Below are 144,179 nucleotides of genomic sequence, written 5' to 3' on the forward strand. Positions count from 1 at the left end.
GTGTATTAAGAAAGGAGATGGTTATGTGTAGTGGCAGAATAAGGTACTGTAGTTTTTTTTTTATATTTGTTTTCTTTTTTTTTCCTATATCTCCCTTCTCTTTACTCCTTTCCTTTATTCCTGTAGATAGGTGGTATTATTTCTAACTGATAAATGATGTAAAAATGGTTAGTTGATCAGATTTAAACAATGTGCATATAATAATAAAAGAACATAAAAAGTTATTTTTTTTATGTGTAATTTAAGGCATTTTTTCTTATTTCTTCTCCTTTTGCTGTGCTCCCTTCATGCTTTTTTTTTTTCTCTTTTTTTTATTTTAACCCCTTGGTTCCTCTCTTATTCACATATGGTTATTACAAATGAAAGTGCCATTATAGTTTTATTTTGAACTGCATTGGTTTTCAATATTAATATGTTAGTAGGTAAGTTGTAGGGGAAGAACAAAGCAGATTAAAGTAGTTAGATCATTTTATTCAGTAGATACAGGATGTTGGGAAATGTTAAATAACTGTCTGCTTTCTATGTCAACTAATATTTAATACTGTATAGAACAACAAATTAGAATGTTATTTGCTATTGCTGAATGTAAAGCTGAAGTGAATTGAAGTACATTAGAATCTCAGGGTACAATTAGTTTATTTGTATATCCATAAATATGTACAGAGCTGTAGTTACCTATAAGTAGTGTTTAGTAGGGAATGTCAGAATTAGGCTTTGTAGACGTAGAAGTAGTTGTTGTAGGTTTTTTGCATGGGGTTTCATTGTTAAATAATAGAATTAGTAGATTAGTTACTCAGATGGTTTCCAGTAATGTAAAAAACCTATGTTCATCCTGGTCCAGAGGAATAGTGGGTAGGCACTGGGTAGGAATAGGATGGCAGTTTTTCTTCCATACAATTGATGATATGCCAACTTATGTTATTCTAAGGTTGCTCAAAGAGATTAGATATAGAGTTATATTTCTAATGAACATTAAATGTGGATAATAGAATCTTGGAATGTCAAAGGACTCCAGAACATGAAAAAAAGAAAGCTGTTTTTTCATTTGTTTCTCAAATCATCAGCATGTTGTATTTTATTACAAGAAACGCATATGACTAATGATCAGTGGGAGTCAGTGAAGGATAAGAAATGGGTTAGGAAGATTGTGACGGTGGAAGGAACAACAAATAGTGCAGGGTGGCAATTTTAGTTAAGAATCACTTTCAGGGAGATATTAGGGATGTGAAAATGGATCAGGAGGGTAGATGGTGTTTGGTCCTTCTCACATCCAAATGTTATGATAAACCTATAGTACTAATATGTGTATATGCCCCTAATGTTAATCAGCATCATTTCATAGCTTCAATCTATTCCATTTTACAGTCATACAATAATTGCTATATAGTGTTGGAAGGTGACTGGAACTCTTATCAAGATCCTAAATTAGACAAGTTGGGTACTTCTTCAGCGTTCAATAAACAGGCAATGGTAGCATTGAAAGAATTGAAAATGTATTTCAAACTCTATGACCCTTTTAAACACATACACTCACAAGGGAAAGCAGAGAATTTTACTTATTATTCAACCTGCCATAAAATGTGGTCGAGAATTGACTTTTTCTTAATTTCAGAGGTGTTGATCTCAGCTGACCCTAGTGTTTCTAATCAAGGCAGACAACTCTCAGACCATTCAAAGATAACTTTAACCTTAAACAGTAGTAATATGGATACTAAGAGGCTTGAGGGTATAATTGGTCCTTGAACCCATATTTACTAACCAAGGAAGATATATTAATGGAAGTCAAGGAGATACTTAAACAGTCATTAAATAATATTTCCCAAAATAGACACCCAATAGATATAGAATGGGCTACAACTAAAACGCAGCTAAGAGGACTATTTATACAAAAAGCTACATATTATAAAAAAATTACAAAAGAAGACTCAATTGGATTTAGAAACTAAAATTCAATTACTGGACCAAGATTTGATGAGGAACTATAATGAATAGACAGAAACTGAGCTATTAAGATGTCAAAAAGAACTGTTTTTACTTCATAATAGAAATTTGTCACTTTATGAACAAAGAAATTTAGTTAAATATGCAAATCATATTCAAACCCCCTCGAAAGCATTAGCTCGTATTATTAACCAGATGAAATCAACACAATTAATTACTGAAATACACTATAACAATACTACATATACTGACAAGGCGGATATCATGAAGACCTTTGAAAAAATTTTTAATCAGATTTATGGGGAGAAGCAGACACTCTTGCCAGATAAAGACAGAAAAGACTTTTTACAGAGACTCACTTTCCCTAATATTGACAAGGAATTTCATAGAGATTTAATCAAACCGATTACAGTTGAGGAGGTGTCCGAAACAATCAAGAAACTGAAGCCCCACAAAGCCCCAGGCCCAGATGGTTTGACCTCGGAATTCTACAAATCGTTTAGTGAGATTTTAAGCAGTGTATTGTCACAGACTTTTAATTATATCACTCTAAATAGAATTAATGATCCTCATTTTAATGCCTCAAGGACAGTTCTGATATTAAAAGAGAAAGGTGATTCCAAAAATCCTGATAATTACAGGCCTATATCACTTTTGAATATGGACATGAAAATCATGACATCCATTCTGGCGAGTAGGCTGAAAAAGGTAATAAACCCAATAATATCAGAGGAACAGGCGGGGTTTATGGATCGGAGGCAGACCACGGATAATACCTTAATGCTCCATACCTTAATCTCTTATGCGAAATATAAAAACCTGAATTTGTATGCCCTAATTATTGATGCTCAGAAAGCATTTGATAGGGTTAATTTGGATTATTTATTTGATACATTACCTTATTTTAATATACCGCAGGAGTTTATCTCAATGTCAAGGATACTATATAGAAATGCATACACAAATTTATTTATAAATCACGAATGCTCGAATAGGATAAAAATCATAAATGGTACCCGACAAGGCTGCCCATTATCTCCCATCTTATTTAATCTTTACTTGGAGCCTTTATTTTTACACCTTAAGCAAAATGTTTTTTATAATTCTCCTGTACTGTATGGAATAAAGGTTAGGATGGCTGCCTATGCAGATGATTTAAACATATATTGTACCACACCTGTTTCCGATACTGAAAAAATATTAGCTGCAATAGAAATCTTTGAGAGAATTTCCAATTACAAGCTAAATTTTAAAAAATCTAAAATATTCCCATTAAAGACACCCACACCTTTTTCAATGCTACCATTAATAGGACAAGTATTGACAGAAGAAAAGATAAAATATCTGGGAATTGTCTTCTCAACTGAAAATAGAGATTTTTTTATTAACAATGTAAAGTCAACTACAGATCAAATAACATTGGATCTTGAAAGATGGAGTAGATTGAAGTTACCGATGATGGCAAGAGCAGCTATCATAAGAATGAATGTTCTTCCTAGAATGTTATATATTTTTAGAGCTGCACAACTCAGAATTACCAAAACATTCTTCAAACAGCTTCATATAAGATTGGGAAGATTTCTTTGGGAACCTAGGAAGATGAGAATTTCATATGAAAAATTGATGGCTCCAAAAATTAAGGGGGGCTGGAATTACCGGATTTCGAAATGTACTATTTAGTGATTCAGGCCAATAGGATTTTAAAGACGTCTTACTTCAATAGTGATAATAGAAAATGGACACCCAAATGGGTGCTCTTAACGTACAAGCATATAAATGAAGTGGGAGTCAATGCTAAAGCATTACCCTTTTTAAATAATTGGACAATGAGTAAATATAAGCTAATGGAGCACATAAAAAGTTATGTAATGGCAATTCAAACTCTTTTCGCTTCCTTAAATTTACTAAAATATATGATGGTTTTCCAACCGTTTCATAGGAACCCAAATTTAACAATTGGTGGTCAATTGATTGATCTAAAGGAATTCCCTTTAATCATGGAGTTAACTGTACTCGATTTATATCCTTTTCTAGGAGTACCAGTACAGGATATTTTAAAAGAAATAGAACTCCCTATTTCATATTTAATTATAGTAAGACAGCTAAAAGACTTGGTTATAAACTATTTTAACAACTTTGAAATGAAAGGGGAAGATTTAATAATTTCTCATAATCTATGCGAAGCGCTGTTGCAGGATAGAAAATATATAACCGCAGCATATAAATTGATAAAAGAGAGGAAGTATAATAATTATATTCTTTTATCGAGTTACTGGAGAGAGAAATTGATATTCCCAGACGACAATAAGATATTGGAGGCATTTAAATTAACATTAAAGTCCGTATCCCTTCAGAAATTAGTATTTACGCAGCTGATGATATTTAACAATGCATACTATACTCGTCTCACTTTGCACAAATTTGATGCGAAGAATTCACCCATATGCCCACATTGCTTTGATCAGACAGCAGATTTGCTTCACATGTTCTGGAGTTGTAAGTGCATTTATAAATTGTGGAATTCATTAAAATTGCAGTTACAAAATGGGTTACCAAAATTCAACACTCTCTTGGGAGTTTATGATTCTTCATATTCCCCGGAGAATCTAAATAAATCAAAAACGATTGTAATTATGAATATTTGCCTATTAATGAAATTATATATAGCCACAAATTGTTTGAACCCAGCCCAGACATCGTGGGAAAATTTCAGATTGTTGGCAATAAAACACATCTTAGCGCATAAACTGTTAATTAGTGATCACAAGAAAAATATCAACAACATAAAAATCTGGGAGCAAATTTTTAATATTATTTTGGCTTAAGAGGTTACTATCCACTTTTTCTCAGGAACCAAAATATAGTCTAAATCAACCTTAGATTAGATAGAAAATGTACAGAAAGACAGATTGTTGGCTTGGATTTGTTAATGTTGTTTTTTTTTTTTTTTTTTTTTTTTTTATTGTTTTCCTTTTGATTGTTAGTGCTGTACCTTTGATCAATACATGAGGTTGATATATATGTGAAATTAACCAATGGAAGCATTTTGTATATATTGTATATAATGTGTGAATTTGTAATATGGTTGTGAAAAATAATAAAAAATGATTATTGAAAAAAAAAAACTGTAATATAAACAGAGTGTAGTAAATTATATATATTATTCTGATCTATTTACCTTGTTGATGTTTAAGTGTCCTTAACATAAGATACATTTTTCAAGTGGTTTGTTGCGTTTATTTGATGATACAAAACTGCAACATTAAGAATGTATCTTTTTAAAGTTTGCAAAGCTAGGGAGGGGCTTGCAAGTGTTTCACTACGCTGTTAACTGCTTAATTTACGTTTAGCAATCATGTGACAGGGTTGGAGGGGAATTTAAACCCCTGTTTCCTGTACAGGCTTTTTTCTGAGGAAGTCGATTTATTGAACTTAAAGAAAAGCTTTTTTATGAGCTTAATTTTACGTTACAATATATTAAACGCATTTTGGATTCATTCGACTTGTGTATGGTGTCAGTGTATTACTGGTCAGCTTGCCTGGCAGATTCCATGTGTGTGAGTTTATACAAGTCTTTCATTTTTTCTTGAGTTCGTGTTTTGACGACTGTGGGATGCCAACCAATGGCACAGATTCAGCCCCTGACAACCCCACCTGCACCTCACTAGGACCACCATCATGGTCAGAGTCTGCAAAGATACTGACATCAGATTCTGAGCAGGAGTGACCACAGCCACCATGTTCACCTGTGAGGGGAAGATAACATATGTAAATTAATACTTGCAGTATAAGGTTTGCTAGTATACATGCACACACACACACACACACACACACACACACACACACACACACACACACACACACACACACACACACACACACACACACACACACACACACACACACACTCACTCACATGCACGCACACATGAACATACACATAGACACATACAGGCGAGGTGGCAAAAAGGGATTACACAGACCTCACACTAGCCAACTGGTGACATTCAAGACACACAGCCAGACCACAATATACATACTCTGGGCAGGCCCTCAACATCATGCAGTACTGTCCTTTCCACTTAATGTTTCTACTAATATAAACCTTTGGGATACATGAGTTGTATTAGTAGGTGATGGCCCTTCACCTAGTACACACTGCACCTATGTACACATTATTGTCATTCACCTGTGAGTCTGAAGAAGTGATCAGCTGACTTAGATCTCAAAAGCGCTTAGTCTTGTTTAATAAAGTGGTGTGAAACTGCAAGTGAACCGTTTCCTACCTTGACTACTACATCTCAGTTACAACTTTTGGTTTTATAAAGAGCACTACTGTGAAGCTGCAAGTGATTTATTTCCTGACGTGGATTATTCCATTTTTATCTTCAGCTGTGGTCTAACCATTGGTCTTTTCATTTTTTTCGTTTGAGGTGTATACCAGGCGTTTATCCAGCTTTTGTTTTCTTTCACGTGTGACCGCTGTTAACATGCCAGTTTTTTGTGATATATAACATGAGACCACAGAAATCATGTCATAACATTTCCCACCTTTAATGTGACTTATAACCTGTGCAATCCAATTGAAGAACATGCACATCGGTTAGGGGTAACATATAGTAAATGAAATACGTACAATAGGCTGGTTGCAGGAGTGTGCATACCATTAAACTAATACTATGTTAAAGCACCTTTTGATTTAATTACAGCATTCATTCCTCTTGGAAAGGTGTCCATCAGCATGGCACATCTTGTCTTGGCAATATTTGCACACTCTCCCTTGCAAAAGCCCTCCAGTGCTGTCAGATTTCATGGGCATCTCTTGTGCACAGCCATTTTCAGGTCACCCCACAGATTTTGTATTGGATGTAGATGTGAGCTCTGACTGGGCCAGTCCAGAACATTGAATGTATTCTGCTGAAGCTATTTTTTTGTTGATTTGGATGTGTGTTTTAGGTCACTGTTGTGTCAAAAGGTGGAATTCCTCTCAATCTACAGCTATCTAGCAGATACCTGAAGAATTTGGCCCAAAAAGGACTGTTTTTTGGAACTGTTCATAATCCCCTCCAACTTAGCTAAAGCCGCGGTTACATCTTATGAACACCAACCCCAAATCAGGACACTGCCATCACCATGCTTCACCATGGGGATGGTGTTCTTTTGGTGATGTGTAGTGTTATTATGCCAAACAACCCTTTTGGAATTGTGGCCAAAATGTTCAACCTTGGTCTTATTAGACAATAACACATTTTCCCTCATGTTTTTGGGAGACTTGATGCATTATTTTTCAGAATTTAGTCAGGACTGGATGTTGTTTGGTGAGAGAAAATGCTTCCATCTTCCAACCCTACCCCACAGGCAAGACATATGGACACTACGGGAGATTGTTGTCACATGTAGTACACCACCAGTACTTGCCAGAGATTCCTGCAGCTCCCTTACTGTTGCTGTAGGGATCCTGGCAGCATCCCTGACCAGTTTTGGTCTTGTCTTCTCATCAAATTTAGAGGGATGTCCACTTCTTCAGAATGTCACTGTTGTCCCATAACTTCTCAACCTTTTGATGGCTGTCTTCACTGTGTTCCATGGTATATGCAATGCTGTGGAAATGTTTTTGTATCCTTCTCCAGGCGGTTACCTTTCCACAACGAGATCCCTTTGAGGCTTTGTAAGCTTTCTGTGAACCATGGTTGTCGCTGTAGCAAGCAACTGGGTAAATGTCTGAAAAAGCCTAGTAGGACAGCTGACCATTATTTGTTGTTAATCAAAGAGTCTCTATAACTGATTGCAGCTGTGTACCCAAGAAGATGTAATGCTGTAATTACATCAAAAGCTACTTCAACAAAGTATTAGCTTCAGGCTGTGCACGCTTATGCATCTAGCTTATTGTATGTGTTTTATTTTTCATACTTGTTCCCCTAACAGGTTTGTTTGTTTATCAATTAAATTGTATAGGTTATAGGTCAAATTAAAGGTGGGAAGAGTTGTGAAATGTTTTATTGTGGTCTCATTTTTGTATGTCACAAATGCCTGACATTTTAACAGGGGTGTGTACAGTTTTTATATGCAATGTATAAGACTACTTTTCAAATATGTCCCTAGTTTTGTCCCTTTGTCCCACCATTTTGTCAGTCTTTGTCCAGATTTCATGCACTGACAGGTTGTGAGGTATGCTACGGATATGTTACACCTCCTGCAAATAGCCCCTGTGATGACCACTCTGATGGAATGCAGTTAACCCCACCACCAGTGAACATGCACATTTCGCAATATGGCTAAGAGTAACAGTTGTTGCATGATAAAATGCATGACCTTAACATACCTGGGGTATTGGCGAGCCACAGCAGGACAATACTATACTCACCAGCTTCAGGCTGCTGTCCCATATCCAGACCAGAGGTACCTATGTAGTTACGGGGGAGAAGTATTGTCAGCAGACTCTCATGTGTCATTGGTACAGGATGAATGCTACTTTTCTGCACATGTACAGTACAAGCTTTGATACTACACAATTTGCTGTCCTTCACCATAGATTTGTGTGCATTACAAAACCCAACCCACAAATTCAATTTGACCTGACATATACATCTAGATACTCTACAGAAGCCATTATGACTGCTACATTATTAAATTGATGTGCACTGGGCCTTACCTGGATGCTCTTTGCCTGTTGTCTGGGTGCCATCCACCTCCACACCTTGTGCGTGTTGGCTTTGCTGGTGTAGGGTGGCTGCCCTAAGGTAGGCAAGGAGCTCCTCCATTGGTGTAAGTGGGGCCTGCATAGCAGGGCCCCCACCTGTGGTGGAACGGTCCGTGGCCATGGTAGCAGCCCTTTGCCTGGCATGGAGTATCAGGTCAGTTGCCTGATGCCTGACCTGATCGTATATACATCCATGGTGGTCTACGTCGTTTACTCTGTGGACAAGCTCATCCCACATGGTGGTCTGATCCTGCAGATTTTGTTGGCCATGGCCAAACATCACCCCATGGTGGTTGATTATCATCTTGGTGATGGCCACAGTTTCACCTGCAGTGTACGCTGGCTGCCTTGCATGCTGCATGTCACCTGGAAGACATAAACAGGGAAACACATCACAGGACCTCATATATTGGTCAATGTTATTTACATAACCTGCACATCAACATTGACTAGCACTAGCCACCACTTATGACCACATCATACTCCTGTCATCTATAAGCACAGTTTTACACCAACAGAGGAGCTCCTTGTTACCCTTGGGACAGCCACCCTATACCAGCAAAGCCAACACACAAAGGTTTTGAAATGTCTGATGAAGTGCAAAACCCACTAAATAACATATTTATATGAACTGGAGTACTGCAGTAAATGCACCTCTGAGGTGTCAGTGCCATAATGAATAAAGCACTAGTAAGCAAGTTTAAGCACCAATAAGCAGTAGTAAGCATATTTAAGCAGTAGTAAATGAGTTTAACCCTGTTTGCATAGCAGTAAGCGATGCCTACACTTGTTAAACAATTCTGAAGCTAACTCTCTGTAAGCAGATGTAACGGCAGGTTAGCAGTGCTTGCCATCACACAAACCCATACAAACACGCTTACAAACGCTCAAAAGTACCTTAATCTCTCTGTATCCAATGGCCGTTGTTATGCCCATCAACAAAATAAACAGCAATGCAGGTCTCAAACCCAGGACCCTATACAAGATAGTCACAGTAGTTAACCACCAAGCCATCACAGAAGTACAGAAGAAGGAGGTATCAGCAAACAAGTCTTCACCATAGTAAAACCAAACTGAACCTGTGAAAGGAATCAGTTTTCAGACATATGTGCCTTAACCCACTACATAACATAAATATGTGAACCAGAGTACAGCAGTAAGGCCGGAAGTCAGGTGTAATTGTAATAGTGTATTGAAGTCCCCAATAAAACACAAGGACCCCATACAGTGTACGTACATATGAATCATGGATACCAGACATACATATAAGTTGTAATGAATAATAACTCAATGTGAAAAAGGAATTATAATGCAAAGTCTAACGTAAGTAACGCTAAGTACTACACAGGCCAGCTTAGGAGGTGTAAGCAATGTGTAGGCCAGCAAGCTCAATGTGCCCAGTGTTATATGTCTTTAAATAATTCCAACCCTAGGTAAGTAGGTTTGCCCATAACTTAACCTTTTCAAAACTGGCCAATCACAGAAAAGTGAGGGAAATCGGCCCTACTTAAACCAAAGAGGTGGGAATACATCTCATAACTGGTTGTAGCTTCCCCTTGCAGGCATAATGGCAGTAAGGGGAGAAGGTGTGCGCTTCAGGGTGCAGCGCTGGTGCATCCAGGAGTCCAAGGTCATTGCAGGGCTCCTTGTCAAAGACCATGATCAGAGACTCCTGCAGGGTCAGTACAAGGGCTGCCAATATAAGGCAGAGGCCTGGAGCCATCTCGCTTGCGACCTCACCAGTGCCACTGGCATACCCCAAACTCGTGAGCAGATCAGGCATCACTATGCCAACCTAGCATATATCTGGCATGGCTATGTGGTAAATTGTTTCATATATGGTGTGCATGGTCCTGCGTTCCGGCCTTGCGGAGGCTGTTTGTTTGGGAGGGTGGCTTAATGGTTAAGGTGTTTGCCTTACAAACACAAGGTCCAGAGTTTGAGTCTCACAATGCATAATTGGCTAGGATTAAAATGGCTTGCAAGGGCAGTTAGCTTAGTGCTAATCTATGAACCTATGAAGCGGCGTAAGGGGGACCTCTTGGAGGAGTGGCTAGAGTGGCAGGGGATGTTCCAGTCATGTGTAAGAATCACCCCACTACGTGTGTAATAATTGCCAGCTCAGGTATATCATGGATAGGTATGGCTAAATATTCCTCTTATGTCCCCCCACAGCTGCAATGGAGCGGTCCGCAAACCAGGAAGCCCATGTCAGTGGCCTGGTGAGGTTGCGACATGAGATAGGTCAGTAATACTCATGCAATTACTGTCATAGGAAATAAAACTAAAAGTAGCAGTAAATTAATTGCCTGAATGAAACCTGTACAGTTAAAGGCAAGTACTGCATACACTAGAGATTATGGCAGGAAGAGTCTCATATCATTTGTATGTCAATAAAAGTGTAATAGCCTGACAATAAAGGTCTAACTGCTGAACTGTATGTGTATACTCTGGTACCATATCGTAATGTAGATTAGCAATTATGTAATAGTACTGTAGTATTAAGCACTGTTACGCACACTGTGCACCATAAATTGAATGTGTAGGAATGCCTGTATATGACAGATGTAATCCCCAGAGGCCATTTAGTAAAACTGAGAGACCCATAGACAGAAAACAGGGAAAATGCAGACAACAAAACCTGAAGAGCACATGCAACTGAGATGTGAACTGTTGTTTTTTTAGCACACACAGCCAAGGTTCGAATCCTGCCAGTGGTAGTACTCTGAATACAGAATCATACCCCACAACTGTACAGAAATGTCCAGAATGTCCAGTAAAGTGGACCATATCTGTTGCCTATCAACCTGTCCCCCTGGGAAATCAGTGGGATGATCCCAGACCTACAGGCAGCAAACAGGAAACACAACTGATTGACACACATCTGTGAGAACAAAGCTAGCACACTAGCAACTCCACAATACCTTATGAGACTAAGAAGCCAAGTATGTCCCATTTACACCCCAACTTGTCAAGCTGTGATCAGAGTATGGACAGTAACAGAGTGAGATATATGTGCATAATAGTAATGTGGAATCTGGTACTGTGTGGGAGAACATTCAGGTAGTGCTAATAAACATTTCTCCCACAGGTCTGTTAGATACCAACACTATGCCCAGAAATACAAGAAAGATACCCAGTACTGGTATTGTTTACATTGGTATTGTATGGCAGTGTGACTGATGCAGTTGCTCTGAATAATGAGGTATTACACATCACTGTCACCCACACTATCCTACATAATATAACTGTCTAGGAAATCTGTATAAGAGTGCTGTAATACAAGGTCAGAATGCAAAATCACAGGGTTTAATAAGACAGAAAGCAGATAGGAGATATACAGCAATATCTATATAGCAGACACAACTGTGATGGATGGTTTTTAAGGTGTAGCAGACACAGCCATGGTCTGAATCCTGGGAGTGGATGTAGGCTGCATACAGAATCATACCCCACAACTGTACAGATGAGGCCAGAATGTCCAGTATATGGGTCCATATCTGCTGCCTGTCCCCCTGTCCCCATGGTAAGTCTGTGGGATGATCCCAGATGTTTAGCCAGCAAACAGGGAATACAAGTGATTGTCAAACACTTATGAGAACAAACCTGTCACTGTAGCAATCCCAAAACTGTTAGGAGAGTAATATTTCAAGTATCTACACTCCCATGTTGTCAAGCTGTGACCAGATTGTGTACAGTAACAGAGTGAGATGTATGTGCATAATACTAATGTGTAATCTGAAAGTTTGTGTGGCAACAGTCAGGTAGTGCTAACAAACATTGCTCCCACATGTAAGTCAAATATGAACACTGTGCTGAGAAATACAGATCATTATAAACTGTACTGGTACTGTTTACTCTGGTATTGTAGGGAATTGTGAGTGTTGCAGTTTCTCTGAATAATAAAGTATCACTGATCACTTTCACCGACACTGTGCTATAGAATATAACTGTGTACGAAAGCATGTATATGTGTGTGTCAGGTAATTAAAGGTGGAAGAGGGCAATATTCTAGATATGTCCCAGTACACCAGCATGTGGTCAACACATGACCAGAGTCAGTGCAGAAAGAGTTGGATAGCTATGTGCACAACATCAACCCAGAATCTGGGAGTATGTGTAGAAGCAGTTAGTTAGTGTTAACAAACATTCCCTCCACAGGTATACCAGGAAAGAGGTGTATACTGCAAGTAAAACCAGATCATGTGTAGTGATGGTGACAGCCATATTACTGTCCAAACTAAGGCTATAGGGTAGTGTAGTAAGAGTTGTAAGGTACAGATAACAGCACTGACTACAAAAGTAGTGTGGATTGCAGGAATATACTAGTTGTTAATTGACATTTTCTCCCCCCCACCATATCTCCAACAATAATCAACATACCCACCCCAACTAGTATGCGATGTCACCTATGTTCTGATACTGTTCAATTGTTTGATAAATATATTAATGGTTCCCATGCATGTTCTATATTGAATTATTCCAACATTGGTGGCATGGTGCCATCAGTGTACCTGCATGATGTTCTTATTATCACTGTGGTCCCATATATGCATGAGTTCTGTTTGCTATGCAACTGTTCCGTATCTGGTGTTTGGGTTAATGTGAATATCTATGCATGCTGTTATATGTAACCCTGGAATGTGTTGACTATTACTAACCCACATATGATGATGAAATCTAAACACTGTAGCACACTTGAAAAGCAGGTCCCAGCGGACCCACCTGCCCCACTACAGCTGGCCGTGGCACCAGGCACCAGCATGTCTGGGGCCCAACCTGGGACCTCCCTGTCTGTTGGTCCTGCACTACCTTCAGGTGAAACTGCCTCAGGGGATGGGGCTTGCCAACCCAGGGAGTGGGCACAGACAGGCACCTGTCACCTGTTGCCAGGTCAGGGTTGTGGTGCATAGGGAGATCAACCAGCAGTTTAGTGATCTTCTACACCAGCTAGAGGGCTGCATTTCCACTACGGGGCTCATGGGCTTCCGGTTTCCCAACACCCCTCCCCAGGAAGGTGTTTACCCCCCACGTGTGTCATATACCGCTCCTGTATGCATCTTGTTTGTCTTGTCTGTTATCCTACCCAACCTACCTCCACAAATAAACCTACTAACCCTCTCCAACATCCCACTCTCACATGAAAAAAAAGGTAATCTGTTCCCACAAAAAAAGTTTTATCCCATACATAGCTATCCATTTCGCAGATGTGTCCACTGGACACATGTAATCCAGCCTAATTGTCATCACAACTTATTTTTGTTGTCCTCGCCCCCTCCCAGGGGTTTGAGTGTCGAAATCTACCTCCAAATTCAGTGTATATGCACAGCTGTTGCTGTAGAAGAAATAGGCAGCTATGGACCTTCCCTACACAATTCCTGCACATCCTTGGCTATTTTTCCTACTGTCTTTCCCTTTGTGCCTCTTTTTTCACCACTTTCCTATCAATCTCTTTTTCTTTTCTTTTAAAGAAATTAGAGCAGGGGTAAGTGAGAATAAACACTTATAAGCAGCAGTAAACAGGTTTAAGACTGTTTGTGCAGGGGTAAGCAAAGCCTACACAGGTTAAGCAATTTAGAAGCTGAGTATAAGAAACTGTAAGCGGAAGTTAGCAGTGCTTACCTCCACGCAAACCCACGCAAACCCACATACAACTGCTTTAAAGTGCCTTAATCACTCTGTATCCAATGGCCCGTGTTCTGCCCAGCAACAAAATAAACAGCCTCTGCAAGGCTTGGACCCAGGACCCTGCACACCATAGCTAAACTGATTTACCACTAAGCCGTGTCAGATATACATAACCCTGATGTTTTCAAAAACATATCATCCAGTCCTGTCATTCAACACTACAGAGAATGTATTCCATTTAGATGTATGTGTGTGTGTGTGTGTGTAAATATATCAATATCTAAATAGATACAACATATATATATATATGTAGATATATATATATATATATATATATATATATATATATATAAATATATACAAATATATATATAAATATATATGCAATCTATGGATATATATATATATATATATATATATATATATATATATATATATATATATATATATACATATATACACAGTAAGTTACATATATGTAAGCATATATATATATGTATATATATATATATATATATATATATATATATATGTATATATATATATATTTATATATATATTTATATATATATATATAAGCAGATATATATATATATATATATATTTATATTTATATATATTTATATATATATATATATATATATATATATATACATAGGTATATATGGACATACATCTGTAGATTACAATGCGAAAATAACTAAAGCATATATGTCCACATGATGCACCGTTAATGAGGTTGAGAGGTCCCAAACAATATACGTCTTGTACGGATAGGTATACGCCCCCACAGCCAAACACGTGCACCCTGCAATACACTACCAAGTGTTGCAGATCCATAACCAGGACCTGACACGACATGGGCACAAGATGTTAACAGTTCTACATCCCACCTGTATGATGTCAGGTTGGTATTGGTAACATATCATGCAGTACAGTCTGGCTCCCATAGGAAATGTACAGTGTGGAAGCTATCAACATCCCCAAGATACATATACACAGACACATATATGCAGATACAGATATATACACACACACACACACATATATATATCTATATATATACACACACATATATATATATATATATATATATATATATATATATATATATATATATAGATATACAAGTGACTACATATACACATGCAGAGATATGTACAGTAAGATATATATGTAGAAGTTGCACACATTATGGATCAACCACTATGCCTACAGTTAACACCTTAACAACTGGACACTGTATGAGCCACCCATACAAATGACAATCGTTGACTGCAACATATACCCACAGAGATGTCATAGGATATAACACTGCACACAGGTTTGCATAAATGGAAAACCTTCCTTTGTGTACTATTACACTTTTATATGCCATGTCATATAGCTGTTCAGACACTGACATTCATATAAACAGAGTAATGCAACTGTGACACAGTTATACTAATATGGATCTATATTAAATGAATGAAAGTTCATCTTAGGGAACGCTCACATGAATGAATATTGCAGAACTCAAAACCGCAATTGTGAGATTGCGGTACAGTGAAGATGGGAATATTTGCCCTTTCCTCATTGTAGTGCGATCTCAGAGTTGGAATATATATTTAGGGGTGTGTGGGGGGTGCAGCCCTCCACAATTGTAGTTTCAAGTACCTGGATATTTGCTCATGTGAGCATTCGCTAAGATGAACTTTTGTTCATCTAATATAGACTCTGCTAATATAATAGTCTGGAAAGTTTCACAACTGTTGCTGTCCAGGCCAAGCCCTTCAAATAGTACAATATTAACGACAGACTGGGCCACAGTATACCAAACAGTCAGCAGTAAGTAATGCAGGTGTATAGTTCAGCAGCCTCTATCTGCACTCTGTACACAATCACTAGGTGGTAAAGACTTCAGTTGACCAAATGGGATGTAACTGTTACATAACAAGGCATAACTGATGCCATCACAAGCACAGTGATAAACAGAACAGTTTGTATGGCATAAGGCAGTAAGCCTGCATTAAACCCAGTTTATGTAACTACTGTAAATATAGTTGAATTGAATGGGACTGTACATCCAGATACCTTAAGGCAGCTCACCCCTGATACCCCCATATTTTGTAACAGCCTAGGTTATTTATGGTGCATTCCCCCCTAGACTCAATAATACAGGGCCATATACCACTGTTACATACACTGGCCTCTGGAGTGCATAATGGTACACATGTATTGTGTAGGTGAAGCCCACACATATATGGCCCCAGCCCCACTGTATATGTTGGGGATACAACAGCAGTAGACTGATGGCAGGAATGGCAGCATGATATACTCACAGCCCACTACAGAACAACCCCTGACAGCATGTCATATGTGCAAAGCTTGGTGGATACGTGGATGACAGAGGCTGGAACACAGGCCCATATGTGGAAAACTGTTGCCATACACTAAGCAAGTCACTGGTGTTACAGGATAGTCTTTAACATACCCTTAGTCAGGGATTTGAGATTAGAAACATAAATGGATGTAGCCATGTACTGATAGCACTCAACACACACACTGCCAGTGAAATATCTGACACAGGACCTGTGTGGTGGACAGATAAAACATGACAGGCACACCTCTGGCCACCAAGAGGATAGGCCCAAAGTTGAGAGCTATGCAGACAGACTGCATTCCAAGGTAAACTAGTATGCACACTCAAACCCTGTAACACCAGTACTATACAAAGCACAACACAACTCTACTCACACTCTGTCTGTAGTTCTGGAACCTCCTACAAATATGTAGCTGGCCTGAGTGTGCTGCTTCTCCTGTAAAAGGTATTGCTACCTGCTGTCTGTAACACTGATGCCCACAAACAGGAAGGATGTCCATCACACAGGAAAGGTAAAGGGACCACGCCCACATGATGTAGGGATTTATAGTAGGTGGTTGCCATGACAGTGGTAATTGGAAGTACTACACAGCAAGCTGCATGCAGTTAGCAAGTGGAGGATACTGATTGGTGCATAGACCATCACCTGATCATGTGCACCACCTACTAAAGCCATGCTGCAATCTATTCAAAGCAGCTCAATCCATTTACTGAGAGAGAGAGAGAGAGAGAGAGAGAGAGAGAGAGAGAGAGAGAGAGAGAGAGAAAGATAGAGAAGAGAGAGAAAAAACTTAGAAAATAGAAAGAGCGCCAAAAACTTAAAAAAACTTAAGGCAAAAAAAAAAAAATTTTATTCCCCCGGGGTTTTTTTTAAAAAAATTTTAAATTTTTCTTTTATGGGATAGAAGGAATTTTTAAATCTGTTTTTGTAATAAAAATTTTAAAAGTGCCGCCCGTGGTGGGAACCTTTAGGCAGACTGCCCAAAAGGAACTCTTTTTTAAAAAAAAAGGGGAATTAAATTGGCCAAAATTTTCCCCTTAAGGGCCTGGGAAAAACCCCCCCAAAATACCCGTTTTGTAATTTTCATCAAAAAACCCTAAAAAAGGGTTCCTTGAAAATTTACAAAAAAAAAGGAAAAAACCCGGGCCCCCCCCAAAAACAATATGTCAAATTAGGACAAAAAAACCCAAAATTTTAAAAATTGGAATAAAATATAAAAAATAAAAACCCAAACAAAAACCAAACAAACAATAAATTAAAATTAAAAAATTTCCCTAATTAAAAAAAAACCCATTATGACAGCAATACCCAAACAACAAGAAATCTACAAAAATTAATTTTGGCAAATTTGCAAGGTCCCTTGTTTGGGGAAAATTTCCCCCCGGAAGAGCTGGGGAAAGGGAAGTTGGGAGGGACCTTTTGGGGGGTGGTGGGGTGAAAAGGCTTACAGGGGGGGGATTAACTTTTAAACACCCAGGGGTTTGGGGTTGTGTATGCCGGGCCCCCCCTTCAAATGGGGGCAAGCCCCCCCCATATAAACACAGTCCCTCCTGAACCTTTAGGCTCGGGGGAGCAGGGGCCCCTTAAGTTACTTCCTCAGCTTGGGCAATCCCAATTGGGGGACCCTAAAGGAACAAACCCCCCGACCGGGCAGGAAAATGCTGGGCCCGGGGCAAACCCTGGGTGGTTCCATGATGGTACGGCCTACATAGGACCCCGGGTTGGGGAAAATTAGGGAGGGATCACAAATTTAAGGTGGGCTCTCCAATAAACTTAAATTTTTGGCCATAGCAAGTTTGAATTCTAACAATTGGCATGAACACTGCAAATTCCCCAAAAAGAACAATTGAAAAACCCCAAAAAAAGGGGAATTAACCAAGGGCCCCCAATGGTGAATAGTCAACACCGCTGAAAGGGCCACCAACTGGTAAAAAACAAGAAAAATTTCAAACAAAATTCCACTTAAAGTGTGCCTCCTAAGGGGGACAGTTTTTAAGCTGTATTTACAAGTTAAGAACTGGGAACCTTTCTGATAGGCCCCCCCAAGTCTTTACCAAAAAGCCAGTTGCCCACCTACCCCAAAAGAGGGTATACAAGATAGCAATCCAGGTTTGGGGGCATAGAAAGGGGCCCCCAAAAACCACCCCAATAAGATGTAGACTCAAACCCCCCAAAACCCCTTTTTACCTTTTGAACCCCTTTTCTGCCTTTGGGGGTACCCCACCCCAGGGGGGGTTTCCACCCTCCCCCTGACAGTAGGACTCCCCCCCCAGGAGTATCTTTTGATGGGCCCCACACCCCGGGGAGGAGATGCTAAGGCAACACACAAGAAATTTTTGTTTTCGCTTGGTCAAACCCAAAAAAAATTTTAATTTTTAAAAAAATTATATTTGGCTGCATGTGTATAAAAAAGCCGTGGAAGGGGGTTACCAAAGTTTTAATACTGCAACCCCCCCAGAGACATTGGCCCTAATTAACCCCCCATTGGCCCTTTTGGGTACCAAAGGGGGAAAGGGGGGTTTGGGTTTATGGGATTTTTAAACATCAGAAAGGGGAGGAACCCTCAACACTAACCACCCCCCAAGCTCTTTCATTCCATTGTTCTTGAAACCTGGCTAAGGGGGGGCCATATGGGGTTTTGGGGGATGCAGAACCCAGTAAAAATCCCGCTTTCAGAATTTCCCGGGGAAAAATGGTGGAACAGGCCCCAGTGGGCATGTTTGGAACAAAAAATTTCAGGGAAACCAGGTTTATGAGGGCAAGGTTGCAGAGATAACTTGGCAAAAAAAATTACAGTACTTTCAGGGTCTAGGTGAAATTTGGGGCAGGATGGGCCTAAAGTAACAAAATTTAGCTTTCTTGACAGTAAACTGAAAGGGGGGGCACATGACACAAGGATACAGGGACCTGGAAGGTGGTTTTTCTGCAATGCACAGGACCCGGGGGTGAACCCTACCCCCACAAAATGAAGATTAAACACCCGGGGGTCAATTAACCTTCAATCATCAGAATAGGGGGCATGGGGCGATGAACTACCGGCAAATGCGGGCTGGAAGCCAAAGTCTCAAAAAAAAGGGTCTAAACTCTGTTGTGCCAATTTCCCCCTTTATGCAAATGGGCAGGACCCTAACACAACTGTAACCGTGTGAATGTCAAATTGTCCAAGGCGGACCCAAAACGTATTGGCCCTGGGGGTTTTCCAAAATAAAATTTTGAATCCATATGTTTAGGGGGGAAAATTTTTTTCAAAAACTGACATTTAAAAGGGTTGTAACCAGGGGTACTCATGGCATGCGAAAAGGGCACAGCAATAGGGGAATTCAGGGGACCAAAGGGCTACCCTTTAAAGCCTGCCCCAAACTGTATACTTTTACATGGAAAACAAACAAAAAGGGGTTCTTCCCTAGACATTTCAATGGGGAAAAGGGGTTTAATCAGTGAAATTTTTTTTTGTGTGTGTGTGTGTGTGTGTCTATGTGTCTGTGTGTGTGCGTGTGTGCGTGTGTGCATGTGTGTGTGTGTGCGCATCCTGGTGGTTAGTTAGTTTGTCTGTAGGGTCACTCCAGTGAAGTGGAGGGAGGTAGATGCATGTAGGATGCATGTGTGCATGTGTTTGTTTGTGTGGGTGGCCATGTATGCACATGTGTGATTGTTGGGTGTTCATACAGCTGTACTTCCCTGTGGGACCGTGCAATACATGGACATGGACTGCCACATTACACAACAGGAATACCTGTCATGTGTGTAATCACAGGACAGCAAATAGTATAACATGGTCTGTAGCATGGAACAGGCATCCAAAGGGAAAGTAGACACCAGATACACCCTTAATATTGCAGTCAGCAGAAAGGTCACCTACAACCCATGCATGCAGCTGTACAGATGCATTGGGGAAGTACTAGTTTACACCAGGGAGTGTATCCAAATATTACAGTTGTCACATGATAGGCTGAAGGGGCAGCATATCTGGCATGCACTGAGCATTACATACACATGACACACCAGTGCAAGATATTATGGGATACAACATAGTAGCCCACACATATAGGGGCCATGCACATAATTTCCGGACATACAGAGGGTACATACCGAATGACAGCAGTGAGGCCATGTAAAACCACTAGACACAGGTCAGACAGGTAAAGTAGCAACAGGCATTGTGTTGTGGATGCTTGTGTGGGCATTTAGAGGACTGAGGTGTTAATGAGTGGTATCAATGTGTGTATGTTAACAAGTGTGATGCAGGATAGGGTAACACATGGACATATATGTGGGACTGTCTGTAAAGCCATGGACAGGTAGGTATTACAGAGGTGTGTGTGTTTGTGTGTGTGTGTGTGTGTGTGTGTGTGTGTGTGTGTGTGTGTGTGTGTGTACTGTTAGGCAATGCTGTACAGGTTTTAAAGTGTGTTTATTGTTTTCTCCCACAGGTGGTGAGGTGGGTCAGGGTACCTCCTGCATGTAATCTGATGTCGGTGCCCATACAGACAACAAAGATGATGATAGTACTGTTGAGCCACAGATGGGGTTGTCAGGGGCCGACACTGCACCAACATTAGAAATCCCCCTTTTAGCCACCTTAACCCCACACACAGTTTCAGTGCCTACACATACCCCATCACCAGTGGCCATAGTGGAGGAATAGCTGGAGTTTGGTGGCAGTGCACAGGGAAGTGTGGTATCCGTGCCTACTGTGTCCAGTCAGAGCAGGCAGAGCTGAATGGCTGGCAGGGCACCACATAGGTGGATGTCCCAGGGTCCTTGTGGAAGGGCCACTGGACATCATGCCCCTGGCATAGGTGACACAGCTGGTATCAGCAGGTGCTTGTTTCAGGCTGTAATGACAGCGCAGCCACGTATGGAACATTACACCAGACAAGGCCTGAGTCTGCAGAGGTTTGCTCTCGTATCTGTAAGCAACAACCTCTGTGAAATGTTGGGTGCCATCCTTGCTTATACAGAGCACATGGATAGATGGCATGATAAGATGATGACTCTCATTGGCTGTGGTGTGTCCGTCCTTCAACGTGTGGTGGGGATGCAGTGATGCCCACGTAGACATGGGCAAGCAACACCAACAGCTGGTAGTCAACATGGACATGCTAGGACACCAAGGGGCTCCCACAGTGGCAGTAGCAGCCTCAGCAGTGTGGGGGTGCTGTTCACACCACACCACAGCAGGCCACATGCACATGGTCCTGGCCAGTCCCAAGAGGGACATGGTACCAGGGTATAATTGTTGTCAGCATATGAGAGTAGCACATCGAGGCCTGTACCTGGACATGCCCACAGAACCCCTGGCAGGCATAGTCCATGTGTCTGTGCCTGGAGACAGTGAACTGCACAGCCTGCCAGGTGTGGTCTGCAACTGTTCATAAACACCTGTGTAGGGCAACCACATGGCAGAAAGGTGTGCATGCATACCCACACACTAAGCCAACACACCTAGGGCAACCCCATACCTACACACACCATATCACCTCACCAAGCACTCCACAGTACACCCCTCACCCACACACATGGTGTAAAATGTATGGCCCATCCTCAGCCTCTGGTAAACCAACATCACACCCTGTGCATATGATGATACCTGTGCCCCATTCCTGTCATCCATACCATCAATACAGGGACATGATGATATGGTTCTGATGCACATGTTGACTGTACAACAGTGTACCACAGTACTGCAGTGTAACATGTTGTAGGGAGTAGAGTGTAATGCATATATGTCAGGTAGTGTAGCCATCCAGCAATGATGCCTTATAGCTGTTAGTAATACTGGTTGGTTGTGGTCTCTTTAATGTTATCCATTTGTGTTGTAGGTGTACATGTGTCAGCACTAGGATGCCCTGTGCATATGATGATACCTGTGCCACATCCCTGTCATCCATACCATCAATGCAGGGACAGGTTGATATGGTTCTGATGCACACAGTGACTGTACTACAGTGTACCACAGTACTGCAGTGTAACATGTTCTAGGGAGTATGGCAGGTAGTGTAGCCATTCAGCAATGATGCCTTATAGCTGTTAGTAACACTGGTTGGATGCAGTCTCCCTAATGTTATCCATGTGTGTTGTAGGTGCACATGTCTCAGCAGTAGGATGCCCTGTGCATATGATGATACCCTGTCAACCATACCATCAATGCAGGGACAGGCTGATATGGTTCTGATGCACATGGTGACTGTACTACAGTGTAGCTGTCCAGAAATGATGCTTTATAGCTGTTAGTAACACTGGCTGGATGTGGTCTCTATAATGTTATCCATTTGTGTTGTAGGTGTACATGTGTCAGCACGAGGATGGTATGCAGTCATATTCCACAGCGGAGTGGTGACACGATGGCTGTAAAAAATCTGGGGTACAGTTGAACACATGTCACAGGTTACTAAACCGGTTATTGCCTGTGCCACATGGATATGTATACCCTGCAACCTGATGTAGACCCATCCACATACACACACACTGTTACTTGGCAACACTGGGAGTAGACCCCTACCTAGCTATGTAGTGATACTGAAGTGTGTGGCTTACATTAAACACACCACACAGCATTTAGGGTGAGATATTTCCCAGGTTACATGTTACATGCAGAACATCCCCAGATATGTACAGTATGCTAATGGGAGATGTGATGCATATATTTAGACAATACGTAGTTTGACATATTGTCATATACACATTTACAGACACATAACAGCTAGACACACGTCCAAGACACCAGGGCCTATCGCTGCTAACTAACCTGACCATTTGTCCAATGTGTCACAGGTAGGCTGCAGACATCACATGCATAACTGGCTTGGATTGTGGTAACAATTACCTGTATGGTTGATGGTGACAGTGGTAACCATAATGTGGTACATGGGGCATATACTGGGTGTACCTTGGTTTAATGACAGTGTACACAGCATCCACATTGCCCAGTGAATATTGTACTCTATGAAACCCATGATGACACTCACCATCACACATTGGCTGCAACTGCGATACAACCCATAGTATTGCCCAACAGTGGTACTACAGGGATATGTATCTCATGCACATGCCACACGCGCATAGTAGGGTGTTGCAGTGTCATGCCTCACCTATGGGCAGCAACACTATCTGTACTACTGTGTGGCAATGGCTATTGTAATAGGAGTATGTGACCTCGGAATGCTGTCCCCTCTAGATATACGAACATGCACACCTACACACACATGCCAGAACACAATGGGTATCCCATGCCTATCACCCCATTTGTAAAACACTGTTGTGCTGGTGCTGTAAGGCTCATGTAGCCGGTATGGGGGGAGCTTAACAGGGTACATATAATGTCCCATACAGCAGCAGCCACAACTGACTATGGCAATTGGTGTTGCACTGCTTGTGAAGGACCTCATGGAATTCCCAAGTACAGGTGTGCTAACAAACAGACACTGCTATATTCAGTCATGCAGATGTACACATGTGTCAGTACAGGGGTGCATCCCTGCAGGTAGTCATAGCTGTGTACCTAGCTATTGTTCAAAGGGAGATGGGTTGTGTAGGGGTTGTGTGTACAGTGTTATCTTGCCACCTGCCAGGTGGCAGCAGGCATCTATCAAAATAAACTACTGTCATGACCCTCAGGGTGTGAATGACATGCATCAGCCAGTCTTCCAGGTGCCTCTTGCACATGGCCACTGAGATGATCAAGTTGACATGTATGCAACATGCATTACAACACATGGTTATTGTCTGTGATGGTGACTTGTATTTGAGCATGTTCAGTTGGCTGTGGTAGTGTAGTGGAGGAACCTGTGGCATGTGGTGTGTACAGAGTGACATCACCTATATGTGCCACTTCTTACACAGCTGGGCAGACATGTCAGTGTCAATCAAGCTTAGGTTGCCTGTACATATCCCAGCTAGATACCTGCCATCTGCACAGCTGTACACAGACTGACAGTCATCAGCTTGGCAAGTAGCTATGCAGTACCATGAGTGTGTTGACAGATAGATGTCTGACAAAAATATGTATGCCATAACTACATGTCAGATGCCCTCAGTAACATGTGCTGTACAGACAGTAGTCTACAGTTACATTCCACATGATGGACCATTACCCAGTCAGGGGTATATACTGTGACACAGTTCTCACACCAGTGATGCAACAGGGTGGCCTCAGAATCCAGATATGCCTGCAGGTGTGCCTGTTGTCAGCTCTACATTTAGTACTCTGCTCTTGCCTGGGTAAGCACTGTCAACAGTAGTACTGCCATGATACACTACATGCCAGTATGACAGCATGCACCCTGGGCTACTACCCCTGTATGTAACACATTCACATGGATAACAGTGCTGTACAGGCCTCATTTACATCTGTTTGCCAAACATGACACTCACACCACTTGCTACTGTAATGACAGCACATAGGCACATGTTTGTACATACCATTACATACACTTATTAAAGATGTCATTACCCTGCAATGTTATCAGACTGGTGGTGTAACCTGGTTACTTGGGCTAAGCCATGCTTAGCAAGTCTCAACATTGGTTCAATATAACAGCTTGGCTGATTTGTGCACTGGTTAGCGAAGCCTACACTGTGTAAGCGTCCGTACGTTTACCCATAGTTTAGCACTGCTTAGCTTCATGCAAACCCATGCAAACCCACTTAAAGCTGTTCAAAACTGCCTTAACCACTCTGTATCTGACAGCACTTGTTCTGCCCAGCAACAAAATGAACAGCCCTTGCAGGTCTTGAACCCAGGACCCTGTACACTACAGTCACAACACTTACCTACTACAAAAAAACAGTTGTTTAACCAATATAGCTGTTAATACACATATTGAGTAGTATTGAACAATTGCCTTTACTTCCTAAGTTGTGTAGTCATTGTTATTAATATGATTGTTGCATCACATATGTTGTTTTACCATAATGTGCACATAGCAGATACATACGGTGAGATACATCTGGGAGGGTATACACAATCGTGAGGTTTACACATGACAGGAATATTGTTATATACATATAATAGGTCTATATATGTCTACATGTACATACACATGTATACTCATACATATGTCTGTATACATACACATCTGTATAGTGCTACTTATATATGGCCATGTGTACATCCCTTTGTATGTGTGTGTATATATATATATATATATATATATATATATATATATATATATATATATATATATATATATATGTATATATACATATATGTATATATAGCTATATATGCATGCACATCCTATGTGTACAGTTATGCCTAGTTATGTTGGTATATATGTAGATATGTACAACTATAAGTGCATACATATCTATTCTAATATACCTACCACTGTCAATATATATGTAGATAGCCATACATATATTGCTTTGTATATGTATGTATCTGAGTGTTTATATGTGTGTATATATATATATATATATATATATATATATATATATATATATATATGTACATATACATATCCATCTATGTATGTTGATATGTATATGCATATATATCTATATAGATATATGGATAATTAGATATACATATATGTTCACCATATGTCCTGAACATGGAGTGCAGCCTTACTTCAGCCCCAATATTCCCAACTTCATAGTGCAAGGGGATGTCAGGTATGTATTGCAGGTATATTTGTAGACTATTGCTACTGTAATAGGTATTGTCTTCACAGACATGGAGTGTGTGGGAGGTCACATCTGCTTTTAACATGTGCACCATTGGCTACTGGCAGACATCCTAAGGACATCATAGTACAGTACCACTGCTAGCACAGTAATGCTCCTGTGGACTACAGCAGAGATATGGCCAATATATGTGGACCATCTGACACACTCTGGACAGTCCAGAGGTATACACAGACCCCTTAGTGCAAGACATGTGGACCAAGTCTGACAATGTGGATGTTAACAGCCATGTAGATGGGTATAACACGTAACTACTGGTATACATATGCCCCCATAGGTTATGCATTCACACACCTCTGTCTGTCCTGACACATAATACCTGCTGGTACAGAGGTGCCATGGCCACATATTACCCACTAGTTATTGACATACATCTGTACAGCATCTCACTGTTTTGTCTGACATACATGACTGTTAAGGTGTCCCAGAAGCAGTACATCTGGCAAGCATCTAGACATGACATCTCACTGGGTAAGTACACTATGCTTCTAGGCATGTAACAAAGCACTGTGCAGGCTACAGGCAGACTGGCTCAGCACTGGCCTACATTTCCTATTGGGGAATACATATGTTCCTGCATATATTGCAGGCTCTACAGGCATGTCACAGCACAAAATAACAGACACCTGTGTGAAAGTGCATAACCGCAACCAATGTGAACACAGACACAGCCACATACGGTAAGCTAGTGTACTATTACAGTACATGGACTATCTGTTCAACACCATCCTCATATGTGCTACTCACACACTAACCCTACATATACTGGGCAGCTACACAGTGTAGTCCAATGTTTGTCTGTGGTATGAGACATGTGTGTGCTTGGCCTTACAAACATGTAAGCCAATAGGATAACATACAGTGGAGCAGCATGTAACATCAGATAGAACAGGACCAAGAACAATGACATCTACCACAGTCTGTACACAGGCCAAGGTACATATTAACAATACACACGCTGTCAACACTCACCATAGGTACACATACCTCAGTACTGTAAACACAACCACAGAATGTCCAAGTTATGACAACAAATATAACCCCTACTATACATAACGTGTATCAGTCTGATATCTCACTAGTTTGTTAGCAGATATGATGTCAATAAATATGGTGTACAGCACATATGCATCTCTTGCTGCATGACATATGTACAAAGGTTGGCAGAGTTGTAGCTGGAGGCAGAAATAGAGGGCCATTATTGAGATGTTGCTGTGATGTCCTCATACATTCTCTGTTGTAACAGGGTTTGTTGCAACATATGTCCTATGAGGGAAATTAAGTCAGTAACTCTCACAGCTGTCGCCATCTACAGACTGCAATCCTCTCACTACCTTCTGCAGTTCACAGATAGGTGCTCTGTGGGTAACACAAGAAACAAAAGGCACCACACACTGCCCAGTCTGCAGATGGTGCTACTGATGGGGCTTTCCTCATAAACATAGCACTGACATGACAGGTATTAAAACATGTAGGACAGCCATATCCACACACACCCTGTTAAGCCAACATTACTCCAACTGCAGTATAGCAGAACTTACAGTCTGTAGTCAAGTCAGGCACACCCCCTCCTGTGTGTTGGCCTGTTTCCACAGTGTATGTTGTTAGAGGTAAATCTCCAATCCATATGTTATGCTGTTTGTCAAACAACAGATCTAGTTCCTGCTCACAGTGAATGAAAAGGACCAACACCAACATGATGTCCCTAGCTATTGGATTGTGTTTCAATGAAATTGGCTATGAGACTGTTACCACAGCTGTTCCACATGCAATCAGCTAGAGTAGGGCTGTAATTTATGCAGAGGCCATCAGCTGATCATGAGCATCCCTTGCAATACACATGCTGCAGCCTAACCAAAGCAGGTGTAGGTCTCCTCATCCACCAGAGAGGGAGTGAGAGAGGCAGACAGAGGCAAAGTAAAGTCATGGAGGGGTGGGAGAGTAAAACTTAAGCATGTCTGTGTCACACACCTACTGGCACAGGGTATCAAACCCCTGATGACTATGTAGTGCTATCACATTTGACCTGCACCTACATTCATAGCATGATACCAGCATTCCCTGGTGTTAGTGGCATCTGTCCATACCGGGCATGTTTGCAGGCATGGTATGTCCTTTGTGGGTCACATTTGATGGCACAACAGGTGTTGCAGGTGTCCAGTGCGGAACATGGGGAAGGTGCACTGTTGGCATGTACATGCCTATTGGACAGATGGACAGGGCGACATGCCCTCTGTAGCCCACTGCAATCACACCATAGTTACTATCAGTGGGCAATGCGCAGCATACTACCAACATAGCGGCTGTTGCCTAGGCAAGTGCTAACTTTTTTTGCCTGGCCTTGATGTCATATATATGGGTGTGGAGTTGCACCCCAGCCTCTTGGCTATTTCACATCTGTTATCCCTGTATGGTGGACATTGTGATTATATACTAGGGCCCCCATATAAGAAATTTGCAAAACCCACTCCACATTGAGACCAGTTGTTACATACGCATAACCACCTCCACACAGGATACAAGTTAAAAACACAGACAGACACACACACACATCTGTCATGTCTGGGATTAGTACTCCTACCTAACTAGTTTATTACACTAAAGCACTATGTAGTTATAGAAACCACCACAGAAATTACTGGTTTTCTCTTTCCCCAAAGGTGTATTTCACATTGGATGACATCAGCATGCTTGACAAAGTAGGGCATGTAAATTGTAGTGATTCTGGCTAGGCTAAAATGCATTGCTCCCTATACAGACATTGAAACACACACAAAACATCCCCAACTGACATGTGTGGGTATAGAACCCCTAACAGTTCTATACCACACTACAGCATAAAGCTGCTATAGGACACACCACAGGGATTAGTTGAGTATTCCTACCCCAAATGTGTATTTCACAATGAATGTCATCAGCAGCATTGCCAAAGTAGGGCATTTGAATTGCAGTGAGTGTGGCTAGGCTAAACTGCTTTGCTCCCTACACAGACATTGAAACACACACAAAACATCCACAACCAACATATGTGGGTACAGAACCACTAACAGAGTTCTATATCACACTACAGCACAGAGCTGTTACAGGGCACATAATGGGGATTACTGGAGTACTCATTCCACAAAGGTGTATTTCACAATGAATGACATCAGCAGGATTGCCAAAGTAGGGCATTTGAATTGTAGTGAGTGTGGCTAGGCTAAAATGCATTGCTCCCTGCACAGACATTGAAACAGACACAAAACATCCACAACCAACACGTGTGGGTATAGAACCCCTAACAGAGTTTTATATCACACTACAGCATGGAGCTGCTATAGGATGTACCACAGGGATTACTGAAGTACTTCTTCCCCAAAGGTGTATTTTACAATGAATGACATAAGCAGAATTTCCAAAGTAGGGCATTTGAATTGTAGTGAGTGTGGCTAGGCTGAAATGCATTGCTCCCTACACAGACAGAGACACACACACAGAGTTGCCATATCTGGGATTAGAACTCCTACCTAACTAGTTTATCACACTACAGCAGCACGCAGTTATAGAACACGCTACAGAGATTACGGGGCAACATCTTTCCGAAAGGTGTATTTCACAGTGCATGACATCAGCAGCCTTGGCACAGTAGGGAAATTGGATTGTAGTGAGTGAGACTAGCCTAAAAAGCATACCTCTCTACACAGACAGTAACACACCCACAGTTACCATGTCTGGGATTAGAACTCCTTCCTAACTACTTTATTACACTACAGCAGAATACAGGTATAGGAAGCGCCATGGAGATTACTGGGCTGCAGCTTTCCAAAAGGCGTATTTCACAGTGTATGACATCAGCAGCCTTGACAAAGTAGGGCATTTGATTTGTAATGAGTGTGACTAGCCCAAAAAGCATTGCTCTCTCCACAGACGGGGAGACACACACACACACACACACACACACACACACACACACACACACACACACACACACACACACACACACACACACAGTTGCCATGTCTGGGATTAGAACTCCTACCTAACTAGTTTATCACACTACAGCAGTACACAGTTATAGGAAGCACCACGGAGTTTACTGGCCTATACCTTTCACAAGAGTGTATTTCAAAGTGGATGACCTCAACAGGCTTGTCATAGTACAGCTATGGGAAGGGCAGTGTGCTTGCATAGGCCATATCTCATTCATTTAGAGGTTGACACACCACATGCAGGCACACGCAGAGTTATATTCCACAGGTACATGTATACAGCTGCTAAATGATTACTTCCTTGTACAGTCATGTTGCACAGCTAGTACTTGCACCACATAGTCAGTCATGCTGACAGATACCAGTGGCTAAGGTCAAAAGTGAGTGACATTCGAACCTCATGTGGTTGTAGCCATTTGGTTGTGTGCTGGGTGAGACAGGCCTCAAAACGGATGGCTTCTTGTGACAGTCACTCTATTCCACACATCTGTGTACATCTGCTTTTGGCTTGTTATAGTGTGTTAACCTCGGATATATGTCTGTATTCCAATTCAGTGTGTGAGCAAAGCACGAGTGTTGCATACTGAGGAGTGTCTGCACTAACATCTGCAAATGCCAGATATGTCTGGTCCACTGTTGTTTGCAGACATGGCCTTCATTTGTTTAAGTGTGTGATTATGCCCAGTATGACCTTTTGGTATGTTGTTGGCTGAGATTGCCTTCATTTCTCTAAGTGTGTGAGCATGTCCAGTATGCCCGTCTGCATTGAATGTGTGGATAAATTCCAGGTAGTTTGTACTGCAGTGCAGACATTTGTGTTGTATACCAACAGGTCGCATACTGTTTCTGCAGGGTATCCATCAATCATTTGGCAATATGTGGAAACTGTGCAGGGGATAATGTGCAATGTAGGTGATTGTGTCTGTGCTGCTTCTGCTGCATGGTACTGCTGTTAGCAGTGATATTCAGACATGTGTACTGTTATACACAGTGATGTTTTCTGAACTTATGTACTGTCAGGTGGACATTCTTGCTCACAGTGATGACTTGTGGGACAAGGGTGACTGCAGCTGTGTCTGGTATTGTTGGCAAACACCTATGTTTTCATGGTAAGTTATGCCAATCTGGAGGGGGAGCTGCAGACACTTGGTGCTGGGTTTGTGTATCCTGTTCAGCACCTTAGTTCAGTGCTGGCAGAGGATCCCGTACTTGTCCGTCCATCAACATGGCGGTATGGCTTTATCCTGCTGTGGCAATGCCTCAAAGCTGTACAGATTTGCACGTTAGCCAGAGGCAGGAATCATGACTCAGAACATTTACTCTATTGTATTGTGCGGGCAGGTATGTAGCCACCCATTTCTGTGATTGCAGCCAGGGATAGTGTGCACACAGCTTGGTGTCAGACCCTGAACATTCCATGCTGCCCATGCTCCCACATCCCACTCTGTTATTCTAACCTCTTCCATACATTATGCATACATTCTGTGATACTTTCCATAAGGGTATCTCCACATCACAGGTATTTGATAGTGTTGGTCCACAGTTCATGCTCTGGGACTTGGTGGACATGTGACTGTGGTTTGTCCACATGGCCTTGCATATGGCTTAAATGGGGTGTGTTATGTTGTTATTTGGGTGTGCATGACATAACATGCCTTGGCAGTATGTGTGAGACATGAGCCTTTGGCAGATGCCTGTGGGGCATTAGGTGTTGATGCAACCAGATGTTGCAGGCCATTGCATTCTGTCAGTCTTACAGTCCCAGACCACCATACAGTATATTCCCCTTGGGTGACAGGGTAGATGTGATAGTTGTTCATGCCAATACCTTCTATCAGTCTTGATCAGGTGGTGTGGATGCTGGCAGGGTGCTACCTACAGCTAGGGGCACACCTGCATGAGATACATTTACTGCATGCTGCAGTCTTCTGCTATTGAAATATACAGGTGGGGTCATACTGTACCCATTCCCTACAGCAGGGATATTGCCAGAGAGGTGCCTGTGGGTGGTGTTTGTGTGGCTGGGTGCATGTGTGCTACGGACACTACTTGCTTCTGACACACAGACATGAATGGGGCATTACAGTTATGCTGGCATGTGCAGGTACATCAGCTGATTCCCAATACATCAGTCCTAGCTCTTTTTTGATCTGCAGGTGTTCAGGCAGACATCACCAGTATCCCCTACTACAGGTCTTGTTACTGTGATGCATACCTATATGTACATATCCAAGAGTGTCACCATTTCACAGTGACACAATATATACTGTATGTCTGGGGTACTTTCCCCCTGTGCCCTGCTTGTATATCTAGCCCAACAGCCATGCCATGTCAGTCTTTCAGATGGTGACACATACTACCACCATACATTTACAATGGCTTACTGCTTGCATGTGTTATACTGGTGGGGATTGTCTTTGGCACTGCAGTCATGAGGGCTTGCCCCTGTTATCAACAGTAGTGAGCAATGGCCACCAGGTCTTACCTCAACATACATACATACTGACCATTCTCAGACATTATGTAACACACACCATCCTAACACACTCAGACATGCATATTGTGCAAATGCTACAACCTATCCTGCTACCTTGGCCATCTCTGGCCATCTGTTCTCCACTTGTGTTATACCTACTCATACAAGTTACTACATGTCTACACAGGACTGGGGGGCAGACCTGATTGTCACTACATTTCTACACTGGATTGGGTGAAGGAGCAGACTTGTGTTTCCACATGTCTACATAGGCATGGGGGGGCACACCTGACTGTTACTACATTTCTACATAGGATTGTAGGGGGACACACCTGACTGTTTGTAAATTTCTACACAGGATTGAGGGGGCACACCTGACTGTTACTAAATTTCTACACAGAATTGGGGGGGGGGCACACCTGACTGTTTTACATGTCTACATGGGAGTGGGGGGCACATCTGACTGTTACTACATTAATACACAGGATTTGGGGGACACACCTGACTGTTTCTACATGTCTACATGGGAGTGGGGGGCACACCTGACTGTTACTACATTTCTACAGAGGATTGGAGGCACATCTGGCTGTTACTATATTTCTACACAGGATTGGGAGGGCCCACCTGACAGTTTCTACATGTCTACATGGGAGTGGGGGGCACACCTGACTGTTACTACATTTCTACACAGGATTGGGGGGACACACCTGACTGTTATTACATTTCAACACAGAATTGGGGGCACACCTGGCTGTTTCTACATTTCTACACAGGATTGGGGCACACCTTACTGTTTCTATATATCTACATAGGATGGGGGGCACACGTGGCACATGCACACATCTGCTATGACTGTAGTGGTATGTCAGGTACTCCATTTTATTCTGTATTCTAACCTATCATAATGACTAGAGGCATATCAGTGTACTACAGGTCTTAGCTTTGCTTGCCCTACATATTAGTGTCTGACTTCCTACCCTTCAGAACTAACATCCCACTGCCTGACCTTATGTATTCTGTCTGTGTAGGCCTGGGGGGAGGTTACCCATAGGCATCATTCAGAGGCCATAGCACAGGCTCGGTTGTGTTTTGTCTACACCTGTCCTGCTGGCTTAGACTTTTGTTGGGTATGTGAACCTCCCTGACTGGCATGTATGAGTCATATGGACACACATGTCACCCATCACATTCCCTGCAGTGGGTTTTGTCACCCTGTGTAGTACTGGCTACTATGGTGACTCCAGTATGTGTTACAGATGTCATGGTGGCATTATGGACGTCTACTATCTGCTGAAATAACATTCAACCACCCAATTCCCTTGCATGCTCACGTCCATACCACAGATACAGGTAACGACACAATCTACTCCATTTGGCAATTGGTAGGTTGATTGACTTACCTTGTGGGTGTGCCAGGATTGAGGATGGTGCTGGAGGGCTGCCTATGTTAGATTCACATAGTACACTCCCTATACATGATTGAGTACCAGTAGTGTCATGTTTTGAAGCCATTTTACTGTATGTGCGAGTCAGAGAGAGGTGTAATTCCCTGGGTTCCTACTGTGTCAGTGTATGTGCTATGTATTGTCTCTTTGCCACAGCCTCGGCATACTGGGCATGCCTCCATCTTCAGAAAACACCCCATTGAAGGCGAACAGCTGAGGTACCAGGACGGATTGAATAAAGATGGATTAAAGCCACTTCTGTGTCTTCCTTTGAATTTTCTGGGGTTTAATGTTTCTGACATGCCTCCATCTGCCTGCTGAGGCAGGATCAGGTTGTTCCTCCTCCGAGTCACTCTGTGCCTGTGCAGGCCTTGGCATTGTTGGGGGGCTGTGTGGCCCTGCCACATGCTGTTTCTGCTGCAGCTGTTTCCACAGGACCATATTGTGTAGCATGGCACATACCATAACAATTTGGGTACATGCAGCTGGTGAGTACTGCAAGGCTCCACTGGATGTGTCCAGACACTGGAACCGTGACTTGAGCATCCCAAACACATGCTCTATTATAAGTCTGATCTGTGTGTGTGCCTCATTATGGCATTCTTGTTCAGGTGTGTGTGCATTTCTGATGGGTGTCAGCCATGGCTCCAGTGTGTAACCAACATCACCCATTAGGTGACCATAGGGGATGTCACTACTGGAAAATCTCTGGTGCAGCTGCATCAGATGCTAAATGATAGCTTCCAGGCCAGCCAGTATACATAGTCATTATAATGCCCTGGGCATCGCAAATGACCTGACAGTTGATGGAGGGGATGCATCTGCAGTTGATGTAGGCCCTACCCAGATCACTGGGTGGTGCTTTGATGCATATGCGCATACAGTCTATAGCACCCACTACCTCAGGGTAGTCTGCTATTTGGTGGAAGCAATGCATATTGCTGGCCAACACCTCATGGGTGTTGAGGAAATATACGTGCTCACTGGCATGTGCTGACATGGCATCCAGGAACTGGTGGAATACTCTGGATACTGATGCCTGTGAGATCCCCATGATATCCCCAGTTGAGCTTTGGGAGGTACCTGTGGCTAGTAATCCTAGGCTTACACATATCTTGGTATCCACTGGGATGCATTCCCCTTTGTCAGTTTGGTGTGTCAGGCATGGTTGGCACAGCTCAACAATTTGCTGTAAGTGGTCCCTATCCACCCTATAGTGCTCCACTATCTCCAGCTCATGTAGCCCCTGGTAGGTTACCCTGGGTCTGTACACTCTTCTTCTTCTCCTCACTGTGGGTTGATTGGCAGCATTCAGATCCTCACCACCCTCAGCCTCTTGCCATGTTTTTCTATGTTGCCTGCTGCACCCCCTCTCATTTTGTAGGTTTGTTTGTTAAAAGTTCCCCGCTTGTATACGCAGGTGGTGTACAGTATGGGAAAAAACAGAGGGGAAGGTGATGCATAGTTTATAGTAGTGTTCTGGGCTGGGCTGGTCTGCTGCCTGTATAATTGGCTGATTCTGATACATTTCACCTGCCAGCTATGCTAATTCTCCTTGATTACCTTTGTACTGCTGTTTTCCCTTCCCATTGCCTTCCTGTTTAAGCTTGGGGGTGTGCCACACAAACAGAGTGCTCAAATGTGCACAGTGATGCTATTTTCTGGTTTAACTTATTTTTTCTTCCTTTAAAACCTGGTGCATGGTGCACACACCTGCTTAGGCAATGTAAAGAGTGCTAGGCAGATTTAGACACACACCCTAGCTAAGCTAGGAGCAAACCCAAGCCACAGGGCTCCAATCTGCTTATAGTATGCCTGACACCCCCCCATGATATCAGCTAACTCCTAGGCTTCAACCAAGCTATTCCTACTCTTACACTGTTGAGACCTGACTAGCATGCTGGGGAAAACTGGGATTCATTATCATTCCCCTCATTTGCATAGGATGCCTGCTAATGCATAGTTACATGTCTCACACTGAGCCTCCCCCCCTTAGCAAGCACTACTCACTGGCCATGTCACAAGTTAAAGCACTTTTGTTCACTTTGGTAAGGAACTTCTTCAGAAACTCCTGAAGAAGTTCCTTACCAAAGTGAATGAAAGCTCTTAAACTGATGTGTTTTTGGGTGTAATAAATTCTGTTTCTTGATTCCTGAGTATCATTTTTTCTTTTTATTTGTCAGTCTTACTGTAGTGTGGATGGTGCTTGGTGACATGCTTAGCAGCTCAGTGTGATTTCCCTAATGTCATGTTATGTCCAGATATTTGTAGGATGTCCAGTTGTCTGGCTCATATCTTTGGTCTGGTCCCCATAAGTGTGGTGTATTTGTGACATATCAGGGGGATGATATGAGGATTTAAGTCACTAACTAATGAGAAGCAATTAAGTTGTGGACTTGTGCTATTTCAGTCAATATATGTTAGAACAGGCAGTGTTACTGCAGCAACTGTCTCAGCATATCTACTCAAGTATTTCAGATATGCCCCTATGTTCATGACTTCCAACCCCCCCCCCCACTTTGTCAGGTTTGGTCCACATTTATTGCACTAAGGGGTTCTGAGCATACCTGTCAACTGGCTGGATTGTTTCAGAATGTCCAGGTTTATTGCTCATATTTTCGGTGTGTTCCACAAATTATTCATATTTCTCTGGTAAAGCAGTGTGATGACCTGAGTATTCCTATCAGTAAGTGATGCAATACATTTCAGTGTCAGACCGCATATCCTTCAGAAAATGCATGCAGGAACAAGCCTTGTTACTCATGCCACTGTCTATGTTTCTAATGGCAATATTTAAAGTACATCCCTATGTTTGGCCCATTGTCCCCCCATTTTGACAGCCTTTGCCCAGATGTCTTGCACTAAGAGGTTGAGAGGTATGGTTCTGAAGTATGACTGCACTACATGTTATGTACACACACACACACACACACACACACACACACATATATATATATATATATATATATATATATATATATATATATTTGTGTGTGTGTGTCTGTGTGTGTGTGTATGTGTGTGTGTGTGTATATATATATATATATATATATATATATATATATATGTATAGAGAGAGAGAGAGAGAGAGAGCTACATATGTATGTATATATTTTTATATATCTTTACTATATTTTTCATATATATGTATCTCCATACATATATATCTGTATATGTATATATACAAAACCTGAGTGATTCCACAGAGCTTTTTCCCTTCTGTTGAATGACTCTACTGAATGATATGTTTGAAAAAGCATCAAAAACTCCTACAGCTCAAATTGCATAGTGGTGCATTATACTCACTATAATGTACGGGATCCTGGATTCAAGATTTGGCAGGGCTGATTATTTTGTTGCTAGGCAGAACAGTGGCTTTAAGCGGGTTTGTGCGGGTTTGCGTGATGCTAAGTGATGCCGACATATGGTTAATTGCACCAATGCTTAATCCATTTTGTCTTCACTTAGCATTGAGCAAACTCATTTATTCCCACTTACTCCAGATTACACCTGCTCTAATTCCTTTACAAGAAAAGAAAAAGGGGTTATAGGAAAGTGGTGAGACAGGGGCATGCAGAGGGAAAAACAATATGACAGGTAACTAGAGATGTGCAGGATGGGTGTAGGGAAGGTCCATCGCTGTTCATTTCTTACACTGTGACAGCTGTGCGTTTATATGGAATTTGGTGGTAAATTTGGACACTCAAACCCCAGAGAGAGGGGTGAGGACAACAGCAATGTGTTGTCAAGCCAATTGGACTGGATTGCATGTGTCCAGTGGACACCTGTGTGAAATGTGCAGCTATGTATGGGGCAATAATTGTTTTGGGGACAGATGCCCTTTTTTCATTGTTAAGGCGGGAGTGGGATTTTGAGGAAGGATTGTAGGTACATCTGGTGAGGTAGGTTGGGTATTAGGTAGGGAGACAGACAAGATAGACAGGACACCAGACAGGGGCAGTGTATGACACATGTGGGTGTAAACAACTTGGACTGGGCGGGTGTTTGGGAATCAGAGACCTATGAGCCCCCATATGGATAAGGTGTGACTGACATCCCCACCTGCAGGCAGTCACAACTGCGCCTTCACAGCCTTGATGGTAGCTGTGCTGGGGGCTGGACAGGATGGGCAGCCTGCTTCTCAAGGTACACCAGGAAGCCCTCCATCTGGCACTGCTAGCCACCCAACTGAGAGCAGATGACATTGCAAACCATACCCCAGAACTGATGGTGGATGATGGGCTCATCTCCACGCCCACAGCCAGGTGGTGCAGGGCCTGCAGGAGATGAAGTTCCAGGGTGGATCCCAGATGTGCTAGGGCCCGGTGCCATGGCCAGATGAGGAGGGACAGGTGGATCCGCTGGGTCAGCCTTCCAAAAAGTGCTATGTTGTTGAGGTTTTGCAAGATATATTGGTTAGTCATGAATAAAGAACATTTCAATATTAGATTTAAAGGCATGCATGTGTGTTCAATTAACCCAAAACAACAGATGTGAAACAGTTGCATAAGCAAACAGAACACATGCATAACTGGAACAACAGTAAGCATTGTAACAGCATACCAGTAACAATGACAGCAACAGGCCGCCAACAATGGTATTTGAACAAGATATGTTAACATGCAACCAATTAATTATATGAACAATAATGTAACACATGTCCCAACATTAGGTTTGGTAAAAATATACCCATAGTATATGAATAATAATTAGTGATGCAGATGAGGGATGGGGGAGAGAAGAAAAGCCCATTAACAACTGCATAGGCATTTATTTTTACAACAGTACTGCTCAATACTCTAGAGGTCTGCCCTCACTTTACAACTGCCTATGGCCTCCCTATGATATACCCATATTTGTGAGGTGGTCCATGTAGATGGCCTTCTGTACAATGATACCCACACAGTGGGAACTGTCAGGTTGCTACCAACCACATTGCTCAAGTCACCTCACACCTGATTGCATGCTCAGTACATTATTAATGTCATACTTAGTGTGGATGTCATCGGCCCCAGCAGGGTGAGTGATGCCTCTCCTGGTATTGCATTTATGGTAATGCTTCTTGTACCAGTCAGTAATTGGGTGAGTGTCTCTTGGTGGATGGCCACATCAGTAGAGGGATGTATGTCAGTGGGCAGCTTGCAGGAACCCATAGACCTGGTCAGCCACAGACCTCTGCTATTGTCCTGTACCTAAGATACATATATCTCAAACAGTAGAAGCCCCCATACCAATCCTTGGGGTACACCGTTGTGGATGAATCTACTATTAGAGGTGGGTTTTACTATTTTGACTGAGTGGTTACTATCATTGCGGCAGTTAACTACCCATCTGGTATCCTGCAGCTTGGTTCCTAGCTGTGTAGACGTATGTATCCTGTCCACCTGGGGATTAGTGTGAAAGGATTGGGCTAGCTGAAGGTAGGCATTGTTCACCATCTTTCCCTTGTCCCTGTGTTTGTTGACCACTGCAGAGAGGTCAATCAGGTTTAACAGGCCTGATCTCCCTTTGACAATACCATGGTGTGTGGGCCCTGGCATGTTGATGCTGCTGATGTCCCTGTTCATAATGTCCTTGCCTCCCATGCACAGCAGGCTAGATAGGCTGATGTGCATAATATTGGCCAGGTTGGTGGATTGCTCATCCTTTGTGTATGGGGATGACAGTGTCTGTCCTCTGTGCAGATGGGGTGACACCAATGCTCAGGATATGGTAGACTACAGTGCAGAATGGATCTGAGACCCCATGCCTGTGTTCATGTGGGATGCAGCCATGGATGGTATCATGCCTATGGAGACCTCTGTGTGTTAGCTTTGAGAGGGCATTATGGACCTGCTTTCTGATAATGAGGGGAGGGGGTAGGTACTATACATGCACATGTGTACCACTAGGAGGACGGGGGGGTGGTGTTTACACTTCACCTCTCTGCAGATGGTTTCCTACGTCTATGCCATATGTTGCATGTGGTGTTAGTGACCACCACTACACAGCAGATCTGTGTGTTGCCTCTGGAATTGCAGACACTGTGTGGAAGGCCTAGTGATTTTCCTAGGTGGATATGTCCAATTTGCACTCAAAGACAGCCTTAGGGTACATCATCTGTGCCCTTATTTACTTGTTCAGACCAAGGTGACATTGCTTCCAATGAGGCACCTGTTCTTTCTTGGCCTATCCAGCAATTGTTTCCACCTATTATGGCATTTGTTTATTGCGGCTCTCCACCACAGGTGTTTATTCTACCTTGAGGGGATGATGTTGTCCTGTCAGGTACTGCTGAGTCCATACAGCTATGTGGGTGCCCACATAGTATTGTGGTGTGGGCCGGGACACGGCTGCTAGTTCCAACAAATGGGATGTTGGCTGTACAGCTACTTATGCCTGCTCTGAGATGATTTATAGTAATTTGTGTACAGTTCATTCTGTTTGACACTGTAAAGGGGGTGGCAGGGAAGATGGTGACCTGAACAGTGATGGCTATGTGGTCAGATATTAACAAGGGGGTGGCACTGCAGGAGTGCTACAGTTGCTACTCATGTTGGTTAGGACCAGGTACATGAGATTCCCACCTGCCGTAGGAGTGTTGACTGGCTGATCTACTGCATTGCTATGACAAAGCCGAGGAATCTATGTGCATTCATGTTTAGGTGGCATAGATTGGGCACACTATGATTAGGTATTTGAAGTCACCCAGGAGTAAGGTATACGACTGAATCCTGACAGATTCCAGCAGGTCCCAATACATGTGGTGGGTTTCCATAGTCATGGTTGTACGCCTGTACCTAGCTATGATTTGAGTCGGTGTTTTGTTAACTGTTAACTGCACTCAGGATGTCACCCACGTGATATATTGTTTGGCCAGCCTGGAGGTGTGCAAGTGTATGGTAATGTTCAACACTCCACCTTCTGTGGCTTTGCAGGCCTCCATTTCGGTCTAAATGTGCGATGAGACAAGTGATCTAGCAAGGTTGGTGCGCTCTCCACAGCTAGAAAGTAGGTGTCAGTGACTGCACAAATGTCAGCATCCTACAGGACAAGGTACGCTTGCATTGACATGGGTGTCATGGTAAGACACCTAGCTCCTGTTAGAGCAAAATGTCTTCACAAAGGCACACCTCAGTGGTGGAAAAAGGCCAGTAAATAGTGTCACATTATGAATATAGCTGAAACACACTTAGTTGTCAGCAAAGATGGTGTCACATTTACAGGTGTACTCTGCAAGATAGGACATCTGACAATGAAATGTATGCTAATTTGTTATGACTTCAGTATTTAATGGGTTGTCAATGATGTGCCAGCCAATACACAACTGTCCAAGGCATTGACTCCATATATAACGCAGACATGTGGTCAGTCTGCAAAACTCTGGACAGTTGTCAGGTATGGCCTCAGTATATCACATACAGTAAAACACACACATCTGCACCTGTTGTGTAGTATGCACATACCCTATGTACATCTCTTACATTTGTAAGACAAGCATATGTATCAGAGTAGCATTCACAGGTAACATATGAATAATTACAGCATCCCAGGTAGCTGGCTTACCAGTGACACACTTAGTACTGGACAACAGCAACTCCATTAGTAGTCATACATGAGCTGACCTTTGCTGGGGTGACTCAGGGGCCAGAGATGTGCTCCATGTCAATGCAGGCAGGGCAAGCAGAAATGGTCATAGGTGCTGGACAGCAGCATGGGAGTCCAGCAGGCCTTGTTGCAGCCTATTGTTTAATGTCCCATTTGACATCATTGCATCCCCCCTTCTGCATTCCATTACATGCTTACATGATTGACATACCTGTTATAGTGCTCAGGAGTTCCCTCACAACAATGCAAATGGTTAGGTTTGTGTAGTCACAGTCTGTCTTTGTGTAGATCGGTTGAGACCTGTGTTGCAGAAACAGCAGCTTGCCTTTTGTAGGTACTGCTCATGAGCAGGTGATGGCATGTGCACCAATCAGTGTCTCCCACTTGCTACTTTCATCCAAAGCAGCTGTGTTGCCTTTCCATTTGCAAATGTCATAGCAACACAGTGCTATAACTATAGCCTTCATGTGTGCCTTGTCCATTTTCCTTGTCTATGTGGTGGAAATTATAGAGGTGTGGGGGATACAGGTTCACAGACAGTAAGTGGGAATACCACTCAGGAGAGGACATGTAGAGACAGCCCAGCAACATAGTAAACAACGCTCCAGAATTTGGTACAGATTGTAAGTCAGTAGTGCTGTTATACACATAGAGAGTTGCTAGTTTAACAGGGTTCATCTGGACATGCATTTTCTGTGTGACTTGACATCTGACAGTGATATGTCTCTGACATACCTCTCAACTGTCCTGATGTCCACAGGCTGTCCAGGGGATTGCCTGTTATGTTTGGTCTATTTCTCAGGCAACATGTGTTTTTGTGGAAGCAGTAGGATAATGTCAGGATTGTAGTCAGTAAATGTTGACATCCATTGGTGTTTCAGGCATCATATCCTTTAGGGATGTTATGTTTCAACAAAGCCTGTGACACTGACAGCTGTTTCAGTTTGTAACACCATTATGTGAGATATGACCCTCTTTCCAGCCCCCTGTCCCAAAGTATGTCATGCTTTGTCCAGATGTCTTGCAGTAAGAGGGTCAGAGGTATGTGATATCATTATTTATTGACTGCACTCAATGTATCATCCCCTTGACTTAGCAGACTCCTGGAAGTGGTATGCGGCAGTGGCCATGAATACAGTCTCACACCCTGGACATTCTGTGGAAATCTGTACATATGAGAGTTATGTATGTCTGGCCATTGTGAAGCAACTGTCAAGATTGTGTTGCAGTGTTGTGTGTAGATGTTTGTTTGGCTGGGTAGAGTGAGTATCAGATGTGAGTGTCGCAGATGCTTTTTCTATCTGACTGTGCATGCTGCTATGGCTGCTGGTGGTCTATCAGGTGTGTATGTTTGTAGGGGCAGACTGAAAAATGTCCTGTAACACCTCAGGGTTCCTAGTACACTATGAGTTGGGCCAGTATATGTCAGTAAAGTGTGTGATTGGAAATCAGGTTATGTTCATTCAAACAGTCATTCTACCCATTTGGGGTACTGGTATGTTACTGTGACTGTGGTGCAAATGGTTGTGGGTGGACATTTATGCACCACTATCTGCTTTTCCCTACAATTTCATCCCTGTAGTGCAAGATACATTTGGATATACATAGGTAATTGCTCAGAGCTGATTTGTAATAGTGTCATGTTGGTCTTACTGTGGTTCAGAATGTGCTGGATGACATGGTTGGTGGCTGTCACAGGTTTTTCCATTCTATTACATGACTGGGGTCATAGCTTCTCACTGTCCAGATGTCTAGACACTGTCCTGATGGGTGGTTCATATGTTTTGTCTGTTGGCCACAACAGCTGTGGGTTTCTGAAAAATCACTGGGATGATGTGAGCATTGACATCAGTAAATAATGACATTCATTTGTGCTTCAGACCTGGAATCTGTCTGGCATTGTATGTTAAAGCAAACCATACCACTCCAGCAGACTTCTACACATACGACAGCCATATTTCAAAGATGTCAGTATTGTTTGCCCTTTATCCCCCCAGATTTATTGAAGTAAGAGGTTGGTTATCTGTCTATATATTTCTGTATGAATATATATATATATATTTATATATATATATATATATATATATATATATGTATATACATACACACACACACACACACACACAGACATATATATATATATATATATATATATATATATATATATATATATATATATATATATATATATATATATATATATATATATATATATATACACACACACACAATGGCATGTATACATACATATATATGTTTGCAAAAACATTGCAAACTTCTACAGCTCAGATAGTGTAGAGGTATGTTGCTGTGATTATTGTGCACAGGGTTCTCGGTTCCAGACTATGAAGTGGCTACTTATTTTCATTAATGTTAAATGGCCAGAATGAATGATATGTTTGAAAAAGCATTACAGATTCCCGCAGCTCAGATGATGTCATAGTCTGTTGCTGTGGTTGTAATGCACACCATCCTGGGTTCAAGACGTAGCAGTGCTGAAAATGTTGTTGCTGGGCTGAACAAGGGCTGATGGAAACAGAGTGATTAAGGCACTTTTAAGCAGTTGTAAGTAGGTGTGTGCGGTTTTGCACAGTGCTAAGCATTGCTAAGAGATGGTTAAACCCTCTTAGCTTCACTTAGCACCACTTACTCCTGCTTACACCTGCACTAATTTTCTTTCAAGAAAAGAAAAAAGGGTTATAGGAAAGTGCTGAAAATGGGGGCAAGCAGAGGGGAAAACATTATGAAAAGCAGCTAGGGATGTGCAGGATGGGTGTAGGAAAGGACCATAGCTCTACATTTCTTCGACAGCAACAGCTGTGAATTACATGTGTAGAATTTGGAATTTATAGCCTCACATCCCACAGGGAGGGGTGTTGGTGACAGACATTTGCAGAATAATCTGTGGGTTGATTAATTAGTTTTACTGTACATGGGGGTGAAATGTAGAGCTCTCTATGGGGCAATGTTTTTTTTTTGCCCCGAAGGTGGCTGTGCTGGGAGCTGGACAGGAAAGGCAGCCTGCCCCTCGAGGTGCACCAGGCAGCCCTCAATATGCTGCAGCTGCCCACCCAACTCTACTCAGATGGCACTGCACACCAAATCCCTGAACTGACTGCGGGTGACAGGCTCTTGTCCGTGCCCATTCCCAGGGGGGAAGTGTCCCATCCCCTGAGACAGTTCCACCCAAAGGTGGTACAGGACCAGCGAACAAGGAAGGTCTGGTTGGGCCCAGATATGCTGTGGCCTGGTGCCATGGCCAAATGAGGTCGTACAGGTGGATCCACCGGGATCTGCCTTCCCAAATGTGCTATGGTGTTGAGGTTTTAAAAAATATGTTGGTTAGTCATGAACAACACATTTCAAGATTAGTTATAACAGCATGCATGGGTGTTCTAATTAACTCCATAAAGCAGATTTGAAACAGTTGCATAGCAAAACAAACACATGCATAAATGGAACAACAGTATGCATCATATCAGCATGCCAGTAACAGTGACAGCAACAGGCCTCCAGCAATGGTATTTGAGCAAGGGATGTTAACATACAACCAATCAAATATATGAACAATAATAGAACACAAGTCCTAACATTAGGTTTAGAGTAAAACATACCCATAGTATATAAATTCTTGTATTGCTCTAGATGATGGGTGGGGGTGCCAGACAAAACATCCATTAAGAACTGTGCATGCTTTTATTTTCCACAACAGTACTGCTCAAAACTCTAAGGGTCTGCCCTCACTTTACATCTGCCTATGGTGCATAAATTCTGTAGCACAAACATATCTATTAAACTGTCAGCCTGGAATAGTATGGGGCAAACTGTGACAATTCAGGGTACATGTCTAGAGGGGACTTTTACATGTCAGGGTTACATATTTGACACAGGAGGTGTATACTGAACTGCTGTTATGTGAGTGTGCTACTGGCATACTTCAACTGGTTTCCTATCTGTGTCCAGGGTTATTGGCAGCAGTGACCACTAGCTGTGACAGCGTGACACTTGAGAGACATGTATCAGGAAGAGGGCATTTGTATGTACCGATCCTGCTATCATTTGCAGGCATGTGGTGGGACAGTTGAACAGTTGTACACAGTTTATTAGTATACCCTTCATACAGCTACTACTAACATTTTGTTACCTGTAAAACCTGTGGAGAAAATATATGTTAACACTGCCTGACTTTTTTTACATTTATTCCTGATTCCTTGTATGCACACATCTTAGTACCACTCCCTGAATTCAAACCATGTCTGGGTATGCAAAATTAACAGCTAAGCTATTTCTCATCACACTGAACTACTGGGTGACTGCTGTTTTGTGTTTTACTGGTTTCTGCTTATTAGTCTCTTGGTTAGACAGTCTGAGCTTGTAATCCTGTGATGCATGCATGACAGATAGTTATTGTACTGTGCATTAATCCTTTGGATTACTACAATCTGGAAAGCAAATTTTAACACAAGGCAATGCTGGATGGAACACACTTTGAAACTTTACACATTATTAGTCAGGGTTCAGAGCTGAGTGCAGTATATATATCACATTTCAGTTATATCTTGTTTTGCAGCTCCACCATCTACAGTTTTTCTTAACAGCTGGTCCACAGAAGAACCTCAGTTAATGTATGCTGTCACAGCTATATTTGCTGCGAAGAACCTGAATACATTCTATATGTCTACAACAACATACCAGAATAAACACAACATTTTTTGTAGGAATCTTTATTACAAATCAATATTAGTTGGTCAAACTTTTTTATTTATTCAGTTCATACAGTAACAGTATACCTACTAGCAGTAAGCAATGTACTCCTTCTAAGTTATTTGAACAATATACTGAAAAATAGATTTGAACTCACCAGCCTGTCGATGCGCCTTAGCAGCTTGTCAGTATGTGCTTCTACATTCATAGCCCTCTCTGCTGCAGCTGTAGGGGAGAAAAACAAACATTATGCACACCTGTCTTACACATTCTCAGGCTAGTATTTGCTAAAAACTACTTGATAGTGAAACTTACTCACTACTGGAGTATTCTGTGCCCATGCATCTTGAATGCACTGGGCCAAGAGTGCCCACTTAATCCACTTTAGGTCAGCATAGTGGTGCCGTACCTGCTAACCTGTCCAGGGGATGCCAGTAGCAGTGATGAGATCATGTGCAAGATGGTCCCGGGCCTCCGGTTTGTATTGTGAGCCCTGGAACTGGCCCTGCAGCAGTATCTCATCATGGTTTTCTACAAGGAGTCCAGCCATGACCCTGGATTCCTGAATGCTCCAGTGCTGTGCCCAAAAGCACGCTCTTTCACCTACACCAGCCATAGTGCCTGCACAGATGAACTATAACAGATTCTGCCTTTATTCCCACCTGCACCATTTAAATAAGGCAATATTCCCACCCTTTGCTGTCATTGGACCATTTTAAACACATTAAGCTCTGCTAAACAGTGCGCAAATCTGCTACGCTGAGTTGAACAGTGCTTAAAGGGGTAATTGCTGAGCACTGCTTAACAGTGTGCAAATCCGCTTAGCTGAGCTACCTGCTGCTTAGCAATCACGTCTAACCAATGCTTAAACCTCACAAGCATAGCTGAGCAGTTCTGACCATTGCTGACTTTTCATTTAAAAAAACTGTCAGAATAATTACTTCATTTAGTAAGTGTATATAATTTACTTTACTTGACATCCCTCTATGTGCTTTCCTTACATTAGCAAGGGGTTGACTATACTATATGAGACACCTGTATATACATGGGTGATTTCACATGTTATATGCACTCACACTTTCATTTTACACTAGCTACACTACCCTGGTTGACAAAAACACAGTTGCTACATAATTTAAGTTGAAAAAAATAATTTTAACACTGCTTTCCCATATAAAAATAACTTTACTGTCTTGGTACTTGAATCATGAACACCTGCATGTCAAGCTGGGACTTTAACCACTACACTATCTCACTTTGGGAATTTCAGCTGTATATTTTTATTTATCCCCTATGGGATGTTTAAGCAATGCTAAGCAGAGGACCATAACACACACACACACTTAGCTATGATTAAGTATTCATTAGTATGGAAAAATATTATATTATTATTATATTATTATATTATATAATGAGTGCTGTGGTTTTCTGACAAGTCATTGAGGACTGCAGTCAGGAAATAATGGCATACATTTGACTTTCAGACTTCTGTCCTTCAGAAATTCATGGTAATGCATAACCTGCTTTCTATTAACCTTCTAAGATTTTGAGAGCAGTATTTCAGAAGTGTCCCTATTTTTAGGGCTTTGTCCCCCCATTATTTGTGCTTTTGTCCACATTTCCTGCTTTAACAGGTTGCAAGGTGTTATATGACACTTTTATAATGCAGGGGGTGTGTCACAGAACCTGTCACACACCCCCTGCATTGCTTTCCTGCTCCCCTATGTATTTCAGCATCCATGGACACTGAAATGCTCATTTATTACAATTCAGTGTCCATGGACACGGAAATACTGGCATAATATTAGAGGAAATTCTCTAATATTATGCAACATTAGTTTTAGAAAGTGCCATATGGCACTTTCTGAGTGCAGGGGGCATGTTAACTGTGCTAGCAGTGCTAGAACATGCCCCCTGCATTCATTCACTGTTCGCGTCTGTACAACCCTTATCAGTAGTGTGCCTTCATGAATATGCAAGGCGTGCTGCTGTTAGGGCTGTATGGACACAGTTCACTTCATGCAGGAATAGCACTATTCCTGCATGGAGTTTATTGAATTCTGGGCATTTTCTGTTTCAGTTGTGTGCTCCCTGACAGTTCTGCTGTTGGTTATTTACTCTTTGGTACTAATTATGAAAAGTAGGCGTGTAACTTTGTCCTTTATCTTCCACTCAATAATAGTTGTGCTGGCAAAAATTTTATAGATTGAAGGGACTTTGTTTCTGTATTCCAAAAAAGACAAATAACAGCTTTACTAGAATACTAATATACTTTTAGAATGTTTACTGCTATCTGGATCATTTTTTCTACTTCATTTAATATCAGTTATCTTTGACTTGAAGTTGCATGCATGAATCCCTTTCCCTCTTTCAAATGAAATTCCTGGCAAAAATTGTGGAACATCATCACATACTACTTATCAAGATATTCAATGTCTGGAGAATGTGGATCTCATTCTGTTAGAAGTGATTGTGCTATAGTATATATTAAATGAACAACTTCAGGACCCTTGTAATAGTTGTCTGTGCACAGAAACAATCTGAGACTGTTATACTGGAAGAAATCAGCACCTAACTTCAACCATGACAGTAAAATAGTTTAGTGTGGAATTACCTCTTCTTTTTCATGATTCCTGAATGTGTCACATAATCCACAGTCATGAATCATTTTCTCCATTTCTAAATACAACATTTCAAAATAACATGATATTTTTTGTCATTTAGCATTCTAAGGTGGAAGTCATATAGCTTCATCAATGTTTGAAATTGCAGCTCATGACAGTTCATTTATGAAAGGCAAGCTTGGCTTGCCTAGTAGATATAAATGCTTGACTTGAACAATCCGGTCTCTGTTGACAACATCTCACACAAACTGTAGTGCTACACCATCTTTTATAAGAGCTTTCAGTTACTGCTACACCTTAGTATACTTAAATCATTTCCTTTTACATCTTCTTTACATTGTCCAAGACGTATTATGCTGAGAAAATTCACAATGTGCATAAGCTTTCTTAGCTTGTATTGTATTTGAAGATCAAATACCTGTAGCACCAGTTACACTTTCTGTAATATTGCATGAGCTGTGTATAAGACTTCTTAAATATTCTTAACACTGATGTGTGGTCTGATTCCTCTGTAGTGATTTTCCTGTATGTGTAGTCATGGACATGTTCCCATCTAAGGATTATTGTTAGCATTTCCTTTTCCCTTTGTTCATTATTTGCATACACATGATTCAATGCTTTTGATGCTTATGTATCAGGTCTACTTTATTGCAATAAGATTGCTTCTTACTTCTGCTGACTTGCATCAACTTATAAGATTGTGGGTAATGTCACTTCCTAGTACATCAAGGTTGGGGGAGTGGTAATGTTCTACTACAACCACTCAAAACTCTGTTGTTGATCTGCTGACAAATACTATACTGGATTTCTATCTAGTGGCTTTCTCAAAGCCACAATAATCTCTCATTGGTGTAGAAGAAACATTGACAGATACTATACCAAACACAAGAATGACATAAGAGAGTATCTCTTAGTAGGCATTTTCTTATTCAGAGAAGCATGACCCTTGTTAATATTTGGCTGTAGACCATTCTCAATCAGAACATGTCTCATATACTTGAGACATGACTCATGTTTGGCACTTATCTTTGCTCAAGTTCAAACCCTATAACCTCAGTCTGTGCAACATCTTAATTAGATCTTGACTAGTCATGTGTTGTGTACCTGCTTTGTAGGACTGAAAGTTTATCATCAATAACATTATTAAATCCTTCTTCACTATCAGCCTTATTTTGTATGGCTTATGGGAACACTTCTGGTGTTGAGTTTCTAAGATGTAGTCTTAGGAGGTAGTCTGCACCATCTAAGGTCATATCAGATGTATAGAGTTTGGAATAGATTTAATCCAAAGTGATCTACAAAATACATGTTTTGCAAAATGCCAAACCAAAGCTGACAATACACTTATTTGATCCATTATTAAGATTTTGTGGATCGATGCAAATTCCAAATGTATTCTGTTTGACCACTGTTACCTACTAATAAGCCATGCTGGTTAATTATTATTCTTAGTGACATTGTCAGCTTTAAGTTTTGCTTAATCTTGGCCTTAAGTGGAATGGGTGGTTTATATGTAGCATGAATGACATACTGCTTTAGGTGATATCATTTTATGGTATGTTTCTTGTGAGCATTTTAAACCTTCAAACAGTTCAGTATATCTTTACAGGACATTTTATGTGCAACAGTCTGTATGTACTCTGACTTACACTTGTAGATTTATAAATGAATACTAACCTGAAACATTTTTGCTAAATTTCATTGCTGCAGAATATTGTTTGACTGCAGAATTCTTAATATATGCCATCTTTTCCTTGAGTTATGCCTTTTACATACAGCTTTCCTTTTTATCTGTAAAGCATTAATTTTAATTGTATAGCACAGGTTCTATTTACAATGTCCAAAATCATGCAAGCATCTTAGCCCAAAATATATCATTGCTTTATATAGCTAGTAAACAAAATACTATAAAGCTCTAAAAGACTTGTTAATAGCTTTGACTTCTGTTCAGAACAAAGTAGTAACTTGCATGCAGGAGTATACAGTTTGCAATTTAAATGCAACATTTTATAAGTAGTCTTAGTCGTTATATTCCATTCTGGACCAGTCTTCATTTTAATTTTGCCTGCTTTACCATAATCCATTTCCTGTGCATTTGCATTCTCCAGTTTTACTGTCATTGATAGCTTTAATAACCTATACACAGTCAGTCTAGCCATCCTCTGAATGCACTATCATTATACTTTGCATGCTCTGTATTCACATTTGTTGTGTGTTGAGGGCACTTTATGCACTTTGTGTCTAGAAACAATTCAGATTTTAGCTGATATAACATTCTGCTTCTGTACTCTATTTCCATTAAATGGTGATGTGATTAGTCTTTCAAGAGTCTGCTGATTAGTTTTCTCTCTCTATATAGTGTTTTCACATCTAATTCCACAGTGTGTACACAACTTGTACTGTCAGATTGCTCATTTTCCACCAGAACAATCTTGGTTATCATGCAATAACCTACATTTTCATTTTTGTAAAAATGCTGGTGCTTTTGCAAGTGTTGAAACATGAAAAAATGTAAAGAAAAAGAATGCCAAATGCATATTTTTGAAATATAACTGAAATGAAGTAGCATATGACCACAGTGAACTTCTACAAAAGACAACTGCATACATCAGACTGTTAGATATTTCAAAAGCTTTATGAAAAAGTAGAAGATGAAGAGCTAATTCAATATGTTGATGACTGCACAACTGTATTGGCAGATATCTGACTTGATTCTATTGACTTCAAACTCCAGGACTATTTCAATCCTATCCACGATTACATCAGGATTATGAGTCTGCATATCAGTGTACTGAAATTAAAGTTAATGATACTGGGTTACATATCAGAATTTGCTATGATTTAATGTACACCAGTTTTTATTACTGCCAGAACCACAGCTCCTACTAGTCACAAATTTATCATTAATGCAAATAACACTACAATCACTCAAAAAGTCCTAAATCCTTTTGGCTTTCTGCTTAGTAACAAATTGAAATTTGATTTACAAATAAAATTATCATTCTTAAAAGCAATATAATATCTGTCAAACTGCACATGACTAACAGAACCTTAGTTATATATAAAAACTCCACAATTGCATAACCACAACCTATAAAAATATATAGCTAGCTAGCTAGATACAGTGTCTTTTTGTTTCCTCAAATACTGTTTTGCTGAATGGCATTTGTTGAACTACAATTAGTCGAACGTGCTTTGAGGCCGATATTCAGTGGGATGTGGGAGGTTTTCCTTTTCCTCACTATTGCACAGTTGCTGATTTGGTATGCATATCATTGTCTTTATTATTTCAAATCAGTTGTAATTTGATGTTTTTCTCTCAATAGATTATAGCTGAACTTAGCAAACTATCTACTTCTCTCGCTCTCATTATCTATATCTATCTAGCTACCTGTCTATACATGGATGTTATTCATATCAGTGTTGTCATATTTCTATCTTAAGAGATCTCCTGCCAAGGATAGCCCAAATTTGGTCAGTATACCAAAGCCTTTAGTATTTACAGGCGCTGTTCATCACAAATATGCTCCTCAAGCAAGACGTAGGGCATAAAGGTGGCATAATGACACATACATTCAGAACTTCTATGCTGGCAATCTGAACACAATCACTGAACATTGGTCTGAATGCCTTTTTTTTCCGTGCTGGCTAACAAGCCATTTTTCAGATAAATGCCACATGGGTATTTATCCTTATCTTTCTTTTTCATTTAATGTTGGTTGGTCTCATGTCATCCAGAAAAAAAAAAAATGTCAGTGAGGAAGGCAGATTCCCCATAAAGACCATTACAGTGTTCTGTCTGCCAAGTTTTTGTCCCTAAGAGCCTATGTAGTCATCTCTCTTTCCCTTATCTATTTACCTTGAAAACCAACATTTTAAGCTGTTAGGTCAAAGTGCTATGGCAGAGTCCTCCTATTCCAAGGGTCAGTCATTGGCCATGAAATAGGTTAAAAAGCTTAGGTCTGATGCAGTTACTGTCCAGCCTCTACTGGATATCTCTCTCGAGGATAGTGAGAGCCCAGAAGATCGTCTGGTAGTTGCTTTGGATTCCTCTGCCACAAGGTGTTGTAGGCTGGCATAAATCCAACTTCTTGCACATACTCAGAGGCTTTACAAATATCTGCTCTAGATGTTGATGGAGAGCATCAGCTGATTATACCTGAGGAATCAAGTGGAATTCTACAGATCTTAGTGAGGGAGGAGATCTCTACTATGCTTTTGAGTGTCACCAAGGGTCTGGCCCTCCCAGGGTCTTCCACGTGGAAGTTCCACAGAAAAAGAAAAAGAAAATCAAGTCTATTTGCCATGCAGTTAAGGATCCCCAATGAGAATGGCAAGATTTTACTAAGGTGGCTGTTTAATAATTTAATAGCTTTAAAACCTGCTCAAAGGGTGTCTGTGTCTGCTTCTACCTGGTCTTTCACTTCTCTTTAAAGATTCTTCTGATGAGGATCAGGATTTTGGGGGAAGAGTCTTTGGCCTAGTCTTCTTATATCCCTTACACTTTGGACTATGTTTCTGAGGAAGATGATTCTATTAGTCCAGATTCTACTTTAGAGGAACTCTCCTTTGGAGACACTGTTACCCATATGATGGAATTCTTTAAGTGGGTTTGCTGTAAAGTTTCTGATGGCCAGGTATGGTATTATAAGTTGCTTCAGAGTAGTCTCCCAAGCCTTTGGCTGTTCTCTCAATACAGGCTGCCCTCCTGGATACCTTTCACCAGTTTCAGTGGCCCCTGATTCTCAGCCCTCTGCACCCAAGAAACCCGATAGATTTTACAAGGCTTCTGATGAATGTACATTTCTATATAAAGGTCCTTTTGCTGATCCTTCTGTTATATTTGTCTCTTCTGACAAGCCCTCCAAGATGTTGCTTTCTACCAAGTTTTTTTTCTTCAGAAAAGGATAGTAGACCCAAAGAGAGGCTGGATAAAAAGGTTTATACTGCTGCCACTTTATCTTTTAGAGACATTAACTACCAAACTCATATGACCAGGTATGTTTGGCCTTCCTTTCTCAGATTTCTCTGATAATTTCTGATCATTCTGACTCTGAGGTGAAGTTTCTGCCCTTTCCTTGTTGGGTTCCACCTATAAAGTTGCCCACCACTGTATTAAATGCAGTTATGATGCAGCTGATGCTTCCTCCAGAGCTGCTGCACTGGGCTTTGTTATGAGGCATTACTCCTGGCTTTGTCTTCAGGTCTTGTCTGATGGCATTAAGGCCAAACTGTTAGGTTCATAGGTAGGTACTAAGCTATCTGCCCGAAGGCATTTATAAGCCTAGCCAGAATGTGTTGGCTTTCACCACCCCCTTAGAATAGTTCCCTGTGCCTCTGTCCAGCAGAGCCATTGAAGTGATCCCTGGGGTAAACTTTCTGTTTTCCATCTTGAAGAGGGTTAGTGAGGAGCTCTGCCTAATGTAGATTGGAATCTTTTTCCAGAACATGGGAAGTCTCTGGGACAGGAATCTATCCCTCCAGCACATCCTATTTATTGTTGTGGTGAGGTTTAGATCCCTGGAGCGTGTGGCTCGAGGGGATATGGTTTTCTTTAGGTGGAGCATGTCCATCAATTCTGGGTTGGACATGGCCTTATTTGTCAAGCAGAGATCACCTCTGAGTAGGTGGTATGCAACTGAGTACAGCTGGAGTTTCTTCAGTCAAGCTGCATAGGGCATCTGCTTGAGGCCAGTGATCCTCTTGATGAGGTACTTCTGTTGTCTTTCCAGTTGTTGCAGGTGTCTTGTAAGGCACATCCCAAATGGGGCATTGTACTCTATGATGGGTCTGATGAGTGATGCATAGAGGGGCCCAATGACCTCTTTCGATCTGGATGCTAACCCTTTTGTGATTAGCTGGGCCACATAGAAGGATGTTCTAACCACTTTGGCAATTTGATTATCAAAGTAGAGGTTACTATCTACTTGGGTCCCCAGATCCCTTATTATGTCTTCCGTATTTAGGGGGATACCACCTATGTGATAGTTTGTGGGTACTTTGTTTTTTTCCAAAGGGGATAACTATGCACTTTTTGGCATTTAGCTTGAGACCATGGTTTTGACACTAGGTATCTGTCTCAGTGAGACCCTTTTGGAAGATGTCTGTGTCAGCCAGAGAGTCAATTATAGCCCCTAGTTTGCAGTCATCTGTGAACTTGGTCAGCCTTAGTCCTGCTGTGCTTGCCTGTACCTCTGAAAAGTATATGCTGAACAGGAGGAGTCCTAGGACTGATCCCTGGGGAACACCACTTGTAACCAGTTTAGAGTCAGATCTAGCTCACACAACTCTTACCATGTGGGTTCTGTCCATGAGCCAGTTGGAAAACCATCTCATGACATAGGGGTTTATGTTCAGGCTAGTGAGCTTGTCTATAATATCTGAGTGTGGAATGGTGTTGAAGGCCTTTACGAAGTCTAGGTAGGCTGTGTGGACCACCTTTCCCTTGTCTATAGCCTTGGTAACTGTCTCAAAGAAGTCCATCAGGTTTAGTAGGCAAGATCTGCCCTTAGCAAAGCCAAACTGGGTAGGGTCTAGTGTTTGGAGGTTCCCAATGTCTCAATTAATGAGATCCATGATGATGTGCTCCATAGCTTTGCAGACCAAGCTAGTCAGGATTATAGGGTGATAGTTCCTGGGGTCCATTGAGGCTCCACCTTTTTGGAGTGGAATAACCATTACTGTACACCACTCTGTGGGCACATAGCCTGTGGATAGGCTGAGTTTAAACAGTGTATTTAGGTGAGGGGTTAGTTCATCTTTGAGCTCATGTAGGACACAGCCTGGGATACTGTCCTGTCTCATTAATGCTGTGTTTTTGGCTTTGGAGAGGGTTGTCTTAACCTGAGTGTCTGTGATTTCAGGGGCACTACATTCTTCTGGTATAGTTATGGGCCCTTTTGGGGGGTGAGATGGGGTGAAGTTTGCACTGAACCTGTCTGCCAGGATGTTGGCTATATCGGTCGGTTCAGTGTATTTTTTGCCATTCTGCACTAACTCCGAGCAGATCTGAGAATTGCCACTTAGATTCTTGACATAACTAAAGAATGCCTTGTGGTTATCTTTGGAGTCCATGGCAATTTTTCTTTTGAAGCTAGCCTTGGATGATTTTATGAGGGAACGTAGTTTCTTGCTGATACTGAACAGGGATGTCTTCCCTTCTTGGGGTTTTACTCTTTTCTGTACTAGTTTCCTCCTTCTATTGTATAGCTTGTTTATGGCAAGGGTCCACCAGACTGGTTTCCTTTTCTTGGAGGAGTGAGTCTTGGTCTGTTTCAGATAGCATGATCCATGCATTCTTGTAGGTGCCCGTAGAGTGCATTAGTAAAGGATTTTGCAGCTTGGACAGCATTATCCTTTAGCATGGGAGCTTTGAAACTTCCCACCTCGATCTTAAGTAACGTGAAGCTTTTGAAAATTTTTTCATGGTGGTTTCTTTGACCAGGGGTTGTGGCAGAATGTGGATATCCAGAGTGATTAGTTTATGGTCAGATCTAACCAACGAGGGGTTTACGTCCAGTGTGGAACACCATTCGCCCATGTTGGTGATGATCAGGTCCAATATGTTGTCACCTCTGGTGTGGGTGTTGACCAGTTGATCCAGGGCATTTGAGTTTATAAATTCAAGGAAATGTTGGGCAAGGGAATTTGTACTTGACTAGTTCTCCCAGTTAATTCTTGGGTAATTGAAATCACCCAATATCAGTGTGTTTGTCAAGACCTTTATGTTTCCCAGTGTTTCCAGGAATGCAGAGTGGGGGTACTGGGACATGGTGGGTGATCTATAGCAAGCTATAATTTGAATAGCAGTTTTGCCCATTGTTAGTTGCACATGATTGATCTCTGAAGCATTGTGCTGAGCCACTAACCTGGAGGTATGAGTATCCTTGATGAATATGGATACTCTTCCACCTTTTGTATTTCGGTCTGGGTTTTGTGGCCAAAATGTATGGAAGAGGTTGTAGCCTGATAGTGCTGGGGTGCTCTCTGGAGCCTTAAACCAGGTTTCTCTTACTGCACATATATCGATTTTCTCCATACTGAGGAGTGCCTCGAGTGCATGCATTTTGAGGTTTAGACTTCTGGCATTGAGTAGCATTACCCTCAGTTTTTTGTTACTCATGCTATTTATGGTGGTGGGTTTGTCTTTTGAGCCTTGCCTTAAAAAGGCACTATGGGGGGTGGCAAGAGCCTTGGCCAGTATTCGAAAGCCTAAGGGTGACAGGTGCAAGCCATCTCTAGTGAAGCAGAGTGGCTTGTCGAGCATGTCATCCCAGGCTGATAGACACTGGATCCCCTTTGAATGACACCAGAAGCTTAGCCGATTGTTGAAATTGATAATTTTTTTCTCTATACCATGGTATCATTCTTGGTGAGGGCAGGATGCTACTCAGGGTCAGGGTCATACCGGCCTGGGCTATGTGATCAGAGAGCTCCTCCATGTCTCCTTTCATGTAGTCCAGAGAGGTACGGTAAAGACAGAGTCATATTTGTACTTGTTCTGGAGTGACCTGAGCGCTTGTGTTATGTGGTGGATCCTGGCACCCGACAGGCAGCTAACAGTAACCTTCTCCTTGTTCAGCCTAGTGAGTGGGACGTCAGTGTGCCTGACTATAGAGTCACCTATTACTAGTGTGTTGGGTATGTTATTTTGCCTTAAGGGCTGTAATTGCATGGCACACTGGTTTTGTGAAGTATGTGTTTCATAGTTTGTGTTGGGTGGTGGAGGTTGCTTGGATGTCTGCTTTGGAGGTCTCTGTTGCTTTTGCAGATTTTTATTTAGAGCCTCTGAGTATGTTTTCATGTATTTATGTGTGTTTTTTCCTAGTCCTGATTTCCTAGGTCTATGTGAGACTGGTGGTGTGATGCAAGTAGTTCCCTTCTCCTCTTGACTGCCTGGTCAAGTCTTAGGTTGATAGAGCTTAGCCTCCAGTTTGGCTGTATAATTGCATCTCTCACATGTATTAGTGTTTGTTGGAAGGAGGAGAGGTTTGTCTGTGTACATGAGGCAATTGTAACATTGCCTTAAAGTGCCCATATTCACCAGTTGGACCGGAGAGTACACCTGAAACTGCCCTTTGGACATGCCTGGATAGGTACAGTGAACTGTTTTACTGATTGGCTGGCAATGTCAAATAGAGGGCCATGTCCTTCTCTACAGGGGATCTAGTGCTAAGGTTTATTAGTGCTTGCTATGAGTTTTGTGCAAGTGCAGGATGAGAAGTGAATGGTTTGAGTGCTTAAGATGAAATTTTGTCTAATTCCAAGAGAAAAATTGAAGAGTAGACTTTGTGGAGCCGGGAATAGTTATACCCTAGCTAACCGGTGCTACCCGGCATGCAAAACCGCGCAAATGCGGGGTTTATAGCAGGAAAATGAAAGAGACAGAAATTAGCCCAAAATGGCCAATAAACTACTAATTTATGGGCTGAAACCACTCCTCCAGGGACAGATAGGCTGTTCAAAGCTCCCTCTCTCACAGTGAACAGAAAAACTTCCTTCTATCTAAGTAAGGTATGGGCAAACACAGAAACTTGTAACACAGACCTGAATTCAGCACTAACCTGAAAACTGGACTATATCAGCTTAGAAAGGTGGGAAAACAAGTCATTTTTTTGTTTGTTTTGTTTTTTTTTCTTTCTGAAAATAAGGCAGATACAATCAAAAAACACTTTAAATGTACAGAAATGGCTATAACACCTGAGTGTGTGGCCTACAACAGTTAAACAGGTAATTTAAACACAGAAACAACTTTGTTAAAGTGCAGGCAGTAACATAAGTACAATATGTAGCTGAAACAAGATTTTTAAATCACAGAAACTCAAGAAAATCAGCGTTTTAGGTGGAATTAGCTAAAGGCAGTAAGATAATGCAGAAAAATGATACTTAATCACTCCAATGTCTCTCTTGTGTCTCTCTGCTACTGTAGAACTTTACAGGGCACCAGGCAGGAGCCTGCTGAGCTGTATACTAGCCCAAAAACCTTGCAAATGCAGGTTTTATAGTTGGGAAATGAAAGGGATAGAAATTATCCCAAAATGGCAAATAAACTACTAATTTATAGGCTGAAATCACTCCTTCAAGGACAGATAGGCTGCTCAAAGCTCCCTCTCTCACAGTGAACAGAGAAACTTCCTTCTATCCAAGTAAGGTATGGGCAAACACAGAAACTTGTAACACAGCCCTGAATTCAGCACTAACCTGAAAACTGGACTATACTGGCTTAGAAAGGATGGAAAACAAGTATTTTTTTTGTTTTTTTTTTCAGAAAATAAAGCAGATACAATCAAAAAAACACTTTAAATGCACAGAAATGGCTATCACACTTGAGTGTGTAGCCTACAACAGTTAAACAGGTAATTTAAACACAAAAACAACTTTGTTAAAGTGCAGGCAGTAAAATAAGTAAAATATGTAGCTGAAACAAGCTTTTTAAATCACAGAAACTCTAGAAAATCTGTGTTCTAAGCTTAATTAGCAAAAGGCAGCAAGAAAATGCAGACAAATGATATTTAGTCACTCCAAAGTCTCTCTTTTGTCTCTCTCCTGCTGTAGAACTCTGCAGGGCACCAGGTAGGAGCTTACTGAGCTGTATATTAGCCTAAAAATCTTGCAAATGCAGGTTTTATAGCAGGGAAATGAAAGAGATAGAAATTAACCCAAAATGGCCAATAAACTAATAACTTCTGGGCTGAAACCACTCCTCCAGGGACAGATATGCTGCTCAAAGCTCCCTCTCTCACAGTGAACAGAGAAACTTCCTTCTATCCAAGTAAGGTATGGGTAAACACAGAAACTTGTAACACAGCCCTGAATTCAGCACTAACCTGAAAACTGGACTATACTAGCTTAGAAAGGCAGGAAAACAAGTATATGTTTTATTTGTTTTTTTTTTTCAGAAAATAAAACAGATAAAATAAAAAAAAAACACTTTAAATGCATGGAAATGGCTATCACACTTGAGTATGTAGCCTACAACAGTTAAACAGGTAAAATAAACACAAAAATGACTTTGGTAAAGTGCAGGCAGTAAAATAAGTTCAATATGTAGCAGAAACAAGCTTTTTAAATCACAGAAACTCTAGAAAATCTGTGTTTTAGGTGGAATTAGATAAAGGCAGCAAGAAAATGCAGAAAAATGATACTTAATCACTCCAAAGTCTCTCTTTTATCTCTCTGCTGCTGTAGAACTCTGCAGGGCACCAGGCAGGAACTTGCTGAGCTGTATACTAGCCCCAAAACCTTGTAAATGCGGGTTTTATAGCAGGGAAATGAAAGCGATAGAAATTAGCCCAAATGGCCAATAAACTGTGAATTTCTGGGCTGAAACCACTCCTCCAGGGACAGATAGGCTGCTCAAAGCTCCCTCTCTCACAGTGAACAGAGAAACTTCCTTCTATCCAAGTAAGGTATGGGCAAACACAGAAACTTGTAACACAGCCCTGAATTCAGCGCTAACCTGAAAACTGGACTATACTAGCTTTGAAAGGTGGGAAAACAAGTATATTTATTTGTTTGTTTTGCTTTTTTTTTCAGAAAACAAAGCAGATACAATCAAAAAAACACTTTAAATGCAAATAAATGGCTATCACACTTGAGTGTGTAGCCTACAACAGTTAAACAGGTAATTTAAACACAGAAATGACTTTGTTAAAGTGCAGGCAGTAAAATAAGTACAATATATAGCTGAAACAAGTTTTTTTAAATCACAGAAACTCTAGAAAATTGGCATTTTTGGTGGAATTAGCTAAAGGCAGCAAGAAAATGCAGAAAAATGATACTTAATCACTCCAAAGTCTCTCTTTTGTCTCTTTACTGCTGTAGAACTCTGCCGATCACCAGGTAGGAGCTTGCTGAGCTGTATACTAGCCCCAAAAACCTCACAAATGTGGGTTTTATAGCAGGGAAATGAAAGAGATGGAAATTAGCCCAAAATGGCCAATAAACTAATAATTTATAGGCTAAAACCACTCCTCCAGGGACAGATAGGTTGCTCAAAGCTCCCTCTCTCATAGTGAACAGAGAAACTTCCTTCTATCCAAGTAAGGTATGGGCAAACACAGAAACTTGTAACACAGCCCTGAATTCAGCACTAACCTGAAAATTGGACTATACTAGCTTATAAAGGCAGGAAAATGAGTATATACTTTTGTTTGTTTTGTTTTTTTTTTCAGAAAATAAAGCAGATACTATAAAAAAACACTTTAAATGCACATAAATTGCTTTCACACTTGAGGGTTTAGCCTACAAAAGTTAAACAGGTAATTTAAACACAAAAACAACTTTGTTAAAGTGTAGGCAGTAAAATAAGTACAATATGTAGCTGAAACAAGCTTTTTAAATCACAGAAACTCCAGAAAATTGGTGTTTTATGCGGAATTAGCTAAAGGTGGCAAGAAAATGCAGAAAAATTATACTTAATCACTCCAAAGTCTCTCTTTTTTCTCTCTGCTGCTGTAGAACTCTGCAGGGCACCAGGCAGGAGCTTGCTCAGCTGTATATTGGATTCTCCTTTGGATAATAACGTTTTAGAGCTGCTTCTGATCTTTTTAAGTCTCTCCATGATATTGTCAAAGTCTTGCAGGAGTTAAACATATTTTTGTTTCTCCTATTCCAATGTTTCAGAGGAATTGCCCCTCAAAACTATTTTTGTTCAGAGGCAGTCTTTCTTGCTAAGTCTACTCAGACTCCTACTACCCATAGACCTCCTTTTCAATGTAAGCTGGGTTTCATTTGAGAATTTGCTTAATCTTTCCCTTGGCCAGGTTCCCTTATACCTCTATTTATTCCCTGTTCCTTCCAAAATGATTAAGAATCTCAACAGACTCTTGGGTTCTGTCCATTATCTGCCAGGCGTATTTAATGGTTTGGAAATCCTTTCCTCCTATTTTGAGCTTCCCCTCAACCTCCTGGGGAATAACTTCAATTTCTTCCCAGAGGTGCTTCACCCTTTGTTAGTTCAGGGCACCATTCAAGCTGTAGCCCCTTCCCAGTTAGAGAGACCTTTTATTTGAGAATGTTTTTGGTCCCCAGGAAAGATGGCAGTTGGATAAAAAATTCTGGACCTTTCTCAGCTCAATACCTTTCTCAAGATTCCTTCCTTTTGGATGTTGTCTCTTCAAACCTTATTTCCCCTTCATCCTCAGGCATTTGTGGTCTCTCTGGATCTTAAGGATGCCTACCCTCATATCCCCACCTATCCCCTTTTCAGGAATGTTTGTGTTTATCTGTTTCTTTCTAGCATTTTCAAGTCTCTGCTTTGCCCTTTGGCCTCTCTACTGCACCAAGGGTATTCACCAAATGCCTTGCTCCTGTCATTGCTTTTTGCAGGATGAGAGGGGTTCAGATCTTTCCTTAACTGAATCATCTGCTCATCCAGGCTTCTTGCCCTAAGGCTCTGCATCAGGGTCTCCAGTTTACTATATCCCTATTGCAGACTCTGGGCTTCACCACAGACTTTCAAAACTCAGCACTGACTCCTACTCAGGATCATGTTTTCCTTGGTTCAGGATCAAGACCATTCCCATGGTGGAATCTCTTCCTGCCCCTAAGGCCTTGTCTCTTATTGGGTACATATCAAGTTATCGAACTTTTAAAAGATCGAACGCCATATGGTCAAACCCATATGTTCGAACTTTTAAAAGTTTGAACGTTTCAACAGAGATCTCCGTACAGTGGGAATGGGAAGATTTCCTTTCCTCCACTATAGTGCAATCTCTGAGTTGGTATATTTAAAGAGGGGGGGTATGGGGGGTGCAGGGGGGCTTGCCGCCCCAGCTTACATCTGTTAGGTAGTTTTTTTTTTTTGTCGTTTTCAAAATTTTAAAAGTTTAAACATATGGGTTTGACCATATGGCGTTCGAACTTTTAAAGTTTTAATAACGTAATATGAACCCTCTCTTATTAACCTTTTTCAATCTTTTCTTCCTCTGGATTCTGTCATGGCCAGGGATTTTGTCAGGGTCTCAGGTTCATGGCTTCCACCATTCCCATGCTTCCTCTGACCAGGATCGATAGGACAAAGCTTTAGTGGTACCTCAGGTCAATGTGGTATGAACATTACCACCCCCTGGAATTCCCAGTCTTCTTCTTCCCTTCTCTCAAGCTTGGGTTTCAGTTGTGGGTTCATCAGCTTTTTCTCAACCTGGAGCTTCCTTTCCAGGATCCCGCCCCAACTCTACACCTCTTTACAGATGTCTCTGACAGGGAATGGTGTGGGGTCCTTTGGCTCTCTCAAAGTTCAGGGTATCTGGCCTTTTCATCAGAGGTTAGACCACATCAATATAAAGGAGATGAGGGGTCTGTTTCTATCTCTTCAAGCTTTGTATTCCCTCTTTCATCTTGAGCCCTTCAAAGTTTTCACAAACAATAACACAGTGATGTGGTATGTTAACAAGCATGGGAGCACAAGGTCCTACCTTCTCTGCAGGCATTCTTTCAAGTCTGGGATCTAGCTATGCAGTATCAAGTGACTCCTCAAGCTATTTACATTCCCTTGTAGCAGACTCTTCATGAAGGTCCAGTACACAAGCTCATGAATGGAAGCTTTTCAGAGATGTGTTCCTGCACATTGTCTATTGGTGGGGTAGCCCTCAGGTAAATCTTTTTGCCTCCCCTTTGAACAGACAGCTTCCTATATTTTGTTCTAGTCCCAAGTCTTCTGGCCTGGAAAGTGGATGCTCTCTCTTTTCCTTGGAAGGGAATGTTTCTGTACATCTCCATCTTCTTCCTCTGTTTCTGAAAGTCTTGCACAAGATCATAAAGGACTCTCACAAAATCTTGTTAATGGCTCTCTTTTGACCCAGACAGCATTGGATCCCCCTTCTTTCTCACTTGGCCTAGGGCAGTCACCGCAAGTTACCTCACCAGATGGACCTTCTCACACAAGGCAAGGGGTCTCTTAGCCATCCTCACTTGTCCACCCTTCAAGTGATGTTGTGGGTGAAAGCTTTTGATCCTTTTTAGGCACCTCTTTTCAGAGAACATGCTTTGTATCCTGCAGGATGCCATGAAGCCCACTACCAAGAAATCATATTTGCCCAAGTGGAAGAGATTTTCTTTCTGGTATCTCTGTCATCATTAGGATACCCTATTTATGAAGGTTTCTCTGATTCCATCTTATTTGTGTGATCATCTCCATGCTGGTTTGGCATATTCTTCAGTTAAAGCTCAACTATCACCAATTTCTGCTTGTCTGTCCTTGACTCCCCCCTCTAGCATCTAGATTTGTGGCCAAGCATTTTGTTAAATATATCCTTCATATCAGGCCTTCCAGGAAGCTTATTCCACATTCCTGGGACCTCAATTTTGTTCTTGAAAATTTGATTCAGGCTCCTTTTCTGCCTTCTGCTTCAGCTTCCTTACAATGTTGTACATGGAAGACTGTTCTTTTGACTCTCACTTCAGCCAAGAGGGTATCTGAACTTCAGGCTCTCATGGCTGTTCTTCCTTTCTTAGTTTCCTACAGAGATAGGATGTTTGTTTCATATCAATCCTTCTTTTATACCCAAGGTGATCAAAGAATTGCCCCTTAATCAGTCTATCCATTTGCCCATCCTTTTCTCTTTCTCTACAGTCAGCCAAAGAGAAGGTTCTTCACACCCTGGATTTACACTGAGAGCTCAGAAGTTATTTGGGTAAAACTAAAATTATTTGCACATCTGAGCAGCTTTTCATTTCTTTTCATTCCAGGTCTTTGGGTTTAGCTGTTTCTAAGCATACCATCTCTTCCTGGATTTTTAAAGCCATTTCTTTTTGTTATACTTTTCATGATAAATGCCTTTCCTCTTCTATAAAGGCCCATTCTCCAAAAGACATTGCTACTTTTGGTGCTGTTTACAATGGGATGGATACCATTTCCATCACTGAGGCTGCTATTTGTTTTCTACCCATACCTTCACTAAGCATTGCAAGCTGAATACCTTCACTAAGCATTACAAGTTGAATGTTATCTCTAGAGTTAGAGCTGGCTTTGCCAGGGCTATCCTGTATGGTTTTCTATAGGGATCTTCAGTGCCTTCCTCCTCAAAGGTTTCTTCTTGAGCTTTTGTACTCTCCCTTCTGATAGGAATATTGGAACAGTGATATGGAAGGGCATAGTACAGTTGTGGAAAATCTTACCACAACAGCAGATGCCCTTTGCTTCACTTTTGCGGCATTTGCTCCCTCCCTTTTGCTACCTCTGCTCTAGGCTGTTCTTTCCTCCTAGCCAAGAGATTCTTCTCTCTTTTCTCCTTCTGGATGCACATGTTCTTACTTGTCCCTGGGGACATTCTGTTCTTCTTGGGGATTTTTCAGGTCTGAATGTGTGCATCCACATATCATCTTTATGCCTTATGCCTTGTCCTCGGAGCATACGTGTGAAGTATGGTGCCTGTAATACTAAAGGCTTTGGTATACTGACTGGAAATTGGACTGTCCTTGTCAAGAGATCCCTTCTAATAGGACTACTGCAACAGTGAAGAGAAGGACATCTACTGTGATGCTTTGATTTTACACAAGTTGACTGTCTACTTAAATAATATAAACTCAGATATATCTAAACACAAAATATCAACAAAATCAGTCATTGAAAGGGAAGGATGTATGCCCTTTCCCCACTGTTGTGTAACCTCAGAAATGATATATATAGTTGGCAGGGGGTGTGGCAGGGGGCAGGGTGCATTGTTTTTGATATTTCTGGATTTATATTATATCAAGCAGACCCATACATATATTTGTATATATAAACTACTGAAAGACAAAGATACAAAGAAAAACTTGTCCAAAAACACACAGAGCCAAACGAGGAAGCTGAAATCCCCACTTGCATTGAAGAAAACTTGTTGAAGCAATAAGGAATGGTCCAACTGCAAAAAACATAGCTTTATTAAATCCACATACAGAAAAGATAAGTGCTTTTATCCCAGATCACTAGAACTTCATCAGATAAAATAAAAATGCAAAGTCCACTTTTTAAAGACATGTAAAATTACGTCATGGTCAGTAAGTGAAAAAAGACACATCCCCTTAAAGACACAACATTAAAATACAGTAAAAGTTCTATGTAATAAATATGCAGTTTACAATTAACTTGTTAGCTGTAAAAAACAGGATATAAATATGTAAAAATATATAAAATGCAGTATTAAAAGGTCAGATATACATAAAAAGCATATATTTATCAATTATTATTTATCCCTGCTGAGTACCTACAAAAATCAGCCGATGCTATTGCTTACCCTGTCTCAATATTAATCAATCGAACCATAGTAGAAGCTAAAATTCCCACCATCTGGAAAATATCCTATGTAATTCCACTTTACAAAGGAGGCAGCTCTACTGAATTCTCCAATTATAGGCCAATAGCTATACTCTCTCCACTTGCAAAGATTATGGAAAAATGTATTCATAGACAACTCATGCACCACCTAATCTAGAATCACCTTATGGCAGACACTCAGCATGGCTTCCATCCTCATCACAGCACTACTTCAGCCCTCCTAGTCTTTACCAACACCATAAACCATAATTGCAACAATAATTATATATCCTCAGCCCTCTACTTGAATCTTTCCAAGGCATTCAATATGGTTGATCACCAAATTTTAATCCACACCCTGCAAACATTCTTTCTAGATACTAGAGCCCCTCAATGGTGTCAATCCTACCTGAATGGTCGACAGCAAGCTGTCCTCTGACAGAACAAACTCTCTAACCTTCTACCTAACATCCTTGGAGTACCACAAGGCTCTATACTAGGGCCCTTGTTGTTTCCCATCTTCATTAACGACCTTTATACTGTCATCCCAAAAGTCAGCTGTATCCAATATGCTGATGAATCTACTCTAATTTGCTCAGCCACATCTCCAATAGAGTTATGGTCAGCTATCCAGACCACCTTTAATACAATAGAAAACTGGCTTTCTGAACATCTTCTGATCTTAAATCCCCAAAAAACTAAAATGCTGTTATTTTCACCAACACGTAGGTCTACCGCTTTCACCTTTGCCATAAATTCAAATGATGACCCCTCTACAAAACTATTAGCTGTCATCATAGACAATAATCTAAAATTCAATCTACATGTTAACCAAACTATCAAAACCATCAATGAAAAACTAGGGTCACTTTACAGAATAAAAGCCTTTCTAACCCCTCCAGCTAAAATTGCCATAGCTCGCTCTCACCTTCTTGCAACCCTTCTGTATGCATCCCCTCTACTCCCAAATTTAAACAAGACTGTCCTTAACAAACTCTCAATTTGCTACAACCACATTGCCAGGTTTGCCACTGGGCTGCCTTTTAGGACACATCATTGCATCAATCTAAATCAACTTGGGTGGCTTGAACTGCCCAGCCTAATCCAGTATAACTAACTGATTATGGCCTATAAAATCCTCTATAATCCGGACAATACTCCTGCACTTAAAAATATTATCACCCCCTATAACAATTCTAGACTGCTTCGATCCTCTAACAAATGACTAATTCAGACTAGCAAAATTAATAACACAGCTGGTGACTCTCTCTTTGCAAACTCTGTAAGTAGATCCTGGAACTCTCTTCCAGCTGATATTACCTTACTTTCCACCTTAGTTCAATTAAAAACTAGACTCAAACAACATTTGTCACTTAACTGGCTATGTCAATGTATCAAGCTTGGCTAACTCTCTCTAGAATGTGTAAAAATCTGTTAACCAGTTTACTGTGTAATTTAATTTAATCCTGACTTGTGCTCAGGATTAACTGTAACCTGTGGAACTTGTTTAACTTGCTTACTTATGTAATTTCTGCAAATAGTCTGTTTGTAATATCTAATGCTGGCATTATTTAATGCTGTATCTGCTTACCCTTGGAGCTTTTCTCCCCAGGCCTCCGCTGAAAATGGACATGCATCCAGTCGGACTATCCCGGTCAACAAATGTAAAATAAAAAAATAAAAATAAAATAAAAAATAATCAACTTCAAAAAACATTATATATATACATATATATATATATATATATATATATATATATATATATTTTTTTTTTTTTTATCTATCTGGTTCCACTTTATTTTAAAGAATTGACTGCGCTATTTGACCAACATGGAATGGAATATATGAATGTTATAATCAAGCATAATGAAGCTCTTATAAATTAATTAATTGAAACTGTTACTGACTTGGACAATAATATTTGCAGTCATATTCAATATAATGATTTTAAATATGAGCATATATGCATTTTTAATAGCATTTATGAAATGTGTTCCAGTATTAAAGCACGTGAAGTGAAAAAATTAATTAGAGATAAATTAGAGATAAGACTGATTATAGCAAGGGTATAGCATATCCTAATCTCCTACCCTCACAGGAATGGGGTACTAAATTCTCTACCAAAAATGGGACTTTCATTAATGAATCTCAAGTTCAAGCTTCCCACAATAGTCCAGAGGAAGTTTTTTTAGAACAAGCAGAATTTCCTCCACTGAGATGCTCCGAGCGTCTAAAGAACAGGGCCCCCCCACAAGACAACCACTGGGTAGACAGTTATACACCTTCACACTATCCCAACATCCAATGGGGAAGGGGAGGACAATCGAACAGGGGAGGGAGGAACTTTTACAATTGTACCATGAACAAGAGGAAATGATTGAAGTTAACTTTTCTGTACAGACTGTTTCCGACTCTATAGTTACCAACCATGATCATGTTTTACCCCCTCCCCCCCGTAACATTATTACCAATTCTATAAGTGATTTTAAAATGTATAATTTTTCCAAAGTTTGCATGAACACCTTACATTGTGACATTTTTGGAAAGGGCTTCACTTTTGCACCTCAGTATAGGTGCAATTTAGCTAACACTTTGATGGACTTAAAACTCTACACCCGCAAGCTGAATTTAAAAGTTCTCTTCCAGAACTCTTTATCCAGCCAGTTTGTTAACCCCCTTGCTATTTCATGCACTTATAATCCTCCATTACATCCTATGATTTCATTATTTGAGAGAATTTGCGAAGTAGACATTCGCAACCTTTCCTCTAGTTATAGAAGGAATATGATAATTCACACTCAGGAGACTTTATTAATGAAATAAAGGATGTTTTGGATAAAATTAGGATTATGAAACCAGACAAAGAGGGCGGTGTTGTTTTAATGAATTTGGATGATTACAATAACAAGATGTTATTCATTTTAAACAATAAAGCCTATGTAAAATCCTCTATTAATGAACTGAATGTTGCCTACATGAAAATAAGAAATGAACTACAAGATCTTTTCATAGAAGGTTATATTTCTATTGAAGTTTTAAATTACCTCTCAGTTTTGCATCCAAAAGTTTCAGTAATGTTTGGTTTACCCAAACTACACAAGAATTGATCACAACCACCCATGCACCCCATAGTAGATGCTAAAGGATCCATCACACACCCCCTGGTCAAACATCTAGACTACAAACTGAAGCATTTTGTCTTTAGCAAAACTCACATTTGCAAAGATTCCTGGAGTTTTTTGGAATCCATTAACAAAATACTTTCTAAAGATACATTTGTTTTTCTGACCATCGACATAAAATACCTTTACTCAGTTATTCCTCATAATATTGGTCTTGATTGGTTTAGTGAGTTTCTTTATGCTAAAAAAGTTGACTACTTTAATGTATTGCTATATATTCACCTTATGGAAACTGTGTTGAAGAACAATGTTATTCTTTTCAGTAATGAGATTTTTTTACAACAAGAAGGGGTGGCTATGGGGTCGGCGTGTGGTGGACTGTATGCCAATGTAGTTGTGACACAATGGGAGAAGAAATTTCTTTTCCCCTCTAGTTTCTACAGTTACATTAAGTATTACACTCGTTATCTTGTTGATATATTCATTTTATGGGATGCACCTGAGTTATTGATTAATGAATTTATTATGTACATTAATTCTATGACAGAATTTTTAAAATTTACTCATACACATGATTTAGATGAGATCTCTTTTCTTGACATTTTCTTGGTTAAAGACTATCAGAACAAGAAATTTATATCTAAAATCTTTAGAAAAGAGATGTACTCAAATTCTTTACTTCACTATTCAAGTTCTCATCCATTGAAAAAAAAAACCTATAGTGAAGGAACAATTTGTGCGTGCTGCACAGATTTTGGCAAATATGGATGATTTTTTGACTGAATGTGATACCCTCAAAAATATGTTTTTGAAAAGAGGGTATCCTACTAGATTTGTCAGTGAGATTTTACTTGAGGTTGTCAATAAAAGAGAAAGGGCTTTTTATTTACCTTTGTTAGCAGAAGGTTTAGGACATCAGAGCCCCAATATTAATATTAATATAACTACTCAGGATAATATTTCAGATACTAAGGACTACAGGACTTCCCTAGTTACTGTCTTTTCCTCTGACAATATTGTAATAAAATATATATTAAATAAGAATTGGTCTATCCTAAGGCAGGATAAGGCCATTAGACCCTTCAATGATACAGCTCCAACCATAGTTTATAAGAAGGGTAGGAACCTGGCAAATGTTTTTGAAACCAAACAAAGTAGACAAAAATATAGATCTGGATATATGAACAAATGTGGTATGTGTCACTTCTGTAAGTTCATTAAGGAAGGGGACACATTCACTATTAATAACACTGATTTTAAAATTCATCATAGATACAACTGTAACTCTGAAAGAGGGATTTATTGTGCTTTATGTAACCAATGTTGCTGTTTTTATATTGATAAAACTGATAGGAAACTAAAGAAATTAATTTATGAGCTCCTCTATGAAATCAAAACAAAACAAAACTAAATTAACCAATGCCCTTAGCAAACATATATTGTACAATGAAAAACATATGTTTGACTTCTTTGTAATTGATAATGGAAAAGCAGGAATCAGAGGTGGACCCTGGTCCATACTTCTAGAGAAAATGGAGCTATACTTGCAGGTACACTTAGATGCAGGCAATTGGCCAGTATTAAATGAAAATATTTCCATTAGCCCCCTTTTCAAAACTAAAAGTACTGGACAGATAAACTAAGTTATGGCCATTATATATATATATATATATATATATATATATATATATATATATATATATATATATATACATATCATGCTTTTTTTTAAGTTGATTAATTGATAAACATATATTTTTGTAACCTTTTAATACTGTATTTTATATATTTTTACATATTTATATCCTGTTTTTTACAGCTAACAAGTTAATTTTAAACTGTATATTTATTACATAGAACTTTTACTGTATTTTAATGTTGTATCTTTAAGGGAGTGTGTCTTTTTTCACCTACTGACCATGACGTATTTTACATGTCTTTAAAAAGTGGGCCTTGCATTTTTACTTTATCTGATGAAGTTCTAGTGATCTGGGATGAAAGTGCTTATCTCTTCTGTATGTGGATTTGTGAAGGGGCTTTGGTTGACCAAGTTCACAATGACTGCAAAGTGTGAGCTATCTTAGATTCCCTCCATAACATAGACATCTTACAAGAAGGTCTAACCATACTTTCAAGTGTACCTCATTACGAGGAACATACCTCATTTGGGGTCTTAAAAAGTTCATGTTCCTCGTAGTTCCTCAAAGTTCCACATTGAAAGATTTTGTCACACATTCAGTGTTAGGAATTATTTTAAGTGAAGTCCATGGTAAACAGAAATTAATAATATTAATTCATTACTTTATAAGTAAAACCAGCATATTTTAACCATTCTATGACCTTCCTAGTTGAAGTTGTTAATAAGCCATTAGTATGTGTTCCACATTTTGCCCATTTGTTCCACATTATGAAGGCGAGTGTTTCTCATTTTGGAGATGGAAGGTTGAGAGCTATGGGTCTAACACAGGCAAATGACTTGTACCAAAGTCACAGATGAAAACTCAATGCCATGAAATGCGTTATAGTTCCTTTTGAGAAAACTGCCACCAAGAACATTTATTCCATTAATAAGAAACTCTTAAGAGTTAACTCAGTAGTCAGGGATCTGGGAATATCTGTAGACAGTAATCTCATCTTTGACCAACATGTGTCCAAGTTAGTAAGGAAATCATCCTATGTTCTTCATCTTATAAGTAAGGTAATAGCATCTAGGTCCAAGAAAGTCATAGTGCCACTTTATTCAGCCCTTATCAGACCCATCATTGAGTACAATGCCCCTTTGGCATGTACCTGACCAGACATATGCACCACTTAGAATCCCCACAAAGGTTCCTTGCCCAAAGAACAGATCACCTTAAAGTCCTGTCTCTATACTCTGTCTCCTACAGGTTACTGAAAGGCGATCTATGTCTAGCATACAAGGCATCCTTGGTTCCAGCTCTGATAGACCTTTTGCATATCTGCAAAATGAACAGTATCAGAAACACTAGATCCAAGGATTTAAATTTTGCATGCAACATAAATAAGACACGTTGATGAGACATTTATGTTTCTAAGAGGATTCCCATGCTCTGGAACAGGCTCCCCATCCATGTGAAGCATTGTCCATCTATAACCCTATTTAAGCACAACCTTGACCAATAGATGAGAAATTGAAAATTCACTACTGGTCTCAGAAGTGCAGAGTAAAGAAAAAAAAACATTTCACTGTAATGAGCTGATCACTACATTATAAGAGTTCAGCTTATTACAGTTAGATATATGCCCCCAACCTCTTCAATTAAAGATTAAAAAAAAAATACTACTGTTCCTTCTACTAGCACACCAATCAGGTGGCCAGATACATGACACATCCTGCCCTCCTGCCTGCTCCAGCCATTCAGGTCCCATTTCTGTGCCCCGCCTCCAGCTCTCCCTTACCATTCATTCATTTTCCACATTGGGATCAGGGTGTCACTTCAACAGTGACAATCATCTAGAGCCAAAGTTTACACCACTGGGTGGCAACATATTTAATTAAAAATTGTGTGTGTGTGTGTGTGTGTGTGTGTGTGTGTGTGTATATATATATATATATATATATATATATATATATATATATATATATATATATGTGTGTGTGTGTGTATATATATATATATATATATATATATATATATATTTATATATATATATATATATATATATATATATATATATATATATAAAATATATTTATATCTGTATCTATGCTCACTACAAATGAAGCAAACAACTGCTACAGTTTATACCCTACCTGCACCAAGCACTAAAGCACTCATTTTTCAGTTAAAAAAAATCTACTTTTTTAACTGTAGCAAACTGCTTGTTATAAATTTAGAAAACAGTTACTACAGTTTATATCATGCCTGCACAGAGTGCTAGATAGCTCATGTTTCATTAAAAAAAAAATCTTTTCAAACTGTAGCAAACTGCTTGCTGCAAGTATAGCAAGCAATTGCTGCAGTTTATACCCTGCCTGCCCAGAGCATTATAATGGTCAGGTTTTATTCATTTATTTTACTTTCATAATGTGGTGGACAGTTGCTGTAGTTTAGACCACATAGAGAGTGCTACATCAATTAGGTCTGACCAGAAATGCAATAACAGCTTTTAAAAGTCAGTATTGCATTAAAGAGAGACAGGGATCAGATGATCATGCCTCTCCAATACTCTGTGCCTGGGGCAGTTGCCCCTCTCTCCCCACCCTATATATGGTACTGGTGCATCTGTCCCCCATGTCTTTGATAGACAGAGGTTGACTGTAATGAACAAACTAACATTTCTCCCCAACATAATCTCTAGAAACTTCCTTATTAACATATCCCCTCCTAAGAAACACCCATGACGCATTGAGATACAATTAGGTTGTATAAAAATAAGATGTTAGTCTAGTGCAGGGGTCTGCAACCTGCGGCTCTGGAGCCGCATGCGGCTCTTCCACACTTCTAAAGTGGCTCCCTGTAGCTTTGAAAAATAATGGCCACTCTGCCACATCACACACACACACACACACACACACACACACACACACACACACACACACACACACACACACACACACACACACACACACACCCTGGGAGTGATCGAGTGACAGATTTTAAATATTGCTCTTATAAACTTAGAAACTTGCTAAAATGTCATGATTTCTGTTACCATGAATTCCACACACACTGACAGTGATCGAGCAATCCCCTGGCAGCAGCAACATCTCTTGAAAGGTTTCTGTACCGTTCCACCATACCTCTGAAACTCTTACCACAAGAAATCTGGACCGATCCACAAATAAAGGCGGAGCAAAGGAAGAAAAATACTGATGGATTTTAAATATTGCTGTTATGAACTTAGAAACTTGCTTGAATAACAATTTCTGTTAACATGCATTTTCCACACACACAATTACCTCACAACTGTACAGATTTTTGCAGAATGTCCTGATTTTTGCCTCATATTTTGGTCTGTTTCTCATACAATTGTGGTTTTCTGGAAAATCATTGAGGGCTGAAGTTAGAAAATATAGACAGACGTTTGAGTTTCTGACTTCAGAAAATCCATGCTAATGCAAAACCTGTTATTTTATCAACTTTCTTAAGTTTGTAATAGCAATATTTAAAAAGTGTCACTATTTTTGAGCCTTTGTCCTCCCATTATTTATGGCTTTGTCCAGATTTCTTGCAAGAGGTTGGGAGGTATGAGTCACACACATACACGCACGTCCACACACACACACACACACACACACACACACACACACACACATTGAGAGTGGCTGAGTGATCCCAGTATAAATCTCAACAAAGGAACAAAAATAGGGATGGATTTTTAATATTGCTCTCATAAACATAGTTCTTTTATATATAGTATCAAACTTTATACATTGCATTATCTTAATTTTAGGGGTCAAATAGGTTTTTGGCTCCAGATGAATTTTATTTGGTGGAAGAGGGGCCAAAATGGCTCTTTTGATAGTGAAGGCTGCAGACCCCTGGTCTAGTGTATACCAATGAACCTAGTAGTAGCAGCTCAAAGTGCAAACTACTTTATTTCCTGCACCTGAGAGATAGGTTCTTAGGTTCATAGGTGTTTACTAGGCAAATGAACACAAGGGCTTTTTTAAGCCTAGCCATGCACCCCAAATCTCTGACAAGTTGGGATATCCTTGATAAGTGTAAGCAGAGACTTGTGAACCATTTACAGGTTGCCTACGTCCATTAGAGACATAGATACCAAACCAGGGATGCATTTTCTGTTCCTTGTCCAATTGTCCAAATTACACTTGAATTGGGTTAGGGAGGAATTCTGACTTACATGGATGGGCAGCCTGTTCTAGAGAAGAGGTAGTTTCTGGGATTCATACCTGTTTCTCTAGGAGGTCCTATTTATGTCACAGGTAAGGTTTAACTCTTTTTAATGTGTAATTCTGGTGCTGTTCATCTTGTAGATATGTAAGAGGTCCGTCAGAGTGGGGTCTGACAATGTCTTGTATGCCAGGCATATATCTCCCCTCAACAGTCTGTAGGAGACAGAATACATGAATAGGGCCTTGAGGCAGTCTGCATAGAACATGTTACTTACACCGTGTATTCTTTTAGTGAATAACTTATGTGGACATTCTAATTGTTCGAAATGCATGGTTAGGTGCATACCAAAGTGGGGCATTGTACTCAATGATTGTCTGATGAATGGCAAATAGAGTGAAATAATGAATGCCTTGGACCTAGATCCAATACCTTTGTTCATAAGATGCACAACATAGAATGATTTTCTTACTTCTGTAGACACATGATGCACCCCCAAGTCTCTTACTACTGACTCATCTCTTAGTGGTATATTATCAGTATGATAGTAACCAGGGCTGGATGACTTCCCGAAGCATACTATTATGCATTTCTTGGCATTTAGTTTGTCTATGGCTCTGACACCAGTGGTTTGTTTATGTTAGCTCTTCCTGGAAAACATTTGCATCAGTGGGGGATTAAATCACAGCTTCTAATTTGCAATAATATGCAGCTTTAGTCATCCAAAGTCCATTGATATTGGCCTTGACTTCAGAGAAGTCAGTTTCAAAAAGGAATGGTCCCAGGACCAATTTTTGAGGAACTCCACTTGTGACTGACCTATTTGTAGAGATGGACTCCCGATTCTAACTTCTTTGTTCTTGCCTGTGTGCATCCACCAGGAAACATAAGGGTCTGTACGTAATCTCTTGAGTTTGTCAACAATGTCCCATTGGGGTATTGTGTCAAAGGACTTGGCGAGGTCAAGATAGGCAGTGTGAACCATTTTTTGGTCATCCATTACTTTGGTGATCTTCTCAAAGAAGTCCACCAGGTTGAGTAGGCATGACCTGCCCTTAATGAAATCAAATTGAGTTGGGGTCCAGTGTCTGGAGATTTCCTATGTCATTTTGATCATTTCCATGATAATTATTTACATGGCTTTGCATATAAAACTAGTGAGACTTGTGGCTCTGTAGTTTCCAGGGTCTGTAGGTGGCCCAACTTTGTGCAGAGGGATGACCGTTGCTGTTATCCATTCATGAGGCACACATGCCTGTTTGGAAGCTACAGTTAAATAGCAATTCAAAAGGGCCTAATAGGTCATATTGCATGCTATTTGGAAGCATCCTGGGATATTATCTGGGCCCATTGATCCAGTGTTCTTGGTCATAGAAAGAGCATTGAGGATCTGTTCCCTAGTGATAGTGGGGGGTTTATATTTGCTGGTATTTCTTGAAGTAAAATTGGAGAGAAGAGAGGGGTGAATTTGGATCTGAATTTGTTGGCCAGCAGGTATAGTATATATCTGGCTTAGCATAGGTGACTTCATTAACAATGAGCTCTGCAAACAACTGTGTATTGCTTTTGAGGTTGTAGACATAGCTAAAGAATGCTTTGTGGCTGACCTTGGCCCTGGAGGCCAAACTTATCTCAAAATTCGCTCTGGTAGGCTGTATTTGTCCTCTGAGTTGTTTGTTTAGTGTGATGAGAATGCTTTTATCCTGCTAGGTGCTGCACCTCCTAATTTCTGTCATGATCTTCCATTTGTTATACAGCCTATTGATGCCGTGATTCCAATAAGGTGGTTTGTTTTTTGAGTTGGTTCTATACTTCTTCCTGGTGGTTACAGCTGCCTCTATGCAGCTATTAACATGCTTGTACAGGGTTTCTGTGAACAGTTCTGTTTAAGAAGCACTGTTCCCAGGGTTTATGGGGGCTTGAAATTTTGCTAGGTTATCACTTAACAGTAGGAAATTAGACATAGAGTAGTTCCCAAATATTCTGGGGCTGGTTGGTGTTCCAGGTTTTATTTTTACTTCAAAGGAGACCATTTTCTAGTCTGACCTTACCATAGAAGACATTACACTAGGGGTTGTGCAGCAATCCTCCATATTAGTGAGAACCAGATCCAGTATGGGTGCACCCCTGGTTGGTGTATCAATAATCTGATCCAGGGAGTTTGTGTTTACAAAATTCAAGAATCTCTTTGCCTGTAAGTTTCATGTTGTATATGATTCCTCGTTAATAGTGGGGTAATTAAATTCACCCATGAATATTATATTGGGTTGGATGTTGAGTTTTTCTAATAAGCTTAAATACATGGTATGGGTTTTCTGGGTCATAGAGCAGGACCTGTAGCTTGCAAGGATGTGGTATTGGATTTTGCCGATGTTGATCTGAACTTGGAGAAGCTCATGTGTGTTGCCATGTTTGACCAGCCTTGAGGTATATTTAATTTTGATGTAAAACAAGAAACCTCCACCTTTAGTCCCTGTCTGTGCAGTAGCTAGTCTAAATGTATGGAAGGCACTATAACCTGTCACTGTTGGTGTGCTCTCCATAGCTTTAAACCATGCCTCAGTGACTACACAGATTTCTCTAGGGAGAAGAAAGATTCTAGGGAATGGAGTTTTTTATTTAGACTCCTAGCATTGAGCAGTAACACTTTCAGATTATCTTGGTTTTGATTTGTTAAGTTGGAATTACTTTCAGTTTGCCATTGCCCCCAAATGGCACTATGGCAGAGGGCAAGGTTTTAGCTAATATTCAAAAGTCTAGAGGGCAGAGGTAGAGACCATTCCTGGAAAAGCAGTGTGGTCTGTTGACCTTCTGCTTCCATGCTGACAGATATTGCACCCCCTTAGAATGACACCAGTAGAATGACACCAGAAACTAAGCCAATTATTAAAGTCATTCATCTTTTGTTCATATTGTGGCATCATCCTTGGAGAAGGCAAACTGCTGCTCACTGTTAGGTGCATACCAGCTGGGACACATATTTGGAGAGCTCTATGATGTCTGTCTTCATGTAGGCTAGGGAGGTATGTCTCTGGTCATTTACAGCCAAATGCACTATTAAGTCATTCTAGTACTTGTGGTCAAATGACCTGAGTGTGTGCATAACTTGATGGATCCTGGCTCCTGATAAGCAACTGACAGTAACTTTTTCCTTACTCATCCTGGTGAGATGGACATCAATGAACAGAATGATTGATTGCATGGTAGCTTGCATTATGGGCTTAGAAATAGAGGCTCCATGGGATGTGTCTATACATGTTGTTGTGGGTGCTGTTTTGAAAGAGTGCATTCAGGGTTGCTGAGCATATTTGCTATATATACTTCATCTAGGGGGTCTTTGGGATTTAGGAAAGGTACATTTAAGTGTCTCAGCAAATACATGTCTACATGTCTTCTTTGAATTGTATGTGAAGGTGCAGTGTGTGTACTACTGACAACCTGATTGACATTAGGTGTGTTTTTATGTGAGAACTTTGATCCAATGACATTGTGTAAATACATCTCTCACATATCATATCAGTTTTTCTGAGAATTAAATGGTTGTCAGTAAATATGAGGCAATTTCTACAATACCTCAGAAAGCCCATGTTCAGCAAGCTGATACAGGAGATAGTGTGAAAGTTCATATCCATGGCAACAAACACTTTTTTATTGATTAGACAGTTGGAGTGAGAATATAAAGAAAGGTCAGGTGTATCTGGTTTACAACTCTGTGGGCAGTATTTTTCACTGCAAACTAATTGTCCTGTGTACGACTAGATAGTGGGGAAATATCAATGTTTTTTTACAGGAAAAAGTTCAACTCATGGTGTCTGCATGTATACAGGGCACTGCCAATCAGTTGAGGGGAAAGTAATAGGTAGACCATGATGATTTATGTATGAAGTATTTATGCATGTATTTTGAAGTTAGAAGTAAATCAAGAAGTACTTAATGAAAAAAAAGAGTAAGATTGTCAAGAATAATGAAAAGGGGGGGGGGGTGTCATCTGAATGGCTACTGCCTGGCTACTACTAGTGCTGGTCTCAACACAGCTTCATGCTGCTGGGTTGCAATGCTCCTTTGCTTCTTCTATCAACAGAAGCAAAACAGTAGCACCAATCCCAAGATGAGAAGCAGGTCACAGGCTGTTGGTGAGCTATCATATTGTCCTAGCAGATGCAAGGGTCTATAGGCTTGTGGTAGCCTTTTCCTGGTAGATGTCTTGAGGATACTGAGTGGTCATAGGGGTGGTCCATGGCAGGAGTTTTTGGAGGTAAGTGAGCTTTGTTGGCAGTTGAATTTTAACACCGACTCACCGCCAGGTTTAAAGCAACTCTTTCAATTGCAAGTGGTTACAGATTATCCATATCAAAGCATAAATGTATTTGTATTTTAAATAACCATTTTGGTTGATTTGTTATTGTAATAGTTATTTGGCTGTATAATTGTTTATGTCCAATGATTTTTTGTTTGCATCTGAAACATGTGACCTTGATGAGGTTATTTATTTAGCTTTTAACTCAGTTTTAGTAGTTCTGATTAAGTCCTTGATTAGAAGGGGACTAAAACACTTAACATTTATTGTTTTGCTGTTTAATCAAGTGGTTAGTTTGAGTGATCTGATTCCTTGGGCATCTTTTTGAATTTCTTTTGCCTGCTTGGATGTTCCTGTCTTTTCTTTAGCAAGATACCAGATAAACCAAGCTGTTAATTATGGAGATAAATAAACCATCTAAAGATAATATTTTTGAAAATCTGGATGGATCATATTTGACTGTTATAGTATATCATACCACTTCCACATAAAAATGTTTTTGATAATATTGGTAGCGTTGATAATTCCTGGTCTATGGTACATTCACATCATTTAGCCATAGCCTTGACTCTTTTATCCATCTCCTGACATATTTAGTTGAGACAGGCCAATTTATATAATGGTTTTTAATGGACTTTCACATGTCTCAACCTCTTTGGACAAAAGGCCCAAATATAGAAACATATTTTAAATATTGCTCTTATAAACTTAGAAAGCTGCTAGAATAAAAACATTTGCCTTAGCATGTATTTTTTTCTGAAGGATAGGAAGTCTGAACCATAAATGTATATCATTATTTAGTGACTTCAGTCCTCACATCATCACAGTGATTTGCCAGAATATCACAAATTTTATGAGGAACAGAACAAAAAACAAACAAAAAAAAGAGGCAAATATCTGGACATTCTGGACAGTTGAGAGATATGTTGACTTTCTACCTCAGGGACAATAAACTTCAGTTATTGCACTAGATTAACCACAATGTTTCTCCTAACATTTAGGAACTAGTTTCCATTCACAGTTCCCGAAACATCCATTGTAATCCTTGCTTTCCTATGATGTCGATCCTTACTGTGAAGAGATGCATTCCTGAAGGTGAGACTTTAACCCACCCATTATTTTCACAAGTATATTTCAATAACTGACTACATCAAACAATTAATTAATACCTAACATTAAATGAGCCCAGTCTGTCATCTGGCTAGTACATATAGTGACCTATATAAATACAAAGTTTACACATATTCTTCACCTTTATTAATCCAGGATATTTCATTACCCAACCTTCAACATAAGACCATGTATTTATTTGCCATTTGTTAACCAGGTAATTGAGATGGTCCAAAGACCTTTTTCAGCTATGACCTGGGCCCATAAGGTTAAGAATGCAGAAATTCCATTTTGACAGTATCAGTCTTTTGAATGCATGCTTAGATTATATAATAAAATTGAATACAATTGTATGATATGTTGTACATTTACATATATTATATATTATGAATATATACAATTATAACATCTGGGAATATAAGTTTAGAGAAGTAGGACAGAAAACAGAAAGCTTATTAAACGCAGACAGAGCTCCATTGATCAATATAAATATATCTGAGGTTCACACATTGGCATATGAAAGAAAAGCAATTTGACTTACAGTTATACAGACTAAGGTAATTTTACTGTCTAGCTATCAGAAGCAATGCTTACCTTAGGTTATTATTTAAAACAGTGATTGCACCACTATATACCATATTGCCATTCCCATGGTATAGAGGAATAAAGCCCTGAATTTGACCCATATGACTGAAGAAAAAAGTCCGAAGTTAAGAAACTTCTTTATTAAAATAGCAAAGCTTTCGGGTCTACACCCTTTCTCAATGTGAATACAAAACACATTAATTAACTCAATTTAAATAGGAGCAAATCTCATCATGTGACTATAGCCAGCTCATCACTAGTGTCATTTAAAACAACATTACCTAAAACATATAAAAAAGTTTATATATATATATATATATATATATATATATATATATATATATATATATAAACATAAAACTCAAAGTTTACTTTGTTGCAATTTAACCAACACAGGTTTGATAGTCACATATCCTTCACTCTCCTAGTATCTGATTTGTGCTCTATAATACGTTCCTTATAGAACACAAATCCGATATTAGGAGAGTGAACAATAGGAACGCATTATGTAGACATATTATGTGTATGGATATCGACCATATTTTTAAGTTTAGGGTTATAGAAAATGGTGGACAAAGATATTTACTAGAGAACAAAGAATATAGCTGGATATTGAGACTAGGAGCTGATATTAAACCGGCCGTAATATTGCTGTGACTATCAAACCTGTGTTGGTTAAATTGCAACAAAGTAAACTTTGAGTTTTATGTTTTATATATCTATCTATCTACATATATATATATATATATATATATATATATATACACATATATATAAAATAGTTTTATATGTTTTAGGTGATGTTTTAAATGGGACTTGTGATGAGATGGCTGTAGTCACATTATGTGATTTGCTCCTATTTACATTGAGTTAATTCATGTGTTTTGTATTCACATTGAGAAAGGGTGTAGACCCGAAAGCTTTGTTGTTTTAATAAATACGTTTCTTAATGTTGGACTTTTTTTCTTCAGCCGGTTGGAGTATTATTCCAGTTTTACAGCAATTACTTTGATCTGCTTTGACCCATGTGACCCACATTTGATTAATTACACAGGAGACTGACAAAGCAGCAGGGAAGGATAGGTGTTCCTATCCTGATGGGAGAGCAGCTACATGGGCATCTCCCATAATGATCCCTGGTGGTCACTATGGATGTCATTGAGAAGAGGTGTGGTCTAAAAAAGAGGCAGGGGTGGACCTGACTGAGCTGCCATGGAGGCAGGGTGTTGCAGCTCAACATCCCCATTGCATGACTGCCGCTTGGCTGTACAAAATTACCACAAAGGAGGGAAGTATAGATATGACACAAAGAAACAAATCCCAGACAGATACAGAGATAGCTGAGTGCCTGGAATGTCCATCAGATCCATGAGCATCCCTAGCATACCAGAGTAAATCCAGGGGGTACAAACATTGTCTGATAGACAGGCATGAATATAGGGCACTGGGATACCAGGCAGCTAACATGATGGAAAGGGGATAAAATAATGTGTGTTATGTTTGCAACACTATATACAATATACACCAAATACACACCAGAGTGAAGCACTGGTTACACTTCAGAGTACTCATCAACTTAAAGTACTGCTCACATTTCAGAGTAAGGTTTAACTTGAGTGACCATAAACTGGGTGACCTTGTTAACCATTAGCCCTGAATCACTCAGAAACTATTTCATTTTGGAGGTGCTTAGCAAGAGGTTATTAAAATCATTGAAGGGCATCTTGTCCTTTTTGTTTGATATAAGATTGTTCCATAGAGCAGGGCTCAGACTGGAAAAGGTATGCTCTCCTACAACTACTTTGAAAGGTAATCTGCTCAACGAAATAACATTTTCTTGACTGTTTTATAGAAAATATGACTTCTTTTTAATGAAGGGCAGTAACCTTCATTTAGAACTTTATATATCTGTGTACCAAGTACCTAGGTAAAGCCTTAAGTGACAGGTAGCCAACTGATTATCTTAAGCAGGCTACAGCTGTAGATGTGATGGTCTGCAAGTAATATGAATCTGCAACTTTTGTTTTCAGCAGTCTGAAGTCTGCAGGTGTTGAAGGAGAAGGAATGAAAGACTAGTAAAGGTATTCAATATTCCAGTTTTGGAAGAATATTTTTATAGAGAAACACAGGAGCAGCAGTTTAGAGAAGGTGTGATATTCTATAACAATTTTAGCTGTGTCTGTACTTTATTAACTATATTGTCAGCATGAATACTGAAGGTTATAAAAGGGTCAAGAATAAGGTCTATGTATTTTGTTTTCTTACAAAATAGGAAAACCATTGTTATGGTTATCATTTATTGCACAGTGAGGCAGTTGCTGCATTTTGTAAGGGATGGAAAACAGTAACATGTTGGTCATTTTATGGTTAATGAAGATGTTATTCTCTGACAAGGAGCAGAAGCTACATAGTGATTGTTGGAGTTAGTTTTGTGGACTAGCAGGTGACGTGAAATTTTAGGAATAGAATGTCATCAGCATACAATGTCAAATTCAGTGATGGTTCTGCAAGGTTGTTAATTGTTAATAAATAATGAGAAAGTACAGCTGTCTAAGCTGAATTTACCATAACAGTAGATGTTTGAATGATCACTGATACAGTAGCCTTAGCTATAAGAGTTATATCCTGCCAAGGATATAATAGCTGGGAGCTTCCAAAGCTTCAGGGCACCTTCCACATGCACAAACTGTCAAGCAGCTCTTGCTGAGATGGCTAAAAGACGAGTTTGGGAGTGAAGCCCCTCAGAGCTTTTCTGCTAGCAGAGAGAGGGAGGCTGAGCACTGAAAGGATAACGATAGGAATAACGAAACATAAGTCCACACTCTGGCATAAAAAAAAAGCAAATCAAAAAATAAAGGGGATAGAGTAAGGGAACAACTGCTGCAGCATTGATCATTCAAACATCTACTGTTATGGTAAGATGAACTTACACAGCCGTAGTATGTTCCTCATCTTGATCACTACTGCAGTAGCCTTAGCTATATAGGCAGATTACCATAGCTAACTATATTTGGGAGGTGGAAAGAAAAGGATCTAGGAACCACTGGAGAATGGTCCTAGCAAAGAATGATTTACACGTACTGTAGACAAGGAATCCAGCTTATAATGCTTTGTAAAAGCATATACAGAGAACCAGAGAACCAAGTAGCAGCTTCCAGAATACTTCTAAAATCCAGCCCTTCCAAAAAGCCATAGAAGAAACCAAGTTCCTTGTAGACTGGACCTTGACACGGCCTGGAATAGATTTGTTATGGTGAGAATAACAAAAGGTAATAGCCTTAGACAACGATTTGGAAACCACCTGGTTGCCCTATTGTTTGTGATAGGAATTATTTCTTGTACAATTTAGGGAGTTTATTACATCATTTGTTGATTCCCAAGATTGTTTTGTTACCCGCATATATAAAAGATGTGTTTGACTTTATAGACAAAGTTAGGAATGTAAAATGGAATGATAAAATGTACTGTATCACATTGAACATAAAAAGTCTGTATACAGGTATCGAACATGGTTTTGGAGTGGAATCTGTTAGATTCTTCTTGAGTGATTACCTGTTACTGACTATATCACTGAACTAATTTACTTTTGCTTGACAAAAATGTTTTTTTGAATTTAATGGAGAAATTTTTCATTAAAAACAAAGAACTGCTATGGGAGTGGTCTTTGCCTCCTCATATGCAAGTTTAAGTATGGGCTTGTTTGAATTGGAATATATTTATAAATCTCAATTTTATTGTCAGCATGTTAAAAATACTTCAGATTCATTGATGACCTCATTTTTTCTATGGGAAGGAGGTGAAAATTATGTTAACAAGTTCATTAATAGTTTGCAAGACAACCGGTTTAACTTGAAATTTGATGGCATCCAGAAAGGTAAAGAATTTTCATTTCTGGATGCAGATCTGGACATTAGCAGTGGGAATAGATTACACACCAAGATACATAGAGAATTTGAGGGCAATGTTCAGTATTTAAAAGCCTCTAGTTGTCACCCTCCTCATACTATAGAGGCTTTACCTTGTGGTGAATTTGTACAGTTATATAGACTATGTAGTGATGAAACAGATTTTCAAGAAGAAGTACTGAGAACCTGTGCCGTGTTTGAATCCAGGGGGCACAACAAGGAAATATTACGTAGTGGTTGGCTTAAATTGCTAAATGAACATAATAAAGAAAATAGAGTGAAATATAAACCAGAGGTTGTTGTGAATAAGAAAAACACATCAGAGATATGTTTTGTGACAACTTTTAGCTACTTTAGTGATATAGTAGTAAATTTGGTGAAATACTATTGGGGCTTCCTAAATTCTTTAAAAGATGCTAATGAATGGATCCCCAAAAAGCTCAAAATATCTCATAAATTTGGTAGGAATATAAAAGATTTCTTAGTTAGGGGAAAATTTGTTATGCCCCCATGTAATTTAAACATCATGATTAGTTATTGGGGTACCATGGTTTGTGGAAGGTGTAAAGCCTGTACATATATTACATCTAGTTTTGACAGAATTAATGGACTTAGATTCAAAATAAAGGGTCAATTTAAATGTGACACTGAGGGCATCATTTATGCCCTGAAGTGCCCTTTTAACAAATTTTACATTGCAGAATCCAAAAGGGCCTTTAAAACAAGGCTCTTGGAGCATATTCGAGATATTAACAATAGAAAGGAACAAAGTTCAATGTGGCAGAACATTTTCACAGAGCTTATCAGGGGCAATCCATGGGGTTAAAAGGAACCATTCTGGAAAAAATAGATACTATTTGTTTTGAAGGAAAAAGTATTAAAAACAGACTTTTATATAAAGAAGCCTTGTATATACTGAAAATTGATACTATGATTCCTAAGGGAATGAATGTGGAGCTAAGTTGGCAGGTTTTACTTTAATTGTGGCTTCAATTGTTTTTTAATTGAATTATTAAGTGTTTAATTGTGCTTATTATATAAGAAGCAGGTGTTTGTGAATGTATCATACTCCTTGAAGGCAATTGTGCCGAGATGTCAGAGAGAATAAATAGTTTTATCTAATGTCTTGTGTGGCCACTGGCTGTGTGGTTTTGATTGCTGCTTTTCTTTTGTGTGGTATACAACCATTTGAAAATAGTATGTTTTGAAAACAGTTGTCCCTTCTTCTTACCTTCAAAAAATGAACAATTGATCCAATGAGCTGAAAGAGCTAGTTCTGTCAAGGCAGCATCTGATTTGTCTGTGGGCATCCAAGGTATGGAGTATACTTTCTCCCTTATTTTTAATTTCAGAAAAGAAAACATGGAGTTGGATAGTTAGACTTAAAGTAAACCTGGATACTGCCTTAGGCATAAAAGAAGGATTAGTTCTCAAAGAAACCATTTCCTTGTAGAAAATGAGGTAGGAATGACTCACCATAAGAGCTTGCAACTCATATACTCTTCTTGCAGATGTCAGAGCAATCCATAACACTGTTTTCCATGCTAAGAACCTCAAGTCAACCAGATTAGCTAGTTTAAATGGAATAAGTGTTATTTTTTCTAGTACAAAATTAAAATCCCAAGGAGGGGCAACAAAGTTTATTTGGAGTCCTGTAATGCAGAACTCCTTTCAAGAACATTTTGACATTTGACAGCTTTGAAAGAAGAGGATCCATGCTCAGATATGCTGAAAATGGCAAATAAATGAACCTTGATAGAGGAATAAGAAAGGCCATATGACAGTAACTCACACAAATATTGTAAAATCAGAGAACAACTAACCCTGACTGTGTGATGGTTATGTTGTTGGCATCAACTAGAAAACCTTTTCTATTTGCTCACATATGATTTTCTAGTAGTAGGCTTTCTTGCCTCCATTAGTACCAGCTGCACATCCTCAAAAAACAGGTGCCTAAAAGGAATTAAGATGCTATCATCCAGGCAGTCAATTGAAGACGATTGATGCCAGGGTGTATCAAACACCCCTCTTCTTGTGTAAGTAGATCCATTCTGTGATGAAGCTTGAGGAAATTGCCCCTGGCCATTTCCAAAAGAAGGGAGAACCATGTTTGCTTGGGCCAGAATGGAGTCACCACAAAGATCTTGGGGGATTCCTTCCGAATTTTCAGAAGTACTCTGAATATTAGTGGGAAGGTATGCAGAAACATTTCTGTTCAAAAAAAAGAAAATGCATCTGTCTTCCAGACTTTCTTGCATGGAGTCATGGAAGAGAATTTTGCCAGTTGATTGTTCAGAGAAGAGGCAAAGAGGTCTACTTGAGGAACTCCCCACAAGTGGATCAAATCTTGGAAGACCCCCAGATCTAGTTTCCATTTGTGAGGGTCTGCTCTGCTCCTCCTCAGTTTGTCTTCCACACAATTTTGCTCTTCAGAATGTAAGATGTCTGTAGAGTGAGATTGTGCTGTGAAGCTATATCCCAAGGTAACATGGCTAGTCTGAAAAGGGGATATCACCTGTTTCACTCTTGCTTGTCGATGTACCACAGCATGGTAGTATTGTTTGTTACCACTTGCAAAGTTCCCAGGGGCCAAAGATGGATCAGAGAATTTTGTGCCTTGATCAGAGCAACCATCTCCTTGATATTTATTTGCTTGCATCTGTCCTTGGTGTCCCACACTTTTATCTCTCTTGAAACTGCTCCCCAAGAATATTCTGAAGTATCTGTGGTGACTAGAGTTTGATCTATAGACTTTTTGATTTTTATGAGATTGTACCTTTGGAAGTGGAAAAATTATGGTGTGTTTTAGCAGTGGGGATACAATTCCTGTATTAAGTGATAAAATAAGAGGTCCGGCAATTTAGTCAGGTGTTCTCCTAAGTAAGTTAGGGCATAGTGAATTGATATTAGAAGAATAGATTTTTTGAGTTTTTAGTAGGGATTTAGTTTCCCTTGCCAAGACCCCTGAATGGAGCTTACATAGTCAGCTAACGGATACAATCCTGGTAGTAGGCTGCAATCTGAGTAAGTACCATCTGTAGTGGAAGAAGGGAAGGAGATGGCGATGGCTTGGATAGAGGAAATAAGAACTTTTTTAAAGTATTCTGCAGAGTTGTCGACTGTGTTCTGTTATTAAAGAAGAATGATGGGAAAACATTTGGCTTATGAGGGATGATAGGGCTTTGTCAGAGTTGGTAGCTATTCTGATCTGTTTTTAAATGAAAGGTAAGCTTGGTGAAGTTGGTCATTTGGAGTATTTTGTTTCTATGTTGTTCAGGCCATATCTCTCTCATGCTCTGATTAATTAAATTCTTCATAGCATTTGAGTTGCAGGTGCATTTCTGCCCTCATGGTCTTCTATGTGAAGTAGAGGAAGACTGAATTTTGGGCTTTAGTAAGGGTTTTGATGAAAAATGATAAATCAATTATTGGGTCTTTGATGAGATAAAATGTTGACCAGTTAAGAGTACTCATTTCATGACTGATAGTGTTTGATTTGTGTTTGAAGAGTGACTAAACTGTAACTATTTGGTTGTTAGACTTTATATTGCTTTGAAAGACCAGTACACTATTACTGGGCAGTGGTCACTAAGGCCATTGGGGAGAATGTTAATACCAATACGATGGTTGGCCATGTTTGCAATGATGAGATCTAGTGTGGTGCAGATTCCTTTCTTAATGTTATATCTAGTAGGTTCCTGTACTTATGATGTTGAGTAATAATTTATTTTGTTGGATTCCTTTAGAACCCTTGATATTGAAGTTAAGGTCTCCAAGTACAATAACTTTCTTTGGTTAGCACTTAGGGGATATTTTTATAGATGAGGGTAAGGGAATATAAATAACTGCAATGGTAAGCAGGGTGAAAGGTCCAAGTTGCTGATACATAGTTTGGTGCGCTGTCCTTATTTTGGCTGCCAGTGCTTGAGGAAGTGATTTGTAGAGATGCATTTTGGTTGATGAGTAACATATATCTATCTGCTGTTCTTGATCCAAGTCTGCAGCCACAGAGGATGTTACCATGAGGGAAAATGAAGGGAAAAGGACAGTAATTATTCTTTAACCAGAATTCAGTTAGGAATTATTCTTTAACCAAAATTCAGTTATTCTTAGGAAACAATAAGGGCTTGCAGGTTTCTAGAGAGCACACTTATTTTTACACTGCAAGTATTCAAGCAGGCATGTTGAAGTTCTTGTTTCTGGAGATAGGTCCATTGTTTTATTGCTAGGTTTTTATTGAGGTATGGATGGGATTCATACCTCTCAACTTCTTAGAGCAAAAAATCTCGACAACACCACAAATAAAAGGGGGCAACATTTTAAGTATTGCTCTTATAAACTTAGAAAGTTGATAGAACAACAGGTTTTCCATTAGCATGAATTTTCTGAAAGGTATGAAGCCTGAAACTCAAATGTCTATCATTATTTTCTGGCTTTCATCTTCAGTGATTTGCCAATCATTTGCCAGAAAACCAAATATTTATGAGGAACAGATAAAACATATGAGGTAAAAATCTGAACATTCAGTGAAAATCTGGACAGCTGAGAAGCATGACTTGGGGGTTGTTAGATGAAGGGTTAAATGTTGTGGGCCAGACTTGGCAGTGATTTCCCCTGATTTAAGAGTTCTGTATTTTAGATTATAGATCTGAGAAGTTAGGTATTTCTTGCGTTGAACAAATATTCTATGTTCCAGGTCATTTATCAGTGTAAGTGGATGTTTGTTGAAAGGAGCAGTGAGGGATGTATGTTGTAATGTATGTACTTGGTTAATGAACTGTTTTCTTGTGATGTAGACAATTTGTTTATTATAGTGATAAAAGTAGAAAGTTAATTGTATGGGGATATGGATACTTCTGCCTTTGTGGTGATTTATACTTGAGGCAGACTGTGGATGTGTTATCAGCAATGTAGGGTGCTGTTGTTAAGTAGAGTAAAATGATGCAATAGGTGAGGAAAAGCCTTAATATAGGCATCATTGTTTGAGGAGTAGAGGCTAAAGTGCAGCTAACAGGTCATCGCATGCATACTGCAAGTACAGGAAAGATTACAGGAAAGGCAATGTTTACTGGAGCTTGTACTGTATAAATACTGTGCTGGTAATGTACGGCAAGTCTGTTTCATTTGTAATAGATGGAGATAATCTGTGAGCTCTATGTTAAGAATTTGGGTAAGATGGGGTATGAGTGTTCTTTTATGTTAGTAAATGTTTTGAGTTTCATGAAATAGTTTGTTGGACATGAATAGCCATTGCAAATGTGTGTAGATGTATAGTTAAAATTCTTACAGCTTTCTAGTGCAAAACACAAAAATAAAGGAAACTGCTTTATTTCCAGTTAACAGATAAGGATATCTTAGCCACAGCTGAAGGCTGCTTAAAAAATGATAGATATATTCTGTTGCCTTATTTACATTTTTACTAAGGTACTGCTCCCTTAGAAATAACTTCAGCACCCCTACCTATTTTTTTCTGAGTCTGGTAATCTATTTAGTAATTGTCACACATCCCCTCTTGGAAATGAGTCACTTACTTGCACTGCAGGAACAAAACCATTACTTGTTAAGCATATGGATGAGATAATTCTGCCCTTTTTCATTTTGTTTCATCATGTACACTAATGGTCTGAATCTGACCCCATACACCACATTATTCATGTGTACTAAACCTAACCCTAACCTTACCCCACACCTTACAGTGTTGGCCAAATTAATATAAATATTGACAAATAACAGAAATTTTGTATTTTCTTTAGGGATTTTAAGTCTGGCTTTTTTAGAAATTCACAAAATCATTTCAGTTTGCTAATTCTTTAAAAAAAGCTGTTTAGCACAAATTTACTACATGTTACTTACCTACTTAAAGAGAAATAACGTCATAATGATGCAGCTCCATACTCTTAAAAAATGGGTAAATTGACTGACTTAACACCACAAAAGCATGCAAAAGTTAAGATTCTGCTCAAAGAAGGTGTTCCTGGATCAGAAATTGCCAAGAAGGTCAGAGTTAGTCAGCCATCTGTCAGTCAAATTCAGAAGAAACTGAATACCAGTGAAGGGATGTCGCCCAGATGTTCTGGCAGATGTGGTCGCAAAAGGTCAACAACTCCTCAGGATGATTCGTATCTTATCAGAGAATGTCATCAGAATCACAAAGCATCCAGTAGACAGCTGCAAGGATTGGTGGAACAACAGGGTGTTACAGTGAGTTCCAGAACTGTTTGACACAAACTTCTGGATGCTGGGCTTCGAGCTTACAGACCTCTGAAGAAACAGAAATTGTCCAACCAAATGAAGGCAAAAAGACTTTGCTGGATGAAAGAATTTCAAGACTGGTCAGAAGAAGATTGGGAACAGGTTGTTTTCAGTGACAAGAGCATAATACAGTGTTCAGATAAGCAAGTACAATATATCAGACAACAATCTGGAAAACAGATGAGGGATGATTGTATCATTCACTGAGTCAAGCTCCCCACTCAAGTGATGGTGTAGAGCATTATGAGCATCTTTGGAACAGATCAGGTCTACATTGTTCAGGGAAACATGAAGCAGGAATAATACCGAACCATGCTACAGCAATGTCTGCTCCCTCAGCTGTGTGACTGGGCAAAGAAGAAGGGATGTACCAGGACAGGGGACTTCATCTTCATGCACAATGATGCACCATGTCACAAAGGTCGACGAGTGACAAGTGTCCTTTAGATACATGGTATTGAAATGTTACCATGGCCAGATAACAGCCCAGATATGAATCCAATAGAGAACATGTGGGCTATTCTGAAGTCAGAGATGAAGAACAAGACCATAACAAACAGGCAGCAACTGACTGAAGAACTCATTTCAGCTTAGGCTCACAGTGCTTCTATGACTGAATATTGCCATGAACTTGTCCGTTCTATGTCTCAATGAGTTATATCTTTGATAATGGCCAAAGGGTCATTCACAAAATATTAGAACATTACATTACAACATTTTCTCATAAAACATGAATTATATTGTTTGTCATTTCATATATTCATATTCAGTTATATGGCAAAACAACAACAAAAATAAAAATCAAAACAATAAAAACATCGATTTCAATTAATTTGGCCAACAATGTACACATTATGATAATGAATCCCCATTTCTCTAACAGTACCACTGCACAAGGCAAAGAACACACACAACACCAAACATGTAAAACAGTAACCTAACCTTTACCCTACCTGCAACCCTAGTTCACTAACACTCACACATACATACACTCCAATGACTATAATAAGTTTTTCAGGCAAAAACTCATTTTTATACCCATTTCTTTTTAAAACTCTATAAAAAATGAGAATTCTATTAAATGTGCTTTGATATTTTGAGCTGTAACTGTATCATATACATGTAATGAGGCAGGGCTAGCCATCTGGTGATATAAATCTTGGCTCTATCTGATTGTCACTGTTGAAGTGGCACACTAACCCCATGTACAACAATGGAAAAAGAGGTTGTGAATGGATGGATGGATGGACATATATATATATATATATATATATATATATATATATATATATATATATATATATATATATATATATATATATATATGTATATATATATATATATATATATATATATATATATATACAGAGACACACACACACACACACACACACACACACACACAAACACACATATATGTTTTATTCATGTATACTAGAGTTGAAGATGATGATATTTAGGAATATTTTCGTTACACTGTGGTACTGTGATTTTGGGAGTAATGCAGAAAGCTCCTCTTACCACTGTAGAGACATGGTCAAAGGGAAGGTTGCTATTAACCTGTGTGCCCAAATCTCTCACCACAGATTGACAGCTGTTAGTTATCATCAGGGATAAAGTTTTAGAATTACCTTGGTGTTATTCTGTTAGTAGATTACACGTGTCAAGAAAAAATAAGTGCTTTGGCATGCATCACTGTTTCTGAGCAGTTCAGACTAAGGAAGAATACAGACGAGCACCATACAGTTAAGTTTCACCTTTTTGAAATTAGCTGCCATCTGTGTTAACACTAGATCTGGTTGATTGCCACTGTTGTTGTTGCTCCTCAACCACATGTGCAAAAGTAGGAAAAGGGGATTATGGATGTATGGCTAGATGGATGCATGGATGGATGGATGGATGGATGGATGGATGGATGGATGGTAATGGCACAGGTTTTTGCCCAAACTTATAAGGTTACCTTTTCATTGTGGGGGTGTGAGTCATACAAGTTGTATTTTATCTGCTCAAAAAGAGACAGCTATCAGTGGCAATGGTACTCAACTCTTTGAAAAGAATAGCCAAGCACAAATTATAGCTGGGCTAGACTGTAGTATATTTTAATAACTTCTTTGAAATAAATGAATATAGATATTTTTTCTTAGAACTGCTGTAATGTGTCATACCCCAAATAATTAGAATGGAATCATTTCCATAAAAGTGAAGCTGAAATTTTATTTTACTATTTTTTTAAATGTCACAAAAATCACTTTTAGTGGGAAGCTGGGAAACTGCCTTTGAGAGACTGTCTTATTTTGAGCTCTGTAACTGCTGGTCTGCTGATTCTTCTTCTGCTGTGTTCAGTTTATATAAATGTTCTGAAACCTTGAAGGAGTCTCCCTCCCAGAACATTGTGGTAGTTTACAAAGGCCTTGTTAGGTTTGTAAGTACATTCTGTGATTTCTTAAGGGTATATGCCTTATGTCTGTTGTTCTGTATCGATAAAAATTGTCAGAAAAAAAACTATATTCTAGACAAAATGCTACTTGTATGTACAAATAAGACTACCATAATCTCTCCCCAGAAAAAAATAGGCACATTCCAAATGTGCTTACCCCAGTCAACAAAAGATCTACATCATCAAGAGGATCAAAGGGCTCAAACAGATGCCATATGCTGCCCAGTTAAAGAAACTCCAGCTCTACTCAGTGGCATACCACCTGCTCAGAGGCGATCTGTGCCTGACGTATAAAGCCATGTCCAACCCAGAATTAATGGACATGCTGCACCTCAGAAAATCTAAATCCCATCAAGCTACGCGCTCGAGAGACTTGAACCTCAGAACTGAAATAAATAGGACATGCTGGAGGGACAGATTCATAACCCAAGGCTTCCTTCACTCTGGAATAAAGTCCCAGTCCAGGTTAGGCAGAGTCCCTCATTGACTCTCTTCAAGAGGAATCTTGATGAGTGGATGGGAGATCGTAGGTTTACCATGGGTATCACTTCTGTGTCACTGTTAGACAGAGGCACAGTATACTAACCTCGAAAAAGGGCATAGCAAAATTAATTTAAAATGGGTGGCAAAAGCCAAACACACTCTGGCTAGGCTTATAAATGCCCTAGGGCAGATAGCCTAGTATGAACCTATGAACCTATGAAATAAGCAGTTTCAAACTCCATATCGCTGGATAAGGAGATAACACTTTTGAATTAATTGTTGGTAATGGGTAATTCCTGGTGTGTTTTCTGTTTGATCTCTGAACCTTTTCTTGTATACAACTATTCATCAGAGTGATATTCTCCTTCAAACAATTGCTATTTTATTCAATTATCCCATCGTGATTAATGATTTATGTTTTATTTGTATTTTAACATTTGTTAACTGGGCAAGTCCGACTTGGAACAAGTCAATTTTCAGTGGAGGCCCGGGGAGAAATACTTCAGATGCATGTCTTTGTAATGTGGGAGGAAACCGGAGCACCCAGAGGAAACCCACATAAACACAGGGAGGACATGCAGACGCCACACAGAAGGCACCCCAGCCAAGAATTGAACTGGAGAACTTCCTGCTGTGAGGAGACAACTCTATCACGGCACCACTGCACTGATGTTTAAGTGATGGGTGATCTGAGTATGTATTTGATATGTTCCCACTTAACTAATGGTTTGCATATCTATACAAATCATAGTTTTTATACTAGTATCATAAAAAAATGTCCATTGCATGTTTGAACATACCCACTTCTATCATTACAGTAGTATTCTCCTGTTCCCTATCCCTCCTCAGCAATGAGAACTTCAACAGAAATGGGATCTCTATTCATTTTTGTACAGCAGTAACTGAAACCAGAGTATTCTAGTCCAAAAATAACTGGTAAGAACTTCCTATCGATTCACTGATGCCAATATTCTAGAAAAGGATATAGAACAGACTGTCTGACTTTCATTTTGTGTTTATTCCATTTTTATTGAACAGGGAGACATATGGTAATATGCAGAAAAGAAAAACAAGTCAACACTTAAGCAAAGTAAATAATCTAACCAGCACCAATAAAAAACTAGTAATCACTGGAAAATGTTTTTGACATGGAAAAAAGCACCTCTGTCCTCATTTCTCTTTTCGTCAGAATAAAAAAATATTTAATGCAACACAGTAATGTATGGATAGTTGTGAAAAATATATTATCTCTGAACTGAGTTGCTGTATAGATGCAGTGAGCATTATAAAAAGAGCATGTGTTTCTCTAGGTTGAATTACTAGTAAGTTTAAATGGTCATTCTTCAGAATTCTGTCAGAATTGTCAATTCAGTCTGTCTTCTATGGATGACAGTAAAACAGTGCACACCATCTACCTTAACCTAGCCAAGGCATTTGATGCAATTCCACACTCAGGTATTATAAATAAACTCACAAAATTGTGCATAAATCACTACATCACCAGACGGACAGCCAATTAGTTCATGAACAGCCCAGACTTGCTTAAAGTGGGTGAATCCAGATCCAGCAAGAGTTCAGTTACTAGTTCTGTGCCACAGGGACACTAGATCAGACAAATTATTGGTGCTAGAACCATGACCTAAAACTAAATGCAAATTAAATGCATTATCATACCCTTGGGAAGTCAAATACTTCTGCAAATTACAGCATCAAGAGCACACCCCTAAGAGCAGACTCAGATGTGAGAGATTTAGGTACACAAATAGACAGTAGCCTGAACTTTGATTGCTATGTGTCCATAGTGGTAAGAAAGTCCTTCTATGTGGCACAACCTATAACTAAAGGTATGACACCCAGATCCAAGGAAATTATAATCCCATTGTACCCAGCCCTTACCATACCAATAATCAAATACAATGCACCATTTGACATGTACTTCACTAGGCACTTAGCAGCTGGACTGACCTCAGAGAAAGAAAATACAGGGTGCAAACAACATGCCCTATGTGGACAGACTAAAAGCCCTATCTCTTTACTCTGTCTCCTACCGACTATTAAGAGGTGACCTATGCCTGAACTATAATGCACTCACAAATCCAGCCCTGATGGAGCTGCTACACATCCACAAGTCAAACAGCATGAGGGTCATCTGATCTACGGATCTAAACTTAATCAGATACTCAAATAAAGCATGCTGGAGAGACAGATAAGTGTCTTAGAGATTTCCCATTCTTTGTAACATCCTTCTTATTCACATTAAGCAGAGCCCTTCCCTTGCTCCCTTCCAACACAATTTGGATCAATAGGATGGGAAATTACAAATTCAGACCTGGGTTTGTGCCTATGTCCCTGACGGATAGGGGCAATCTGTAAGATACTCACTGCATGAGTACAATTCCAAGCCATCCTCTTGTCCCTAGGGGCCATATATTGAGTAAAATTAGGTTATATATTGGCTAGGCTTGTAAGGGCTCTTAAGGCATTAGCATAGTAATTGCCTATGAACCTCTCTGAAGTGTGTCAAATTTCAAAGGATGTACACATTTATGCATCTTAATGTCTGTTGTTGTCATCAGTTCCCTTGAGAATATTTTGAAAATTGTTGATAATTGAAGACATTAAGAAAATCCATAGATTTGATTTTGTAAATTTATGTTGTTGTGTCTTTTGGCTTTTCCCGGTTAGGGGTCGCCACAGCGGAACTCCAGTCCGCTAATGATTGGCAGTAGATTTTTACGTACCGAGTTGCCAGCTCTGATGCACAACCTTCAACGAAGGTACACCCATTCATGCATGTCTCCACACAGGAGACGCTCTAGCTGAGAATCGAACAGGACAACATCTTACTATGAGGTGACAACGCAACTGCAGCATATAGGTTAGAAAATGTGAGATAACACAACACAAATATATGCAGAAATAAGTCATTAACTAATCTCTTAGTATGTCTGTAGGTGTATTCCTGTGTCTAAATGTCCACCTCCCCCCTTCTGTGTCATCAAATAATCCTTCTTGATTCAATAATGTTTCCATAAGCCATGTTTCCAACAGCAATAACATGCTTGCTACCTCATGTGTTTCATAATACAACTGTATTAAATATACAAGGAGTGAATGGCTGCAACTATCATGACAAATGTGTAATTCATGACACAAGAAATATGATCATAACACATATCTGTTCTGTATTCTATTAGATTCAGACATGGTTGCTATCTGTATATTGCTTATTTGTGCAAAGGTAAGCAGGAATACACAAATAGACTTCTAATTCACATTTGAAGTTCAAAACCTCAATATATGATTATGCATTAATACTTTGCCATCATCTGTGCAAATGACTTTTCACTGGTTCTCTTCAGGGAAAGAATAAAAAAAGAATTACAACAAAGAATGTGTGAGTAGTTTGTAGAACATCTGTATGTGTTAATGGAATTTTGAAAACAAGGTATCTGGATTTCGCAGTGATATTAACTTAATTAATTCAGTCTGTTAATGCATGTCTCCAATACAATGGTTACACTTACAAATTAGTTACAATGATGAACCTTTTCAAACATAATCCATCTGTATTATTCAGAAGTGTAATGTCATACGTAAGAAGTATCTGTATTGTCCATGAACATTGTGCAAACATGAGCCAATACAATTGACAGTGACACAAGAAATTATTAGAATTTGCATGTAAACATCCTGGTATGAGCTGTCATGAATGTTTACTTGACAATTTCCTGTTTTACAGTTGTGATTATCATTGACACCCCAGAGTGTGAAACAGGTACATGTCACTTACAGTGATGCAGTTTACCGGTATGTGTCTGTGTGGGACTCAAGAGTCAGGTATGGATAGTTTCATCAACAAAAGTGTTGTATCTACTTCAACTCAGGAATAACATTTAAACTGGGAGAGGAATCCAAGTATCTCTCTTTGAACACACGCATCTTCTCCGCAATAAACTGATGAGGTCATCTTTTTTATAAGTGCACTCAATATAAAAATCAAACCTCTCCTGTGGCACTTGTGGTTTACATTGTATTGTTTAGGTTCTGTAACTTAAATGGGTAGGGGGCTTGAATGCAACAATGCTGTATTTGTATGTGTGTGTGTATGTGTGAGTGCATATGTGAGTGTGTGTGTGTGTGTGTGTGTGTGTGTGTGTGTGTGTGTGTGTGTGTGTGTGTATGTTTGTATGTCTGTATGGCTCAAGAGTCATCTACATATACCTTCATCAACAGAAGTGTTGTAAATAATTTAACTCAGAAAGAACATTTACGTCAGGAGAGGGCTCCCATTATCTCAGTTTTACCACAAACAACTTATCTGCAGCACACTGATGAGGTCATCATTTCTTAAGTGCACTCTCTCTCTCTCTCTCTCACTATAAAAGTCAGACATCTCCTGTGGTGCTTGAAATTAATATACAGTTCTTTAGGTTTTGAAACTAGTTTGGTGGGGGGGGGGGTTGAATCCAACATTACTTAAATAGTGTGACTGTCATGTGCAATTGACTATGTGACAGCAACTCTCATGTAATCTTCTACTAAGGAAACATTTTCTCTGGCAGAAGGCTACCCTATAAATCTGTAGTATCCCCAAGCAAAACTCAGTTTTGGTACAACAATGATTACCTCATGCTTTCAAAACTGAACTACCTCAAAGTTGTAGCATGATTTATCCTGTGGTGTTGGCTGTTGATACTGTGCTCTCTAGACTATGTAATTAAATGGGTAGGTCACTTAAATCCATCAATTACTGGCTACTGTGAGTGTGTGTTTGCCTGTTGTTCTGTGCAGAGAAGGCTTCCAATGCATATAGGATGTGTAGCTGTGTAGTGTCATTGAGCTCCTCAACCACCTTACCTTCATTTTTAGCAAAAACATCACCCTATTAAATAACGGTGATATCATCCATTCAAATGTGCACTGTTACAGTTGTAATCCAACATCATATCTGGAGCATGTAACTTAAGCAATCGTCTGTACCTTGTGATCTTAGGTATTCAGTTTAAATCCAGACATTGCTCCATTGATTTAGTTGTGTCAGTACGACTGCAAATATGGATGTAGGTCACAATGTCATCACTCAGCTATCTGTTGTACAGCTGTGGATTCCTGTTATAAGAACTTCTGCTCATTTTTCACAGAAAAATGATTTTTTTGATACTAATGATGCCATTTGATTACATTTTGCTTTCCTAAGAGAATTGTTAAGTCATTTTCTCTGGAGTGAGGAAATGAAACAATGTCCTGTATGATGTTGGCTTAGTAAGGCATGTGTTCGAATCCATGATTAGCTGCACATAGTGCATGATTGCCATTTTACCATCACAGTGATGACTTTAAAGAAATTACAGATACATATATCCCTTGCAGCATTAACATGATGTCATGCCTTCACATATCCTAATATCTCACAATTGTAGCAACAATTGTACCATGGCATGTTCATTCTTCATAGTCAGGTGTTCAAAACCCACACTGACTGACTACACGCATTGTGTATCCTTATACTGTTATGCACCATACACCACAGTTATAAAGCACAAATTTTGAGAGGGAGAGGGAGAGGCCTCTCCCATCCCCTTTAGCTCATAAAAATTGATTGCACCACAATTGTATGTTGTAATGACTTAACATAAGTGGAATCTCACAAGGGGATGAATTGAGAGATGGGTCCAAATGGAGAGAGGGTTATGAATGGAGAGATGATAAATATCAGCAAGCAGAGGAAAGTAATATTGCTGGAATTGAATTCATCCTCAAATCTTGGTGAGTATCTTCATGAGGTGGACCCTATATTTACAAAATCTCACCAATGTGACACTGATATATAGACTGTATTTTATATAGCATATATCATGGACAGAAGTAGGTTAAAAATAAAAAAGACAACAGGATGCATAAGTCCTAAGACAAAAAATAATTTCCCCCCCAGGAGTTGCACTGGTGATAGGACTGGAAAAAATGACAATATTGAATCCTCAAGACACAGAAACATTCCTCTAATGGGGTTAGGCCAGGCTCAGGTGAGGATGGCTCCCCATTGTAGAAGGAACTAGTAGTCCACAAAAAATGACAGGCCAAAGAAAAGCCATAAAGATGATAGAGTGGACTACTGAGGAAAAGAAAGATGCTTCCAATGCTTCTCAGCTACTTCAGTATTATAATGCTTGTACAATCCCCAATGTCCATATTTAGCAGAAGCATGTTGGTGGGAGAAACAGACAAATGCTGGTTTTATAAAACAGAATTAGAAACAGTTGCAAATCTTGTTGCTGGTTGTGATGTACTAATGGCAGAAGGACTGTATACTGAAAGACATACTAATGTGGCAAGACTGTTGGGGATTGTGCAAACTTTATATACTGAGGTAGCTGAGAAGCATTGGGAACATGAGCCACAAAGCATTATAGAAAATTATACATTTTATATCATATGTGATCACTCACTACCAACAGTTCAAAAATAGATGCAAGAAAACCAGATATAGTTGTCCAGGAAAAGAAGACAAAAGTAGTATTGATCAGTGAAATTGCTACACTCATTAACAACAGTGTCTTGCATACAGAGAGAGACACAAAATCATAAAATACCAGGATTTGCAGGTAGAAATGAAATCAATGTGAAAGAAGGATACCTAAACAGTTCCATTAATAGCAGGAGCAATGGGTCTTATAAAAAGGAATTTACAATTGTACTTAGATGTGTTACTGATTCATGTGAATCTGTATGAACTGCAGAAGAAGTCACTTCTGGGAACATTGGGCGTGTTACGAAGAGCACTTCTGGCTACATCAAAGATTGAAACAATACTAATTTCATGAACTATAATCATACTTTGACTTAAGAATGGGGTCCATTCCTGTCATAGCATTAGAAACCCAAAATACTTTCAGAAATAAAACTGGAATGTTAAGACGTCTTCTGTGGCACTTGTGGTTCATACACATTTTTTAATGGGTGGACTTAAAAGCTTGTTGTTCAATTCCAGGAAATGGCAACATTATAAGAATGCACTGACAATGCACAAACAACAGAGCATCAGATTTTTATATTCATGTTTAAGTTGGACAAACAAATATAAACAAATTTTGCAATTTCCTAACAGTTAAACAGTTGTTTTGCAAATGTCATAGTATGACTGCTCCTGTGGTGCATGCATTGAGTACTGACTTGTACAGCATATCTACATAGATAGACTTTGGTTCTATTCTGAGACAATGTGCTTGGCCAATAAATATTGATATTGTGCTGCTCATAGTTGTGTGAAGATTAACATAGGTCATAATTCTGATAAATTAATATTGTACAAAGTATCATCAAAAGTCCTTCACACATTAATTTCATTTATTCATAACAATCTCTTTTGCTATGTCCTATGGGCAAAGTAGTACATACACTGGTCTGTAGAGTGTGAAGTATGAGACACAGGGGTTCAAATATGGTAAGAGCTGTCTGTCAGATAACTGTGTCAAACAGGAGTAAGTTAGGCAAAGAATGTAGTTATGGCACAGAGGGCCATATTTTTTAAAGTTTTTGTTGGATTTTCAATTTCTAAAATAATTTCAATAATATTTACAGTCAGAGATTTGTGAACATAAATAAAAAAAATTCAACTAAATCTCATATACAAAAGAAAAATCAACTATTTATAGGAGTGTCCATTAACTGTTGTCATTCAAGTTATTATACATTACATTAAATATAAAATTCAGTTATCTTTGCTTGTCAAGCAGCTCTCTAAGTTTTCTCCAGCCATTGTAGCAGAGCAATTCTGGTTGTTCTTGACTTAATTGCAATGATTTTCCTGTGACAGACTTCAATTGCAATATTTCTAAATTCTTTGAAGAAGGTTGTAGATTAATTCTTCCAATTCTGACTTATATTTCTCACCATAGATAGTATAGATCACAAAATGTGATATTTCATTTTTAACACATATAGAAATTGGAGTGTTAAAAAGGATTAATGATTAAGATAAAAGAAAATTATCTCCAAAAAAGACTGTAAAAGAGATTAATGTTATTCTAATAAGGTGTTAAGACAGTACAGTCAAAAACATGTGTTGTCAATCAGCTTTATTTCTTGTTTACATCTCCAACAAACTTATCTCAGCATGAACATAATTCAATGTTATGTGGTGTGAAGCAAGATCTATGCAAACATTTCCAAGTAAAGAGATTCCATCTAAGAAGTGAAGTTGTATGTTTAGAAGATATTAGAATTATGTTTTTATCTTCTTCACTCGGAGGTCTATTATTAATTTGGGTAAAATAGTTCCGATAATTGTCATTACAACTTTTTGTTTCTCTCCTCACAACTCTATATAATTAATTAAGAGACCCTGTTCCAATGTGTTTTGTTGCATTAAGAATATTAGATTTTCAATTAATTTTTGGGATATGATCTCTTATCCTTGGCTCCATTAACTTAATTTTCCCTTCTGCATGTTGTCTGCATGAATGTACATCTAGTCATGTCTTTATCTAAATTATATTTGTTCTGATTATAATCAACAGAATGTACCTTTTCAACTTTCATTAATTGAAACCAGTATAGCAGAATTTTCTCTTTAAAGGTGATCATTATTTTTAACTTTGAAGTGGAGATGTTATTTTGGGTATATGCCATAGGAAATATAATGAAGATCCATGCTTTATATGTCAGGTTTCTATATATAACATTTGCAAACATGTTTAATATAGTAAAAATGAAACAGGAGTCACTTGTTTGGTGAGTTTTTCCTATACGGTAACCCTTTAATAATCAACATGGACTGTTATTTAGTATGAGATAATTATTAGAATATCTATTATGTTTAGACTTTATAAAAAATTTCCTAAAAACTCTTTACACCTAGCTGTGTAAGTGTTATTAATCCAAAGATATATTGTTTTTATAATTGATGATAAAGAATATAATTCTAGATCTGGTAGCTGTATCCCTCATGCTGCCCAGTCTCTCATAGGGTCTATATTAGAACATCGAAGTTTCAAAACTTCGAATGTTCTAATATCGAACCCTATTCAGTGAACGCTTGCAACATCGAACATGCAGAACAGCAAATGTTTTCCTAGGGAAAAGAATTGCTGTTCCAAAACACATACACACAACACAAGCACACCAAACAAACAGCAATCCACACACATACAACTAAAATCTTACATCTAACCCTACACTAAACTGTACGTGCACCACTTACTATCCACTTACCTTAACCCAAACCCTCACCCTAAGGCCGGCCACTATCGCACACTCATCTGCGCACTAAACCTAACTCACCTACCCCACCCTAACCCTCACGTCCACACAATCGCGCACTTACCTGACCCACGCCCAACTCTAACTCACCTAACCCACACCCAATCGCACACTTACCTGAACCCGACATGTAACTTTCCACCACTGTGCTGAAAATAGCGAAGCGACAGAAACGGACAACCAAATTCTTTCCCTAGGAAAGAATTTGGTTTTCTGTAGCTTTGCTATTTTCAGTGTTCGCTGAATAGGGTTCGATATTAGAACAATTGAAGTTTTGAAACTTCGATGTTCTAATATAGACCCTCTCTCATATGATGTTTTAAAGCAATTCTTGGTTTATTGGGATACCAGAGCAATCTCAAAATTAAAGTGTTAAATTCTTTAATACAACTTTTTTTGTGGGGGTAATGACATTGATATATAAGTGTATAATATATACAACTTTTGGTAAGATAATCATTTTGATTATAGATAACCTCTCTTCCATAATGAAGAAAATGTTATTCTAGTTATTCTATTTGACTATTAGATTCTTTATATTGTTTATACTGCTAGTATAATTGTGATTTATTATATGTTTAATGTTATCTGTTATAATTATTTCTAAATAATTAATTTTCTTCTCTTTGACAATATATTTAATGAATTAGCTTTTTATTCTATTCTTATTTGTATTTATAGGTAGGATTTTTGTTTTGTCATCGTTAAATGTTAAAACAGATTTTCTTTTAAATACATCCTTTGGTAAGAAAATCGCAGATAGAGAATTATCATTGTCATTTAATGTCAATAGGATGTCATCAGCAAACAGCCGAATTTTAGGTTTTAAATTCTCATTTATGCTAATATCTTTTATATCTATATTTGATCTGAGAAAATTAGCAAACAGTTCCATAATTAGGTTAAAAAGCAGTGGTGAAAGAAAGGATCCCTGTTTGGTTCCTTTCAAAATTTGCATAGAATCAGAAGTAAAAGTACCCATTTTAACATATGCAAAATGATCATTATATGAAAATCAATAAGATGTGTGAAGTTACTTGAGAAATTATATTATTTTAAAACCAGCAAGCAATATTTCCAGTTTACTGATTCAAAAAGACTATTAATTTCAGAACACATTAATGTTAAGTTCTTTTTTGTTTTATTTACTTAGTCAGTTTTTGTGGTTATTCTTTTAATATCATCATAATTATTTCTCTTTATGATAAAGCCAGTTTGGTTTTCTTCAATCATCGTGGGTAGAATATTTTTTAATCTATTAGCATGAATTGCCAGGAACAATTTATAATCTACATTTAAAGTGAAATCATCCTCTATGAAGAGCATTCAGTAAGATCTTTGTCACTTTTTAAAATTGCAGAGATACAGGTGCATTTCCAGGAAGGAGGAACTTTAGCTAAGTCCTTGACTATAGAAAAAATGGTGTAGTATGTCTAGGGCTTCTTTGTGCAACAGATTATAAAGTACAAACATAATCCTATAATTACATGGTGCATTATTAGGTTTCAAGTTTAGAAATTTGAGTTTGAAGTTCAGACATAGAGATCAGTTTGTCAATTTCATTTGGTCATCAGATAATTTAGTTTTTATATTGTTTGATAAATATTTTAATTATTTCTTCTGGATCTATGAATATATTTTGATTGTTTTTATTATAATAATCTCTGAATTCCTTTAGAGTATATTCTGTTTCTGTTACTTTTCTTTTCTTCCTCTGAGTAGACTTCTTTTATGTGATTGGACTTACTGAGTAATTTTTTGGCTAAATTTTGCATTGGTTTTGGGTTAATTGTTCCCAATGTCCATTTGTTGCTGAAGGCAAAGAATTCTATGTGGAAGGGTTTGGTAATATTAAGGTACAGGATAAATTCCAGTGTGGTAGTAAAGGGGTTGTTTACTTGGCCCTGTGTAAATCCTTCAGTGCATTCTATGTTGGAAAAACTAAAGTGAGCCTTAGAAAAAGAATTTTCCAGCATATTTACGATATCAGGAAATAAAATGACAAAAACACTTTATTTAAGCATGTGGATTCCAACCCATCACATTAATTCAGATTTGTGGTTATAGACCAGGTGGATTTGGGGCAGAGGGGTGGTCCTAGTGATGATTTCTTAGATTTTTTTAGAATTGAAGTGGCAGTTAAAAACTAATGCCACAGTTATGCCTGGTCTGAATGAAGCAATATCCCTAAGTAGTGTCTTGCGGTTAAAGGAAGCTTATTTTTTTATTGATGTATGGTTGTTTTTGTTTTGTATGTTTTACTGTATAGAGTATTATACTGAGGTTAGTTTACAGCATATTTGCATTTGTAATTTTATTGCATATAATAAGTGGTGTTTGTATGCATACTGCTTGCTTTTTATATGTAATCTTTATGAGAATGATGTCATGTGATTATTTCAGTTGCCTTGGAAATGTTAATTCAGGGGAGGGTTTTTTTGTTAATTGAAGTGGGTATTTATACTGTGATTTTAGATTTAGTAGTTATTCTGATGCAGTCCTTTGTATTTTCGGATGAAAGTGCTTAATTTATTAAATATTTGTGTGGAGCCTGGTTGCCAGCTTCGTTTTTGTTTTCATTTTTAGAAGTTAATCATCTTAAATTTCTCAAGAATGATTTTCATTTTATGGATTAAGATTTTCAAGTATTTGTTGTTTAGCTTATTAATCTATTCTGTATTATTATTATTTTTATTTGCCTGATTTTCTAATTTTAATTTATAAAGGTTTTATTGTATTTCATGTAATTCTTTGTCCCATTGTTTTTTCTTTTTATTTGAAAACCAGTTAGTGATTCTACCAAAAATATATACTTTTAGTCCATCCCATAAATACATTTCTGAAGTATCTTTTACATTATTAATGTCTATAAAGGAAATTATTTCTTTAATAAAAAGGTCCTTAAATTATTTTAAGCAAGTTATATATGCTGGTAATCTTCTGATTTTAAAATGATTATTAGATTTCAAAAACAGCTCAAATGCAAATGCATTGTGATCTGAAAGTGGACAGGTTACTGTTTTGACTTTGCCTACTGTATCCGTGGGTCTATATTAATGATCGAATGGTCAAATAGTCAAACACGTAATAGTCAACCCGTAATAATCAAACCACCATAATGTTGAACGGAAAATAAAAAAAAGAAAAACCCACCCAAACAAACCATTTAAATACTCTATGCAGTGGGGCAAGCCCCCCCAGCACCCCTGCTACTTAAATATACCCACTCTGAGAAAATGCAAAACATCCATTTCCACACTGCACAGAGATCTCCATTGAATCGTTTGATATTGTGGTGGTTTAATTATTATAGGTCGACTATTACGTGTTCGATTATTTGACCATTCGATTATGTAATATAGACCCATATCGGGCAGGTCATTAGCGACATAAACTCTGTCAATTCTGGATTGGGTTCTATTTCTGTGGGAATAATGGGTTAAAATGACTTCAGTTCTAAAAATTCATTTATGTCTCTAAGATGAAACAGTTCAGTATATTTTAAAAATGCCTTTGTAGATGCCTGTATTCCCCTATTGTGTTAGTATCACTTGGTGACAATATACAATTACAGTCTCCTGCTAGAATGATATTGCCTTTGAGCAGGGGTGTAGCCAGGATTTTAAGATTTGTACTCACAGCTCACAGTCTGCTGCCCCCCCAAACCACACCCACATCAACACATTAATCTCCATCCACACCCCTTACCAATCACTCCTCAAGCCACATCCCCTTCACAGTGCTGCTCTCTCTCCCATTCCTGAAAAATACATGCCAGGATGCTAATCATTTATATGATGAAACAATAAAACAAACATGGATATTTCAGTTCAAGTGTGGAAAAGCACGTAAAGTAGCTTACCACGTTTACATTATAGCTAACTTTACCACAGTGCAACTGAATCCAACTGACCACTCATGAGTGCAATCCATTTTAGTGGATACTGAGGGAAGCAAACCCTCGACCCAAAGAAACTGCTTCTTGCTCCTTCCTGGGTCAATCATTGCTAGTTGGCTTGCATTTGCATAGGAATCTGTCAAGCTAATTGCTCTTCTTTTCTTTCCTGATTGTCCCAACTAGATTAAAGGGTCTTGTCCCAACTAGATTAAAGGGTCCAGGTACAGTAAAACTTCAGACATCCTCAAAGTTCCAAAAGAACAACAAAAAAATATATATCATAAAAAAGCTAATAAGAGATAGACTCATTTTTTCTTGATTTTGGGGTGCAGTAAGCACCCCTTTATGCCATTATATGTTACCAACTCTATGTGCGCACCAATATGAAGAAAGGAGAAATCTCCCTAAATAAGTCAATCATTGCTGGACCACAATTAGATATTGCACTGGCAATGATTTCCTATAGGAAAGGCATTTATCTTTTTTTCTGAAGGCTACCAATGCTCCAGCCATTTCACTTTGACCATGTATAGGGAAGCCAAATCTAAACATTATGCAGTCAGTGATACACTTATAAACAATAATAATGTTAATGATTGTGTTGCAGGTACAGTTATGATTGTATAATATTATAAATGACTGATATGTCACAGAAGTTTAGGATATGATGAAGTATGAACAGGGGATGAGACTATATCTGAACTTAAGGTGCTAAGTCAGAAATGGAATATGAAAAGGAAGACAAACTTACAATGCATTGAAATTAAAGTTAACTAATATTAATTTAGCAGATCTTTTTTTTTTTTTTTTTGCAAGAAGCATACATATACACAAATGAACTCACTCATATACTCCAGTACTTAATTATTTGCAAGTTTGCTGACAGAGAGATTGTTATATAATAGATATTACAAGTGCGGTTAGAATCCTGCACTGTTATCTGTCAGCATGTCAGTTTGCAGAGGAAAGAAAACTCAGAAAATTAAAACAATGTAGTGCTTCTCCAGTAGAGGAATTATCCCTGTAGTCTGAAAACAATCCTATGCTATCCCCTTACATAAACATGGCAAATCACATCAATTGGCAAACTACAGACCAATAGCCATCTTGTCCTATCTAAAATACTAAAAAATATGATCACATACATCTGGTCAACCACCTAGCAAAGAACAAGTCACTTTTCACAGCACGTCATAATTTTAGGACAGGCCACAGCACAGAAACAACATTGCTTACTTTCATAAAGTATGTTTGTTACAGAAAAAAAAAACAAAGTAAAATGGTAGCATTCCTATTTTTAGACTTGTCCAAAGCATTTGACAGAGTTTTATACCCCCTGCTTTTTCTTACATTTAAGGAACTGTGCCTAACAGTACAATCAATTGATTTACAAGTTACCTCAGTGTGTATGCCAAGCCAAGGAGCTGTCAACATCATAATAAACAACATTAGAACCTTTAGCCTTTAATATATTTATAATTAAAATGCATACAGCCACTCACCCAGCAAAACTAGTCCGATCTGCAAAAGACAATAGTAATATGAGCTGCTTCTTCACCTAAACAGCACCAAAATGACCCGAAGACTTCCTTTTCAAAAACTAAAACTGGATGGAACATTTTAAACTAGTCCTATGTCCAAATACAACTAAAATATGGTATTTTCACCTCCTACCTTACAAACAAACTACAGAAATCCTCCCAAATTGTTTTGGCGCTATGCCGCATACTCACAATTACGCAAATTTTATTAATTGTGTAACTTGCCTGACAACGATCACTTACTCTCCAGATAGCATCCCATTCATCCTTGCACCATTGATGACACACCCCAGGACATGCTGGCACTAAATGATGATGAGAATTAAACTGAAAGATACATCAGAATTAAAGGGGCCATTCATTTAGAAATTCATGGAACCCCCTTATTTTCATACCTAAAACAGAACTTCCTGCAAATTTTGCACTAGTTGAGCAATATTTTTTTTTCTTTTTGGTTTAGGATGGGTTTCTCCCTGGGTCCTAATGCCTGTTTGCTACCCCTCCATTAGAAAAACTGTACTGAAGTGCGTACAGTCAGTATGCTTCCCGACGTCCTTGCCTTTGAGTTTTGAATTACTTACATACACATGTACAACTATTTCAGGCATGGGCATTACTGACCTTCTAGCTTGTCAATATACCAAAACACTTGTTCCCATACTAAGTGTCCAGACTGTTCTTAAAAATATCTGAACTAGTACTTGCTTTAATGTAATTTGGTAGTCTGTTCCATGTATCCTCACTTCTGGCAGACAACCAGTTTGCACACTTCTCATTCCTATAAAATCTTCTATATATCTGAGGATTCTCGAGTACTTTCTGATAACCTCAAACATTCCCAGAGGGGGTTGTCTCTAAATGACCTGTATATTTAATAAGATCTCCTCTTAGATACCTATAAGTTACACTGTACAAGTTCAGATATTTTAGTCTTTCATAATAACTTAGATTTTCACATCCATGGACAGTCTTGGTATATCTTCACTGTACTCTTTCCAGTTTACTCATGCTTGCTTTCTTATAGGGTTTCCATGTAGTCATTTTATACTCAACTTTGAGTATAATGTAACTAACAATGACTTCATCGTTTTTGATGTCCTAGACTGTACACATATTTTTATACAACCTATAGTTCTATAACTATCATTATCCAATTGGTTGATATGATTAGAAAAAACTCATAGCTGAATCTGCCTATATACCCAGGTCCTTAAATGAGTCTACAGTTTCAATCACTGTGTGCTGTATTAAATATTCCCCTTTCAGTTTATGCCCCCCCCCAAATTTCATATGCTTAGTTATGTACTTATCAACAGATTATTCTTTGTGCCCAAATGGTCAAATTAGTCAAGTTATTTTGCAGGCATGCCTTATCTGTAACACATGTAATCAGTTTACCCAATTTCTTGTCATCTGCATATAGACTGTAGAATAACTCAGATGAAAAAGTTAGGCCTGAAAGATACAATCTAAACAAGTAAGGGCCTAGGACAGAGCCTTGTGGGACACTCTGACTGTAACCAAGGATTTCACTTGTCCAGTTGCTGTATGATACTTGTCATGTCCTATTTGTAAGCCATGCAGCTATCCATCTTATCAAGAGTACATCAATACCTAGTTGTACAAATTTATTGATCAGTGTTTTGTGTATGATCCTGTTAAATGCTGAAGTTAAATCTATATAAATTACATCACAACTCAGTTTTCATTCATAGCTGTTATTATATTGTTATAGAACATCATGTTACAGATGGTAATAGGTCTATTTTCAACCCTAATGGTAACAGGTCTATTTTCAACACTGATGTCCCACTCACCAGGCTGATCAAGGAGAAAATTACAGTCAGCTGCCTGTTGGGTGCCAGGATCCACCACATAACACATGCACTCAAGTCATTCCACAACAAGTACAAATACGACTCTGTCATTGTCCATGCTGTAGTGAATGACTTGAGACATACCTCCCTGGACTACATGAAAAGAGACATGGAAGAGCTCTTGGATCATGTGGCCCAGGCAGGTATGACCCTAGCCCTAAATAGCATCCTCCCTTCGCCCAGAATGATACCACAGTATAAGGACAAAATAATTGACTTCAACAATTGTCTAAGCTTCTGGTGTCATTCAAAGAGGATCCAGTATCTGTCTGCCTGGGATGACATGATCGACAAACCACAATGCTTTGCCAGAGATGGTCTGCACCTGTCACCCGTTTGATTCAAGTTACTGGCTAAAGCTCTTGCCACCCCTATAGTGCCTTTTTTAGGCAAGGTTCAAAGGCCAAAACCACCACCTTACCAGATACAAGCATGCAAAATCTGAAGGTAATGCTACTCAATGATAGAAGTCTAAACCTCAAAATGTATTCTCTCGAGGCACTCCTAAAAATGGAGATCATTGATATCTGTGCAGCAACTAAGACTTGCTTCAAGACTCCAGAGAGCACCCCTGCAATACCAGGCTACAACTCTTACCACACTTTTCAGCCATGAAATCAAGACCAAAACAGTAAAGGTGGAGGAGTGTCCATATTCACCAAGAGTATGAACACCTCCAGGCTAGTTGCCCAGGAAAATGCATATGAAATTCTCCCGGTATAACTAACATTACATAAGACTGCAATCCAAATTATAGCTTGCTACAGATCCCTCACCATGCCCCAAGATTCTCACTATACCTTTCTAAACATACTGGAAAATGTTAAGATACAACCAAACACCCTAATACTGGGTGAATTCAACAAAACTGCCATTAACTGGGAAAACTGCTCCGGTACCAACACCTTTTCCCAATGGTTCTTGGAATTCATAAATTCCAACACCCTGGATCAAATAATCCATTGTCCCACCAGGGGTTCCAATATCCTAGACCTGGTCATTACCAACATGGGAGATAGATGATCCACACCAGTGGTCACCCCCTCATTGGTCAGGTCTGACAATAAGCAAATCACCCTTGACATCCACATCCCACCCCCACCCCCTAGTAATGAAACCTCCGTAAAAAAACTTCTCCAAAGCCAATTTCATGCTGCTTAAGTCAGAAGTGGCAAACTTCATGGCATCCATGCAGATGGGAGCTAAACATTTGACTGCTGAATTCTACACTAAGGCACTGTACGAGCACATCCACTCATGCATGAATCATGCAATTCCATATAGAACCAAGATGCTTTCCTCCAAAATAAGGAAGCCAGTCTGGTGGTCCCCTGCCATAAACAAACTATACAACAGAAGGAAGAAACTATTGCAGAAAAGAGGAAAATGCCAGGATGCAAAAAAATCTCCCTTACCAGCCTCAGTAAGAAGCTGAGATACCTCAAAAAATCCTCCAAAGCTAGTTACGAAAATAAAATTGCCAAAGATTCCAAAGACAACCACAAGGCATTCTATAGTTATGACAATAATTTAAATGGCAATTCTCAGATCTGCTCTGAGCTACAAAAGAATGGCATTAAATATACTGATTCCAAGGATATTGCCAGTATCCTGGCAGATCGATTTAGTGCCAAATTCACACCCATCTCACCACTAAAGGGCCCATCTCAATACCAAAAGATTGCCAAATTCCAGTAATCATGGCCACAAAGGTAGAAACTGCACTCTGCAAAGCTAAGAATACAGCATCCATGGGACCAGATGCCATCCCAAGCTGTGTACTACATGAACTACAAAATGAACTGGGACCTCACCTAAGTGTCATGTTTAATCATAACCTCACCTCAGGCTTCATGCCCACTGAGTGGCACACAGCTACAGTTATCCCACTCCACAAACGGGGATCCACCTTGGATCCCGGGAACTACTGTCCCATCAGTCTGACAAGCCTGATCTGCAACGGCATGGAATGCATTATCATGGAACCTATAAACAAAGACATTGACAACCTTCAAACACTGGACCCCACCCAGTTTGGGTTCGTGAAGGGTCGATCTTGTCTCCTAAACCTGACTGACTTCTTCAAATCAGTCTCCAGAGCTGTGGATGAGGGTAAGGCAGTCCACACAACTTATCTGGACCTCGCCAAGGCCTTCAACACCATCCCCCACTCTGGAATCATAGATAAACTTACTAAGCTGGGCATTAATCCCTACGTCACTAAATAGGTTGCAAACTGGCTTACTGACAGAACCCAGACTGTAAAAGTAGCCAACTCCAAATTCAGCTCCAGACAAGTGACAAGTGGAGTACCTCAGGGTTCAGTCCTGGGACTGCTCTTGTTTGGCATCTACTTCTCTGAAGTACACTAAGAGACTCTGGTTAACAAAGTTTGCAGATGACTGCAAACTGGGAGCCATTATTGAATCCTCAAATGATGGGGATATTCTACAAAAGGGCCTTACAGAAACAGATGCTTGGTGCCAGAGCCATGGACTCAAGCTTAATGCCAAGAAATGTATAGTTATCCCCTTTGGGAAAAACATGTACCCATGAATTACCACATAGATGGCAGTACACTAAACACTGAAAGTGTGATGAGAGACTTGGGGACACAGGTGGACAGTGGTCTCACCTTCGATATCCACATCACCACAACAGTCAGGAAATCCTTCTATGTGGCACTCCTCATCACTAAGGCCTTTTCATCCAGAAAAAAAGAAGGTAATTGTCCCATTTTACTCATGCCTCATTAGACCCATTATAGAGTACAATGCCCCATTTGGTATGCACCTCACAAGACATCTACAACAACTGGTAAGGCCACAGAAATACTTCACTAAAAGAATCACAGGCCTAAAGCAGATGCCCTATGCTGACCATCTAAAAAAAACTCCAGCTATACTCTGTGGCATATTGTCTACTCAGAGGCGATCTCTGCTTAACATACAAGGCCATGTAAAGCCCTGAGCTGTTGGACATGCTCCATTTAAAGAAATCCCAATCCCTCAGAGCCACATGCTCTAGGGATCTAAACCTTGACATCACAATGAACAAAACATGCTGGAGGGATAGGTTCCTGACCCAGAGATTCCCCATACTCTGGAATAAACTGCCCATACATGTCAAGAAGAGCGCCTCCTTGGCACTCTTCAAAATGAACCTTGATGATCGGATAGAAGATAGGAAATTCACCCCGGGGATCATGTCAGTTGCCCTGCTAGACAGGGTCCAGGGAAGTAAATATTGAGGGAAGAAATATCTGAGGAATTGTTTGGCTAGGCTTGTATAGACCCAAGGGCCGATAGCCTAGTACCAGCCTATGAACCTATGAACTTATATGCATGCTGACATATGGTTTCAAGTCCCAACCTATCCAGTTCTGACAATAACTTATCCAATATTATCTTCTCTATTATTTTCCACAACATGAAAGTAGACTTAAGGGTCTATATGACTCTGGGTTTGTCTTACTGCCTGTAAACGAAATATTCTGCTGCACGTAGCTTAAGAACCAATGGTTAAACAGCAAAAGTTCAAGACAAAAAACAACCACTCTTCTAACGTTTGTAAAATTTAATGAGGATAACACACAGCAAAGCTTTTGAGACACAGGCTCTTTTTCAATGCATAATCTCATAGTTTAACAGATCCATATTTTAAATATCTAGCCAGCCAATAATTATACAGACATCAAACATGTGACAACATTTAACAAAAAATATACATCTAAAATATTGCAAATATTTAGATACATTTAAAATCACATATAACATATATATTATAAATATTATAATATATTATCTTATAATACACTATAATATATCCTGCTTAGCTCGCAAAACAGGTTTAATAGCATTTGTTGAGTTTGAACCTGGTGGTGTATCTGACCCAAAGTAATTGATCCACTTATACTCAGCTAACACTGTAGCATTAATAATGTCACCCCCACGTATGTTAACAAACACATTTTGCAAAATTCTAAACTTAAACCTATGCTCCCTTCCTTTAGTCATTATATGGTTAAACAGCACATTAGTTTCTACAGACATACGAACAGCTGAAAGATGAGCTCCAATTCTTTCCTTAAATTTCATGTTTGTTTTGCCTATATAAAAACCTTGACACTCCATACGGTTAGCAATATATACTATGTTTTCAGTGTAACGTGTACCAGATGCCCTTATTTCAAAAATGATCTTTGTAATTGGGTGTATAAAATTAATGTCAGAATTTATCTCACTGCAATAGATAGAATTATGACACGGTTCTGTCCCATATCTATGAAAATTCTTACTTCCAACAAAGGTTTTCCTCATGTCTTTATTGCATATGATTTGTCTAAGATTCCTTTCTCTTTTATATATAAATTTAGTTTGCTCCCCAACTATAATACTTATGTCTGGATTTGACCATAAAATGGTCCATTTCTTACATATAATATTCTTAACCATAGTCGTATGGCTATTATATTTCAACATATTACCCAAACAATGATCTCTTCTTCTATTCATAGAATGGTTATCATTAGAATGTATGTAAGGTTGTAAATAAAGTAGATCTCACATCAATTACTAGATTGTTTTACACTGTTACATCTGCATAACCCCTACTCTGAAAATCATTACTATCATACCTAACACTTCTATAAAATTCCCTTCCTCAGTATTTAACCAACTTGCTCTTATAAACTGACTTTTTAACACACCTCTATATATGTGTCTTGGATGCATACTATTATAATGAAAAATCTAGTAGCTTGAACATATTTCCTATAATTTCTTTTCTCAAATCTATTAGTACTAACTCTGATGTCAACATCTAAAAAAATGAATGAGTTCACATGACAAATTAACATCAAACACTAAAAAGTCTGCACTAAGATGTAAAGCATCAACAAAATCTCTAAGATTATTATTATCACTATTCCACAAAAGGAACACATCATCCACAAATCTTTTAAAGAACAGTAGATGTGTGTTCTTAAATGTGCCATTAGCATTATAGATATTAATCTCTTCACATCTAGGCAATACTAAGTTGGCATAAGTGTTGGCTACTGGGGTACCCATGGAAACCCCTAATTATTGAAGGAAATAATGGTTATTAAACATAAATATATTGTTAAGTACTACATCTATCACCAGACACAATCATTTTATTTTGCTATTGGAAAAAGTACTATGGTTATATAAAAACTCTCTCAGGGCTGCCAAACCAAACTCATTTGGTATCACTGTGAACAGTGATTTTATATCCATAGTAACCATCATAACTCCAATGGTACTATTACCATCAACCCAACTTTTGAGACCACTTAAGAAGTCTCGTGTATCTTTTATAAAACTCAAAATGAATTTTAACATGGGTGAAAGTTGATTCTCCAAGTATTTGGATATAGAGCAGTAATCCATTTACCCCCTGAGACAATAAGTCTCATAGGGGATGATCTAAAATCTTTATAGATTTTAGGCAATCATTATAGGCACCACTGGATTAGCATTATACAAATAATTATACACTTCCGGTGTTATAGAACCATCCATCAGTAAATCATAAAGGAATGATTTAACCCTGTTAACAACAATATTAACAAAACTTCTATCAATATGCTCAGATGTGTCAGCTTGCCTTAACATAGACAATCAGACATTCACTCATTGTATTTCACAGTATCCATTACTACAAGTTTGCCACCCTTATCGGCTTGTTTTAAAACAATATTCTCATTATGTACAAGATCAAACATAGCAGCACATTCATTTATTTGCAGATTATTATATCCTGACCCCATGTTATGTTGAAAATACATATCGTAGATTTGCTGTTCACACATATTATAAAAAGCTTTAACTGTCGGCATGCTCAATGGCAAAAAGGTACTAGACTTTCTTAACCCATGCATCTCACCATCAGGTTTGTCCTACTCCCCTTTCCCTTAAAGACAAGTGTAATAAGTGCATGTCTGCAATCTTGAGGAATCTCCCCATATTTATATGACCTAGTGAATAACAGATATAATGGTACCATAAGTTCTTGCTGAAGTGTTCTCAGGTCATTGTTACTAATTCTGTCTCCTCCCTGTGCTTTGTTTGGATCAAGTTTGTGCAGTTCTTTTGCAATATAATCAAATCTGATTTCAGTATCTGGGGTTACCTGGATGTCACCAGGACAACTTATCACTCCTTTTGTGGAACCAAACTGTTTTGCATAAGATTTTGTAAATATATTTATAATCTATTGTGTCTGATAATAAATTTTAGAATCTGCACACAGTTTATCAGTTTGTGTGTCTTTACTCCGTCCATGTCTTACGTAGCCATGAAAAGGTTTCCTATTATACTCAATATATTTATATACATTTTCTTCAACTTTTTCTTGATCTTGTCTCACACTATGCTTAATTTGTTTGTCTAGCTTGTTTATTTCAGTTTTCAAAGTTTTATTTCAACCTCTCTTCCATTTCTTATGTTTTTTGTCTCTTATCTTAATCAGATATCTTGTTCTGATTGAAATATATCCCCCCTGGTGTTGCATGCCTAGATCCTGATGTTAAACGTTTTTTGACTTTTTGCACTCAAACAATTTATCTTTAAAACTTTCCACATTCCATCAGCAGTTTTCCCACTGAACACCTCACTCCAGTTAGTTTTGCTTCCATATAATCTGTAATTAGCTTTCTCTGCATTGGTTTAGATTTCAGTTTGGCAGAAATATCTAGTAACAAATTAAACTTTATAACCCCATGATCACTGCATATCAATGGTTGTAAAGCCTGACATGAAGTAACAGTAATTTCTTTAGGAACACAAACAAAATGTGTAGTATGTTCCATCCTCTGGTAGGTTTGTTTTTTTTTTTTTACAATCTGAAGCAATTGCTGTTCTTGAATACATGTTGTGAATAATTGCCTTAGTAAAGTTGTGGAATCAATATTATTCTAGTCTGTTTCTGATAAATGTAAGTTCTCGGCTAAAATCATTATTATTCCCTCCTGTGTTTCATGCAAGAAATGTATGAATTCCTCTAGGTCATCTCCACTTGACTTTGGTGGTCTATACACTCCAACAATTGTTATATATTCTAGGGTTGACTTTATTGTCACAGTTACAGTCTATAGTATTGGTGTGATCATTGAACATGTAATAATCACAGGTCTCATAACTATCTTTAATCCCTATCATAACACCACCACCTGATTTTTTGTTAGAATGTCTAAGTAAAAACATTTCTACCCTGACAGAACAAGATTCCAGACATTGTTGTTTAACCATTACTTGGTCTAGATGTTTGTCAACTGTTTTAATTCCTATTCCAGGAATCCATTACAAGTTAATAAGAGTTAACATCCTCTTATTATACTTTATAGTTACAGTACAAAGCATGCCTTTATTATCTTGATATGTTTCTATAACCATAGGCAAACTGGATAATATTATGTAGTTTTTAGTATTTAGCCTGTCTATGGCTTCTGTTAATAAGTGTGTTTCCTGTGAAAAATAACTTGAGAATTAAACAGCTTCAAATATCTGTTTAAGCTACCCCTCTTGAATCTGTTATTTAATCTACTGACATTTATCGAAATAGAATTAATAAATGCCATTTGTCCTATTGATCAAAAGTATACATGTGCTTCTCATAGATAATGAAACTCTGTTAGTAAAGAACTGCTGAGTAATCGTCATATGAGCTTAACATTTGAAGGTTTGATTAGACATAAAAAGTTACTATTGTGGACACTTGGAAAAAAAAAAAGCTAAAAAAATACAGTCATTAAACATCTGCTTTTAAAATCCCAATTAACCCCCATGGAGTCTAACACTCATTGTTTGAATAGTCTAACCATCCAAGCAAACACATCCATCCAATACTCTGACAAAAAAAAAAAAACAAACAAAAAGGTTTACTCTACTACAATCAAATATTTATTTATTTATTTATTTATTTATTTATTTATTGCAGTTGGTTTACCAGGATAGTCCATTGGGCCATTGAAGAACCCGTTTTCAATGGAGTCCTGGGGAGAAAAGCTCCAAAAAGAAAAATAAATGTACATTACAGTAATTATTAGGTACATAATATAAAAGAACATGAGCTCCAAAAAAGAAAATAAATGTGCATTACAGTAAATATATATGTACATACTATAAAAGAACATAAGCAAAACATAATTGTACTTAACATTTGACAGTGACATTCTTGGTACAGGCTAAAGAAGGAATAAAAGCAGAAATATAAATGCATTTTAATGAACAAACATAGTAGAAGAATAGAATAGAATGGTAGTACAGGGAAAGGTAGAGTTGGTTATGAGGGGTGGGTACAAGAGCATTCCCAGTGAGATGCTAGGTGTAAGAAAAGTGACTTCTTGAAGGAAGAGTGGTTGGAAGTAGTGCGGATGTTTGGTGGTAGTGAGTTCCAGAGGTGAGCAAGGCTGAAGGAAAGGAGGTTTTTGCCTGGGGGATGATTTGGTTTGTGGACCTGTAGTAGATTTTGATTATTAGACCTTAGAACTCTATTTGGATGGTGCATTTTAAAGGCAGAGGAGAGGGAGGGACAGTTGGAGGGGTTTAGAATAAGCTTGTGGGCTAGATTTAGTTGAGTATAAGCAAGATAGTTGGGAAGTTGTAACCATTTTAGTTTATGGAGGGAGAGACAGTGGTGAGTGGAAGACTTATGGGTGGTAGCGAATCTAGCTATTTTGTTATAGCAAGAGGTGAGCTGTTTTTTTAAGGAGCACTGAAGATTAGTAAGTAGTGGTGCACCATAGAGGAGGGAGGGAATGAGGAAGGAAGTAGCTAGAGTGATTTTAGTGGTAGGTGTGAGGTAGGCATTTTGTCTATATAGCATGCCAAGTTTTTGATGTGTTTTTTTGATGTTCTTTTGTAGGTGGGAATTAAATTTGAGTTGGTTGTCAATGTGGACCCCAAGAAGTTTGGTCTCTGACACTATTTCAAGAGGACAGTTATTTTGACTGGTAACTAAGAGTGAGTTTATGTTGGGGGGAGGGAGTTTGGAGGAGTAAATAACATTAATTTGGTCTTGGTGGCATTGAGAGCTAGATGATTGCAAAGCATCCATTGCTCTGTGGAAGAGAAGGCGTCTTGAGTAAGTTTTTGTAGGGTGGAGATAGAAGAGGCAGAGCAGATGATAGTAGAATCATCTGCATATTGGATAATGCTAGAGAAAGGGATAGATTTGTGGAAGTCATTGATAAAGATGTTGAAGAGAAGAGGGCCCAATATGGAGCCTTGGGGGACTCCGGTAGGGGTGCTTAGGAAGGAGGAAGTTGCTTTCTTCCATTTTACAGCTTGATTTCTGTTGGATAGATAGCTAGAGAACCAGTTCAGAGAGGAGGAGGATAGGTAGAGTTTGGAGAGTTTAGTTAAGAGCAGGTTGTGAGAGATAGTGTTGAAGGCTTTGGAAAGATCAAGAGGTAAGGTGGAAACAATTTGTCCAGAGTCTCGGGCTTTATTTACTATTTCAAGGAAGGAGAGAAGGGCAGTCATGGTGCTATGATTGGATCTGAAGCCATGCTGTGTGGGGGTTATCAGGTTGTTGTCTAGGAGATGAGGAAGGAGTTGGATTTGCACACGTCAAGGATTTTTGAAATGGGGGACAGGATGGCTATGGGTCTAAAATTGGTTGTGTTATTATTGTTACCTTCTTTGTGTAATGGTATAATAAAGGCTTGTTTCCAAATTTGGGGAACTGTGCCTTCTAGTAGGGAGCGGTTAATTAGGATGCTAATTGGGTAGGCCAGACTTTCGGCAGCAATGTTAAGAAAGTAAGAAGGGATATTATCAGGAGCATTGGTACATGGTTTCAGTTTATGGAGGAGTTTCTTAATAGTAGTAGTAGGAATGTGATTTAAAGTGAAGATAGTGCATTCGGGTGGTGTTGAGTTTTGGGGTGATATGGGTGAGGATAGGATTTGTGTGGAAGAGGAATTGGTGGATTGGGAGTAGGGAGTTGATGGAGAGATTGTGGGGGTGAGTGATGGAGTATTAGAAGATGGGGAGGAGGTAGAGAATGAAGAGGTTAGTTTTGAAATAGAGTCAATAAAGAAGGTATTAAATTGGGTGGCTAAATCTAGTTCTGGAGCATTTGGATCTGGGGTAGGAGTGTCTGGTTTGCTGGGGTGGAGGAGAGTGGAGATTCCTTTCCAGAATTTTTGAGGGTTATTTTTGTTTTGGTTTTGGAGTGTAGTGAAATAGTTTTGTCGATCAAATGAGATAAGTTTCTTAGCTTTATTGAGGAGCAGTTTGTATTCGTTGAGGAGTGGGGTTGTCTTATGTTTTTGGTAGCGTGCCCATACTTTGTCTCTTTGTCTCATGAAGGATAGAGTAGTTTTAGATAGCCAGGGGGCTGATTTGGTTTTTATTCTCTTAGTCCGTAGGGGAGCTTGGGAGTCAAGTAATTTTAAGAATGTAGAGTTGAAGTATGAGACTGCGTTGTCTAGAGTTAATGTTTTTAGACAAGCCCAGTTTATTGCATTTAGTGAGTTTGAAAAGGTTATTGGTTTGAAGTTTTTTTGATTGCGGATAGTAATGATGTTGTGGGTCCGTTGAAGGATAGTTGGAAGTCGGTGGGTAAAGGTGGGTAAGTGATCACCTAGTGGGTCGGGAAGGGTGCCACTTTTGGTAAAATAGTGAGGATGGGAGACTAGGATCCAGTCCAGTATACTCCCATTAGAGGGGTTTTTGGCTGGATGAGTAGGCAAGTTGATCAGTTGTGAGAAATGGTAGAGGTTGATATTAGTGTTGTTTGAAGGAGCTTGGATAAGGGTCCAGTTAATGTTTATGTCTCCTAGGATTATGGTTTCATTGCTAATGTTACTGGATAGCCAAGAAAGGATAAGTTCAAGTGTAGAGATATTGTCACCTGGAGGGATATAGAGGGAGGTTATACATATTTGTTTATGGTTATTGATTTGTAATATAGTAAGGAGAAGTTCAGCATTGTTGAAGTGTGGGATAGGTTTGTTGTAGGGAGAAACTACTAGGGAGGAGGAATATATAAGGGCTACTCCTCCGCCTTTTTTGGGAGGTCTGTCTTTTCTTATGATGGAGTAGTTTGGGGGAACTACTTCAGAGTCCTTAATATGTGGTTTCAACCAGGTTTCAGAAATAGTCAAGATGTCCGGTTTGTTGTGTGTAAGCCAAGCATGAAGGTTGGGGACTTTGTTAACGATACTTTGTGAGTTTAAGGAGGTGAATAGTAAGGATTTAGTTGTGTTGGTTATAGTGGCAGGGCCTGGGTTGGGATGGATGTCACCCGATAAGAGAGTACTGATCAGGTGTTGTATGTAATAGTTTAGGTTAATAGACAGCAGGGTTGTGAGATTGGGGTTTATTGTGAATTGTGGGGATTTGCTAGTGCCTATAGGAATTGAGATAGTGTGATGGGGGATAAGTTTGAATCGAAAAAGAAGTAGGTTGTCTGAGTGATAAAGATAGGAGGAAATGGGTGAGTATGATTGTAGTGGAGGTGAATTGTGGTGTTTGGTTATATGAAAGGAATGGGAGCTGAAGCAAATAGTAGGCTGGGAGAGATGGTGTAAGTAAGATAAGGAGAGGAGAGGAGAAGTATTAGTGAAGGGAAGATGGAGGAGTATTTAGAGAGCATGTTGTGAAAAATAACAGTAGCACAGTGATAGAATATGATGTTAGTGTAAGGGAGATAGTATTATATAGAGAGAGTGTATGATATATAAGAAGTGAAGGAGAGTAGTATTAGATATAGAGGGTGTGGTCTAGAAGAGGGAGTGGAGTAGGATTGGTTAATTAGATGAGAATGGGGAGGAGAAAGAAAGTTAGTTTTGGCGGGAAAGAGGGAAGGTGTGCTTAGGGAACTGAGTACTGATTGGAGTAGAATGGAAGTGGGAGTGGATTGTTGGAGGGATAAATGTAGAGGTGCAGGGGGCGGGTGTTTAGTGCTTCATTATTAACAATAATATAAAGATGAACTTGTATCCTTTAAAGTATTGTCAATATATAATAGTAGAACAATTATTTCACATCTTAACTTTTGTTATTTAACATATAAGTTCTCCAGTTTTATGTGTGTTAAAGTAAGATATGCTTACATCTCTTATTATTGTTCCTTATTTATGTGTAGTTTTGAAATTAATCAACTAATAGTATAAAATCTGAAAGACTGCTGCACAGCAATTTAAAATGTTTTGTTGTGCAGCCCAACATAAGACTGATGTACTTTCAGACCCTTCTGTTCCCTCTTTGTAAGATTGTATTAAAGTAAATCAATAGTTGAAATACAATGTTTAAACAATATTTCATATTTAGTTTATATTCAGTGGTTTATTACTGTAAGTTAAAGCATCCTATGTTATTTCTGTCAAGTATACAGTTTATTGCTTCTTTTGCTTTATGTATGAGGCTTTCAAGTGCATTGACAACATATTCATATCATATATGTGAAGCCTCTAATAATGAAGCACTAAACATTATATATATATATATATATATATATATATATATATATATATATTAATTTTACCATTCATTGACAACTCCCGGTTAGGGGTTGCCACAGCAGAACTCCGGTCCACTAATGATTGGCAGTGGATTTTTACAGTGCCGAGTTGCCAGCCTGACGCCCAACCTTCAAAGAAGGCACACTCATTCACGCACACACCTATCTGCATGTCTTTAAATGTCACTCGACTGCAGGGAGGACATGCAGACTCCATACAGAAGGTGTTCCAGCCGAGAATCGAACGGGAGGACCTCTTGCTGTGAGGTGACAATGCTAACTGCTGCACCACCGCAGCATCCCAACTTAAATGCTTGCCTTCAAATATATTTACTTATAAATGTATTCAAAGGTATTTCACACTATGTGTAACATTATAATTGTTTTCCTTCTTCAATGCCAGTACATATGTCTACCTATGGTTGCAGTGAAATTTGAGCTAATATATATTTAAAAGGTTCTGCCTTTTATTTAAATTAACATAAAGCTGCCTGTCATTCAGTCACTGAATATGAACAGCTATGTTCTGTTGTTTAGGTAGGAATTCCAACTGAACTCTCTGTTTACCAGTAAAAGCTTCATGTGTTCTAAACAATGTAAAAAAACAAGCTCAAGCTATGGAGAGAGGGGCTTCAAATCAAACTATCACAGAAGCACCTCACACAGGGACAATACATTAGTCACAATAATTTCCATGTCTTTTGTATTGAACCTGAACATTTCATCTATGTATAGAGACTATTTCAAAGCCATTTAAAACTTCACAATCTCTCCACTTTTAAACATCAAAGCAGACATCCATAGCAAATGCAATCACCCCCTCCCCCAATCCCACATATCATAAGTAATTATATTATATATAACAGTAACATATTATCTAAATCTATGCACTAGGAAGACGGGCATATTTTAGGTTTTACTATTAGTTTTAGTGAAGCAGCTTTTCTAATGTTACTGTAGCCAATGATTACATTGAGTTGCTTCCACACTTAGGTGAAGATGTTTATTTGTCACTTCTTTTAATATAACATTTAAGTAGCAGTTTTAATGTAATGCTGTTGATGTATTTTCCTTTTTATTACAAGAGTATGAAATGCCACTCACAGTGTGTGTTTCCCATTAGTAGGTAACTACAGTTTATATGAATTAAACAACTTTAAATTCAACTATGTGTTATACTGCAGCTATTTTCTACCTTCAAATATAAAATATGCATTAGTTCCTGAGTAAGCATTCTGTGTGCAACCCTTCAGTTAATATACCAGTATAAATGCTGTATGCTTCATTTAAGGAAAACTAATAATATTTTGTCATGACTTATTAAAAATAATTCTTAATTATCTGTATTAGACAAGCATAAGACAGAAGAAAAAAGGGATTCAATTACCTTACATTAGTAGACTGCTCTGTTTCCTATTTATGTTATAGTTGAGCATGTTGTCATTTCATGTTTTCCTGACAAAGATATGTAAAGAAGCTTGTTTACATAAAAAGGAAAAAAACAAAAACAAATCATTGACGTCTTATTTCCTTTGTGAATAAAGTAAAGGGAATAGGACAGCTCTTCATTTTCCCCTTTATTTCTTCTTTTTCTCATTTGTCTTATTTCCATTTGTCTTTTTAAGGAAATAATGGATCAGTCCATATTCTCTGTTTGTTCAAAAATTGCGTTAGTTTGTTGATATGACAATGCAAGGTTAAGATCTTGAAAAAATGTAACCCCCTTAGGAAGGAAAATCTTCAGCCTGTCCAGGAACAGTAAATGCACTTTTATCTGCTTTTTCTTACATTTTTTTATAAGGGAAAGGGATTATTTCCTTTTAGACATCACTGTTGCTGAATAGTCATTATCAAAATGAATAATATTTTCTTCTGCTTTAAATGGTAACTTAGCCCAGGCAGTTTTGTGTACCACTTATTTATCCTGAGGTGAAATAACTGTAACCATGATGGGCCTTAGGGAAGTACTGGACTTTGATACACGATTAACCAGAGATCTGTGTGCTCTTTCTATACCAAAAAGAGAACTTCAGGCAAATCTAATTTTTTAGACAGCTAGGTAGACAAGCAATTCGCCATATTATTACCTTCTGTTCCTTCTGGTAAACCAAAAATATGAATGTTGTTCCTATGGGACATGTTCTCAAGGTCATCTATTTTGGCTACTAAAGATTTATTCTGTTTAAACAAGAATTCAGTACTGTTCTCCCATTCACTTAAGCTTCCTTCCAAATCATTCAAGGAGTCTTCAATGCCAGAAATTTGGTTGCTCTGTAACTGCAGAGCTTCATTAATTTGATATATTTGTTTGGAACAGTTTTTATTTTTTATTTTAAAACTGTTTTATTGAATTTGATTATAATAAAAATCACATAGACATATATGATAATTTACATTATAGATTTACAAATTGATAACATATATTTAAAGCATTTAAATATGCATATAAGAATAACAAAGCAAACAAATTAAAGTATGTACATAGACATCCAGTATTTATACATTAACATACACTATAACCTTCCTTTTGTAACTTGTTCTCATGAATGACAAGGAAAGCCAATTACCTTTATGCAAAATGATCATTTTCTTCTAACATATTGTGTAAGTTAACCCATAAATGATATTCATATGTCTTTCTAGATGTTCTAGAGGTTATGGCTCTTATCTGTAAGTGACTAACTTCTTTTAATAAATTAGTAAACTCAGAGAATGTAGGAGGATGTTTTGAAATCCAATTTTTTGTTATGCTCTTTCTAGCCACTGCCATTATAGTCCATAGTAATGAGTATTTGGTTTTCCTAACACATTGTGGAACAGGTGTATTAAATATGATTAATTATATATTCAATATGAAGTTGTCTGAAAAATATACTTGTAAAAAGTCATTTACTTTATTCCAAAAGATATTTAAGGTTGGACAGTCAAAAAACATATGGGCCCAGTTAATATCTACATTAGAGTTGCATCTATTACAGATGTTCTGTTTTTTATTAATTTTGTCCATTATTTGTGGTGTATAAAAAGATCTATTCATGAATCTCCATGTGTAAAACTTCCATTTCAGAGAAAATGATGTTTCCCCAGCTGATTGTAGCATATTAACCATATCTTGCTCAGTTGGGGAATTATGAGTAATTAAACTATTATAACTCCAGTAGTTATGTGTGCAAGAAAATGTTTCTTCTCTTAAAAGACTATAAATAAAGGAGAGACTACCTGAATATATATGCTGGTGTAATAATGTTGATTGAAGAAATTGTAATAATATCTTGGTGTCATGTTTGCTAGTTGTTGAAGCTAGTTTCAGCTTATTATCTAGATATAGTATAAGTGTTTGTATATCTAACCATGAGGAATTATTAAGTTTATATTCCTGTATAATATGATCCCTTGAACTAGTCTTGTATTCATAAGTTAGCTGGAACCAGTATTTGAGTTCATTCTTTTTCAGATGAGAAATGTTGTTAATATCTGAGGTAACAAAAGTCTCTTGTGTATATGCTATAGGAAATAACAAAAAAGTAGTCTTTATATTTAACATGTTTATATATAAAGTTTCTAAAGTTAATTATAATATTATGTATGTAACTGGCAGTATGATTAGGATTAGTAAGTGTGATAAAATATTATTTTAAGATCCATATAAAAGGTGTGTTTATGAATTCTAGTTGATATGTTGTTGGTCTCATTATAAGTTCCTTGGCTGATACTTCCCATAAAGATTTCCATTTAGCTAAATAGGTTATATCTAAGAGTTGAGAATTTGATCTGATTATAGCGGGAATCGAATAGAGATTTAGATCTGGGAAAGCTATTCCACCATTCTTCCAGCTGTTAGTATTTTGATTAATAGTAATTCTAGGTTTTTTTGTGACCAAAATAATCTTAGTATTAAAGTGTTTAGTTTATTTATAAACCTTTTTGAGGGTAGAATTTGAATGGATTGTATTATGTATAAGATTTTAGGTAAAATTATCATTTTTATACTGGTTAGTCTTTCTTCTTAAAATTATGTGAAAAATGTAAGCAATCCAAAAGAGTAAATAGATAGATCCAGTTAATAGAACCAAAGGCTGCATTAATATCAAGACTAATTAATGATAAGTTCCTTTTCTTCTTTTGTGAGAAGTCTACAATAGCTAGGGTTCATTTTATATTATCAAAAGTATTTCTGTTAGTTATAAATCCTGTCTGGTCTTCATCTATTAAGTGGGGTAAGAATTTCTTCAATCTTTATGAGAATATATTCATAAACATCTTATAATCGATATTCAGTAAAGATATTGGTCTGTATGAGGAACAGAATTTTGGGTCTTTATTTGATTTTAAAATAGGGAATATAAATGTATATTTCCAGGATAGGAGTGTAATATTATAATTTTGGGCCAAATTATATATTTTGTGGAGTAAGGAAAGAGCCATTTTGGGCATTATCTTATATATTACAGGAATAATTCCATCGTTACCTGGTGCTTTGTTTAGTTTAAGCTTACTTACTTGACTTTGTATATCTGATAAAGTAATTTGTTTATCAATAACTTCTATTTGTTGTTTGTTTAGTTTAGTATATATATTCTTGTTAATATAATCTCATGTTATCTTGTGTTTGAATTTGTTGTGTGGATTGATTAATTTCATGAAAGAGACATCTAAACTCTTCTAATATATCTTGCATACTATGTACTTCTCTTTTCTTTTTTGCAGAATGTATTCCTTTAATATAATTATATTTATTTAATTTTTTGGTCTTATTCTTAAGGTTTGATAGATGTTTAGGATTTACAGAATAAGCAAGAAACCTATATTTTTCTAGTGTTATCTTTGTTTTATGATGTAGGATTGATCTATATTCCTCATTTAGTTTGTATCTCATCCCTTATATTCTTTGAAGACAAGTTGTCTTTATTATTTGTGTATAGTGAGTCCAGCTTATCCTGCATTAGTCTTATATCTTTATCCCATATTTTCATCTTATTATGAAACCATTTGTTTATTTGTCCATATAAATATGCTTTCAGGGCATCCCAAATAAATATATCATGTGTGTCTGATGCTGAGTTTATATTAATGAAGTTTTGTGTCTCTTCTGTTATGAATAATTGAAAATCCTTAAGTTGTGTGAGATATGCTGGACTCCTTTCAATTTTGACACTATGGGTGTTATTAATATTAAGTTCAAATATGATAGTATTATGGTCCAAGATTGGGCAGGATATAATTTTGCTATTGGTCAGGTTATTCATTATCTGTGTGGAAAGAAATATTCTATCAATTCTAGAATATGTTTTGAATCTATTCGAATAGAACGTGTATTGTAATGAGTTAGGATCCACACAATGACATATGTCTTTGAGTAGGTATAAGTCTATGGAATTTATAAGTTGTTTAGCTTGTGCTGTATTTTTTCTTTTTCCTGAAGTGGTTGTATCTTTAGGGTCTAAGATACAGTTGTAGTCACCTGCCATAATGATATGTCCCTCAGATAGTGAAACTATTTGATTCAATATGTGCCTAATAGCATTAGTACCAATACTATTTAACCAATAGTTGTTTATTAATGTATATAGTTTCTTACCCATCTCAGTTACAGCCAAGCAAAGCAAACCTTTATTGTCTTGGTATGTTTTGATTATTCTGGGTAATGGTAATGTTTTGATCTGATATTGTTAATCCTCGTTCATTCCTTACGTATGGGTATCAGTTCTGAGCTCGGAACAGAGACGGCCATTTCCCAAACTTGCGTCAGCTTCAAACTCTTAAGCTAAACTCTTACCCACAATTCCCCTCTCCCTGTTACCTCAGATTGTGTTTGCCGCATTGCCATCCGGTCGTGTCAAGCTACTTCTCTTGAGCTAAGTACAGTCAATTGTTTAATTGCTTTACAAATTACTTTTCTGCCAGAAAAGTTGATATTTTATTGTCTGTTGCCCAATAGCATCTAGCATTCATAATTTCCTCAGGTTTTTTCTGTCCTTTACTTACCCTTTTTACCATGAGGTAATTTTCTCTTTACCATCGCTGGTAATCCTTTTCCCTTTCTCTTTCATACCTTCGGGTACTCTCTTGTACAATTGTTGGTACTTTTCTATTTGTTAATATAGCAGATAAAAAGGGTAGTCCAGGGTTTAAGTCGTGTTTTGATTGTGGACACAAACTGCCTACTTCTGATGCACACTCTTTATGTGTTTGCTGTTTGGGAGCTTCCCATTTATCTGTTGAACCACTTTGTACTATTTGTGAGAACTTTTCTAATAGAACTTTGTTAGAAAGGAAAAATAAGCTGATACTGAAGGGACTTCTAAAATCTCCCTTTTCAGGGGCTATTTCTGGGTCAGAGAACTCAACCCCTCCTAAAGCCCATAAGAAAATGGATGTTTCTACTAAGGCTAAATCCTTGCCTTTGGCACCGGCTGGGACTCTCACCAACCAAAATCTAAAAAGGCTAAAATTTCAGCTCTGGAGCTCTCTCAGTCAGCCCCACTGCTTTCGGTGCCCAGACCTTTGGCACCGAGGCCTTCGGCTCCATTAGTGATTTCAGATCCGCCCTCTCCTGCAGCCTTCTACATATCGGCACTGAGGGGCTCCTCTGTTCAGACCTTTACCACTGTATCGGCACCGACCATTCAGTCAGCACAGACCTTGAACATGTCAGCTCCAAGATCTTCCTCGGAACCAAGGCCTTTATTGTTGACTCCAGTTTTGCCGGTTCCAGCTTTGGCACCGACAACCACTTCAGCACCGATCCCTGTGTCGGTGTAGACAATGACATCGGCACCAATGACTTCTTCGGTGCAGACTACAGTAGTTCAGTCTTTCTCTGCACCATTGTCCTCGATGCAGTCAGATGAGATGGGCACAGAGTCTGCCTCTTTTGTGGACAGACCTGTTTCTCCCTCAGTCTTTGTGAGGTCCACTAGAAGTCTTTCTGAACATGATGTGTTGCGTCTTATGGACCAGGCATTCTTAGCCAGAGGTATTCCATGCCTCAGCAACTATCCTTCCTTGGGAGGTGATCACCCATCTCCAAAGACACCTTATTCTCCTACTTTATTGCCTTTGAAGTCCATGGATATAGTACAGTCTTCTCCTTCTGCTGTTCCCTTTATGGATCTCACTAAGGAACCACAGTTGCCTTCATGACAGGAAAGTTTTGCTATGACCCAGGATGTCAGCTGTGACATGCATAGCTTGCTCTTCCACAGCCATCCAGGGACTCAGAGTGGGCAGGCTGAGCCACTTAGGGGAGGAGTGCCTCCTGTCCTAGACATACACTCTTCTCCAGGTGGACCAGCCTTCCAACTGATGGAGAAGGATTTCGCTGCCACTGGTGATATCGGACTGTCTATACCTCTGCCCTCCTCTGTTACACTGGTTTCACAAGTCGCACCTAGCGGACACCGGGTGCACGGGCCTCAGGACATATTCCCTCAGGAATCCCCTTTTCCATTGTCTTCCCCTGCTTCTCCCACTGAGGAGGTCCACCGGAAAGGTTCGTGTAAGAGGAAGCACATAGACTCCATAGTGGAGTCCCTCACTGAAGACAAAGATTTCGATGATGGGGAAGGATCCTCTTGGTCACCCTTTGATGTATCCTTTGGTGATATCCTTGAAATCCTGAAACAGAGAGGTGACTGGCAGCCCACTAATCTGACCCCTGAGGAATCTTTGTTCCTGCAGGCCCTTAGCACCTGACCCCTTACCTTCTGGGTTACTCCACCTACCGATGAACTTGTCAAGTTCATCATGCAGCATGCTTGGAAGGCCCCTGATACTGTTAAAGCTATTCCCCGGAGGCCAGATAAGATCTTGTCCCCTCCTGCTTCAGAACCCCATTGGTGCAAAGGTCTTCCTGTAGATGCTTTGGTGGTGGCGGCAGCAACAAAAAGGGATCTGGCAGAAGAAGAAAGCCAGACTGTCCATCCACCTAACAGAGAGTCCCAGGCCCTGGACAGAATAGGGAAGCATACCTTTGCTTCAGCGACCTTTGCTATCAGGTCCCTAAATTATGTGGCACATTTTACCAGGCTTCAAAGGGATCTGGTTTCTGAGCTCTCTGAAACCTTGGCTGGTGCAGTATCTGATGAGGTCCGTGACAAAGTGGCCTCTCAGCTGGCCACCATTGAGTCTATATCTAACTCCTCTATGCGATTGATATCTCATGCATCAGAAGGAGCAGCTAGAGCAGCGGGTTCAGCTGCAGTCTTGAGACGACACGCCTGGATGTGCTTGTGCAACTTCGGGGAACCCTTTAAGTCTTCCTTTCTTAATGCCCCCATTGAGCCCTCCTCAATGTCTGGGCCCAAAGTTAAAAGCACACTGGCCAGATTTGAACAAGACGGTAAGACCCTTTCTGCCACAGGTGTCCATTATTCTACCCCTCAACGTGCCTTCTCCCGAAACCAAATGAGTGGGAAGATATAGTTCAAGAAATATCAGGGTCCTTTCCATGACACACAGGCTGAGTTCTCCCCCAGAGGCAGAGGGGGAAACTCACAGGGAAGACGCTCCTTTTGGGGCAGAGGGGACCATGTAACCAGGGTTCCAGGGATTCTTTCCCTGGTCAATCCTACCAGCGCTCCTGAAGAGTGAACTCCTTTCCTCTGAAGGTGGTTGGGGGACATTTCTCCTTGTACCCTTCTGCCTGGCTAACAATCACCACTGATTCTTGGGTACAGAGAATCATAACTAGAGGTTATCATATCCCCTTCAATCTTTGCCCCATCCCTTCCAAAAATCTTCCCGACGTTCCACCCAGTCAAAGGGAAGAAGCAGCACTAGAGATAGAAAAGCTGCTAAGAAAAAGAGTCATCCAAATAGTCCCTCCAGACCAGATAGGATCCGGATTTTACTCGAGACTATTTTTGGTGCCAAAGAAAACCGGGGACTGGAGACCAATTTTGGATCTCAGTGTATTGAACAAGTTTGTGAGAGTACAAAAATTCCAGATGGTGACTATACAGTCTACCTCCCACTTTTGGAAAAAGATGATTGGATGTGCTCTATAGATCTTCAAGATGTGTACTACCACATAAAGGTGGGCAGACCATCAAGAAGATTTCTGCACTTCCGTGCGGGAGCCAGTCACTACCAGTTCAGAGTACTGCCCTTCAGACTCTACAGCCCCCAGAATGTTCACAAAGTGCATGGCAGTTGTCACAGCTCACTTGCAACTTCAAGTATTCCAGGTGTTTCCATACATAGATGACTGGCTCATTTCTGCCCCCATCAGACATCTACTGTGAAAAGCCCTGGCATACTCTCTCCTCGCTGCTCAAAGGCTAGGCATAATCCAATCTCACCCCATCTCAGTTGACAGAATTCATAGGGGTTATCTTGGACACAAAAAAACTGCAGAGCTGCTATTCCAGAGCACAAAATTTTAAGGATAAAGCAACAACTAATTCCAATCCTTTCAAAGGAAAAATCCACAGCTCACTCAGTTCTACAGCTGTTGGGTTCCATGGCAACCTCCATCACCATTGTTCCCCTGGCCAGGTTTTACATGAGGCTTCTTCAATGGCTACTGTTCAACCAGTGATATCCTTTTCAGCATCCTCTTTCAGCCATGATTCGAGTAACCCACAGGTGCAAACAGGATTTAAATTGGTGGATGACACACAATCTCTCACAATGGTCTCGCCCCTTTTCCCCCTGCAACCCAAGGCCACAGTGACCACGGATGCCTCCATGATGTGGTGGGGGGGGCTATGTCAGGGACAGACAGTCCAACGCACTTGGTCCCAACTGGAGGCCCATCTGCATATAAATGTTCTATAGCTGAGGGCGGTGCTTCTGGCGTTGCAAGCAATCCATCTCCTGCTGCCGTCTGGGACAATTGTGATTCACACACACCACGTAACTCCCAAAAACAAATAGATGAAAAACACACAATCCGCTGGTCGGTACAATAAAGGTGTTTCCTCCAAATGAACCACGCTCCAAAGAATATTTCGTTACTGGATAATTGCTTTAATAAACAAACGGACACCAAAAGCGCAAAGCACAACAAACATGGATTGAGCGCGCTTTTGTCTCTACGTACGAGACTTCATCAGAATCAATAAAACCATTAATTAATGCATTTCAATACTTTTTGTTGTAAATTAAAAACCTTGGCAACAAATCAAAACAATTATTGCATCAATTCAAATCACTGGAGAATGCACCTAAGGGGCTACTTTGAACATTCCAAAACTACTTGTAAATGCATTCATAAAAAAGCTAGTACACAGTGAAAAATGAATGTATCAAAATTACAATATAAAATATGTTGAAAATACTAAATATACTAAATATTAAAGTGTTAAAATATGTAAGGTACTGAAATATTAAATATTAAATATTAAATTTATAAATAGATAAAAATAAAAATAAAAATAAAAATACATAAATCTGTGCTGGAAGCCAAAAGGTCTACAAAAATCTTTAAAACTAAAAAACTAATTTATCAATACTCAAGTGAAAATTTATTTGGGATTTAATGCCAGTAATTTCAATACTGGCTTAATAGAAATATGATCATTCATGCCCACATGGGAGCATGCATCCAATCTAATCTGCCAAATGAATTCCCTATATTCAAGGAAGGTTTCTCAATCTCTACCCCTCTCCCCTAATTTCACTTCTTCCAAAACCCAGAATTTTATATTAGCATTCCTACATTTTAATGTATGTCTAAACAGGGCATTATTCTCATTCTTTTTGTTAATGTCTCTCATGTGTTCATATATCCGTGCTCTCAGATTTCTTTCAGTTTTCCCCATATAATAGGCCCAACATGTCATACAATATGCGAGATATACTACCCCCTTTGTGTAACAGCTGTAATAACTGTTACTCTTTAATCTATACCCAATACTTTGTATCCAGGGATCCTTTTCACCTGATAGAAATGGACATTGTGCGCATCTACCGCACTTATGGGTACCAGTCTTGGTTTGTGCTCCCCCCCTACCATTTAAAACCTTCTTTCTTTCAAAAATCTTTTTAAGGTTGTTGTTCTTCCTGTAACCAAACCTAAGGGGTTGTTGAAAAATTGATGGTCTGCTGGCCATTCTCCTAAAGATGTTCCAAACCTCATTGATACCCTTTTGCAACCATCCCATGTCAGTATAATAGGTTAAAGTCAAATGGGGTAGTTCCGGACCAGTCCCCATATCCCCATTGTCCATTAATGAGTCCATACCAACTAATGTCTCACTCCCAGTGGTTAAAATACTCATTTCACCATTAAATGTTAAAAGTGAACAATATTTCAATTCACGTTTCTTTACAACTTCCTTTTTTATGGTCTTAATTAATTTACTGGGATATCCTCTCTCTTTGAATAGTTCTTGGACTACTTCCATCTCTTCCATAAATTCCTTAAAATCACTGGTCATTCTTGAAACTCTGATCATTTGACCCTTCACTACATTCTTTTTCAGAAATAGTGGATGATCACTCTGAAAATGGACGTATGAATTCGAAAAACAACTTTTCCTATAAATCCTAAACTTATAGCTTCTATTGAATTTATCCTTACTTATCTTAACATCCAAATAATTAACTTCATCTTTAGTATGTTGAAAGGTGAACTGGAGAAATGTAGTAGTACCATTCAAATATTCAATAAATTCACCAATCTGTGTGTCCGAACCATCCCAAACAATAAAAATATCATCCAAAAAATGAAAATACTTAATAATATGTTGTTTAAAGGATGATTTGAACACATAATTGAGTTCCCAAAAAAGCATAATGATGTTGGCGTAAATTGGGGCACAGGCCGAATCCATTGCCACCCCATCAAGCTGGCGGTAAATGTCCCCCTGAAAATATATAAAATTATTTTTCAAAACCAATTCCATATTTTCAGGGACAAGTCTAAATTCATCACCATTAAGAATATTAAATTCTGCCAACATCTGTTCAAACCATTCAAGGCCTATAGTGTGGGGTATAACGGAAAAAAGATCCTTGACATCTATTGTTACAAATGAGTAATCGTCATGGTAAGGTATAGCATTAAACTTTTCTAAAAAGTCCCAAGAGTCTATTAAAATATGTGGGTAGCCCAAGTAAAAATATTTTATCTTAGTGTCCACATATATGGCTAAGGTTTGAGTTTTTGAGCCTTGAGATGTAACAATGGGCCTCAAAGGGGGATTATCAACTTGTTTATGTATTTTTGGGATCCCAAATATCTCAGGAATAATCGGTTTTGGGACCCTCAAAAAATTATATAGATCTAAATCAGTGAAACCTTGCGTAAGGTTATCCTCCAGTATGAGATCTATTTTCCTGTAGTATATATTAATTTCATTCCTGGAGACAATCTGGTATCTATCTCCCATGTTCAAAACCTCTAACATCCTATTGGTGTAGTCCCATTGGTCCATAAGAACTACACCTCCCCCCTTATCAGGTTTCATAATTCTAAGCTTCTCGTTGCTTTGTAACTGATTAAGGGTACAGATTTCCTCAGCAGATAAATTATTGTGGACTTGTTTAGCTTTTCTGCTATTAAAGCCTTCCCTTACCATGTTAAGGGTACACACCTCAAAGTTAGAAACATCCTGTTGGAGAGGGGGGTTAAATGTACTCCTCCTTTTTAATACTCTTTTTTTCTCTCGAGTGTTGATCTTGAAATAAAATCCCTAAATTAAGCTTTCTTACAAATAATTTAATGTCAAGTATAATCTCATCAACCTTAGGCTTCCTTGTGGGTATAAAAGTAAATCCCTTTGTAAAACGACCAAAAAATGCTGGGGTAATCTCCACGTCTGTATAGTTATAAATATTGAAATTATTCTGGGAATGCATGGAACATTTACCCGTGCCCAAATAATCCAAAACAATATCATTACTACCATTATTTAAATCGTCTAGATCTCCAAATGGTGTATTCTGAACAACATCAAAATTCTGAACAACATCAAAATTCATCCGAGTACCATTTAAGTTATTATGTACATTTTGTGTTTCAAAATAGTTGCCTTCTAGCTGGCATGTCAGTATCTCACCCGCACTTGCTTTCTCTGGTGATAATTCCCCGTCACCTCCGCATAGGAGTGCTGACGGTTCTGATTCCTGATCCTTTCGGACCTCCGGGGCCCCTGTCCTTCCCCTAAAGGGTCAATGGGGTCCCTAATATCAATACTTCCAACTTCGTTGTAACCTGTATTATAGATACTATAAGAGGAATCAGTATCCCGATACCTTGTTTCTTGTACATAATTAAGATGGTAATTCCTCCTATTGGACTGTTCAAATGGGGCATGTGAAGGGTATTTATTATACTTCCTTCTATCAGTGCTTACATATGCTCTCCCTTCCCTGTAGTCTAACATGTCACGTTCAATTTTACCCAATTTCCTTTTATAATTTTTTGAAACATCAACATCAACATCCTGAAGTACCTTACAATAAATATTTTTATATTCCCTAATAGTAAATAATAAATCATTACTGATTTCATGGTATAATCGATCAATATAAACTTTACAATCACCCATGACTTTAGTGTTACTTACTATCATAGCTTTCAAAATAGCAAGACCACAATCATTTAATAAATCAGAAATCGTTTTGAAAAGTTCATCATTCCCATAAACATTGTTAGGGAATTTGTTAAGTCTAAGTCCCTTAGGTACAATCTTTCGTTCAACGCATTGCGTTAAATACCAGTTGTCTAAAGATAAATTCCGGTACCTGTTCAGTTCGTGTTGAAAAGTTTTACACTTGTCCTTAAAGCACACATTCCCTGTTGGTATTCTCTCGGCCTCGTCGACCACTGAAGAGAAAGACTTATCCAGCCAGTCAGTAAATTTAATGTTGTTGTATCCATCCAAGGATCGTCGCACTCCTCCAGGTACAGTTCTGGTCATCCTGTTGCCAGAAAAATTATGCACAACCCACTCTCCACTACTAGGGGAGTGGGAAGTTCCTGTTCCTTGTTCTCTGCCACGTAATGTCATTTCCGGTCTATCCATACTCGCAGGACTACCCTGCGCACAAGGAATAGAAGCACACGGGTCAATGGGTTCAACCAGCCTGTTAGAGTCCTGGGAGTGAGATTGTATGACCCGTATTAACTGACTTAGTAATGACCTGTCTTCTTCCATCACGGGGGATCCCTCGTAACCGATCAGCAGAACACCAGTAACCACACACACCATGTAACTCCCAAAAACAAATAGATGAAAAACACACAATCCGCTGGTCGGTACAATAAAGGTGTTTCCTCCAAATGAACCATGCTCCAAAGAATATTTCGTTACTGGATAATTGCTTTAATAAACAAACGGACACCAAAAGCACAAAGCACAACAAACATGGATTGAGCGCGCTTTCGTCTCTACGTACGAGACTTCATCAGAATCAATAAAACCATTAATTAATGCATTTAAATACTTTTTGTTGTAAATTAAAAACCTTGGCAACAAATCAAAACAATTATTGCATCAATTCAAATCACTGTAGAACGCACCTAAGGGACTACTTTGAACATCCCAAAACTACTTGTAAATGCATTCATAAAAAAGCTAGTACACAGTGAAAAATCTCTCACAATGGTCTCGCCCCTTTTCTCCCTGCAACCCAAGGCCACAGTGACGACGGATGCCTCCATGATGTGGTGGGGGGGCTATGTCAGGGACAGACAGTCCAATGCACTTGGTCCCAACTGGAGGCCCATCTGCATATAAATGTTCTATAGCTGAGGGCGGTGCTTCTGGCGTTGCAAGCATTCCATCTCCTGCTGCCGTCTGGGACAATTGTGATTCAATCAGTCAACATGGCAGTGGTCTGGTACATCAACAAGCAATGTGGAACCAAATCTTACTCCCTTTGTCTAGAGGCCATGAGGATATGGCAATGGGCGATGGCTACCAACCGTTTTCTTCTAGCAACGCACATTCCCAGGAGTTCCAATGTGATAGCAGACAGACTCAGAAGGTGCATTCTGCAACCTCATGAGTGGTCCCTGAATTCCTTGATAGTGGCAGAGATCTTCCACCACTGGGGCTGTCCTTGCTGCGACATCTTTGCATCCCCGACCAACTACAAATGCAGCAGCTACTTTGCCCTGATTCCCCCTCCGGGACAGTCACCCAGGGATGCTCTAATCCACAATTGGCCCTCAGGTCTTCTCTACACATTTCCACCCTTTCCTCTCATTCCCCAGTTCCTGAAGAAAGCACGGCGGTTGAAGAGCAAGGTAATCCTCATAGCACCATATTGGCCATGACAGATTTGGTTCCCATTCCTTTGGTCTCACCTACTAGATCAACCATGGATTCTCCATCCAATCCCGGAGTTGATCTCACACCCACAGAACCTGATTCATCCCAACCTAAACAGCCTGAAGCTAATGGCTTGGCTACTCCAATTCCCTTGATTGCCAGGCAGAATGATCTTTCTTTACCAGTACATGATATTCTCATTGCTTCTCATGAGTCTTCCACTAGAATTACTTATCTGAGCAAGTGGAAAAGATTTACCTGTTGGCTGAAAGATAAACAAGTAGACCCCTTTTCAGCACCAGTGTCGATAATACTAGACTATCTGGCTGACCTGTTTCAATCGGGTCTGTCGGCCTCTACCATTAGAGTTCATTTGGCTGGAATTTCTAATTTTCACGAGGGTGTCCAAGATTCCTCTTTTATGTCCCTTAAATTGTGCAAGACCTTCATAAAATTTATTTTATTTATTTATTTTACATTTGTTGACCGGGCTAGTCTAGCTGGATACATGTCCATTTTCAGTAGAGGCCCGGGGAGAAAAGCTCCACATATTTGTACAGAGTTAATAGATGCTAAAAGATTAGAAGTTATACATTGTTGTCAAAAAAAAATCAAAAAAATATAAGATAATACAAAAGTTTTAACAAATAATGTAGAATAGTAATCCAGTTCTGTAAGGTACAGAGATAAATTTTACTTATATACATATATACATATAATTTGTGTACAATAGGATGGATTGTTAATTTGTAATAGGTAGTAAATGAAGGAAGGGTGAGATAAGTGAGTGGGGGGGCAATTAAAAGGTGTGAATCATCTGAAGCCACCTTTTAGAGAACCTATTCAACCATGGGATTTATCATTAGTTCTACAAGCTCTGACAATGGCACCTTTTGAACCAGCCTATTCTTGCGACCTCAAGTATTTGTCATGGAAAACCTTGTTTTTGGTCACTATTAAATCTGCCAGACGTATTTCTGAACTTCAAATTTTATGTATCAAGACTCCATACTTGATTTTTCATAGAGATAGAGTGTCTCTGAGAACTAATCTGTCATTTCTGCCTAAAGTGATCTCTGAAATGTCCATTAATCAAGTCATTGAATTGCCAGTATTCTTTCCCAACCATTCAAACAGAGGAGAGTATTGCCTACATACCATAGATATACACAGGCAAATCCATTTTTACTTAAACAGGACTAAACCCTTTCGTAAATCTGACCAGTTATTTTTGGCCTTTTTTGGATCTAGATTAGGATCGGCTGTTGATAAGGTCACATAAGCTAGATGGTTGAAGGACTGTGTGACTTTTATTTACACACAATGTAATATCTCATTGCCTACTACCATGAAAGCTCATTCAACAAGGTCGGTGGCAACTTCTGCTGCCTTCCATGCCAGAGCTTCCTTACATGCCATCTGTGCAGCTGCAACTTGGGCTACGTCTCATACCTTCATCAACCATTACAAATTGGAATTGGCCTCCAGGGGAAGAACATCTTTCAGTTCTATGGTGCTCAGGAATGTCCTTACCTGAGAGCCTCCCAGGAATAGAGGTAGCTGTGGACTCTGTCCCATATGTAAGGAATGAACGAGGATTAACAATATCAGATAAAGAAGTTATGTCTTACCATAACATTCCATCTGTATTGTTGATCCTCGTTCAGTCATTACAACCCTCCCTCCTTCCCCCTCCTGTGATTTCTAGTGGATCTCACCATCTAGTTCTCTTAGGTTATTTGACCAGAGGTAGCCTCTACCTTCTTTAACTTGCAAACTCAATCTGAGGAAACAGGGAGAGGGGAATTGTGGGTAAGAGTTTAGCTCGAGAGTTTGAAGCTGATGCGAGCTTGGAAAATGGCCGGCTCTGTTCCGAGCTCGGAATCGATATCCATATTTAATGAATGAACGAGGATCAACAATGCAGATGGAATGTTATGGTAAGACATAACTTCTTTTTCCACAATACTGCCACCTCTTTGTTTTTTTTTTTGTACACTCTGAGCTTACTATATTTATGTATTTATTTGTATCTAGAAATGTAATAGTATATTTTTTTAAATGGGTTTCTTGTAAGAATACTATATTAGGTTTATGAAAAGCTAGATATTTAAATAAATTACTTCTTTTATAAGGATTGTTCAAACCATTTATGTTAAGTGACATACCTTTCAACATAGTCATATTATGTAATTGTACCTGAAAGATGTCTTAGTAACATATCAATATCATATGTATAATGTGAAAATTTCCACAAAAAAGTGAATTTGTTCCTAGTAAAAGTATTAAATCTCATGTCTTTAGGGAAAAATGTATTCCTTAAGCTTTATTCTCTATATGTTCTGTAAATAAGCTACTCTGGATGTCAAAAATCTCTTTTTTAAAAAAATTATTACATACACTAGATAAAAACAAGCACCCCAACGCTCTCCACCTGGAGTTATAACCTCCTAATCCCAATGACATCTGTCACTGAGATCAACCCCTAAACTGTAACAACAGAGTACAAACTCCACTAATAACATACTTTATATACTTTAACTTAGAAACATTAAGATAACCAAATTCTAAGGAAATCATTAATTGTCCTAATATAGTGTTATCTGGAAGGTCTATACATTCATAGATATCATATCTAATAAGAAACCTATATAACCTAATGGATTCAAAATATGATTTACATTCCAAAATAAGGCAAATGTCTAACAGATTATTTAAAAGGACTAAGTAATTTAGCTCACTGCCTTACTATTAACTTAGATAACAGAGGTTGTGTGTATAAACAACATTTCTATTAGGTTATCAGATATAATATGTTATCCAGGACACAATGTTATTGTTCAAACCATGGTTTGTTTAAATGTAATTCTATTTTGTATTAACATGTTTATAACTCTCGTTATATCTCTTCCCTTTATTTTAACTTATACACATGAACACGAGAGGGAAGAGAGAGAACAAAGAGAGAGAGAGAGAGAGAGAGAGAAAAGTAAAACAAGGCTAACATGTAGTTAGGATCTCTTGTAAATAGTTATATTTAGAATGACTATTTAGAAGACATAAGTGTAATTATAAACAGTATGTCATTTAAATAAACACTGTAGCATCCCCAAATGGGATGTAGTCACTATAAACATATGTATATACAACCGCTTTCACTAGTGGCAGAATAAGATATCTATTTGCATAGTTCTTTTTAGTATACCACTTTTGTTATTCAATTCTTTGCTATGCAAACAAACATTCTGAGATGATATGCATAACCTTACTTATGACACTTAAATATAAAGATTGCACAAATTTGTGAAGATATTAACTTTGAGTATGGTGACCATAATTGATAGATAAGGGAGAGAAAAAAAATTATATAAGTATATATATATATATATATATATATATATATATATATATATATATATATATATATATATATACACATATACATACAAATATATATATATATATATATATATATATATATATATATATATATATATATATATATATACACACACATACATACATACAAACATTAATGTTACCATCAGTATTCATACTTGTAGGGTCTAAGAATAAAGCACTTAGATATTTGCATTTTAATACTCACACAGTTCTCTCATAACCATCTCCTCTCTCACCTCTTTTCTTTTTACATTTTCTTCCTTTATCTGTTCTGTAATCCTTTCTTCAAGTCACAAAAGATGAAGATGTTATGTTATTGTAATATGCAATCTTGTCGTCGACCATATAAATGATCATTTTAAGTAAATAACAATTGATTTAAAACAAAAAAGACTGTTAAACCAAGTTACAGTCAAAATACAGTTCTGCACTTCCTGGAAATGTTCATCGCAAGGTGATGATGTCATCCAGCGGCTTCACACCATCGAGGGAGTTCAGAGAGAGAAGAGATGATTCCACAAACTGTAGAAAGTTTTCCAAATGAATAATTAGCTCGTGAGAGCACTGCATGAGGTAAAGAAAATGTTCAAAGTTGTCTCCCTTACTTTTTCAGCGGGAAACAGACGAGTTTCAGTAAAAAAAAACATTTTTATACATGTGAATCAGCGTATATCTGTTTCCCATACAAGAAACTGCAAAACTGTCACCAAAAAAAAAAGTTTTCAAACAAAGCATGAAAGTAATGTAACTTTTCCTACTGCTCTATTTTGTCATTTAAAAGCACTTTGTTTATTTTTAACTATATATATTCCCTAGAGTTTAGATTAATATGTAAATAATAAGCCTTGCAATAAAAACACATATAACATCTCCCAGCTTCTCAGAGCTAACGTATGCATAGGCATTTAAACCCACAGATACTACACTAACTTACCAACATTTACCTATCCTGAACAAATGTATATCATGTACATATTTAATAACTACATTGTGAATTCTTGTTCTACTCTGAGGGTGTAACACAGTTTATGCTCAGTGCTGACCAGTACTGTATGATTAGAAGTGAGATGGAAACTGTTATATGAATATGTTATTCTCTATGACTTAAATAAAGTGCAATTAGAAGAGAGAAGAAGGCTTTGAGTATGTTATGCATTGTTATTACTTTGAATTTAGAGAGACTTATGTATAATGTGCTATCTATACAGGAAATTATATGTATATATAAAAAAAAAAAAAAAACTTTTTTTTTCTTTTCTGTCCCCCCTCCCCTCCATTTTTCTTTACTTTATATTTTCCAATGTATCCCTTCATTTTATCTTACATAGAATATTAAATATTTATAACTGTATATATTATAGCTGTGTGAAATAAAGTGTAATATACAGCTAAGTAGTATCCTATACTATGAAGCAGAAACTGAGGTAATGCATTTTTATATGGCATGCTTACTTATATAAAATGAATACTTAAAGTGTTAATTATAAATATATTTATGGTATATTAAGCATGTTATATTACACCAAATTAAGTTATGAATGAAACATTATATATATGCAACATATGAAAAGCAGTGTAGTCTTACCTTGTATTTATAACATATCAAAACGGACTTGTTAATACAATCATAGTCCACAATAATAGTTTGTTTTATAAATAGTCTGTATTTATCATTTATTCTTTAGTCTATTTTGTTTTTCAGTAGATTTCCATATAGTTTTAGGAGCCATTCTTTTAAGAGAGGGGTTAGCCAACTCCATCTCTTCTATTTTTTTCCAGTAATTTGTGGTTTTTAACATGTCACAGCAGAATCAAGATCCTTAAACAATGAAGGTCCATCAGGAAGAAAAATCTTTAGCCTTGCTGGAAACAGGAGGTGAGTCTTAATCTGTACCTTTTTCAGTTCTTTAATTAGAGGTAAAAAAAAAACTTTCTTTTGGTAATTACCATTGTTGAATAGTCATTATCAAATGAATGATAGAGTCATTGTATTTTTAAAGGTGATTTTGACCAGGCTGTTTTTAGAATTAAGTATTTATAGGTTCGTAGGTTGGCACTAGGCTATCGGCCCTAGGGCCTATGCAAGCCTAGCCATAACAATTCCCT

The sequence above is a fragment of the Protopterus annectens genome, chromosome 3.part0 (assembly GCF_019279795.1).
Source record: "Protopterus annectens isolate FY-2018-M chromosome 3.part0, PAN1.0, whole genome shotgun sequence".
In the NCBI taxonomy this organism is placed as follows: domain Eukaryota; kingdom Metazoa; phylum Chordata; order Ceratodontiformes; family Protopteridae; genus Protopterus; species Protopterus annectens.